A 144,179-nucleotide genomic window follows, 5' to 3' on the forward strand; every position below is an offset into this window, starting at 1 on the left:
GGTACCTGGTCCTGGTTAGGGGCATAAATGCAACTCAAGACTATCGGTATACCATGTAGCCTCCCCTCTAATATCACGAATCTTCCCTCCCGGTCTATGTTGGAAGAGATCATTGTGAAAGGGACCCCCGCTCTGATCCATACCAATACCCCTCTCGCGTAGGCTGAGTATTCCGATGCAAACACTTGCCCCCTCCACCTGCGTCTTAGCTTCTCTCCCTCCCCTGGCGCCAAGTGGGTCTCCTGCAGTAATGCCACCTGTGCACCCCTTCTCTTTAAACAGGAGAGTATTTTGTGCCTTTTAGCTGGTGTGCCCATCCCCCTAACGTTCCAGGTCAAGAGATTGTAATCTGCCATTTCATAATATCAGTCTGGTGACATTGTCCCCGGCTCTCCCAGGCCTCGGAGTTGTTTTTTCGCATGTTCATGTCTTTGCCATAAACTAGTTCCGCCACCCACTTTGCCATATTAACTTGTAACTGTGTATCCCAACTCCCGATCCCCAGGGCGCCTCTTAACCTGTAGGTTGCCCAGCAAACTGTGCAACAGTGCAACTTGTTCAACCACTTGTCAGTAGTACTCGCCATTCTGTTCGATAGGCGAGGTTCTGGTCCGGGGGGTGGCCAAGTCCGGAGGGCCCGCTAGTTCCCATGACATGCCTTATCTCCGGTGCCCTCTGCAGGTCCAGGTTAGCCAAGTTCGTCAGCCGTTTGTGGGGTCACCTTCGGGGCTCGGGCTGAGTGTTCCAGGTCTCCCGCAGATGACACCAGTGTGTTGTCCGATTCTTCCCCAGAACCTTCCTGGGGGGACGCCTCACCACCCCTGCGTGCCGCTGCTTCCAGCGCTTCCTTCCTGCCTTTCTCCTTCTGTGTTTGCGATGGCACCAGTCGTCGACGGTCTCTGGATTTCCGTCCCTTCAGAGCTCTGCGAGCCCTGCCCCCAGTCGGGCCCTCTCCTGCGGACCCCCCCGCCTGAGGGCTATGCGATTCCAGCCACTCCCACCCCTCCTCAGGGGACCGGAGGAACGTTGTCTTCCCTTCCAGCATCACTCTTAATCTGGCTGGGTAGAGTAGCGAGTACTGAATTCCTTCTTCTCTTAGGGCTCTCTTGACTGTCAGAAACGAAGCTCGTTTGTTTTGTACCTCCAGGGTAAAGTCCGGGAATAGTGTCACCTCCCCGTTTGCAACTTTAAATGGGCCCGATTCTCTGGCCCTCTGCAGGAGGGTGTCCCTGTCTCTGTAGTGTAACAGTTTAGCTATCACGGCCCGGGGGGGCCTACCCGGAGCAAGGGCTCTCGCTGGTACACGGTGCGCCCTCTCCAGTGTGTAGAAAGGAGTCAGGCGCCCGGGCGCCACTGTCATACTGAACCACCTCTCTAGGAATTCAACAGTGTTCGTCCCCTCGGCCCCCTCCGGGAGGCCCACCACGCGTACATTATTCCTTCTGTTCCTCCCTTCCGCGTCCTGAGCTCTCTTTTCGAGGTGCGTCACTCTGTCAACAAGGGAAGTCACTTCGGCCGCCAGGTCTTTCTGTTTTGGTGCAATGTCCGCCAGTGCGGTTTCTGTCTCTATGACTCTGTCTACCAGTTTGTGGTAATCCGCTCTCAGTAGGCTCACCTCAACCGCGACTTGGCTGATCTCCCGCTGCAACATTGCTTTTGTGTCCTCAATCGCCCCGAGTATTTTATCTAGAGTATCCTGGACTTTGACCTGCGTGTGGTCCTGTGGGCCCGGTCCCCCACTCTCGGCCGGAGCCTCGGTGTCCATGGTTCTGTTCTTGTGGCGGCTCTTGGGGGACATCGGACCGGCGGAAGGCCGCACCCCAGGGGCCCCGACAGCAGCCCCAACAGTGTCTATAATTCCTCTCCGGGTCTTCACTCCCCATTCTCCCTAGGCCGCATCTTCGTTCCCGGTTTGTCCTCAGCAGGATCCCTGCACCCCATCGGGACCCGCTGTTTTCTGGTTGTGGCGCTGGGGGCTCCGCTCTGACACTTTCTGTTTAGCCACTAATCTCTTCAGCTCCGGGCCCTTTTGTGCGTCGTAGGCTCGCATCTATCCCCCTCTCCTCCTGGCTCCGATATTGCCTCCCTCTTGCACTCCATCCTGCTCATTTAGAGGTCTCTGGCGCTCCCGGGCACCCGGGGGAGTCCGCAATTCCATCTGCTGGGCATTCCACCCACCGCTTCCCCCCAGGGCGCGATCCGCCACTCACCAGCACCACGATTGATCCTTTTGCTTCGCTGGCTTGATCCTGCCAGTTGGATCCTCCTGCCCCTGTCTCCAGGTCAGCTCCCAGGGGTCTCGGCTCGGCGCGGTCCCGGGCCGCTCCACTCCGGCACCCACCTCAATTGGACCACCTGTCCCGCCACAATCTCATCAGTGCCCACAGGGGCTTACCAGGGTTCGTTGTCCGCTACTCTTTCCGCTTCTTCAGTGTTTGCCAGGGCCCAGAGCTCCTCCTCCAGTCAAGCGGCCCCGCAGCATGCCCCCGGGTCGCACCGCCACCCCGGCGTCGTGCTGCTCCGTCTCCCTCACTGCCTCGTGCCGGCCCCGACCCTCTCTGTGGCCACGCCTGTGCTCAGGAGTGGCGCCGCTCCGCCGCCCGACTGGGTGTGTCTTCAATTGGGCCTCCGTGCCCCAACCGGCATCTCCGCCGCAGCGGGGAGACTCGGCTAGAGTCCCCCGCTGTCCTTGGGCCGACCGCCCGAGCCGCTTCCGCCCGCAGCCCAGCGCGAGGCCACAATCTCAATCGAGGGCCGTCCCCTGTATTTTCAGGGGGCCGCCCGCATCCAGAAGCGCTGCTTCGCCGCACCCCGACTGGGCGCGTCCTCACTTGGGCTCTCGGGCCCCCACCGGCATCCCCGCAGCCGCGGGGAGACTTGTCCAGAGTCCCCCGCTGTTTTGGGCCATCCGCCCTCGCGCCGCGTCGGGTCGCGGCCCAACGCAAGGCCGCAGCTTCGTCCGCCCGCCCAGGCCTCCGGCCCTTGATCTCGCCGACGGACCAATTCCGCCCCCCGGCACCCTCTGGGGTCGCCACAGGGGCCCGATCACGCCCAGCCACTTCCGTCGGCTCAGCCCCTCCGCTCAGACCCTGATCGGCCCGGAGAAGGCACTCTCCCGACCGTTTTCTCGCCGGCCCCTCCGGAGCGAGAAATTCAGGCGTGCGCCATCTCCAGGTCCCTCGCCACGCCCCCCAAAATGGTTTTAAGTCTATGTTGTGTGTTTGTTGGTGGGAGTGTGTTTATGTGAGAAACAGTATGTGCATGTGTAAGCATGTATCTGAATGTGCAAGCACGTTTGTTAGTGAAAGTGAGTGAGAGTCAGTGACAGGTAAAACTAGGTGAGAATGAGACCGTCATCTACTATACTTTGACTCAAGGCGATGCAGGACCAAGTTGCTGCCTTGCCTTGTGTCAAAAGGAGTGAAAAAAAATGCACCATTTGTATGAAGATGTGGTTCATTTTTCTCTCCCCGTCTGCTCCTTATGTTTTGGCAGCTATGCACCAATGCACACACCCTTGCACCACAGAGCAAGAATAAGGTTAAGTACATTGTCTGACACATAGGTTTTGTACTAAAATTGGTCCCTGACAGTAAAAAAACAACTATTGCTTTGAGGCTTTTCCCTCTTTGTATGTGTACTGTACAATGCAGCACACATGCACAGTTGGAAAAATATGACAAATAGAAGCAATTATTCTCATTATGCCTGCTTTGGAGGCATAGGATTTTGGCACAACCTCCTGTTCACCAATGTTTGCTAACAGGGATTTGCCTCAAAACCCATGGGTGGTTGGAATGAAACACCCATGCACCACCCATGAAATGCATCTTTGATGCAGAATAATGCAAAGCAGTGCATAGCACTATTTTACTTTACTTTAGGAACTGTTCAACACAAATCAAGATTTGTGTTGGATAGTAAATCCTACCCTAACACTTTGCACTGGGTTTGTGTGACAAAAGTGATGCAAATCCTTTGCAAAGGATCAGTAAACAAGGGAGTGAGTGTCAGTAAGTATGAGTGAGTATGAGTGAGACTAAGAGTGAAGGCATATGAGTAAGAATGAATATGAATGTGTATAATCAGGTGTAAGGGAGTGTGAGTGAGAAAGAATGAGAGTGTGAGAGAATGAGTGTGAGTGTCAGCGACAATGTGATGTGATGCTTGCAAGTTTGCCATTGGACCTGACACACTGAAGGTAACTATTGTCTTTCAAAAAGACCCAGGTCAAAATATTTGTGCTGGTATTCTTGCTACAATTTTTAGCATGATAGACATCAGTTACAGATCACAGGCAGTGGTACATTCAGGATAATTCTTGGCATAAAAGGATCCAATGTTGAAATACTGGACCTGGCATACCACAGGTAATTCATGTCATAAAGGGCACCTGTGGCAAATACTGATGTACTTGATGACATTTTTTCCATGCAGACACCAGTGATAGAATGCTGATAGTAGCACAATGGAGGTTATTCATAGCATAAAGGTGGACAACCTGGCTTATGAGTGGGTAGCGTCCATGACAAAAGGTGGTCCAGGACATACTGATGTTGTTTTTGACATCAGGGTTACCTATGACATATGGACAGTATAAATTGTAAAATTCTGGCACTGGCATATTTTATGTCATTTTGATATAAAGGGGCACCAATAGCATATGGGAGCAGCCATGACATAATGCTAGCCATGGCACAATGGAGGTCATTCTTTGACATATGATGCATCCATACCAGGTTTTGAAAAATAATTTGTCAACTCCTGTGGAATATCAGGTTTTATTGGTTTGGCACACCACGAAAGAGTTTGAATATTCAATGAGTGCCTGTTCCTCTCTTAAACAATATAGACTGTGCACAAATTTGAGTTAAAATTCTGCATTGAAATGCCTGATTTTACTACATTGTTTTCAAGAGAAGAGGTCTAGCTTACTCCCTTTGCTCACCCACAGCATTTCCTGAGTGTTATGTTCCAGAACTTTCAAATATCGAGTCGGTACCATAGCATTAATGTTATATAAAATAAACATTTGTGTATGTTATGCTGTTACACTAATCATGCAGTTGTTATGGAACTTCATGGATGTGTATTGTTGTGATGTTAGGGTAATGTGACATGCCATCCTAGAAAAAATCTGGGTCAAAGATCTTATGATGCCATTCCTTGTGATGCCATTAAGATCAAACGGTATATGATGTCACTTCCGCTACCCTTAGCAAGTCGGTGAATTGATGCCCATGAAAGGCGAGAGAGGAGAGTGCAATGAAGGAAATACCAGAAACATTCAGAGCTAAATAAGATGGGTACATAATGAGAAGCAGAGGGAAACAAAGTGTGACATAGAGATAAAAAGTTGCAGAGGAGAAAAGAGTGAGAGTGAAAACGCATGGCTAATAAAGAAGAACAGAAGTCAAGGACAAGTGAGTAAGTGAGAGACAGAGGGAAAGCAAACATAAAGGTGAAGTGAATGACAGAGAAAAAGCAAACATAGAAAGGAGTACAATTTGTAAGAAATACAACTAGAGAGAGCTATAGGACCCCTCAGTGAGCAGTACTTTACAACAGAAAGGAAGAAATCCTAGCAAAAGAGTGCAGTCAGATCCATAAAGCTAGGGATTTAGCGAGAAATAGATTAAGTGAGAGACAGCAGGAGAGGATTAAAAGAAGATTTGAGAGAGCCGGGGTACGAGACAGGAAGGCTTAAGAAGAAAGAGAGAGAAGAAGAGTTAGACAGAATGAAATCAAAGAACAAGGGAGAGAGGGGCAGTATGAAATAGTAGAAGAAGGGAACAAAAAGAGATAAAAAAGCAGGAGAAGTGGAGGAAGACAAGACAGAAGCAGAAAGTGAGAGAGATAAAGACAGAGAACGATGTAGCAAGGGAGAGAAGTTATATATACTACACAAGTAGTAGCAATTTGAGACATGGAGGGCTCAAGGGCCAGATGTACAAAACTTTTTGCACGTCGGAAACAGCAAATTTCTCTGTATGTCATGTGCAAAAAGCACTTTGCAATGCACAAACCCCGTTTTGCGATTCGGTAACCTGGTTAACGAATCACAAAACGGGTTTACGAGTCGCAATTAGGAAGGGGTGTTCCCTTCCTAATCGCGAGTCGCAGTGCAATGCAGGATTGCTTTGTGACCGCGAACGCGGTCGCAAACCAATCGCAGTTTGCACCTTCGCCGTTGTGAATGGCACTGCAAAAACCTTTTCAGAGCAGGCAGTGGTCCTATGGACCACTGCCTGCTCTGAAATAATTAAACTAAAACGTTTCATTTTTCGTTTTTGTAATACATCCTTTAAGGAAAACGGGCTGCATTGCAAAAAAAAAAAAAAACTGCTTTATTAAAAAGCAGTCACAGACATGATGGTCTGCTGTCCCCAGCAGGCCACCATCCCTGTGAGGGCCGCCATTCGCAAGGGGGTCGCGACCCCCTTGCAAGTCGCAGATGGGACACCATCCAACATTCCGAATTGCGAGTCGCAAATTGCAAGTCGCTCAGACTCGCAATTTGCAGGTCGCAATTCGGAATGTTCCTACATCTGGCCCCAAGTATCCTCGCATCGCACAACATTTTTTGACCAAGTGGTAAAACAGGACTAGAAAGCAGGCATCTACGATAAAAGGCAATAAAATCTTAAAACCGAATCCCAGCCCTGACATGTTGATGCTGAAGCTTGCTAGAAGTCTGAAAAAGAAAACAGAAGTGAGTCAGAACACCCTGTCGACTTTTTCACGAAAAGATACAGATCACAGCCAAGGCACTTACTTAGCAGGAAGTAAGTTAAAATGCTAAAATGGTGACACCGAAGCTTTCGTAAAAAAGATATTTGTGCCAATGGAAAAATTCCCCAATACAATGTGTGAGTGTATGGGAATCTAAATAATGTATTAGGCAACCTGGGTGGTCACCTGGATGAGTTTTTATTACAATTTATGTATGTTAATGTCTGTATATGTAAATATGCAAAAGGGTAGTGTAGTATTGTATTGTAGCTTTTCTATAACAAGGCACCTAAGCACCCGTTGATTGGTCTGGTGAGTAATAACTGCATTCGTGATACATGCGTTGGAGAATGGTGTTAGCAATATATACATCTTTAAGAGTTGAGTTTTGAAGTCATGTGTGAGGCTCAGAGTGTGCTCCGGATATTCTGCAGCATTATGTATGTATAATGTACAAATATGGCTGTAGGCAAAGGCTCACCAGCAGCATATACAAATCAGATATTATTTTGCAGGAGGGTGTTGACTTGATTCCAGTATTTGGAAAAGGCCTGGTCCTTATTTTTCATCTGAATTCTCATAAATGGTGAATGGCCTGTGTTATATTAAGGAGCATGTTCCAGGACTTGCAAGCCTGCATTTAAAAAAATCATTCACCCAGGCATGCTCTTTGATAAGCAGTTAAATGTAATGAGGCATGTTTGCCCTAAGGTTTCTCTTTTGGTTGTATGACCCCAGTTTGAAATGTAAGAAGGTTAGTCCTGTTCCATGAATCCCTGGTGTGCAAAGCAAAGGGCTTATTGGGACATTTTTCTTGTGGCTAACCAGTGAAGCATTTTTAGAGTTGGAGTAATATGTTCCCTTCTGCTTAGGTTAAAGAATTGATTGGCTGCTGTATTCTGGATTCTTTTAAACTTATTACTTACGTTTTTAAGAAGTCCATAGTAGGCTCCATATGCATAGTCTAAGTGGTACATGACTAGGGCTAAATATTCCTGTATCCTGTGTAAAAAGTCTAGGTAGAGGAAGATACGCTGAAGAATCATCATTGTATATTAGGTGACTCTCATCACCAATTGATTTGGGATTAAAGAGACCATCGAGTCCAGGGTTATGACAAGATTTACTGACTTTACTTGATGGGGCCATAGGTGTCCTATTTTAAGGGGTCAAAAATGTTTACCTGGATCCAGAGTAAGTATTTCTCTTTTTGAGGAATTCAATTTATTGAAGCTATTTTGCAGTGCTAGATTGTACAAATGTAGAACTGGAAGGTTTATACTTGGTTGCTGGTGCTACAATACAACAGCTACAACTGGACCTGGAAAGGACCCTCACTGGTTAAGTGAGTGATAGTGCCGAAGTGATGCCCTTGAGGTTCTAAGAGCCTTCAAAGAGACCAATGGGAATTGATACAGAAAGTCTGAAAACTTCAAACTTGCAAATGTTTTGGCCTCCCAAAACCTCTGGAGATTAAGCAGCACAGCAAAGGAGTCTGATTTTGAGACAACTTCATCAGAAACAGCTTTCAGGGTTTCCCTTCTGGAGGATTTTGAGCTCCAAAAAAGAGACTGAGGGTTTCATTTTGAGTTTGGCAGTCGGACCACCAGACCGCCATGGTCGGGGCTGCCAAAAGACCAACATGTTGGTGGACTCACATACTGCGGTATTACGAGTCACACAGCCAGGCTCGCCAAAAAACAGCCAAAATCCCAACACCGCCTGGACTCTGGAGGGTGGGAAAAAGGTAGTCCAATCACCTGAACCAAAGAGCCCGTCAACCTACCACCGAACCTATTACAAGTCGAAAATCGGCATGGCGATCATGCCATTGCAGTCTTCCAATGGTGAAATGAACCACGGCAGTGGTGGTGACCACAGCAATACACTACACCACATTGGTGAGCTTTGAAAACCACACAGCTGACACACATTCACACACTCAACACACCTACAAATTACACTATAACACATGCCCCTTCACACAACACAATCCTTTGCATCTACAAGGACCCACACAGGAGACAGAGCGCCATTTAAAAATACAGTACCATAGAATAGGCACCCCTCTATCCCTCCATCTTTACTGGGCACACATGCCACACCCTCACAACACCCCCACCACACATAATAGCACCTCTATGGCAAATTTGCTCCCAGTCATTACACAGCACCTACATTACATTACTTATATTGTTCCTTGTTCCCCACCACCATGTCACAACAGAAACATCCCCGTTTCACAGATAATGAGTAAAGAGTCATAGTGGATGAAATCATTAGAGTGAAGCCACATTTATTTGGGAACCAGTTCCAGCAGACTACAATTGTGAGGAAAATGGAAATGTGGCAAAGAATAGTCGACAGAGTGAATTCTATAGGAAGCTACCTGCGCACAAGGGTCAACATCAGGAAGAGATGGACCGACCTCCAGGGAAAGGAAACTATGTTTCATGGCCACCAGGCACCAGCTCACAGTCCACAAGACTGGCGGTTGCAAGTCCTGTGATTCGCCGTGGCGGTGTTCTGTTGGCGTGGCGGTGTCGACTGAGCTGCCCCCATGGCTCCCGTCCCCTCCCGGAGGATCGACGGAACAGGTAAGTGGATCATCCGTTAGGGGAGGGGGGTGGGGGGTGTTGTGTGGGTGCATGGGGGTGTGCGTGTGTGTATGTAGAGGGGGTGAGTGAGTGCGTGTATGCTTGCGGGGGTGTTGGGTGTATAGGAATGAGTGTGTGTATGTCTGTATGGATGTGTGCGTGTATGTTTGAATGTGGGTGTGCATGCCTTACTGTGTGTGTGGCTGTGGGCATGTATGTCGGGTGTGTGCGTGTTGGTGGTGCCTGCATGCGTGTTGGGTGTGTGTGAGTAATGTTAGGTTGGGGGTCGGGGTGGGGAGGGGGCCCTGCCACCTTTGGGGGGTGGCAGGGGTGGTGGGGGGTGTAGGGGAGGGAGTCGGGGTGCGGGTGGGGGGTAGGGGAGACCCCTATCAGTGCCCGGGAAGGAATTCCCTGGCACTGATAGTGCTAACCGCCATCGATTTCATGGCGGTTCAAACCGCTGGAAATCCACGGCGGTAAGCCGGGTCCAAATACCGCTGGCGAAATACTGACGGCCGCAGGGCTGGAGACCCAGGTCTCCCGCCCGGCGGTCGTTTCCGCCCTGGCGGGCGGGACGGAGAACTGGCGGATGACCATGGCGGTAAACCAGCCCGGCGGTCGTTTCCGCCCTGGCGGGCAGGACGGAGAACTGGCGGATCATAATTCACCAAGGTAAGACCGCCAGCCTGTTGGTGGTCTTACCGCCGATTCTCCGCCATCCGCCAGGGTTGTAATGACCCCCTTAATCTCTAAACGTTTGGTAGCAGATGTACCTGTCACATAAGAGAAAACTGCAAAGCCCATGTGTACATGACCCTAAACTAATGTGACTGTAAACTGTTGGAGCTACATGTGACAATACAACCTGTAACATTCTGTTTCTAACTTCAACAGGTCTATCTGTCACTGGGACAGTTGAGATCACACCAGAGTCTGCCAGTACCCCCTGGATGAAGCCCTCCCTGATACCTGTCAGCCTCACCCTGACCACATCAACTCATCCCAGCCCTGTAGCATTAACATTGCAGGCAATAGTCACCCCAAACAAGTGTCCCAAGGACAGTTACAACCATCTTCTGCCTCCCAGTCCAGGTACCAAAGTCACAACAAGACACCCCTGACAATGAAGGACCTGGAACTAATGGTGGGAGGCAAGGTGTTCCAAGGGTGCAGGCCCATGGAGGTAGGGTGTGTAGGAGGGTTGCTGTGGGCCAGCGGCATGAGGCTGCTGGGGATGGTTCTGGCCAGGACACAATTACCCAAGTCTTGGGAGCATACCAGCAATCCCAAGGCATGATGGGCCATGTACTTACCATACTCTGGAATATCCAGAAGCTGCAGAGGGACAACCACCAGGAAATTATGCACCGTGGGAGACCCACAATACCCACATGGCCTCTCTAACAAGGGTGCTGAGAGACATTAATACCACCCTGAGCAGGGATCTTCAACAACAACAGACCCCTTCCATTGGCCAACTAACACCATCCCCTTCTACATCTGTGGCAGCTGGTGGAAGGGAGGCCCTGCCAAGGGAAGGGCCTGCCCCAGACACCCCTGCTGCTGTAGTTGAAGAAAAACCCCACAAGCGGGGATGTCAACCCAAACATCCAGGAGTTGCAGATGGCAAGACCACACACACTGCCAGGGAGTGAGCTGCTACTGATGGAACCCCTTTGTGTTCCACATATTCACTCTGTTGACTGTTCTTCAACCACTTTCCATTATCCATGATAGTAGGACACACAGCATTGGACTTCAAATGTGGCAGCTACTCTAATGATTATATCCACCATGACTACCCTCTTCACTATTTAACATTTTGTTTTCACATTTTCACCCTTTTGTCCTGTGTACATGTAAATAAACAGAATAAATACACATTCAATGTTTGCTAGTAATTTTTTTACCAGTGTGAGATGTTCAACGGGAAATTCATGTGGTGCAAATAAGGTACTCATAAGATGGTAATGTAAGAAGGGTTATGTCACAGGTAGTGTCATGCTCAGAATCACTAACAACACAATGAAACAAGTGATACACACACTTTTTTATATACACTGTGCAGCACATAGGCTGTCAAAAGGTCTGGACTGACATAGCCAAAAATGATAAAACGTTGCTTCTGGCTAGATATCTCGAAGTATTGTCCCCCTGACCACATAGGAAAGGGCTATGTCAGCCCCTGTTCATAGAATAGGCTAACAGATTGGTGGTTTTTCTCACCAGCTTGACCTTATCACATACTAAAACCATGTATTCCAACTTAACATAACCTATGACACAGACAGATGACAGTACAACATTTCCTACTCAAAGGTCCATCCTCTTACAATGGTCAGCCATCTGTTGGCATGTTACCCACCTATGTCAGTGTTGTGGCATAGGGCACCTGTGAGGTAACACATTGACAGCCACATACAGGTCATACAGAATCCTTGTTGGCACAATGTGAAGGTAGAGGGAATGGTTTGCACAAATGACGTGACAATGGCACATGATCATACACATGGGACCATTGGACTAAGATACTAGGGCAAACAGGTCTATTGTGTAGATCAGATATCTGCCATCCCACTGTCCAGGCAGCATTGGCATGGGACACATACACCCCAAATCTGCAAACAAGAGTACCTGGATCAATCCATGTCCACTTCACATGTCGGACCAGCAACAGCCACCTGCAAATGACGCAACTCTAAAATGGCCACATGAAGATGGCATGGTGAAGATACCTGCAAGGAAAAAAAGATAAACAAGGACTGTAGGCCAGTAACGGTAAACATGAGACAGCAAACTCTTCTTAAAATACTGTAGATTCTCTGACAATGCAATGAGACTGCTCCAAACAAAGGAGATCCTCAAAAGAGTCACATCTTCAAGTCTGATGTAGCCAGCAAACCTTGGCTGTATGATGCATAGCATCAGATGCCCTATCACATGGTGACAGAGCACCCTTCTCCACAAATCCTGATCCCAACAGTACCTCATGCAGTCACAGAAATCACAAAACATCACATACATGAGCACAGAGCATGGACTCACTGGCAACAGACACATCATAGAAACACACATGACATATGTTACTTACCAACCAGCCAGTCCCTGACTGGGTACAGTTGTGTCATCAGCTGGGAAATAGCACTGTTGCGCAAGATGAATATCACAAAATACATATCCACGTGAAACTCATTTACAATCAATTTAAATATTATAGCTGAAAAATCTTGCTACTGGTTACCTCATGCAAAAAATAATTCTTTAATGAAGACAAAAATCATCTGTCTAGAATCTTTCAAAAAATCTCCACTGAATCCAGTACCAACACATATGTGAAAAACATGTTCTTAATGCTTTGAAAATTGCATCCACATATAATGGTGATAGTTGAAGCAAGTGATCCCCAAGTCAGAAAAGAGACACCACACCATAAAGCAATAAAAGAAGTGCTTATAGTTCTGTGATCTTTGGTGTATCTCACAAAGACAGCCTCTTATGAAGTAATAAACTATGCTTGTCAATACATTGATTGATAATTCAAAACATAATCAAAGAGGTCTTGTCTGATTAACATTTCAACGGTGTTTCGACTCTCATACTTGATTCTACTGTCTTATCAGGACAAAAAATGACCTGGGGAACTGTCAAGGAAAAGACCATCAGTAAGGAGTGTGCTGTGATGTATAGAAACAAAAAGGAGTATATTTAAAATAATATACGTACTGGTGAAATGTTGGAATTATTAAAGAAAGCTTCAACTGGATATCGAATATTAGTATCTGGAAAAAAGTGGACTCAATTCAGTGAAAAAGCTTATATTAAAATGAGTATTTGTGGGAGAAAGTTATATTAAGGCATAACTCACCACTGTTTGACCCAGAATGGTGCTTTTGTCACCTAAAAAATGAAAAGCATTCATGAGCCTGTGGAAACTAAATGAATGACACCTTGAGGGGAGAAAATAATTTTTTTTACCATAATATAGGAGCTGGGTAGACTGGCAGCATCTTCCAACAGTGGGGAACGCTGTAGTTTCTGTATTCTGAAGTCTGGACACAAGGGAAAGTCAGATCTGACTCTCCTTCTATAAATAGCCTCTGGAGACAAGCCTCACTTTGGCACTAGCACAAGGGCAAAAGGCAATTAGAAACAGCTGTGGACAGGTTCAAGAGAAAGATATTATACCTTGGGCATGTTTGGATTAGGTAATATAAACAATAATTGAATGTGAATTGTAACAGACGTATAAGTGATGTGAATGTAATATATTAGAAATACATACTGAGCAGAAATAGAAAAGGGGGAAAGGAAAAAAAAAGGGGAAGGTTGAATGGAGAATCAAACCTAGTAATTCAGCCTTAATAGGTAATAGAAATGCAGCAGAGCCATCCAGAAGGTGAGTGGAGTGGCTTCCCAAAATAAGGGGTAAATAAATACTTATTGGAAATAAAAAAGGGGAAATAAGTTGAATGAAGAATCTAACCTAATACACCAGTATTAATAGGTAATGGAAATGCCACAGAGCCATCCTGAAGGTGATCAAAGCAGCTACCCAAAACAATGGGTAAATGTCTTTTGGATTAATGGTTTGCTAATACCATTAATTTGGGAGAATTAAAGATATTGGGGGTCATTCTAACCCTGGCGGTAAAAACCGCCAGGGCGAATGACCGCGGTAGCACCGCCAACAGGCTGGCGGTGCACCGCTGGACATTCTGACCGCGGCGGTTCAGCCGCGGCCAGAAACGGAAAGTCGGCGGTGTCCCGCCGACTTTCCGCTGCCCTTGAGAATCTTCCGCCATGGGGATTCTGACACCCCCTACCGCCATCCTGTTCCTGGCGGGTCTCCCGCCAGGAACAGGATGGCGGTAGGGGGTGCCGCGGGGCCCCTGGGGGCCCCTGCAGTGCCCATGCCAATGGCATGGGCACTGCAGGGGCCCCCGTAAGAGGGCCCCAAAAGGAATTTCTGCCTAGCAGACGCTGAAATTCGCGACGGGTGCTACTGCACCCGTCGCACTCCAGCAACTCCGCCGGCTCCATTCGGAGCCGGCTTCATCGTTGCTGGGTCTTTCCCGCTGTGCTGGCGGGCGGCCTTTTGGCGGTCGCCTGCCAGCACAGCGGGAAAGCCAGAATGGCCGCCGCATTCTTGTGACCGCGGTGCGGTCATTTGGCGGTAACTTCATGGCGGGCAGCGACCGCCGCCCGCCGCGGTTAGAATCACCGCCATTGTTGGATTCCAGGAACTGCAAGTGAATTATATTGAATTTAAATACTTTGTGAGAGAAAGAATATATAAAAGTGCAAAATAAATAAAAAAGGGAAGTGCTAGGTCAAAACAGGGATTGGACCTGGCTTTTGCTTTTATGTGGGCAAAATTCTCAGGTTGAGTAAAATGGATGGAGCTGTCTAGGTGTTTGCTGAGGTTGCTGAGAGAACATCCTTCAAGGCCAGACTCAACATAGGCTGGGACAACCCAGCAGCTAGGGCCACTGTATTTTTGAAGGACCCTGTGTTCAGGAAGTGCGACACTGACATGACGTGTGCAATGGGTGGTATGCTATTTGGATGATTGATGGCTGGCATCAGATCTGGCTCCAACTGATGACAGATATCCATGATTGTCTGCCGATCCAGGCAGTAGATCTGAATCACATGTCTCTTCTCCATGGCCTGCTAGACTTCTTGCCTGCTATTGTAGTCAGCTGTGACTAAGTTTTGCTCATGTGTTGCCTTTGTAATTCAAGGTGCCATGCATGGTAGTGTATTGGCACATGATGGTGCCACTTTGCTGTCAATGCATGTGGGAAGTCACTTGACATGATGGTATGTTTTGTCTCTCAGAGTTGTGATATCATGTTTCATTATCATGTACATATTATGACCCCACATCACTTTCTTCTCTTAACATCAGCACTGGCAGGAGAAGGAGACAAGGCCCAGCCAAGTGGGGAAGCATCTAGGAACAGGGGCTCAGGTAACAACACCACCAACACAGAGGGACCCAGTGGCCCAGCGGGCAAAGTGAGTGCCACGGGAGAGACCGAATCAGCCTCTACATCTATGGATTTGTCCTCTGGTGGCCACTCTCTAGTGGTGGCACACTTATCAGTGACCACCCCAGTACCATCTTTGTCTGCCACCCCATTTTATCTCCGCCCTCCCTGTTGCTCCTCACCCAGCTAGCTGTGCCTGCTCACCTAAGAGGGTGGGCATCTCCTTTGCCACAGCACCTCTGCCCCAGCCCCTGTTAGCCCTGTTGCCCTCAGAGAGGAGGCTGTTGACTTGCTGAGAACCATCTCTGTGGGCCAGTTTGCCATTGTGAATGCTTTCCAGGGACTGGTGACACAACTCCAGCACACAAATGTGTTCCTGAAGGGCATCTATGGTGCAATAGAGGGCCTACAGGGATCTTTTCAGGCTCTGGCCTCTAAACTAACGACAGCCAGTCACCCTTGGCCTACCATCCCTCTTCACCTTCCTCTTCCCAGTCCATATCCCCCATCCTCGATCTAACATAAGCACACACACAGACTCGCATACATCCACCTCAGCAGTCAAAGGAAGCGCAGACAAACACAAGCACCACAAGACACACCACTGACACGCACACAAACATCCACCCTCAGACACAGCAACAGTCACAAATTGCTCTGACATCCCCCACCCCCAGCATCACACATGACATCTGGCACACCCATGGACACCGCATCAACACTCACTGATATAGCCACCACATTCATCCTACCCGCAGACACCATCACAGAAGACCCTCAGACATCGACTCCAGTCACCACACCCGCAGACACCACAGATACACCTACATGCACCACATCCACATACCTGCAGTCACCACCCCAATAGACACCCTCCATGGCATCTTTCCACACCACCACCCCCTCAGCCAAAACATATAAATGCCCTCACTCACCCACCCAACATACACCCAACACACACAAGCGTACCTCCCACAAACACACACCCAAGACATCCACTCCTACACCTCAGACAACCACTCCCTCAACCTTCAAAACCCAAACCCCTTCTGATGACTGCCCCCTTGTGTCTCAAAAGGTTTTCTCTGTGGCCTTCACCTTATCCTGTTTGCCTTCCGTGTCACCACCAAAAAGGACATTTTCCCTCCCAAAGTCCCTCCCTTCCACTTCCAAGACCTCCCCTGTTCTCCTGCGAGTACCCATGCCTCTCCCTCCACCAAGAAGAAGGACACCCCTTCGCCAGAAGGCTCCCCTCCCCAAGCCCAAACCCCCCTCCAGCACCCCCCCAGATAATCCCTGAAGTGCCTTCCTGTCCCCTGAAGCCTTTAGCTGTGGATGTTACATGGCAGTCTGGAGTTCAGTTGGAGCCCAATATTATAGCTTTTGGGCTACATACTTTGTGCTGGTCAATGGCATTGGACAAAAACATCTTTTAATAGACTTATTTATTACTAAAGCCAACCAGTTGTTGTTTTTTTGGATACACCTTTGTCCCACATTTCCTTTCCTAGATTTCTGTTGTTCCATGCTTTCATTGGTTGTGTGCTTGTAGTTGTGTTTGTGCTGCTTGCTGCTCCATGTAATTTTTTTGCAGTCTGTGAGTTTGTGAGTAGTGTTGTTGTCCCCCAAACTTAGGGTGTGTGTTGTGTGATGTGTATGTTTATGTAGCTGAAATGTTGGTGTCATGGCATTGTTTTTGTATTGGTATGTGTTTCTTTTTGTGATGTGCAATATGGGCATGTATGGTGTATAACTTGTCCCCTGATATGGCTATTGTCTACACCTGATGTGTGTGTTCTTGAGTTTTGTCAGTGTAGACATGGAGTTTTTTGAGTTGTGGTAGTTTGCTTTGCATTTGTGTGCGCATATGTCCATTTAGGTGTGTGTCCCTGTGAGCTGGTTAGTGTAGGTATATGTCCCATGGAGTGTGAGTTGTGTGCGCAATGTTGCCTTGCCCTTCACCTACTAAGTGTCCTTGCATGACAATTGAGGTTAGCATTGCTTGTCCCTGGGATCCAGTTGTGGGTAATTCCTGTGCACATGTTTTGTGGAGCCTTGTTCAACATGAAATGTGTCATAGTGCAGCCTCCTTCCATGTATGGTCCTTTTGCTCCCATCGCAGCTGTGTAGGTCTTGTTGTGGTGGTGTGCTTTGTGTCATTTGTCTATGTGCCTCTGTGTGTATTGTGTATGGCATTGTGCTTCCATTTTGCAATGTGTGAGTGATGTGTGTGTCAACTGCAGGGTTATTTGATGGTTGTGATGCATGTTCCATGGCACTTGGATGTTTATGTGTGTTGTATGTGTGAACAGTCCCTGGCCAGTGTTAGATGTGAGTGTGTGGAATGTATTTGTATGTGTGCAGTAGTTGTATTGTGGCTGCTGTGTGTGTGAATGTTGTGTGGCCTTCAGTGTCCCTGAGCCTGTGCTGTGTAGCCGTGTTTATACGTGTAGCATTGCTATGCTGTGTGTGTGCTGGCTGAAGTGTGCGTGTTGTGAAAATGTGTGTGCCCTTCTTCCAGTATGAGAGTGTGTGTATCTAGAATGATAGGTGGAGTTGCTGCCCACCTTCCCTCCATTGAATTGATTGCCGGCACAGCATGCTGTTTTAAAAGGGTTAATGTTACAGAGAGGTGTGTGTACTTATGGTTGGTGTCATCCACGACGGCGTTGATTCTATTGTCGTTTGGCAAACAGGAGCAGCGGCATGACTTAGAGGAATGACGGCTCCAGGTGAGTGTCTCCATTTATGGTGTTCGTTTCCACCTCCTGATACGTGGTGGTTGGATCGTCACGGTCACATTGGAGGTGTGCACCCTCTCAATAGGACCAGAGGAAAAATGGTCTTCGACAGTCTATTTTTTGGCTCAGACAGACCGCAGCGGTTTGTGCTACCTGGCAGTGGCAGCATACCCCTGATGGCTTTTTGTTACCTACACAACCAAACTCATAATATGGTGGTCCATTCGGCCAGTCTATTGGCGGTCGGACCACCAACACAGCGGTCCTCGGATCACCAAACACGTAATCAGCCCCTAAGTGGCCAATTTTTTCATCAGCAACAGGTCTGTTTTGCTGCCAAGGTGACGGCATAAAGTACTCAGTCTCCCTGAAGGAGATTTCGCCCACCACATTTAGAAATTACTGACAAGCTGGCAGTCATTTTTAAAGCATTGTGGAGAACCACCTGAGTTTTCTGTCAATGCTTTTTGGAATTTGGTGCAGAGCTCCATCAACATAATGGAGCCTTGCACTAAACTGTTTTCTTTTCTTAATTTTCAAACTGAAAATCCTAAAGTGTGATTTTCTTTTTCAAAATAAAAATGATAATGCCCATCCTTACCATGGGTGTCATCTTCTATGGCAAGGGTGGCATTTTGGGTTTATTTTACTGTCCATTACCATCAAGGCTATCCTGGCAGTAGCAAACATTAAAGAAATGGCTACATGTCCAATCATCTTGATTAGGGGGCTGATGCCCCTTACTCTGTCAGAGAAGTTTGGCGACAGAAGTGACAGAATAGCCACTGCAATAGCCAGACCTATGGTTTGCCTGCATTTAAAAAGGCAGGTGAACTACTGTGTTAGCAGGAAGGGAAATTGGTCACCATTGCAACAGAGTTCCCTCTCCACCAACATATGAATTGGCCCCTTAGAGTGAAGGTAGGAATCTTGACTGGGTGAAGGGCAAGGCTCAGAAATTATCTGATCTCCAAGTGGACTGTGACAGATGTCAAATTAAAATTTCCCAGCACAGAGTTTTTTTCTGCCAAAACCACCAACTTCACCCGGACCTCACTCAATAGCTATCCAGCTTTGAGAGGACTTCATGGGATACAATTGTAACCTTGCACTGCTGTAGAATTTTAATTTTCAGAGACTAAATAAAGAAGGTAAAGTCTTTGAACAGAATAACCCTCTTAGGGTATTCGAGTTCTGCTCTGCTCTATCACAGTTGGCCCTTAAATTACACCTAGCTTCTTGCGACCATAGACAGCATTTTCCAATTGATACTTAACTTTTTCTTTGTGAGTTTTGCCCCAAAATGTTAAAATTAATTTCTCCAGTTCTATTGTTGGATGTTAATAGAGTATGTCTACAGGTAGAATTTATGCATTTGGATTATTTTATATGTGAACTTTAATTTTAATACATTTGGCTTGGATCATGACTGTAGCTTTAAATTAGCTTGATTTTTGGCATGTTGTTTTTGATGGCCAATGTATGGTGTTTGATGGGTCAGTTGCATTATACACCACTAACATGGCTTTGGTAATTTTGCAACTTAGGTAATGTAACTATTAGTGGTCTTGTCATTTACACTTGTTTATTTCTTTTGTTTTGGGCCATTATGCATCAATTCGTCATTATCTGGTGGTTGAAGGTTTTATGACATGTGAGATCTAGAGGGTGAAAGTGTCTTCTGACTAAACTAAAATGCTAAGGTTTTATGATGTTCAACCATGTGTTTTTGCTGCTTTCAGTTCTTATTTCCCAACAAAAGGTAACTTCAGGTCAGTGATGTTTCATGTGGCCAGATTCTTAACATAGGTTAGACATATTATTCTACTTCCCACTTCACAAAATAACAATCAATGCATTGATCACTCATTCTTAGACTCTCAAAATATTCATAATGCCCAGTGCTTAATATGAGCCGGTGGTTGCCAGTGGGGTGCATGAGCACTTAGGGCCTCATTTAAGAGGCCCGTGGTGCAGGGCACAGCAAATACTTTGCTGCACCACCCTGTACCACTGGGAAAGGGCAGAAATGTGCCGTGTCTACGAGATACAGAGCCTTTCTGTCCTCTCCTCCTGCGCTGGTGCACAAATTGCAGCCTAGCACCAATGCAGCCACCCTTGCTTCATGGCGCAAGGGTGCCTCCATTGTGGGGAAGATTGATTTTTTTGCAGGAAGGGTCAGCTTCCTTCACAACAAAATCACCAGAGGTGTTTTCCTCTTTCTATGTGTGCTGCAGATTGCAACACACATAGGAAGAAAGAAAACACAGAGAAATAAGGGTATTTCTCCCTGTTGTATCATTCCTACACCACCCCTGAAGTGGATTAGGAATCTGACACATTGCAGACTTGTAAATATGGGACTGCATCATATGTCTTCAGGTACTATGGGTATTGTGTTGGCACACACCAAGAAACACCCTTGGAATGCCCCTTTCATGCAGTATTATGCGTGAAAGGGGTCCATATTTACAAGCCCAAGAAAGCCCTGCAAGATGGCTTTGCATTGCCTTGTAAATACGGGCTGGCACACTGTGTCACTGGAGTGTTAAAAGAAAATATGCTTCAGTGGTGCAGTGTGCTGCTATGGCCTTGTAAATTAGGCCCATAGTTTTGGGGACCTGCACTTATTTTTCACTACAGATAGTACAAGAGGGGGAGAAACTTACAGATCAGAAAGATGGAGCACGAGAAAGACAGCAAAACAGTCACAACTGGAGAAAGCAGGAGGCTGCAAATGTGAGATAAAGGGACAGAAAGTGTCTGGTGGTGTATTAAAGAGGCATGTGATTGACGTATAATTACCAGCCTTGATATTCAGTGCACCAATGTTTAATTAAACTGGCTGTGGGCTTCTGAGTAGTGTTTTGGTACCCAGCATTCTCTCTTTTACAAATCAAGCAGTGATTATGCCTTAATTAATTGAAAAGTAGTTTGCCCCAAAAAGATGCAACCATAACTATTGTTTCAGAGCCATCTCAGATATTGCTTAGATTATTTAGAAGTCAACTTAACTGATAAATACATGCAATATTGTCCCTCACTGATGTGCACTGCATATCATAAATGGGTAAGCATATTTAGTGGGATAGGGAAAATTATATAGAGGAGGATGTTTTCTCCACTGCCAACAACCGCTGCTCACTTGATAGGACCTTTGGAAAAGATAGTACCTGGAAGGTAAATGCTTATGTTCCCTGAATGCATGTTGATAGGACCTTTGGAAAAGATAGTACCTGGAAGGTAATGCTTATATTCCCTGAATGCCTCACTGAGCCAGTTCAACACCACTGTGATCCCGTTGTCTATTAACCACTTTTGCCATCTCCCCATCACTGACATGCACAATGTGTTCATGACAACAGTGTATGACAGGTGTGCTTGCAGGTGGAACATTTAGGACCAGTTAGAAGCATGCATTCCATTACCTATGGCTGTTCCACTCCTCTGTGACTTGAAAAAAGGATGTGTTTCTTCAGAAAAAGGGTATCCTCAAACACTTGGCATTGCACTCACCCTGATGAAGGTCACTGTTGGCCATCCCACTACCCATACTTTTTCTGATACACACAGCCTTTTTACATCACAAATGAAAGCAGTATTCTTAGAAAGAAGGAGAGGACATTTATAATGTATTTCATTCTAAAGCTCCAGTGCAAAAATGTTTGTGGGAATGTGTACTAGCTGGGTCCTTTCTTCAACAGAATGTATTATTCAAGCAATATGTTCTCATGTTTGTCTGTTTCTACTTGCATATATTTTGCCTTTATCGTCAGTGAACCTATCCTGCACACATGAGAAACAGCATAAGTCCTGCAGTACAATCATTTTCACAGATTCAGTGATTCATTTGGTAATGTAATAAAGCATCCTTCTAATAGTCTAGCCTGACCTGAGATATAGAGGTACTAATGATATATCAGCAGTTTTACTAGACTTTATTAGCAACGTCTGTTTGTCACAGAGACCTAGCATGTTCACTGTACTGATTCAGCTCTTGACCCCCTGATTCCACCTAAATTATATTAGGGATAATTTACTGGATTGATAGAGATGAAGATGTCATGACCATTGATATATATAACGATCATCAATATACTGGAGAAGAATTATACATTTAATATATTCTAATTAATTTCAACATTACATCAATAATGTATAAAGATCATTCTTTTTTGTAAATTATTTTTATTGGTTTTATAATTGGACAGTAAACAGGAATTGCAATCAATCCAGCAGTTTACTTTGATATCTGACACCTTCCTAAACACAATCATTATCAGGGTATTCCATAGCGCCATCCCAAGGAGACCCAACCCAGTCATGACTGCCTGCAGTCGTTGGTGTTCCTATCACTCCCCACAGACTCTTATGATTTCCCTGCACTTTGTCCCATGATCTCGCTTACCATCCTAACCAACATCTCTAAATCCTCTTTTAATCTTTTATCTCACCTCACATGTTTCAGCCACTGCCCATTCTAGGGGGTTCCTCATCCACCTCAGCAGCAAGGGGGCGTGTTGTGAGTTCCAGTGAATTGCAGTCCTGTGTTTAGCAAAGACCATTTCTAGAGCCACCTTACGTTTCCTCATTTTTTGTTTTTTTTCATTCTTTAAGGATGTTCCATAAACATAGTTTTACTGACCTATTAAGGGGCAAATCCATAATCTGTGACATTTCTGCAGTGATTGAGCCCCAAAACCCACCACCGCGGGTCAAGACCAGGTCATGTGTCAACAATTAGTTGGATACAACCCACATCTGCCACAAGACACTGGAGCTACGAGGTCTATGCATATTTGTCTACAGAGTATAAGGTCGGTCTGATGCAAAAGTTAAAATTAATAATTTTAAACCTTGGACTGGTAGATAGCATTTTCACCGATGCACCAGCTTTTTACCATTCTAGTCCTGTCAGTGTCTCTGAGCACGCCTCCGTTCACTTGACTTCCACTCTGGCCATTGTGCCACCCGTCTTCTAACAGTGCCTTGTGCAGAAGTTTGACGGGCCTCCTACAACCTGCCGACACCACTAGCGTGTGTACCGTATTATGCTTTGGGGGGTTCGTCTGGGAATGTCGTCAACATCTGGTGTTCCACATGAGCTAATCTTTCATAGTGTACAAAATAACCTGTTCCCACTCCAAACTGTTCTCACACTTGACCAAATATTATAAATCTTTTATTACAATATCGCCCACTGTCACGCAACCTCCCTCCTGCTAGAGAGAGAAGGACACTTAGTCTAGCAGTAAGACAAAGGGCAGCAGCTGCCATAGTGGTAGATTTTCTGCAAAGGGCCTTCTTGGTAGCATTCTGTTAACCACTCTATGCCAGATGGCCCCATGATTCAAATAAGATAGGAAAGGTCTTTTGGAATGCCCCTGCCCATGAAAAAGAGGTCCTGTATGCTGTATCACACGTGCGTTCCTGCCAATAGAGGTTGCTCCAGGTTGGGATCTTCATCAAACCAACCTATCATGTGCTGACTCTGTGTTTGCACATAGTATAGAAATAGGAAGACCCAGACCGCCTTCTGCCAGGGGGAGTTTCAGGGTGTCTAGCTTTACCCGGCTTCTCTTTCCCACACACACACCAGATGGTTAAGTAGTTTATCTAATTGTCAGAATGACTGTTGTGGGATTGGGTACAGAACATTCTGCAGTACATACAGACACCTAGGGAAGATCATAATTTTAGCTATTGCCACTGGACCCATCAACAACAGCAGTAGTCAGGTCAAAACTCTATGAAACATCATTCTATGTATTCTTTTGGCAGTAATTCAGTATCTCTGGAAATAGACACTATTTTGATTGATTGGTATTTTAATATCCACCTTAACACAACCATAACTGCGGTCTCTCCGGCTAATGACTGCTGTCACTTTTGCCCCTTAAATTCAGTCATACATTCTGGGACACATTCTAATTTTACTATTCAGCCATAAAATGTGTCATCTCTGTCAACTATGTTTATAGCCTTCTACAATGGAGTGTGAACATTATCTCTTGGAATAAGTTTTGATTCTGAAGCCACATAATGAGGTAGTTAATTCAGCTTCAACAGGAAAAAAAAATGTTCTTGCATCACCTGTTAATTGCACCTACTTGTAAAAATGTTTTATATAATATGACCACCCCACCATACATATTGGTAAACTTGTTATTCAGCTCCTTCTAGAAAGCACCAGATTTTAGAAAGCAAATGTTTTAATGATAAATGAGAAAAATCAAACCTATCATCAATATACCTCCTATCAGTAACCCCTTGGTCAATCAATGGGTTCACTATTAAGATATGCAATGTTTCCCTCTATTTAATATAATATATGCACTGATTCTTGAATACAAGCCATTAGACTTCTCAACCTTTGGCATTTTTTAGTCACAGTGCCCTCATTCTCTATGTATCATAGTACACAACGAGTTGTCCAAAAACATCAACTCTTTGGTCACTGGGGTGGACAGAATCTGATGACTCCTCTACCACCAGTACTAGCTTCCAAAGACGCATGACAAACATCGCTGATTGGGTGAAGAACAACTGACTGCAGCTGAACACAGACAAAATAAAAGTACTGATCTTTGGCAACAGGAGCAACACATGGAAAGCTCGGAATCATCATTGACATTCACAGATAGGCAACGTCTCTTCCTCCTGCTTCCTCACTTTGTGCATGCTATGTAAGATCTTCAAGTGGCTCCCTCTACACACGAGATGCACCATGACACAGGCTGGACTACGGCAACGTCATCTACGTAGGAATGGCCACACACCTCCTACCGTTACTTCAAACCCTACAGAACACCACAACCAGACTCCTCCTTGGCCTTCCCCAGCGAAACCACATCACAACCAAACCTCAAGGAACTTCACTGCCTACCCGTAAAGAAGTGATGCTAATTCAAGCTCCAGACCCACGCACACAAGGCTCTACCCAACCAAGGACCTGAGTACATTAGCCACCACCTGAATTTCCACAGTCCGTTGAGAAGACTATGCTCTGCCTCCCTTTCACTTGCCCATACTCCCTGCATCTACTGAAGTATCTTCTCTCTTGTTGCAGCAAAAATCAAGAACAGACTCCGCACACACCTCAGGACCATCACCTCTCTTCTGGAATTCTGAAGGGCCCACAAGAGATGGCTGTTTGAATAAGCCTCTGGGACCTGCAAAGGCCTGGATACCCTATATGGTGATTAGCTGTGCTTTATGAAACCTGATTGATTGAAGAGCTATAGTCACCTTTGTCCTCCAGCTCCATTCATGCCATTTTGGATGAACCTTTGCTTCTATTAACTCGCTATGGGCAGTTTAATTATTAACAGTAATTGATAAATCATCATCCAGGACCCAGAGGCTATCTCTTCCCAGGCCCTTGGATTTACACCTAGAATCATAATGGAATACTCCTCATCCTGTTGAAGCTTGCAATTAACTTTATAAAAGCCAGCACCTCTTTCAAATATTTTTTTTAGTAAAGGCCACCTCCACCACATATGAGGGATGTATCTTCATCCTCAAATCCTCTGTAGCACCTATCCAATACCACAGGGAACATTTTGCTTAGTTGGTTGGTAGTTAGTTATCATTTTGTCATGATCTAGAGGAACGATTTTCTATGTTGATCTGAAAAACTGTTGATATGGATCCCTCCACAAAGATTTCCTGGATTCAGTAGTCACCACCTTTATCAAATCATGTTCCCATCTAGAATTATATTTCCACACCTCCTGTGTAAAATGTGTATTACACAATTCATAGAGACATGCGATGCATCACTTCATGCTTGGATAAGTCGTAAGTATTCCTCATTTAGTGTAAACAGTCAAGTGGTACCTCTCTAATTTCAGCCTTATCATCCAATATTTTATCTGTTGACACTAAACATCTTTCAGATTCCAGTAGTCGATAAGCCTGTTTACATTCCTCATATATTCAAATTCAGCCCTTTAAAGCATGTGTTATCCTTCTTTGGAAGTTCTGCTAAATCAAATCTATCTTCAGCTAATAAGAAGAGTGTCAGCTTGAACTACTATGATTACTTATGGTCTTCCCAAATAAAACACAGTTGCTCCTCATCCTTTTGTGGGCTTTCTTTGGTTTTGCTTTATGCTTTTACTCCTTCTGATTCTTGTTCTTCCCACTGTAATTTTTAGTTCTCCCTCTCCAACCACTTCTCTCTAAAAAAAAGGGATGATTTTCTTTGTATTAAGGTTTTAGGCCCATGGGAGGTGACGGACCATATGGGTCGGCCAACGGTACATATGTTGTGGTGGTGTTCATTGAAAATATTGATTCATATATATTCTATCTCTATGGTTATTGTGTTTTCCTTTTGAGCTGCTGGTGGAGTTATCACCATCCATCAGAGACGGAGATGAGGACATGCTGTTCCCTCTAGTTGTGTCCTTTTGGTTTGTTTGATCTTGTGTTTTATTTGTATCACAATCTACAATGCAGGGGTAAGGTTTTCATAAGATAATTTTTTTATGCCCTCTCGTCACTTACTGAGTTTACTGTGGGTGAGGAATTTTTTATATTCATTTATATCATGGTTCACACCCAACTTGGCAAGAACTCTTTTAGAAGGTATATTTATACTTCTTGGTGCAAAACTGAACTAAAATTTAGCACCGGTTTGCGCCATTCCTTAGCACCAGCAGGGCGCAATATTTATGGAATGGTGCAAGCCAGTGCAAAGGGTGAGCTAGCGTCAAAAACGTTAGTCAGGAGGGGCTGGCGGTATGGGAGAAGGGAGTTTTGCACCAAAAAATGAAGTTAGGCTGGTTAGAGTAAAAAATAAAATGCCTCTAACTAGCCTAGCATTAAAAAAGACAGGAGTCATGCCAACCACCCCAATGTCCAGCACAGGGGACCAGTGTCCCTGGGCATGGACATTGCACCCTGTGCCATGAAGGGGGCCACAAGTTGGGCCCCCGATTGCACTTTAAAAAGAAAATAATTACTTACCCATACTTAACCTACTCACCTGGGATGGGGTCCCCCATCCTCCAGTGTCTCTCTGGTTTGGATGGGGGTGTTCCTAGGGCTTGAGGAGGGCACCTGTGAACCCATTCAATGGTGTTAAATATGACAAACCATGGTGCAGTGTAGGGAGCAAAAGAGTAATTGTTTTTTACTCTGTTAATGTTCTCTGCAGGAGTAGCGCCTCTTCAATGGCATGCTCCCTTTCAATGCCTGCTCTGAGCAGGTGTTAAAAGTGCTGAAAAAATGACACAAGGAAATCTGTTAGATTTCCTTTCACCATTTTTTCGGCACCCCTAACGGGGGAACACCCCCTTTGCATATTTAATCCTGGTGTAGGCATAATGTAGAGCAAACCGTTGCAAAGTGCATCAATGCATGCATTGCACCACTTTGTAAACAAGGTGTGGCGTTTTTGGCCTTCTAACACCACAACGTCAAAAAATTAAGCTAATGTGGCGTTAGAATGGCACTAGGAACTCCTAAACATGCCCCTGCATTTTTGCCTGTTGGCGTCCTGTGCTTTGTGATCATTCCGTGGGTGTAAAATCTTATGCGTTAACGGACAACATTGCACTGTGCCCCTGCCTTTTAACTTTTACATGAAATATTTCATATGCAATGAGAATTGGGCAGGAAGACCCTTTGCATGCAATATGTTTGGCATTAGCCAAGACCAAATAGGGAAAGGACACTAGGCAGTAAATAAGAACTATGCATAGCACAGAAAGAATACTGATTACTGGATGCTAAATCCAGTCCTGATGAAAGCCTGGGACTCTTATTGGCTGACATAATAGGGTGTAAGGCCATCATACCCTGCTTACACACTCCTAGAACCATGCAAGACCCATAGCCAGCTCACCCTATTAATCTGCCTGCACATTCTCCTCTCTTTGCAACTCTGGCTTAGTACATGAGGCTGTCAGGCACTTGATAAAATAATTTAGAAAAGACAAACACTACGAATATACTGCCCTGTCCACATACACTGATTTCACAACTCTTTAATCGAGGTTTTTTTGTAGCAAAGATGAAGAAGATGATGTGTAGTGAAAATGCTTTTAAAATCAAAATTATTTTATAAATTTGATATCAAGCCAATTAGGCCATACAAACCCCATAACTCATAAAATAACAGTAAACAATATCCCAGTAATCATAAAACATAATAAACCTTACAGTAGTCTTAAAATTCATTCAAAATATCACTACAACATCTAATAATCATAAACGGATCCAACCCTCACAACACTGGCAACATATGTGTAAGTAACATAATGTACGAAAAACATGGACATGTGCCGGTCAATTTGCAAATTCATCTTGCAACTTTATGAGGTTGTCCCCGCCCACAATACTCCTAACCCTGCTCAGCAGTTGATATTTTCAAATGATAATAACATTATGCAATAAAAATCATGCAATAAGCATTTGAATAAAATTCAAACAAATAAAAATATGATTAAAAACTAAATACCTGACCTTCACCCTTCCTGAACTCCACCACATGTATAGAATCATCACCCGTAAAGCGCCCCTGTTCACAATCAAAATTAATTGGGACAACTATATCACTTGTGAACATTGAACTTCACAGGGCAAGCTTAATAGAGAGTGCAACCATGGGAAATGGTGAGCAGTCTAATACATTCCTTCCCATAAACCACAAAGATTTTTTTTTATAACTTTTATTTTACTGGCTTTTTAATTAAAGTACAGTCAGGTACATCAGATACTTGGTATTCTGTACATCACACTTCATAATATACATATATATGGTGTACACATGTCACATAGATCAAGCGTAGTGCCATTGTACCATGTTAGTACCTTTGAGTCGCTGAAATTATCACCCCTTTATGTGCATACCTACTGTAATAAAGAGTTCAGTGGTTTTCAGTAGCTTTCTTAGGTAATGTGGGACATTGGGTGGTAGCGTTCGTATTTTTGTAATCCCTTGGCTTATGGCTACCATAGTGCTCCCTTCTACGTTCTAAGGGTTTCCCTGCCTGTTCATGTCTTGCGTTGCGCTTCCAGTGGGGGGTAGTCAGGATCAAAGCCAACAAAATAACAGAACCAAAGAATAATCAAAAGAAACAATCTGCCCATGGTTCCTACATATGTATGATCAATAGGTATGGTGCTACTGAACATGCCCAACAGCAATCAAGGACTATCTTCGGGGCTGCACCCCTGCTGATTGAGTAAGGGGGAGGGTTTATTTACTTTTGTATCTTGTCTCTTAGGCTCCAGGGGCACCACCGAATAACCATTCCTGCCTTCCCTTCTATAGGCTCATCACAGAGCGATCAGTATCATTCCCGGAGTCTGATTCAACTCCACCGGCTCAGTTCTCCCAGCTGTCCTTCACCTCAGACCACAATGGGGCCAGTGGTCTACGCCTCATCCCTCCACTCTCCTCTCTCTTCAAGGTGCTAGGCTCCGCTCTCCCCCATCTCGTGACATTCTGTGTCCATTCCTGGAGGTCAGGACCCTCAGCGCTTTTCCATGCTATGGATATTCTATGTTTGGCCAGTGCCAGTGCAAGGTCTACAAATCTATTGCCTACTTTCTTGGGGCGCGGCCGATTAAAAAGTCCCAGGAGGCATATTTCTATTGAGAGTTATAGGTGTCTATGCAGTGTACTGTTAATTTTGTGCTTACCTCCCCTCCATAATTGTTGCAGCTATGGGCATTCCCATGTCATGTACCCAAATCCTGCGTTCAATAGATGATACCTTGGGCAGCCCATTCCAGCCCCTTTGTAAATGAGTGATAGGCGCCTTGGAGTGAGGTAGGTCCTATGTGAGTAATTATATTGTATATATTTCAGTTGGGTGTTTCGAGAGACCAGAGGAGCACATGCAAGGAATCTATTCCACTCCTCATCCGTGAGGTGTCTACCCAGGTCCATCTCCCACCTAGTCCGCAGGCCATCCATCAGATTCTGTACCGTAGTCAACAGTGACTTGTACAACCAGGAGACCAGGTGTGAGCCTCCCCAATGGAGAGCATAGTCTGTAACACCTTTTGTGTGGGGGGCTCGCCCTCTATCCCTGTCCATAGAGTTCAGACGGCTCCCGATAGTTCCTCATAAGTCAAGAACTGTCCTCGGGGCAGACCAGTCTGCTCCGGTAGGTCCTAAAACGGTATCATCGATCCCTGATTGTACAGTGCCCCCAGTGTGGTCAGACCCGCAGCAGTCCAACAGTGTAATCTTCCATGTGTAAAGCTGACGAGAGGGTCCCTACAAGGTGAGAGAGCGTAGTTTTTATTACATATTATAGACGTGAAATGCTTATGATTAACAATGCTACATTAAATAAAATATTCATTGAAATATATTCATTAACATAAAGAATTTTATGTATGTAAACTAATGTCAACTATAAGAAATAATCGTTCATAGATTGCTAAAACTGTGCACATTAAAACGTATAAAACTGCATTCATTAGAACTCGTATATCTTAAGTTAGCATGAGTCAAGCAAAGCTGTGTAGCTCTCATATTAAAGCGTATTCTTCTGTCTCTTCAGTGTGCTGACTTGTAAAAGACCATGACCCAGCGATTGTTCTTTTTCCTCAATAGTTCGCAACAATACCAGATTTTCCCATCCGCATGCTAGCAGCTTTTAGTATAAAATTATGTGCTTCGAAACATTAATGGACACTTCCAAGGACGATGGAGCGAGAAGAAGAGAACTTTTGACCTGATACGTATAAAGACAATGAAGTAATCCCGGATGAGCCACCTACGAAAATACGTCAATTATGATGACCAATTAGAACATAAAGTTTTATCAAAAATGACAAAATGCATTACTTAATGTATAATTTGATAGGTTAACAATGGTGGGGTGTATTGACTGACCAATAGAATTTTGGGGGAATGAATCACGGAAAAGGGATAAAAACCCATGACACAGGAGACAAACAGTCATTAGGTAGGGAATGATATCGATTGCATCTCGAAACTCTGTCACTCTATTTGGTGACTTGAGACTTAGAGAAAACTATCTTTGCCCATAGACTGCCCCTTACACTTTTCTCCTTATGAGGAGAGTGTCTTTGCCTTTAACTTAGATTGACTGTCGGCGATCTAACTGATGTCCTGAAGACGAAGACTGATCCTGAATGCTGACTTAATCAGAGGAGGGTAATTATAACGTTGCTAATGAAAATTCATTTATTTGCCTTTTCTTTCTAGGTACCAACTGCTGTATGTTTTGATTAGAGACCTTAGTTAGATGTTTTCCAAATTGGTGTTCAAATTGTTTTGCATGAAGCCCAACATGCTAATGCTAATTAGAGGTTAGACGAGGTATTCATTTTGACTGACAAACCGACGTGACTGACGTGATGCTATGCTGAACTAGTATCTTAGAACATTCGATGTATTCGATGTATTATGATTCACTTATATCCATCTGATTATCTATGCTACTGATCTATGCATTATTGAAAGCTTATTATGGTTATCATCTTGTAACTGTGCTTATATGCTTCCTGGCTTTGAGACTGATGCTTTTGCTATTAGATTGTAATCAATAGGGAATAAAATTCATAAAACTCCATTAAGGTGTGGTTATTCGTGACTGAAAGGTCATGATTGCGCCGAAGGTTTATTAATGACTAAAGTAAGATATATTTTGGTGTTAACTATTGACAATGTTATTGACATATTGATTGATATATTGATCAGTTATCTCGTCCTACGGAGTCTCACCACTGGGCCCAAAGATTCATCGTCCTAAAACGAGTCCTGATGTGTATAAACTGACATAGACGAACACGTTAACAAAGGCATTCCCACAAGCAAAATAGCCGGGGCATAAGGTACTTTTGCTTGTGTTTTTCTAAGGGCTCTTCGCCAGTTGGCAAGGGCCATCTTCAGTAACACTCCTCTCTTAAAGCCACGTACAGTAGGTAGGAGCAATCCCGTCACTAGTCCAATATAATTGGGCACTTCCCCATCAACCCCGAGCTCCTCCAATCCCACTCCACTGAGCCATCTCGCCAGCCACTGCAACTGGGCTGCCAGGAAGTAGAACTCAAAGTCAGGGACCCTGAGTACCCCGGCATCTCTGGGTAGTTTCAGAATGGTCAGTGCCACTCGGTGTCTCCCACCATCCCACATCAGTTTCCTGTGCAGCGTATCCAGTGGTCGGAACCAGGAGGGGGAGAGGGTGATAGGCAAATTAACAAAATAGTATAGCAGTCTAGGCAGTGCCACCATCTTGATAAGAGACACCCATGCCATGGTCGGGAGTCGCAGGGAGCGCCAGAGGGCATCACTAGACCGTAAGGCTCTAATCGCTGGACCCAGATTGCCCTCTCTGAGGTCTTGCGTCCCATGATATATCTGTATTCCCAGGTAGCGGAAAGTATGCCGCGCCCATGCTACCTCTTTAGGGCAAGAATGTGGTCAGTTCGACTCTCGGACCAGTGGGAAAACTTGGGTCTTACGCCTGTTGATGTGGAGGCCCGAGCAGGCCCAAATTCCTCCAACATCCGAAACACCTGGGGCAGTGTATCCGGGCCTACACAGAGGTAAATAAGCAGATCATCTGCGTACAGAGATACTACATGGAAAGCTCCTTGCCGATATACACCCCATTCTGGGGCCTTGCACCTGAGCCTTGCCCCAAGAGGTTCTATGGCAATGGCGAACAGCGTGGGGGACAAAGGGCAACCCTGACGGGTACCTCTATGTATCTCATAGCTATGGGATGTCGTTTTTCCTGTTTTAATCTGGGCTGTTGGCTTCGTGTACAGTAATCTGACCCAGGAACCTCAGTTCTCCCCTAGTCCGAGTCGTGCCATAGTCGCATCTAGGAATTCCCAGCTTATTGTATTGAAGGTTTTTTCAAAGTCCACCGACATGATCATTTCTGTCGGATGTGGAGGGTGGGTGTCGTCGTGTAGGAGGGAGTATAACCAGCGTAGATTGTTAGAGGTGCTGCGGGCTGGGATGAACCCATTCTGATCTCGGTGTATAAGAGAATTCATATGTGGTAATAGTCTTGCAGCCAATGCTTTGCTGAGGATTTTAAAGTCCGTGTTGAGCATGGACAGGGGTATAAAGTCCGTGACTCGTCGGTCAATCTGTGTGGTCTTGGGCAGTGGGACCGCTATGGCCTCCCTAGTGGAGGCCGGCAAGAGCTTGATTTCACAGGCCTCGGTATACATCTCCGCCAGCCTAGGGGCTAGGACATCACAACCCAGCCTATAAAATTCCATAGGTAAGCCATCCGCACCCGGGGTCTTAACCGTCGCCAGTGTCTTAATGGCCTCCTTAATCTCTCCTATAGTAACTCGGTCCCCCAGCCCTTCCCCAGTTGTGTCAGTCAGACCAATTCCAGGTAGAGCTGATAGAAACCTCTCTCGCAAGGCGTCAGGGTCCACCGGCGTATGACTATACAATGATTGATAATATTCCCTAAATTTGGAGTTAATTTGGGAAGGTGTATAAATGACGTTTCCCTCCTCATCCAACAGGCGGGTGATCTGTCCCCCTCCAGCAGCCGGGTGAATGAGCCACGCCAATAGCCTCCCGGCTTTGCCTTCTTCGTCATGTATTTTGGTCAGGTAGGTCCTATAATCGTGGCACCCAAGACGTTCCAGCGCTGTCGCATATTTCCCCCGAAGTTCGAGTAACCTATCATGTGCGTCTGGCAAACCACCTAAGTCATTGTCGGCCTTATGTAAGTCGTCTTCTAATTGTGAGATGTCCCGCTCCAGGTCCCGACGAATACCCACGGACTACCCCAAGCAATGGCCTCTCACCACCACCTTTAGGGCCTCCCACTCAATACCCCTACTGGACGCCGAGCCAGGATTCAGCGTCAAATAGTCCGATAACTTATTGAGTAATTCCGTACGGAATACCTCATCTTCCAGTGCTGTTGGACTCAGGCATCATGTCGGGATAGACTGCCGATTCTCGGTCGTGGCCAAGTGTATCAGTATTGGACTATGGTCAGAGGTATTCCGGCCCAGGTACTCAGAGTACAGTGCCAAGCCACCAAGGGAAGTCGAGCAGAGCATTCTATCTATTCTGGTATGCACCCGATAGAGGTGGGAATAGTAAGAGTAGCCCCTTTCAAGAGGATGCTGAAGGCGCCAGACATCTAATAGGTTCCAGTGTGTGATCCAGTCCCTCATGCCCTTGGCAACCCTGACTGCAGTTGCCCCTGACAGCAGGGTAGTAGAGCGATCTAAATCCGGATCTTATACTCCGTTGAAGTCTCCCCCAAGCAGTAACTGGGTATTTGCAAAACGTGCAAGCCCGGCAGATAAGTTGTGCAGGAATTGAAGCTGATCCTGGTTTGGGCATAAATACTCCCCAGCACCAGCGGTCTGCCATATAATCGTCCCTCTACTAATACATAGCGACCCTCTTTGTCAATGTCAGTGTTCATGGGCTCAAATGGGATTCCTGCTCTCGCCCACACCGTCGCCCCCTCGCATAGGCTGAGTACGTGGTTGCAAACAGTTGCCCCAGCCAGCGTCTATGGAGGCAGTCCAATTCCATCTGTGCGAGATGGGATTCCTGCAGCATGGCAATCTCCACTCCCCTGCGCTTTATATAATCAAGTATTTTGTGCTGTTTCGCCATCGAGCCCATACCCCTGACATTCCAGGACAGTACTTTAGATAAAGGACGTGTCATAGTCTTATCTTCTTGGGGGAGTGTAAGGAGGCTCGTGCCCCACTTCCCTGGATCCCCTCAATGGCAGTTACAGTGGCATATCACACTTGTCTGAGGCACCATAGGCAAAAACAAACAATTCTAACATTCCCCAACTCCCCATCCCAAGAGCAGGCAAGCAACTGCCTCCCGCCCAAACCTTAGTAACCAATGTACGAACAGTTATTGTCATCATCCGGCCGGAGCTTCCGGTGGGTGATGTGGGGGCAAGCATAAAGCACCGAGCTGGTCCGTCATTGCCCTTGCCGGCCCATCACGAAGGTGCTGAGAAGCGACAGGGCCGGGAGTCTGCTGATCCCTCGACCTCAAATGATGCCATCTGATGTCTGAGGTGTCACATGGGGGTGGCCCTCCGCCCCGCTGATCCTTGATTCTGTATCTGTAGTGTCTTCTACATTCAGGGACTCAGGTTCAGATCTCAGGCCATCTTCGGAGCTTCTCGCCTCCGTCAGGGAGGCCGCTGCCTGTAGTGCGGCTCTCTTTCCCTAGTGCGCCTGTTGGCTCGTGGGCTTCGTCACTTGGCGATCTTTCTGGGAATCTCGAGCATGTTGCCTCTTACCCCGGTGGCGTGGCTGCTTGTGCTATATCTGTTTGATATCTGTGTGTCCTTTATGATAGGCCTCTAACCAGGTCCAACCTCATCAGGCTCTTGGAAGAAGTGTGTGACGTCATCCAGCGTTGCCTCTGTCCACCGGAAAAGGGACCCTTCTTGTGAGCCAACTGTAGCAGTAGGTCCTGGTCACGATAGAGTAGACGTTTCGCTGCAATTGGTCGGATGGTCTTCCCGTCTCCAGTTAAGTACTCGGTGTGCTCTCTTCAGTGCGAAGAAGGGCGTGAAGGGTCGTCCAGTCATGATAGTACGCAGCCATGTCTCTAGATAGACCACTGCGTCCGTGCCCTCCACGCCTTCTGGCATTCCGACGATCCGTATGCTGTTGGGTCAACTACAACCTTCTGCATCCTCCGCCCGTCGTTCCAGGACCTGAACTCGTTCGGATAAGCCTGTAACCTGGGCCAGGAGGGCCCTGTACGTGGGCTGCAGCTCCTCCAGCGAGGTTTCTGTAGTAGTTACCCTATCTAGGAACTTGTGGTGATCCGATCGTAAGTGACTCAGTTCAGAGGAGACTTTCCCGATTTCTTGGCTTAGGGTCAACTTAGTGTCTTCGTTCACTCCTAGGATCTTGTTCAGTGTATCCTGCATCGTACTAGACGCTGCCCCCTCTTCCAATTCACCAATGGTCAATCAAGTCCCCTCTCCGCTTGGGATGATCCCTGTATCTTATGTCTAAGTTTCCCCATTGTTCAATGGGCGCATGTAGCAACCGAGTTCTATCGCACATCAAGGACAGATGAAATGATTGAGCCTTACCTGCCTAGGGCACTGGTAGCCCCTCGTCGCAAAGTCTCTTCCCCTAACTGGGGAGCTCCGTCGGGCAGGTCTTCACAAAAAAGTCAGGTCTTCACCCATAGGACAACCCTCTCAGCCCTCTCCAGCCCACACTGAGTCAGAGCTGTCCGCCAACCTGAGGTCTCCATTGGACCTATCACAGCTCCAGGTGCCTCTGCCAATATCCCCGGCTCGAGTTCACCGACGTCCGCAGGGGGTTGGGGCAAAGGGCACCCCCGACGGTCCCTAGAGGGGGCTCTCTCCACCAATTCCTTTCCACTTCTGGGCCACACTGTCCAGAGGTTTCCCTCTACCTCTGGTCAGCCTCCTCACTTGGCAATAGGGATCACTTGTTCTTCAGTTCTTTCGGGGGCCTCCTGTCTCCAACTCACCATCAGCTCACGATGCAGGGGGCAGACCTGTGCTTGTTCTCAATGTCTCACTAGGCAAGTCCCAGGCACCAGCACACTCCACAATGGGGCCGTGCCCGTCCCCAAAGGCAATCACGGATCCGACGGTCAACCCACCGGCTCACCCGTCCGACCCGCGCCGTCTTCCGAATGTGGCCCACAGCTCCCGGGGCCACACCGCTCAGCTCTGCATCCGCTGGGAGGCCTCCCCCCAGCCGCCGATATTAACAGGATTTAATGCAGGCTGGCACGGAGCACTGATTTTTGACGGCCGCCATCTTAGGCCGTCAAGCCACGGCCCATAATCCAAAATGATATGCAAAAATGGCAATATCGTAAAATCATACCTGCTAACGTTCAGGTACCACAGAAATGTATCCATGACCCAACAAACTGGCATATTGTTACACTATATTATTAACCACTCCAGCTCTCTCACATGGAGTACCTGCATTGTTCTGAAAACCGGTAATAGCATACTGTATTGCAAATTATAAAAAGAAGCAACAGAAAACAAGGATATGAACCAATTAAAGTGATTCCAGCTTACAGAAAGGACCGGGATCACAAGCCAACCCCTCCTGGATAATACTCCTCCAACTAATAAATGCTGGGATCTGGCCCACCCTGACCTTCAGAGCCCACTGCCAGACCGACATGCTCTTAATATCCTTCAGGTAGTGCTGTAAATGGACCATATATTCAACCTCCCATAAATGCTGCAACTTAATTCTCTTACACACAGTGGCATCATCGCTATTACGCAAACAGTCTTTTATTAAACATCTCAGTGCTTTTTTTTGGTGAAACACCAACATCTTCAAGGGAGTATACTCTGCCTGCAAGTTAAAAGCTCACTCAATGGCCCATATATTATTTAGCCATTCACCCCGGTGTATCGCTTGCAAATATATTTTTAAAAACCTAAAGGTCCCTACTTCAGCTTTTCGATGACCGGTCCAATTGTTAAGCACCAGTTGTCTATATGTAAATAATATATCTTTAAGGCTCAGCTCTAGCCTCAAGGCACTACTGACTGAACACCTTGCTAAGCCCAACCAACTTTTCCAAAGTTTGGTTTCTATAGTTTGTATACAGTTCACAGTTTTTCAAGTAGTGCCTCACAGCCGTATAGCAACACGGAGACGGTTTTAGCATTATACGCCTCCATAAGCAGTTCCACAGGTTTTTGGCCTTGAGCTGAATCCAATCACGGCAGTGCCCTGGCTACAGACTTGGCACTAGCTTCTTGCAAAGAAATGTGAATGCCAAAGTCAAAATTATATCTTAACTTTAGGCCGAAGCATCTAGCTATACTCCTTGACCACCTCAACTTGTGAGCTCTCCAACAAACCACTTAAATCTCCGCGTCCGCCTCTCACTTTTTGATAAAACCATAATCTTAGTTTTAGCTGTGTTTATCCTTAGCTCATTTCTCTTACAAAACACTGAGAAAGCCTCTAATTGCCTCGGTGTCAAGTCTAATAGCACTGTGTCAGCTGCATAAAACAGCATTGCTATAGGTTCCAGCCATAATTTAGGGGAAAAACGTCTCACCTGGTTCATGGTCCTCACAGCATCTGCAACATAGATTGAAAACAGCAGTGGAGCCAAGATACACCCTTGCCTCAACTCATTAGGGGTGCTGATCTTTTTTGATAAAGCCCCATTCCTCCCTAACTTAATTCTGGTCTATAAAGCCTCAGTTTCAGAAGACCCCTTGGACAGTTTCATTTCACCATTTTATCCCATAAGTGAGATCTGTTCACAGTGTTGAACGCTATTGTTGAATCTATGTATACCCATTAAAGTGGTTGTTTCCTTTTGAGGGAATAGACTTCAGCCAACACTTTCAGTGTCACACAACCATCCACAGTTGAATACCCTTTCATAAAGTCCATTTGGGTCAAAGGGAGAATACTCACTGGATACACCCAGTCTTCTACAAAACAGAACACATGTTGTGCATAGAATTTACTTGTGATATCCAGCAATGTGATCATACAATAGTTACAGGACAGGGACCTATCCCCCTTTTTGAACAGAGGTCCCCTTATACTACCCTTTCAATTGTTGAGCTCCTCATGCCCTCTATTATTTCCTCAAACACATGTGCCAGAGACTGAGCCCACTGCTAAGCATTAAGTTTATTAATGTCTGATGGTATACCATGTGGCCCTTGCACCCTTGAACTTTTCAAAACCATGAACACAGCTACAGTCTCACTGGCTGAAGGGGAGGGTATGCTCTCCTCCTCCTCTCACTTGCAGGACATATTCATCACTTGAGTTTCCACAACCTTTTCCCTATTGTCTCTAGCTCTATACAAATCTGAAATGTAACTGGCCCATGTGTCCTCCAAAATTAACCTTGCTAAAGTTTGTTTTACTAACCCCAGAGTATCCTTTAAAACTCTCCAAAAGCTCTTAAGGTTACGGCTATGCAAAGAGGAGATTACCCTTGCCCAAAGGATCTCTCTTTCCTTCCACTTAATGTGCCACTACTGTTTCCTGAAATCTTTTCTTTGCAGTTTGATCTGACTCTCCCCCCACTAGCCCCTACACTAAACGCCTCTCCAATACTACTATTAAGCATAATCTTGACCTTTAATATCTCAGGGTTCTGCCTAGCCTTACCAGCACATCTTTCAGTTATCCCCAACTCTGCTGTGTCCTTATAGAGGAGATACATTTTTCAAAGTCCTTGACTTCATGATGGGAGGGAGAGCTGACATGCTCCACTAGCAACTTCTTCAAAATATTTTTAACATAACATTTTAAATTGTCTGGCCACAGTATACTGTGGTTATTCTTACAGTGCAAATGCAAATTATTGGGCCACTGATTCCTTCTCAAAGCCTCCCAGGCCAGCGGGATGATAACAGGCTTATGGTCACTACCTTCCAGAGCCCCTACAACCATATCCATTACCATCCCAAAATGCTGCGAAGAGATAATTGCATAATTAAGCAAGGATGTAACACTCCCATAATCAAACATTGATTCTGCCGTCTGATCTCCTGGACACCTACTGTAGGGAAATGCCTCCCTTGGCATGGTTACCCCCTAACATTTTGACTTTTGTTGATGCCAGTTATGATTGAAAGTGTGCTGGGACTCTGCTAACCAGGCCCCAGCACCAGTGTTCTTTCCCTAAACTGCACCTTTGTTCTCACAATTGGCACAGCCCTGGCACATAGATAAGTCCCTTGTGACTGGTACCCCTGGTACCAAGGGCCCTGTGGCCAGGGAAGGTCTCTAAGGGCCGCTGCATGTATCATGTATCAGCACATGCACACTGCCTCACAGCTTGTGTGTGGTGGGGGGGAGAAAATGACTAAGTCGACATGGCACTCCCCTTAGGGTGCCATGCCCTCAACCCACTGCCTGTGGCATAGGTAAGTTACCCCTCTAGCAGGCCTTACAGCCCTACAGCAGGGTGCACTATACCACAGGTGAAGGCATAGTTGCATGCGCACTATGCCCCTACAGTGTCTAAGCCAAACCTTAGACATTGTAAGTGCAGGTTAGCCATAAATATTATATGGTCTGAGAGTCTGTTAATTACAAACTCCACAGTTCCATAATGGCTACACTGAAATCATGGAAGTTTTGTATTAAACTTCTCAGCACAATAAATGCACACTGATGCCAGTGTGGGATTTATTGAAAAATGCACACAGAGGGCATCTTAGAGATGCCCCCTGTATACCAGTCCAATTCCTAGTGTTAGGGTGCCCAGTTCCTGCCAGCCTGCCACAACCAGACGAGTTTCTGGCCACATGGGGTGAGTGCCTTTGTCATTTTTTGACCAGGAACAAAGCCTTTACTGGCTGAAGGTGCTTCTCACCTCCCCCTGCAGGAACTGTAATACCTGGTGGTGAGCCTCAAAAGCTCAAGCCTGTTGTTAAAGCGTCCCAGGGCATCCCAACTAGTGGAGATGCCTGCCCCTCCAGACACAGCAACCACTTTTGGTGGCAAATCCGGTGGAGATAATGAGAAAAACAAGGAGGAGTCACCCACCAGTAGGGACAGCCCCTAAGGTGTCCTGAGCTGAGGTGACCCCTGCCTTAAGAAATCCTTCATCTTGGTTTTGGAGGATTTCCCCAATAGTAATAGGGATGTGCTCCCCTCCTCTCAGGGAGGAGGCACAAAGAGGGTGTAGCCACCCTCGGGGCAGTAGCCCTAAACACACCCTTAAATTCAGTATTTAGGGGTGACCCTGAACTCAGGAAATCAGATTCCTGCAACCTACAACAAGAAGAAGGACTGCTGACCTGAAAGCCCCGCAGAGATGACAGAGACGACAACTGACTTGGTCCCAGCCCTACCGGCCTGTCCCCAGACGCAAAAAACCTGCATAGGGGTGGAATCAGCGGGACCAGTGACCTCTGAGGACTCAGAGGACTAACCTGCACCTAAAGGACCAAAAACCTCCCAAGGACAGCAGCTCTGTCTAGAAACAGCAACATAATTGCAACAAAGAAGCAACTTTAAAGAGACTCTCACTTCCTGCCAGAAGTGTGAGTCTTCACACTCTGCACCCAACGCCCCTGGCGCGAGTTCAGGACAACAAACACTGCAAAGAGGACTCCCAGTTGACTCCAATGACGTGGACACCCTGAGTCGACCCCCCTGCACTCCCACAGCAACGTCTGCAGAGAGGATCCAGAGGCTCCCCCTGACCGCGACTGCCTGGTAACAAAGGAGCCCGACACCTGGACCAAGCACTGCACCCACAGCCCCCAGGACCAAGAGGAACCATCTATCAGTGCAGGACTGACCAGCAGACGGCCCTCATCCTAGCCCAGTCAGTGGCTGGCCCGAAAAGCCCCCCAGTGCCCTGCCTGCATCGCCAGAGTGAGCCCTGGGTCCCTCTATTGATTTCTACAGCAAACCCGACGCCTACTTTGCACAATGCACCCAGCCACCCCTATGCCACTAAGGGTGTGTTTTCTGTGCTTGTGTGTATCCCCCCAGTGCTCTACAAAACCCCCTGGTCTGCTCCCCGAGGATGTAGGTACTTACCTGCTAGCAGACTGGAACCGGCGCACCCCTGTTCTCCATAGGCGCCTAAGTGTTTTTGGTCCTCCTTTGACCTCTGCACATGACCTGCCCTGTGTTGCTGGTGCTGTGGCTTTGGGGTTGCCTTGAACCCCCAGAGGTGGGCTGCCTATGCCCAGGAGACTGTTTAAGTGCTTTCCTTACCTGAGAAACTAACCAAAACGTCCTCCCCCAGGAACTATTGATTATTGCACAGTGTCTACTTTTAAAATAGCTATTTGCCATTTTAACCAAAACTGTGTACTACTGTTTTAAATCAAAGTTCTATACTTACCTGTGTGAAGTACCTTGCATTTTATGTACTTACTTCACATTTGAATATTGTGGTTCTAAGAATAAATTAGGAAAATATATTTTTCGATATAAAAAACCTATTGTCCTCGAGTTAAGTCTTTGAATGTGTGTCCCTCATTTATTGCCTGTGTGTGTACAACAAATGCCTACTGATAAGCCTACTGCTCGACCACACTACCACAAAATAGAGCATTAGTATTATCCCATTTTGCCACTATCAACCTCTAAGGGGAACCCTGTGCACACTATCTCTCACTTTGAGATAGTATATACAAAGCCAACTTCCTACACCTACCATTAATAATTGCCAGGTTAAAACTCTAAAGCAGGATCCCTAGAAGTGTACCTGCTGCCTTCCCTCTCTGACTCTCACAGACCTGCTTATGATATTCAATACACTTTCTCTAGCACTATGAGTGGCCTCCCTCATCTGCTTTGTGGAGATTTTGACATCTAAATCCCCCATCAAAGGAAAAGGCACCAGTGAGAAGCTCTCTTTGATCATTTTAACTAAGTGGGCCAGCTCCTTGAATTGAGACTCCTTGCTAGAATTTAGGAGAAGATACATATTAATAATAATCAAGTCTGAACCCCCAAGTAGCGCCCCCCCCTCGGTGGCCAAGAAGATGATAAGCCCAACAATGATATATGTTTATAGAATTCCAGGAGATAACAGACACTCCTATATTGCACACTGCAGCTACCAAGACTGCAAGACCCCTCCACTGGTCATCCAAAGTGCCCCTTCACTGCCCTTGAACTGAAAACAACAAATTCTGGCAACACCCATTCCACCATATCCCAGGTTTCCTGCAGGGCCGCTTCCACAACTTTATTGTCCTTGATAACTGATTGAAGCACCTCAAAATTTCTTCTCAGCCCGCAATGTTCCAGGACAAAAAAGTAACCCAGAGAGTATCAGAAATGATGGGATAGGGGCTTTGATGACCCCTTTTGAGTGAATTGCTCAGGCAAACTAATTCCAACTTGTTTTAATTTTTTCCGCCGGCTCCACACAATTGGAAAAAATGTGTCTTCCCTGAGCCATCTTCACCACAAATAGCTGCTCCCTCCCAAAACCAGAATCGCTATTCTCGACCCCCACAGGTGAAGAGACAGGGGCCAGTAGCCTGACCCCACAGCTTGATGCTGACAATAATGATATGATAGAAGATCCTGCTAGTTTAATGGCATAACACATACATTGAAGCTTGACTACCTAAGGCCATCCAATGATTTCATGATCTCTTCAGCCACTACCCTAGAATGAAAATCATCCCAAATATAAAGCCAGCCCGCTGACAACACCCCTGCATGTGGCTGGATAACTAAAGCAGCGTCTTTAGAGGAGATTATCCCCAACAGAGAGATAGAATGAAGGAGTGCTAATAACCAGAATCTGTTTAGGATCCCGTCTGCCTCCGCACCCATGAAGATGTCCACAACTGAAGACCCCAAATCCTGTTATCATAGGGATTGACTTTTAGGTTCATCTCCCACCATATGTCCAGCTTAGGACCTGACTGCAGCCTCCCACCCACCACTGTCAGTGTTCTTTTCTACTGTGGATAAGATAGAACACAAAATGTGCTCAAGACTGTAAGAACCTGGAAAAACATACATAGTCTTGGGAAATATTCTCTGGTGGTTTCAGCATTAAATGAGAAGAGGCAGAAAAATTCCCCTGATCTGAAATGGACAAAAATGGTGTGCTTGAATACAGGACCATAGCTTGTTTCTGTTGTTTTAATAAGTCTGATAGTGATTTCTCCCTCCTGTTCGGAGCCAGAGACTCCAGTTTAAATGGCGAGATCTCAGTCAGCGTATGGTCCAGACTTAAAGTGGGTTGGGAACTAGGGAGATAAACGCCCCCTCCCCATCACTTCCTGATCCTAAGCATATTGATGACCACTCTCCACATCAATGCTGGTTAAGTACACACAGCGAAGACGCTTGAGTCTGCTTAATCAACAGATTTGGAGAGTTGGTATTGGGCACTGAGGCAGGCACTGGACTTCCCCCCAGCCCACTCAATCTTCAACATGAACTGCTTCCACTTCAGACTCCCCCTGAGGGATTGACTGGACAGCTTCTGCCATATATTATAACATAGAAACTTTATCCTCTGACACTTTTTGAAAAAAAAAAAACGCTGGAATTGTGCCCCCTCCTTTTAGGATACCCAAATGGGGAGGCTCTGTCCTTCATCGGATTTGCCTTAGTCTTTTGTGAACAATCGAGTGCTAAAAATACATCCTGACCTCAATTTTTTTGTTGTCATCTTTGAACCCACTCAAGAAGGCTGCTGTCACCTCAAACCCTTTGGAATCCAAGGGATTTTGCTCACAGGCTTCAGTGGAACAGCCCATGTACTCAATCGGTCACTCTCACATTAAAATAACACAATAATATAATGTTCTAGCACTATGATGTATAAAGACTCCTCCGCTCCAAATTCTCCAAGACCATGAGCTTAGAGACTACTTCAATTTCCAGTACCCAAAACCAACATAGGCTACTTCCATCCAAATGATGGCAGAAATTAAGTTGGCCAAGTTGTTAATAAACAGGGTGTCAGTTCAGTTATTTATATGCAGTAAAATCACAGCCAAGCAGGACATGCTGGAGCCACGCAAACCTCACCCAGACCTAGCCCAACCGCTTCTGCAAAGACTGGGGCACACACTCAGCGGAGGCTGATTACAGCCCGAGCCCGCCACGGCATTACTACATTTTCCCCTACTAACCACTACGATATCTGCACCTTTTGTTTCCATTCTGATAGTTTGAACGGCAGCTGCGGGCGAAATGCAGGAGCACTGCGGAGCAATAAGGGCCCCCTCCTTGCCTTACTATGTAAGGGCTCCCAAAACTACAAGAGTGGATCCAAGAGTGCTTAGAGCCTTCAGTCTTTAAAGTGCCAATAAGGCACCCTTAACAAATACTACTGCAGAATGTGACCATAGTCCCCAGAGCGCTGCCTCATCCCTTGGTCTCCCCTGCACTCCTTAACGTAGGGAAGCACGAGCACGCTCTCCTTCATGGTCCTGAAGACCCTAAGAGTCAGAGAAGAAAGGATATAAGGCTTATGGTGCTTGAATGAAATATTGAAAGCCTTTGGGATTTTTAATGTGTTTTTTAAAACTTTAGAATGGGAGGCCAGGTATTCGCTTAACATATGGGGAGAAGGAGGCCGTCCTGCCGCCGGAGCAATCCACACCATCCTAGTGCTGCCCACTTATACTCCCTAGCTGGGTCCTTGGCTCTGGGCCTGCTCCTCACTCCCACCTACTTCCTCACTCACCGCTCACCACATGGCCACCAGGACACTGCTGACAATCCGCACCTCAGGCTGCCTATTACCTAGTGTGGCCTGCGCACAGTGGGGTCTCCTCCACCTAGCCTTCAATCCTTCAATCGTTCCCTACTGCCTGTGTGAACCATGGGGCTTGGGGTTCAGGGTGCAGCAAGTGGAATCGTCTGTGGGGAGGGTTGAGGGAGCACTCTGTGACCTGTGTCCCCCTTCGCTCTACTCAGCTCTGCCTCCACTTCTTGCAATGTGCAGTATCAGGATACATCCAACACTAATTCCTGTGAACTATAAATATATGTTACCAGTTCACCAAAAAATGTAGTAAATTTGCACCCACAGAAGAACCCCCTCAATGGCTGTAAATGTACTTCTTCTGGCATTCACAAACATTAGCAGTAGTAGGCTTAGAAAGATGTGCCAGTCTTATTTTTCCAGGCATACTACTGGCAAACAAAAGTTGATGGGATGAATGCGTGCAAATAGTCTAAACAGTGACAAATGCTTTGGGCAGCATAATGACAATGACCCTGTACTGACTGTTCCTCCTGGAAATATTACATCTGAAACCTTGATCATCACATCAGTTCACCCTGCTGCTCTCTTGAGTTTAATTTGGGAAATGTGATATTCACCCTCCACCCCCTGCGAATCTCACTGACTAAGCTACAGCCTGGTTCGGGATGTTTGTTTAGTCAAGCAAGCTGAGGTTTCTCCTCGCCAAGTCTGATACACAAATGCCTGAGGAATAACATTGGAAAACGTATAATCTCGAAAGACCTGCATAAACCTCGTTCTCCTTACGCTGCAACTGTGTATAGTCTGCTTTGTGGAACTTCCACTTTTGCATAGTTAGGAATGTAACAATAAAGGGTCGGATTGACAAACAACACGGAAGCTACACCAGTCAGTGCTGTTTTGCAGTTTTGAAGGTCAGCAAAATAGGGCAATCTTACTGTATCCAGTATTGTAGTAATAACACCCATATAATATTTTGCTGAGTCAGTGCTATATAGCTGTAGGATCAATGTTAGTATGCTTTCAATACTAATTAAATGCAGCATTGAGTTTTATAGTGGAAAACAACACTGACCACCTCAAAAAGAAACGTTGTAAATACAAAACAGTTAAAATGTGTAATAGAGAGGTAATTATCACCTGAAGCAAATTATTGCTACCCGTACAATTTATGTTCTCCATCCACAGTTAGCTCCAAGAGATTCATTCAGAGTTCTAGTCCAGAGCTGCAGTGCCACTGGACAGGTATCCAGCACACCAGACCCATGCCTTGTGACCTAATTTCACATAGGTATTGTTTTTAAAAATTAATAGTAAACTTTTTAAAGAAAATTAATTACATTATTTGAAAACATTTATAACTATTTGAATTAATTGAAAAATATATTTTAACCAAGTTAACTCAAAAATTAAATTAAAGAAAAATAAAACTGTGTTTGTGTGGATAACTTTTTTAAATAATTATTTAAAATTGACTATGTATAAATTAAAATAATAAATGAAGATTTTTATTAAGTAAAACACATTTCATGATGTGCTGCAACATTTTAGTTCATTAGATCAAGATTAATGATACATATTTTAAATTATTTTATGCTATTTTAGATCATTTTATATATTTAAAAATATAAACATTTTTTTAAAATCATTTTACATATTTAAACATTTTAAAATAATATTTAATATTTCATATTTATTGATATGTATTAATTGTCCCATACTTTGTCTCAGGGACAACCATCTTCTGTGGTGAAGATGTGCATCCAACATGTGAAAAGTTACTAGTTGTAACTTTAGACTTGTAAATTATGTTGTAGAAGGCGTCACTCAATTGTTTGAAGGGGTGGAAACGTAAATCTACACTTAGGTGTAAATTCCCACTTGGCAATGGTGAATAGCAAAATGTTGAGCGTTAGACCTAGGAGTGGGAGTATGTACAGGAACAGGTCTACAATTAGTTAAATATACACACCTATATTTAGCCCATCTTTTCGGATGCAGCTGACTTGCACCATTAAGGTGTTTGACTTTGTACATTCCTGTTTGTTGGACATTGCCAAGGCATTGAAATCTACTTATTCTCAAATCCTAAACTAATTTCACCACTACACCTCTAAATGTCATCACTGAATGAGAAAGAACTGCTCATGTAATCTTAATTAGGATGGTAATTCATGTTACTCCAGTTAGCTATGTTGAAACTACGTAGAAGAAAGAAAAAAAGTGTCTAAGGCCAATTTCTATGAAGATATGTATAAAACGCAAAGAGCAAAATGCGGTTTAATTTCTAGGGAATCAAATCCCTGTAACTTTCCTGTTAGTTGCCATAAAATAAGTCACGCATCATGGGAAACGTGGTGACGTAACTGATGCATTAAACATTTTTATGTAAAATTAATTATCCATATTGTGAGAATGATTGAATCCTAGACTTGAAATCCTATTGAATTTGCTTCTAATCGTCACAGCAAGAAATGACCTTGCATTTAGTTAGCACTGTTAGTGTAATGTACTTTTATATGCAAACTGTATCACCTTTTCACACTTAGGCGGTCATTCCAACCGCGGCGGGCGGCGGTAGCCGCCCGCCTGGCGGGAACCGCTGAATGACCGCGGCCATTCTGGCTTTCCCGCTGGGCCGGCGGGCGACCGCCAAAAGGCCGCCCGCTGGCCCAGCGGGAAAGACCCAGCAACGATGAAGCCGGCTCCGAATGGAGCCGGCAGAGTTGCTGGGGTGCGACGGGTGCAGTGGCACCCGTCGCGATTTTCAGTGTCTGCAAAGCAGACACTGAAAATCATTATGGGGCCCTGTTAGGGGGCCCCTGCACTGCCCATGCCAGTGGCATGGGCAGTGCCGGGGCCCCCAGGGGCCCCATGACACCTGTTCCCGCCATCCTGTTCCTGGCGGTAAAGACCGCCAGGAACAGGGTGGCGAGAAGGGGGTCGGAATCCCCATGGCGGCGCTAAAAGCAGCGCCACCATGGAGGATTCCCTGGGCCTGGGGTAAACCGGCGGGAAACCGCCGGTTCCCCTTTTCTGACCGCGGCGGTACAGAATGGCCCAGGAAGCACCGCCAGCCTGTTGGCGGTGCTTACGCGGTTGTTGGCCCTGGCGGTCGGTGACCGCCAGGGTCAGAATGACCCCCTTAATACTGTAGAAGCTCTTTTTTTATTTCGTATCACTTCTTTAATCAATTTTCACGTATCTTTGATGATGTAATTGCATTTTAAAGTAAAGAAAATACAACACTTTATGTCATCCAATCACATTTAAGGATCATTTCCTGAACCAACCATCGCAAAAGTATAATCCTCTGGCTGGTGCATAGAGCAAACATCTCAATAAATAATGATTCTGTCTTCGTTTTTAACATTCCTAATAGGACAACACTTGCTGATAGTGTGACTATCACTCATTGCTGCACACACTGACTTCCTGACTTTGAATCATTAGCTGATTTAAAAAAGATTTAGGTATGACTGTACTCAGAATGTTAGGTACTCTCAAACACATTACAGCAGTGCTTAATGTATGCTTGTTGTTCCCGGTGCGGAGCACCAGCACTTATTTTTGAGGGCCAGTGCTTACTTTTCTGCCTCAAACATTTATTGCGAACAAAAGACACATATGGGACAGACGGAGGAAGAGAAAAACGAAAAAGCGTCACAATGGGAAAAAAACAGAAAGCTGCAGGAGTGAGCTGAATGGGCAGGGAGGGGCTGTAAATGGATTGAAGAGGCGGGCTTTGGGCACTGGCACATTTTTATTTACAAACTAAGCACTGCGTTACAGTCACGACGAGTCAAGTACAACATAGGTGCCCCTAAGGTTCATAAATTAATTGGCAATTGATAGAAGAGTGGGGTTGGACGTAACTCCCTTGGTTCCATGTGGGGAAATTATGCAATATTACTACAAAATTGCACAACATTATGCATAAATGCTTGAAAAGCATCTCAAATTAAAAAGATCATGCCAACAGTCCATTTGGGTAAAAATTAAATTTGAAAATATAATTTTGAGTTGATTTCCAGGTACTTGCTGTCAAAACACTGCTGCTTGCATTCTGATTTCTAGTTCTGTGTCTCAAAAAGTCCCCCTAGGCCTAGGAAAATGACCAAGGGGTAGTCTGAGACATGCGATCACTAGTTCCACCTTCAGGAGTTGCCTGGTGGTTGTCCCCCCGGGTAGCCTCATTCTGTCTAAACATTCCTATGAACATTCCTACCTTTAATCATTCCCCATGCGCCAACAGAGTGACAGATAGCCACATGAAAACAGATGCAGACAAGCTTATTTGCAGTTGTAAAATATTAAACCTCATAATCTTCCAATAGATAGGAAATCCTCAGAATGATTCTTCAAATGAGTCTCCTCCCTGTGACACTACTTACCTCATTACGAGGCTGGCAGTCGGAGGACCGCCAGCATCGCGGTGACGGTCAGACCGCTACAACTGTGGTGGTCTGACTGCCACATAACAACCCTTGGCAGGCCTAATCCACCAGGGGACATGGTTCCCGATGACGTGAAGGCAGTCGGAGTTGTACTCAGCTGATTACAACTCACCTTTCTGCCAGCTTTTCCATGGCAGGGAACCTGCCATGGAAAAGCTGTCAGAAAGCCAGTGCCCTGGGGCCACAGGGGGACCCCCTGCAGTGCCATTGCCGATGGCATGGGCAGTGCAGGCCCCACCTGACCAGCACCATTGGAATGTGCACTGTCGGCTCCAGCTCAATGTGGAGCCAAGCCCAATGTTTCTGCAAAGTTTCCACCTTGGTTTCCACCGGTCATCATAGTGAGGAACCTTGTAATAGGTCTGGTGGTGAGACCGCCAGCTCCGCAGTGGTCTCCTCACTGTGAGTCTGGTGGTTGGCTTGTCGGCCACCAGACTCGTAATGAGGCTCTAAGAATGTTACCATTTCTTGACCTGCCAGAGGAAGCAAATAGCAGAAAAGCCACAGGGCGTACGTATACCTTCATTTCCACAAATCTGCCACTTGCAGCAAGTGTCAAATGAAATTCAAAGAGCTAAGTAGTGATTGACTTAAGCTGATGGAGATCAGTACAATTTATCATAGGTTCTGAAGTCCAGCTTCAAAATGTGTATGCACCCTTTGATTAGCTAAATACGGAGAATAGTTTGCATTTAGGTTCAGCTGCAGAAAGACATGTCTGATACCATGGACTGAAGTATACAAACAATGATAAGTAGAATTATTAACTTTATTCTCATTCACTGGTATTTTCTTGGGGCCCCATCTCAGTGCATCATTAATTTCCACACCATGCCACCACAGTTTGTTCGCAGCCAAGTGCACATCACTGTTGATCCTGCTCCCATAGGAACAGTCAAGCCGGATCCACAAGACCACGTCCTTCCTGGACAAGGATGTAAGCAACCCAAGAGCGGTGTTACTCTGATAGGGGGTCTTCACTTGGTTGTAGCTTGGTTCCAATGGCACAGTGTGCACGGAGTCCACATCTGGGCATACCTGTTGTGCTGAGGTTGCCAACCTGAAATGTAAACTTAAGATAGCCATATGTAACTCAAACGTAATACAGGAGTAAGACACAACATCTCACGGAAAATGCTTTGTGATTTAGATGTTCTATAAAAGCAGTATTGATGAAGAAGATGAAGTTTGTGGGCATACTTGATGCATATGATGTTTTGATCAGATGTATCCACAGGTTCCAATCATTGCTTTTCAGGAAGCTCTGATCATTTTTCTTTGAGAAAAATGTTTTCATCCTTGTCTGAGACAATTAGGTTATTATATTTTTATTTATAGCAAATTTATGTCCTACATCTGCACCAAATTCTTTCAATCATAGCTCTTACACACACACACACACACACACACACATATATATATATATATATATATATATATATATATATATGTATGAATATATAATCTAAATCTGAGAAAACCGAGAAAAAGGCACACTCAGGTATGCTATGTAGGTACATGTATTGCCAAATTCCTCAAGACTTGTTTCAACCACAAAAGTTATTATTTTAGATTGTGGCTCTGAAATACAAGTGCTCAGTATATACAATGTAAGAGATGAAAATATGCAAAGGACTACACCCAGTTTGTTAATATTGAGGCCATTTTGTAACATAATGCAAATCCTTACGTACATCCTTATAACTGCTTGTTTATACATCTTATAAATTATTTGTACTAAATGTGATCATTTCAAAACAGCATTACTATGTTTTGTTTTGAAAAGTGATTGGTTAGGACAGATCACAATAGAAACAATGTCCTGTAGTAAGCAAAACTGAATAGAGAGAACAAAGTTCCTTGTATAGTCACATGTGTCAACCCTCTTGGGGGTTGGCTAAGGGACAGTCTCCTGAATTAAGCCCCAGTGGGCATCCAGTACACATTACAAAATTCAAAATTGAATTTATACATGTAATGTAATCTCACAGATGAAATTAATCAAAAAACACATTCTATGTTATTACATTACTTGGGCATAACATTGATGGCTAACATGTGTTGGAAATCACACACATAGAAAATGGGTATGACACATTGGCAAGTCGTAGGCCCCCTAATGAAAGAACACTGTGTTTCCCACAGCAAACCAGTTAAACCTGCCAATCAGATATATGAGGTGAAGGTGGTGGGGGATGCACTCTATGGAACCAAATTGTGAGGGTTCTTGAACATAAAATAGCTAATAAGGACAGAAAACAAGTATTTAAGGAAAGTAATACTATTGGCAGTTAGCATTCCTTTACATTCTGTAAGGCTCAATATGGGCGGTGTTGATATGAGGTCTCTAGTTGGCAGAGGTATACACCCTTGTCCAAGTAGGGGCCACAATCCTAGTCAGGGTAAGTCACATACAATTCAAATTATCCTCTACCCACCTTCTGGTAGCTTGGCACTGAGCAGACAGGCTTAACTTAGAAGGCACTGTGTAAAATATTTGTTCAATAAATCATACAATAACACAGTGAAAATACCATAAAATGCACCACACAGTTTTAGAAAAATAATATATATTTATCTGAGTAAATTAAGGCTGAAATGATCAAGATTTGATAAGCACAAGTTAAAATATCACTTTTGCAATGATAAGAAGAGTCTTGAGTATTCACAAATCAACAAATGTCTCTTGTTGCACAAAGTACCTGGTATGCGTCTAAATTACATGCACAAAAACTGCAGGGGAGGAGATGTGTGGAAAAAGCAAGGTGTGTATTGAATTTCCTGACGCACACAGACGATGCATCGATTATTCCGAAGCTGCAAGGGCTTTGTGACGATTGCCGACATGCAGTCTTGAATCCTCACTGGGATGCGGGGTCCTTTGATGCCCAGGGACGATGCGTGGAAATCCTGAGCGTGCAGGATGCAGTCGCAGGTGTGCGTTGATCCGGTATGATGATGCGTCAGAGTTTCTGTCGCACGGCAGACGCTGCATCGATTCCTCATGCAGGAAGTCGGGCTGCATTGTTCAGGCTCCGCGATGCATCGATCCGTTACGGTTGTGCGTCGAAGTTCTCGTTGCAACATAGGCGCTGCATCAATCTCCACTCGGGGAGCCGAGCTGCATCGTTCCGGTTCGTGGATGTGGTGATTCTTTTACCACTGGGCAGGCTATGCATCGATTCTGGCAGGCTGTGCATCGATTTTCGCCGCACAAGGAGTTTCCTTGAAGAGTAGAAGTCTTTTTTTTCCCTGAGGCTTCAGGAACAGGAGGCAAGCTCAATTCACACCCTTGAAGAGCACTTCTCAGCAGAGCCAGAGGCCAGCAATGCAGCAGGGCAACAGCAAGGCAGCAGTCCTTCACAGCAAAGCAGTCCAGGTGACTCCTTTGGGCAGCCAGGCAGCACTTCTCAGCAGGTTGCAGGATCTGGTTCAGAGTGTCTGTCCAGAAAGTGTCTGATCTGGTGGGGTCTGGGACCCAGTTTAAATACCCCAAAGTGCCTTTGAGGTGAGGGAGACTTCAAAGAGTGGTTTTGAAGTGCACAAGATCCCCTTTCAGTACAACCCTGTCTGCCAGGGTCCCATGGGGGGATTGGCAGTCCATTGTGTGAGGGCAGGCCACTAGCCTTTAAAATGTCAGGCCCTCCACCCTCCCAGCCCAGGAAGACCCATTCAGTATGCAGATGAGTGCAGGTATGACTGCATATCCTGTATTTGTGGTTGTCTGGGTGAAATGCGTAAGGAAGCTGTCAACCAGCCTAGCCAGACATGGATTTGAGACAGGCTGTGAGACACAGATTGATTTTAAGTGCAGGGAACTGCTCACTTTCTAAAAGTGGCATTGTTAAAATGGTAATATAAATTTCAGCCTCACCAATAAGCAGGATTTTGTATTACCATTCTGGCCATACTAAATATGACCTGTTTACTCCTTTCTGATCAGAATCTACCACTCAAACAGTATATGAGGGTAGCCCTAATGTTAGCCTATGAAAGGAGAATGCCTCACAGCAGTGGAAAACAAATGTGGGAGTTTTTCACTACCAGGACATATAAAACCCACAGATATATGTCCTGCCTTTTACCTACACAGCACCCTGCCCTCAGGGTTACCCAAGGCCTACCTTAGGGGTGACTTATATGTAGAAAAAGGGGAGTTTAAGGCTTGGCAAGTACTTTTAAATGCCAAGACGAAGTGGCACTGAAACTGCACACACAGGCCTTGCAATTGCAGGCCTGAGGCATGGTTAAGGGGCTATTATGTGGGTGGCACAACCAGTACTTCAGGCCCACTACAAGCTTTCAATCTAAAGGCCCTGGGCACAGGTATTGCACTTTACTAGGGACTTACAAGAATATCAAACATGGCAATTGGGTATGAACCAGTGTTACCATGTTTTTATGGAGAGAGCATTTGCACTTTATCACTGGTAGTCAGTCCTAAAACCAGCAAAAACAGTGTCAGAAAAGTGGAGGGAGTGCAGGCAAAAAGTTGGGGGATGACCACCCTAAGGCTGTCAGTTCCTACAGGCACCAAATCGATACAAGAAAAAGCCAGGCTGCAACCACTCCTGTTTTGGAGGAGACCTCTCACCACATCAGAGCTCTCTCCGTACACTAAGGTGCTAAAGGAAGTAGTTTATCTGGATAAAGCTCACAAAATAGTCTGGCTTGGCAATATTTAAAGAGTCTTGCGTGGCCTGAGCTTGCAGGAGGCTTGAAACTCCTGGTGGCCTGACCTTATTCCATCCAAAGACCAGCTTAAGAAGCCTTATTGGGCCTGGGTAGCCCACAATGATGAGCTAAATAACACAAAAGGTGCACTGGTAAGGAAGCTTACTGACTTTAAATCCACTAGTACCTACGAGTAGGATCTAGACATTATATCAGAACCAATGGATAGAAAATTGTACATCTAATTTAGGATGGGATTTTTACCACTAAAATCATTCACTGCTAAATGGTACACATCACAGCAAATCATGCAACTCTGCTATTCTGTCCATGCTGCAAAATCTTCAAAGAAACTGTGGCACATATTTTATTTGTATGTGCGGCCTATGTCTGCCAGCGCTCAACATATATCAAAACGGCTTGCAGGCTTTTGGGTACACACCACCATGATGTGGCCGTTGGAATATTGAGATCATATCCCATCTCAACACTTGCTTGTGCTGCTGCAACATTTTTGGGTAGGATGTGGATTGTTCAGAGGAAGGCACTATTGACGCAGAGTTAATTGCTATGGATACTAATAGAATTCTATGAGTCGAAGAGATGAAAACCTCATACCCTCGCATTTGAACAAACCACTTATCCCAGATTTTATGCTAATTGTGAGGATACCTAATCCTTTAATGTTGGCTCCATAGGTGTACCCTTCGAATGAAAGGCTGTCCCCGCTCAAGCTGGCATCCTGTGCAAAATATTGCTTACTAATAAATCATCTATTTTGGACATGTTGGTCTTTAGCTTTAAGCTAGATGCAAGACTCTTGGTAATATAACAGGTGGCATATGGAGAGCAGGGTCACCCTCATAATGGGGCCTAGTTGATTAGGATTGTTTAATGCACAATTAGGAGCACATACCGAACCAAAAAGAGGTTTTTGTCCCCCTGCTTGTGTTTTGTCGCCTATTCTTTGATTGTAGTTAACTGGGACCACCACTTAATTCTTGTAATCTAGAGTCATGTATTCCAAACTAAGAAAGCATTTTTCAAACAAGCCTTAGTTGTCTGTGATCGCTATTTAACCTTTATGCTCTGGAATCATGCATGCTAAATCAAGAAAGCATTTTCAAACGTTTATTATTGTCCTCAATTTGACTAAAAAGCTCCTAACTATGACGAGCTTGTTTAACTGCACAATTCTTATTGAGGATGCTCAATGGCTCCTAGAAATGTATTTTAGCCTAGAGTAAACCTATGTGTTTTTACTTTTTCTCCCTTTTATGGGTTATTTCCTTTTTCTGGAATCATATGTACTCGCTCTACTCTTACTTTCTTCTTTTAATGCATTTTCCAATTTTAATCAATGATTTATTCGATGTTGATTACCTGCCACTAAGCTGTGTATTACAACACGTTATATTATTCTTATTATTGCTTTTCTACTTTTTGGGCCAGCGAAATAAAGTTATATTACTAGTTCTACTATATTATTTGTAATACATTTTCAGTATTCATAGTTCAGAGAAGAACATGATCTACAGGAAGATAGCTTTTTTGTGGGTGATTAGGCGTCCTGTCTGCTTGAAATGAAGAAAAGGTTAGGGGTGGAGGCAGCTGGGTATATCTTTCTCGCTATCAGCAATGAGAACCCCTTCCTTCTCCTCGTATGGTAAGTGAAATAAAAAACAATTAAAATCTTACATCCATGATATCTCCATACCAAATGAGAGACAGATATCCCATCTAATCCTCTATTTGAATCCTGAGATCCTTTACAGTGTTCAAACTTATCGGATTCTTAGTCTTTACGTCAACAATATATTTTGACTACTTTATCTCAACATAAGAGCTCTATTATCTTCTCTGGGTTCATTTTTTATTTGCTCTATAGGATAGTTACTATTGATGAAAAAGGTATTAAGAAGAATGCTATGCAACAGGGTAAAGTTTATCATTGATCTCGATTGCCCTCATGTGTTCCAAATTAGATTTCTTCACAGGGTGAATGGTACTACCTAGTGAACGCAGAACAGAATTGGAACTACAGCTCAGAAAGTGGTTAATCACCTTTTCCCATTACCAGAGGGTACCTGGTAATCTTTAGTACTTTCAATATTTTTCGATGCTTTACATTTCCTGCAAGGAAAAGCGCCAGATTCTGATATATGATGTTTCCCTAAATTCACTCTGCATAGGTTGATTTCTCAGCGATCTTCCTTTTCTATATATAATGAATGATGTATCACTTTTAGTATTCCGTGTAATGGAATCGCATTTGAGCATTTGAAAATTCTTAAATATAATCTTCTTGAATGTTTTCTATGCCTCATTATATTTAGTGATGAATCAGATTCCCTCATTATTTTCTGGTTGAATTCTAGCAGTCTCACTGACCAGTAGTGAATTTCTCATTTACTCTCTGACCCACGGCCAATCCGGATAGCCTTTCTTTCTGAGTCTGCAAATCATATTTTCATTAGCATATGCTTCATCCATACTACAGTTTCTCCATGCTATAAGCAGTTCTCCTTAAGGGATGCTATATTTCCGTGGTTTAGCATAATCACTGAGGGCATGAAGAACACTGTTCCTTACTGTAGGTTTCCTGGAGAGATTAGTGGTGATCTTACCATCACATATTTGTATCAGCATATCCAGAAAAGTTATTTTTTTTCTGCTGTAAGTTTCCGTATATATTTATTATTATTCAAGCTTTTAACAAATCTTTCAGCCATATCTTGTATTTTTTTTCAAATAATAACAAGATCATCTATTTAACACAGCCATAGCACTATATGCTCAAACCATTCATATGTTTTCTCGGCAAAGCTCACTTGTTCCTCCCCTCAGAGTGCAGTGCCCAGGTGCAGGTCAGGGATCCAGCAGGGCAGTCCTTCTTATCCTGTAGTTCCTTCTGGTAGGGATCTGAGGTGTGGGTGCAGGTCTGCCAGTTTTATCCTTGTTCCTGGGTGAAAAACAGGGAGTCCTGGTTTCCCAGTCAGGTGCAGGGTCCTTCCCCCTGTGATGACCACTTACTGGGAAGTGTGGCAAAAATCAATCCCAGGAAGCAACATTTCTCAAAATTCCATCATGGCTGGAAATTACTTTTGGAGGTTACATCTGGCTGAGCCCACGAACTGGTGTGGCTAAAAGTCATAAACACACCCCTCTCCTGCCCACTCCTAATGTAATCAAGGGGGCAACTAATTGTATGGGTTTGCAGGATGTGAAGGAGGTGCTTGGTTGCTCCAAATGTCCTTCCCTGCCTATGAAGACCAGTTTGGCAGCCCTCCCCTCCTCCTGCTTCCCCTTCTGCTGACGGAAGATTTCCTCCCCCAGGCACATCTCTTTGTGTTGAGCCAGGCAACTTCACACCTCATCAAGGCAGCCTGGCCAGGTTGCCAGCAGTTGGCCAAGCACAGCAAAGCAGCAAAAACACTGCATGGCTGAAGTTGGAAACTTGTTAGGTAAAGTTTAAAACTCTTTACCTGAACAACTTATTTTAAATCCAACAATTGTAAGTTGTGGGATTTATTATAACAATTAATTTGATACCAAACTTGCGGTATATTATCACTTAAGAGGACTTTATAAATTAAAATAAAGTCTCCCAATTCTAGCCTATGGAGGCCATTCACTACAGTGAGGGAAAAACACATTTGGCTGTTTTGCCTCACCAGGGCTTAGAAAACTATTTTCATAAGGTCCCTGCTTATAGTTACATGGCACCCAACCCTAGGGGCACATAGGGCACACCATAGGGTGACTTAAATGTAAAAATAAGGTTGTCTAAGTACTTTTGATTCCAAAGTCGAATTTGCATGTAACTTTAATTTAAAAGCAGCCAGCAAGGCAGGCCTGCCTTTAAAATGGCACTGGGCACCTCAGCAGTGCACCTATGGGTGCACTACCTATGCTGGGGTCCCTAAACCTACATTCTCTACCATATACTAGGGACTTATAGGTAGATTAATTTTGCCAGTTATAATTAGCATAATTTGCATACCCACTTTACACAGAGCACTGACACTAGGACTGGAAAGCAGTACCCAGGGCACAGCCAAGAGTCAGTAACCACCAGTCTCTGTCCAAAAGTTTGAGGGTGGCCAGGGCAAAAAGGAGGACTTTTCAACAATCTGACAAAATGATCGACACATTTTGAGCTGTTCTCAAGAAAGGCTGCCAGTTGATGAAACAATTGGTCTTCCAGGCAAATTACCAGAATGTTTATGCACTTTAGGTCAGAGGTAAAGGACTGGAATATGTGGGAAGTCACATTAAGGCAATCAAACTTATCTTGTTATAGTTAACCTTCGTTCCAGTTCCAACGTTTTCTCTAAAATGCCTCTATTATTGAGTGGTATATCTCCTTACTGATGACGTCATAACAGTCTTATGTAGTAAACTGTCTCGAAGCTTCCTTCTTGCACATATCAACTGGTAGTAGTACCACATTGCCTCCCTTGTCTGCAGGGCGGCTTATTATACTCCTGTTGTTTGCCAATGTTTTTATGTTTTTGTCTATGACCATGTTTGATTTTTCTTCCTTACTTGAAATGACTTGAGACCGTTTTGCCGTACATAATCCCTAAATTATCTAAGAAATTTTCCTATATTGTTTTCCACTATTTTAACCCCATAAATGCGGGCGTCGGCCACTGGCCGACGCCCGCACTACCTCCCTGGTGCAGGTGACAACCAGTGGCCGACACCAGGGAGGGGGTTACTAAATCCTCAGGTGCGTCGCACCCGAGTATTTTTTTTTTTTTTTTTGTATTCCCTGGGAGACACGAAGCTCTTCCCTGTCTCCCCCCACCCCCCACCCGCGACATAACCATGTGGATTTCCCCATCGGAGCAGGAAGCGGCCTTGCGGCCGCTTCCTTCTCAGATGGGGAAAACGGCCACAAACGGCCTTCCCCACGTTCGGGAAGGCCTCGTAAGAAAGGGGACACTCTCCCCTTTCTTACGAGGCCTTCCTGAAAGTGTTTTCTGGCCCCCGATCGCAGCACAGCTGCGATCGGGGGCCAGGAAACACTTTCAGGGGCCAGGAAACACTTTCAGGAAGGCCTCGTTAGAAAGGGGAGAGTCTCCCCTTTCTTATGAGGCCTTCTGAAAGTGTTTCCTGGCCCCCGATCGCAGCACAGCTGTGATAGGGGGCCAGGAAACACCACTAGACACCAGGGATTTCACCTGGGGGGGTCAGCCCCTCGGAAAACTGGCTACCCCCCCCCCCAGGGGAATATTTTTTAAAAAAAAAAAGGTAGGTGCCACCTGGGGGGCGCGAACGTGCCCCCCCTCCCCCCCCCCCCCCCAGGGGCTAAAATAGATTTTTTTTTTAAATAAAAAAATAGAAAAAGGAAACCATACAACAACTAAAAAAAATATAGATCTATATATATATATATATAGATATATCTATGTAGATATATCTATCTACATGGATATATCTATAGATATATCTATATATATATAGATAGATATATGTAGATATATCTATGTAGATAGATATATATATAGAGATAGATCTATATATATATATATATCACTTTTGTCAATACGTGTGTGGTTTCCCTGGGGGCTGCGATCGGCCCCCAGGAAACCAGACCCACATATAAAAGTGATATATATATATATATATATATATATATATATATTTATATAGATTTGCCACCAGTTGTCTTGCAGTTGCAGCTTGCATCTTCAAAGCAATGCACATACTTCAACTGACGCTTTTCAACTGTAGCTTTTAGGCAGCAATAAAAAAGTCAAGTAAATATTGTGATTATGTTTCTGCTACAAAAGGGTCAGACTTGTCTAGTGGCAGTTTTAGTGCCATAAAGAAGCGCAGAAGGTTTATATGCCTACTGCAAAGAGCAAATCTGTATTTTATGTAAATAGCTGAGTACATTAGTAAAGTCAGCCATTACCTGCGCTATAATACAAATGAAATGTATGTGCGGGGTGGAGGGCGGCTATGGAGAGATGAAGGGCACTTTTGCTGGGTGGTAATGAGGGAATCCGAGGAGGAGTGAGTGGGAACACCAATAATGATTGTTGGACTGGGCGCAGGAGGTACTAAAAACTGTGACGAATGGTATGTGACAAGGTGTTTTTTGAGTGTCGTGAAAGAACGTGCTGATTGAGGGAAGAAGCACAGGTAAGGTGGCCTCTACTGTTGCACGTATCTCACACACACCATCGATTTTGTGACTGTCTACGTAGGCTATTGTTTTAGAGCAACAGTTTAGCCAATAGCAGAGATGGCATCTTGATGGATGACTGCTGCCGTCACTCGGGTTATAGAGGACAGCTCTGACATAGGATCAGAGACTGAGACATCAGATACTGAGACAGCATCTGAGGGCTAGGACAATGGCTCAGACTCTGGGAGTGATTTTTCAGTCGGAGGAGTCCCATTCGATAACTCCTCTTCCAGTAAATTATGATGGAGGTGATGAGGACAGTCCTGCTGTCCCTTCGCAAGCAGTCTGTGCAACTGGGTAATAGTGGGTTAGCCCAACCCAGAGAGCAGGTGAATGCGGCGGCAAGCAGAGAGAGAGACTGCTCTCTTGGGAGCTCCCCAATTTAGTTCAGCCCCAAATTCCACCGCCCAAATCGTATTGTGGAGACATCAAAATAATCTATAGCAAAACAAACTGCTTTTGTAAGGCAGGCACCTGTGTTTTTAGTCCTGGGTTTGGCGACCATATAGAGAAACACACTAAACCCAAACATTTCTGGAAACTAGACATTCAGGGGAGTCCACAGAGGTGTGATCTGTGTGGATTCCCCAAAGTTTTCTTAGCCAGAATAACCTGCAAAGCTGAAATGTTGAATAAAAACTCTATTTTTCTCGCATTTCTGTCACACAAACTGCAAGAATATGCTGGGATCCACAAAATTCCTACCACCCAGTGATTCCTCACCTGTCCTGATAAAAACACTACCCCACTTGAGTACCTACACCTAGTGGCTGCATCAGGAATGGATCACCCCAGGGTCAACTGCTGCCTCATGTAAGGACCAACATTGACCATTGTGTGATCTATTCCTGTCGCGGGCACCAGGCCTACCCACACAAGCGAGGTACCATTTTTATTGGGAGACTTGGGGGAACACTGGGTGGAAGGAAATTTGTGGCTCCTCTTAGATTACAGAACTTTCTGTCACCAAAATGTGAGGAAAATATGTTTTTTAGCCACATTTTGAGGTTTGCAAAGGATTCTGGGTAACAGAACCTGGTCAGAGCCCCACAAGTCACCCCATCTTGGATTCCCCTAGGTCTCTAGTTTTAAAAAATGCAAGGTTTGGTAGGTTTCCCTAGGTGCCGGCTGAGCTAGAGGCCAAAATCTACAGGTAGGCACTTTGCAAAAAACAGCTCTGTTTTCTGTCAAAAAATGGGATGTGTCCACGTTGTGTTTTGGGGCATTTTCTGTCGCGGGTGCTAGGCCTACCCACACAAACGAGGTATCATTTTTATCGGGAGACTTGGGGGAACGCTGGGTGGAAGGAAATTTGTGGCTCCTCTCAGATTCCAGAACTTTCTGTCACCGAAATGTGAGGAAAACGTGTTATTTTATCCACATCTTGAGGTTTGCAAAGGATACTGGGTAACAGAACCTGGTCAGAGCCCCACAAGTCACCCCATCTTGGATTCCCCTAGGTCTCTAGTTTTAACAAATGCACAGGTTTGGTAGGTTTCCCTAGGTGCCGGCTGAGCTAGAGGCCAAAATGTACAGGTAGGCACTTTGCAAAAAACAGCTCTGTTTTCTGTCAAAAAATGGGATGTGTCCACGATGTGTTTTGGGGCATTTCCTGTCGCGGGCGCTAGGCCTACCCACACAAGTGAGGTATCATTTTTATCGGGAGACTTGGGGGAACATAGAATAGCAAAACAAGTCTTATTGCCCCTTATCTTTCTCTACATTTTTTCCTTCCAAATATAACAGAGTGTGTAAAAAAGACGTCTATTTGAGAAATGCCCTGCAATTCACATGCTAGTATGGGCACCCCGGAATTCAGAGATGTGCAAATAACCACTGCTCCTCAAAACCTTATCTTGAGCCCATTTTGGAAATGCAAAGGTTTTCTTGATACCTATTTTTCACTCTTCATATTTCAGCAAATGAATTACTGTATACCCAGTATAGAATGAAAACCAACTGCAGGGTGCAGCTCATTTATTGGCTCTGGGTACCTAGGGTTCTTGATGAACCTACAAGCCCTGTATATCCCCGCAACCAGAAGAGTCCAGCAGATGTAACGGTATATTGCTTTAAAAAATCTGACATTGCAGGAAAAAGTTACAGAGTAAAACATAAAGAAAAATGACTGTTGTTTTCAGCTCAATTTCAATATTTTTTTATTTTAGCTGTTATTTTCTGTAGGAAAACCTTGTAGGATCTACACAAATGACCCCTTGCTGAATTCAGATTTTTTTTTACTTATCACAAATGTTTAGCTTTCCGGGATCCAGCATTGGTTTCAAACCCATTCCTGTCACTAACTGGAAGGAGGCTGAAAGCACCAAAAATAGTAAAAATGGGGTATGTCCCAGTAAAATGCCAAATTTGTGTTGAAAAATGTGGTTTTCTGATTTAAGTCTGCCCGTTCCTGAAAGGTGGGAAGATGGTGATTTTAGCACCAGAAACCCTTTGTTGATGCCATTTTCAGGGAACAAAACACAAGCCTTCTTCGGCAGCCCTTTTTCCCATTTTTAAAAAAAAAATCCCTAGGATGTTGGAAAAAAAGGACGCAAATTTGGCGTGGATAGCTTATGTGGAAAGAAAGTTATGAAGGCCCAAGCGCGAACTACCCCAAATAGCCAAAAAAGGGCTCAGCACTGGGGGGGGGGGGGGGGGGAGAAACGGCCCAGCAGCTAAGAGGTTAATACTCTTTTCTAATTCCTTCAATGTTTTCAACATCACTTATTTTGAGATTGCGCTGATCTGGTAGCATTCTATTTTCAATTTCATGTGTAGTTTTAATTTTAGACACAGTGATTTTTCAATTTCAATTTGCATACTAATTTGAATAAATCTAGTCTTGTCTGTACATAGTCAAATTATGTGATGGGGCAAAATGACAGACCCAACTTCAAGACCTCCTCCTCGTCCGGAGTCAATGTTTTAGTAGGTAAGTTAGTTGTTGTTCTATTTACCATTTCCATCATTATTTGCTTGATTTGCCCCTCGTTTTCATTCCCACAACGTCGTTTCTGATTTCCTTCTTCCTCTTTCCACATTGGTTCCTCTTCCTCTGTTTGCACCTCCTGTGAGTCCACATCCTTTTCCTCTTATTGGGGTTGTTATTTTTATTTGTTCCTTTCTGAGAAGACATTACTCCTTTATAAAAGTTGTTTTTCTAGTTTCTCCTTGATATGGACTACTTTACCAAAGTTCTGAAACATCACTTTCGTCCATGAGTTCCGTTCCAGATCCTTCTCCATTGTTTCCTCTAATTTCTCTAGTCTAGGCTTAATTTAGGAGAATGTACATCGGCCAAACCCAATATATTTGTAATTTTGTTCCCTCTGTTCAGTTTTGTTTATGCGTTTACTGGCTCCTCCAAGTCGGTCTTGCATAAGTCTGCAGTGAGATATATTCAGGGTGATATCTCCCATCGCTAAAACAGGTTGAGACACTGCTTAAATTTGTATAATAATAGTTGCCAGGCCCCAACTTACATATCAATAGGCCACTGCTGCTTGTGCCACTTAATTTCTCTGCCAGCGCTGCCAAATGCCAGTACCATTGAAACCTCCTTTTCATTATAGTCCTACAAGTGTTACAATATGGACTGTACCAGCTGACACAGAACTATAAAGCAGTCCTGGGCAGTCTGTTTTGAAAATTGTTTAATGGTGCATTTATTATTTAAACACTTTACTAATGTCCTTTGTCTTAAAAAAAGATGTGGTAGAGTACCTTAGGTGTTACAATAGAATTACTCGTGCCATTCACCGTAAAACACCAGCACAATTTAAGGCCTGGTTTTAGAGGCTACTGAAGCTATTTTGCCAGTCCTAGGTTGAAAACTGGTGCAGTTTATACCATGAAAATTGGGAGTTCAAGTTGTAGTTGCAGTAGCATTGGTATCATCACCCATCAGTACCACTTTACAACCAAACTCGTTTCAGGTTTACCTAACCAGCCCGACGATCTTCCCTAGAGTGTGCATGAGCTCCCACCTAGAAAACACATTAGAAATGGAGCTTCAGTTAATCTTATAAGCATTTGCTAAGAGGAGCTCAAGAGCCAGTCCTATAATCCCAAAAGCATTTAAGAACATTAGACTTCTCAGCAGAGAATCATTTATGTGCTGCTTAGAAAACTAAAACTTTGCCTATTTTCTGGGTTTGAAGAGCTGCGGATCTCTCAGGCCTTTTGCCCTTGAAAGCAGCCCAGTGTTATCTAGAGCATGAGTACCAAGGATTTCGAATACACATCGACTCACACACGCACACACACACACTCACCCCTGTGGCCACAGAAACTTATATTAGCATTCACCATTTCACAAATGTGTGCCTTTTGTGTTTTCTGGGTAACAGCAGTCTTTAATGGTATTCTCCCACCACTGTGTAGGTACGACAGTCCTTAAGTCCCTCTAATGCACTGTAATATTTTGCAAAGGACTAGTTATACCTACTGAGGTTTGCAACATGATTTTGTATGTTTTATCATATCTTTCATCTTGCTTCCCCTCTTGATATATTGGGTCACCATTTGTGTTTGCCCTAAAATACAGTCACGTTTAAGAATAAAAAGTGCACTCCTGATGTCTTCTAATCCTCTGGCTTTGTGGCTAAAGCTAACATCATGAATTCTTCTTTGGGCAATGTTTAATACATTGACTCACTTACAAAATACAGCTTAAGGCGGATATAACGATTATGTGATAAAGGGGCATTTTAAATGCATAGCATCAATGACAGGAATGTGTTTCATGTCACAAAAATATATTTGATGGTGTTGGTATTATCCAGGTCATGATCCCATTGCACTTTTTTGAACATTAAAACCATTCACATTCCATGAACTCAAGGGTGGATTATGCATGAAATATTGAGAGGCGGTTTTAAGTAGATAATAGATTCAACAATTTCAAACAGAATTAAATCATAAATCTGTAAAAGCACTAGAATACAGAAATTGTTCAGTCTGTGAATGTAAATGACATTTTTAACTTTATCTTAGAGCTCTTTTCCTCCAGAGTTTTCTCCAGGTTCTTTCCTCCTTGTTCCGTAAGAAATGCCTCCACCACCCCATTGCCAGGAGTGCAGTGCGTTGCACCAAATTCGAAAAACACGACGGAGAGTGAATGAAACTATTCTTTCCCCCAGTGAAAAGTGAAATAGGGCAAGGCTTAAAAAGAAAAAAAGTGAGGGCCGGATTTTTCTCTACATTTGCGCGGGTGCTTGTGCAATGCAGTGTGATGGTTAACGTTGCATACGGCCTCAGATGGCAGCATTAATCAAATTTCATGTATAAATCTCATGCCCGGATTTATAGTTTTTTCAAGCGACACGACACCTTGCTGCACTGCATGAAAAGATGAGGACAGGAATGCGCCATATCTATTAAGAAATGTCTCATTCCTGTCCTCTCCTGGAGCAGGAACACTCAGTGCAGCCTAAGGTCAATGCAGGCACCCCTGCACATGGGACAAGGATGCCTACATTAACTCATTTGCTTCTAGGCCTTGATCCCTCTCTACTGAGCCCTGATTTGGCTATTTGAGGTAGTTGACACTTAGGCCACCATTACTTTTTGTGTGCATAAGCTAGTCAAGCCATGTTTGTGTCCTTTTTTCCAACCTCCTGGGGATTCTGAAGCTTCACAGGGTTTGTGAGTTCCCCTGGATGGAAAATAGACAATATATAGCAAAATCTTGACGGTTTTGTTTTTAGAAAAGTAGGGAAAAAGTGATCCAGGTAAAAGTGTATGTTTTTTCCCTAAGAATGGCATCCATGAAAGTTTGCAATATTAAAGTCATCATCTTCTCAGCTTTCAGGAAATGCAGAGCTGAATGAAAAAAAAAAAGTTGTGTACCACAGTTTTAGCATTTTTCTAAACGGTAGCCTACTTCCAGTTTGTGGTGTAAACCAATATGAAACTCATGGGTGATCCAGAAAAGCTACAGATTTCTAAAAAGTAGACACAATTCCAAATTCAGCAAGGGGTCATATGTGTAGATCCCTCAAAGCTCCCAGACACCGCCAGAAACAGGCTGGCGGGAAGGCGCTCGGAATCCCCATGGCGGTGCTGCAAGCAGCGCCGCCATGGCGGATTCCCTGGGCCAGCGGGAAACCGGCGGGAAACCGCCGGCTCCCCTTTTCTGACCGCGGCTTTACCGCCGCGGTCAGAATCGCCCAGGAAGCACCGCCAGCCTGTTGGCGGTGCTTCCGCCGCCCTCCGCCATGGCGGTCATGGACCGCCAAGGTCAGAATGACCCCCTATGTCTGGTAGATCCTTTGGGTTGTGGGGACATATAGGGTTTGGAGGTTCTCCAAGACCCCAAGGTACCCAGAGAAAACAATTAGCTGCACTCTGCAATGGTTTTTCGTTGAGTACCAAGTGTAAGCCAACTCTTAAAGCAGAAGAGGCAGAGTGAAAAATGGGTATCAAGGAAACTTATGCATTTCCCAAATGAGCACAAGATATAGGCCCTCATTATAACCCTGGTGGTCGGTGGAGAAGTGGCGATATTGCCGCCAACAGGCTGGCGGAAAAAGAAAATGTAATCATGACCATGACGGTTACCGCCATGGTCATCCTCCACTTCTCTATGCCGACCGCCAGGGCGGAGACGACCGCTGGGCTGGAGACTCTCCAGCCCAGCGGCCATCACAAGACCGCCGGCGGAATCACGACCCTGCTGACTGCAATGGATTTCAGGTGGTTTGGAACCGCCATGAAATCCATGGTGGTAGGCACTATCAGTGCCAGGGAATCCCTTCCTAGGGGTCTCCCCGACCCCGACCGCCGAGTCCTCCCAACCCTCCCCCTGCCACTCCCCAAAGGTGGCAGGACCCCCCCTCCTCACCCCTACCCTGAACGTTGCAACACACCCCCACCCTACACGGAGACAGACACCACCAATACACATACCCGCACGCATACCAACACATATACCAACATACACAGACACAGTCATACACGCACACATACATACAGACATGCACGCACACATACTCACAGACATACAAACAGACAGACACGTGCACATTTTCAACCACACAGCACCCCCGCATGCATACATGCACTCACACACCCCCTCTACATACTCACATACACACCCCCATACATGCACACAACACACAACATCCCCCTCAACCCTCCCTTAACGGACGATCAACTTACCTTGTCCGTTGATCTTCCGGGAGGAGACGGGATCCATGGGGGCTGCTCCACCGCCAGCACCCCGTCACCAGAACACCGCCACACCGAATCACGTTCCGGTGTTCTGATGACGGGATGGTGGAGGTAGAGCAACCTCCACTTCCCCGCCGACCGCCAGTATGGCTGCTGGCGGCTCTCTGTCCGAAAAAGGACAGAGGGCTGCCAGCAGTCGTAATTCGCCGAGCGGAAAACCGCCTGCACTGGTGGTCTTCAGCACGGCGGTTCCTCGGTGGTCTGTCAAAAAAATCGCTGAGGTTGTAATGACCACCTTAGAGTTTAGGAGCTGTGATTATTTCTACATGTCTGAATTTGTGGGTACCCGTACTAATGTATGATTTGGAGGATCTTTTTTCAAAATGCCATCTTTCCTATACACTGGTTTACATTTGAAAGGCACAAATGCAGTACAATCCAACAGGTAATAACAAACATTCTACTATTCTATGGTTCCACAAGTCTCCCAATAAAAATGGCACCTCACTTTTGTGGGTATTCTTAGTGCCTACAACAAGAAATGGCCCAAAACACAACATGGACACTGCACAATTTTCAAACAAAAACGGACCCACTTTTAAAAACGTGGGTGGCTCTAGATTTTAAACCCTAGCTCAGCTGGCACCTTAGGAAACCTAGCCAACTTGTACATTTGTGAAATCTAGATACCTAGGGGAATCCAGGATGGTGTGACTTCCATGGATCCCCTTAGCTTTTTTTACACACATTGCCCTACAATCCTCCAACTTTGCCTGAAAGCATATATATTCCTTACATTTCTGTCAATGAAAGTTTCAGAATATAGAGGAATCCACAAAATTCCTACCACCCAGCATTGTCCACATGTGTCAATATAAACAGTGCCCACTGGGCCTTGTGCCGTGACAAGAACAGGTCTGAGAAAGGACAATGGGAGCCTTGTGTAGAGACTCCCATTGACCATGGTTGGATCCGTTCCTGTCACTAGCACTAGGCCCAACCACACAAGTGGGGCTGAGTTTTAATTGGTAGCAATGGGGTGCTGCTGGGTGGTAGGAATTATGTGAATTTCTCCAGATTCCAGAAGTTTACATCACAGAAATGTAGGGAAAATGCGCCGCTTCAGGCGAACTTGGAGGTTTGCAGGGCATTGTGGGTAAGAAAATGGTGTTGGGTGCATGTAAAGCACACCTCCCTGGACTCTCCCAGATGTCTAGTTTTCAGACGTTTCTCGGTCTGCTTGGGCTTTCCAGGCAATAGCCTACCCAAGCACAAATAGTGCAGCCATTCATTATTGCAAGTGAGACGATATTGGGAGTTAGTCAAGCGCTCAGGGCCTATATGTAAAATCAACACCCAAAAGAGTCATGTTTTATCTTGCTTGCCATTAGGATGAGATGCTTTAGTCTGCAGGGGGAGTAGAAAGACTGATGCCCCCTTCCGTTGGGGTGGGGGCATAATCATGCTCTTGGTGGTGGACAGCCCTCACCCCTCTTTTTCCTGGTGTCTAGTGGCTTTTACACCCCTGAAGGGACAGATCAGGGTAATTACCATGTTTTTTTTTGGGGGGGGGGCATTGCCATCCCCAAACTGGGAAGCCCCCATCCCTAAACATTACAAAAAAATAATAATCCTGGTGTCTAATGGGCTTTCTGCCCCCTCAGGGGGCAGAAAGTCTTTACTCCCCATTTATTTTGGGTGGGGGCATGGCCTTGCCCTTTTTGGCCAGCCCCCAGCCCCTTTTTTAAACAAAATATACCTGAAGTCTAGTGGGCTTTCTGCCCACCCCTGGAGGCTGATCGGGGTCATAACCCCCATCTACCACCCAGGGGGGCAGAAAGGCTTTTTTGATTTGTGCATTTGGGGGTGGGGGCATATGCAATACCATTTTGGGCCACCCAACTCTCTTTTATGTTAAAAAAAAAGCCTGGTGCCTAGTGGACTTTCGGCCCCCAGGGGGTGCAGAAAGATTCTTTATTTGTGTCTGTGATTTGGTGGGGGTGTTAGCACGCCCATTTAGGGCAGCCATCACCCCTAAGATTTACAAAAAATTACCCATGGTGTCTTGTGGGCTTTCTGCGCCCCCCAGAGGGCAGGTCAGGAGCTATTTCCCCAATCTGCCCCCGGGGGCAGAAAGATTGAATTTAAGTAAATGTTTAAGGGGGGGCATAAGCCCTTTCCCAAGGGGACACTCCCTCCTCCCTAGTGCCTAGTGCAATGGATCTCTGCTCAGGGATCGCCCGCCTATGATCTATCACAACCTAGGGATCTAATAAGGAAGGGTGCCATTGTAATGGGTAGATTCTCCCCTTTTAATGATACCTCCCCCTCCTATCTAGGTGTTCAGGGGCTAGATTGCCCTGCAAAAACCTTGGTAGTTAAATTGAAATGAGCCAAACGGCTCATTTCATTTTTGTTTTCAGTGAAATGACAGCACTTCATGCACGATGATCATCATTTCACTGAAAACCAAGCTTCCCAAGGCTGTTTTTGGCACAAAGGAAATCCCTCTGCCTTTAACAGAAGAGGGATTTCCTGGGCATGTGCAGAGGACAGAACTGTTCCGTCCACAGCACACGACCACCGTGGCTGAGGCTGAACCATTCCATCCTTAGCATGGAAGAGGTTAAAGGCAGAAGTGTTTGTGCAGAAAGGGGTACCATCCTGCATGAAAACAATCCTCAGAGACCTTTTCCACGACCTAAGTGTGCTGTAGAATGCAGCACACTTAAAAGGAGGATACACGGACACATAAAGATTTTTCTCCTCATTGTGCCTCTATCAGAAAGGTGTACAATTTTGACACATTCCCATGTCTCCCGGTGTTGGTAAATCAGAGAATGCTTCAGGCTACATGGGTGGATGCATGAGAACTCCCACACGCTGCCCACGTAATGCCTTCCCAGCATAGGGTAATACAAGGTGCCGACTTGCCCTGTTTGCGCCTAACCAGATTTACCAAGTCATGCATGGCTTGGTAAATATCAGTCTAGGTTCTATGTTGCCCGGCATCACCTTGCGTGACACAAGAGCAATGCAAAACCTTGATAAATCTGGGCCTAGACTGTGAAGGTGATTGTGCTGTTTATGTAATCAGTGATCGATTCATGCTAAATATGTTGCTGCATGTTTTTTTTTATTCAACGGCAATACTGATTTTCATGTTAGTCAATACAGATCTAAGAGTCTTTTTCTTAATTACACAAGGATACTGTTTAGTGTATTGTTCCAATACTAGGTATTGTGCTTCCTTGAAATACAATTTCCTAGTTCAAAACGTTACTCTACTGCAAATACTCACACAAACTACTCCTTGACCTTGCCAGCATCATATTAAGCTTGACATGTTTCTGACAGTCAATATTAGCTTTAAATGGCATCTGTTGTTGTAACACTCCTTCCTTTCAGCCCATTATTAATGCATATTGGCATTCACCGGGTAGTTTCATTGTTGGCAGAAATGTCTGATGTCTCACACTAGATAATGCATGTAGTAGAGTGCTGCCCAACCTTTTTTTATCGTATACGTTCAATGAGTGTGTGTGCATACACATATGAATATACAAGTATATATGTGTATTATGCTGATTATTTAAGGTGTATCAATTATCTACAATATTTTATAGATGTTTATGCTATTTACAATATTTATTACATTTGAGACATTTATACTCACATTGTTTGAAATGTTTGAAATATTCATATATAGAGACCCACATTGGAGAATATATCTTATAAATATTTGATTAATTAGTTTGAAGACTGTTGATTAGAAAAATTTATGACATTTGTCAAAATAATATAACAACAAAAGGTTTTTTTAAATGCCAATTGGGACATAATATTGAGACAATGAGGAGAGATTCACTTGCAATGACATTGTCGCACATTAGGTACATACATCAATGAGACATACGAATGGATTGTTAATTAATAATCTCTTCTTTTTAATTCTTAATTGATTTTTCAATAATAATGTTGTGTCATGTCTTTCTCCTATCTAATTATGGATATGTATCTTATATTTATGAAATATATGTGGAATATACAATGCCTTAATGTCTAGACCATTGAAAACAGTTTTTGTTAAGATTGTTGATTCAAAACTGGGTATAGATATGTTGATTGTTTTTAGGTCATTGCATGTCTTAAGATTGCCGCCGCAGTAGTTCACATTAGAATGCTATGGAAACAAATGATGGATTTTAACTTATGCGTATATGGTGCAGTTTTTTTGGCCAGAACTGTCCAGTAGAAGGCGCTTTGCTGAAACGCGTTGACATTTCACTGCAGGACTCTGTGTCACCATTACAAGGAATAAATTTGATATAATTAAATCCAGCGCTGTTGAACATGACTTCGTTCTAATGGTTGGGATTTAACCAAGGGACTGGTGCAGCCGGCGGATGGTTATTGTTCCATCTGTTGATGATTATATATATATATACATATACATACACACATTATATATAATATGTATAGGTAAGTACGTAAGTAATAATTTATTGTACAGATAATAAAATCCAATACAAATAATCAAGACAAAAGGTAAAAGGAAAAAAGAAAAACAAACAATCAAAAACAAATGCCCACAAGAACTGAGTTCAAACTAAAAGCACACCATAAATTGTGCATGCAACATAATAAAAACATTATGAAACAATACAGTACAATGCCAGCCACATGACCCAAAGCCCCAATAGACACAGGCTAATACACATAGGCACAACTCTAAAGTGCATGGTGCATAAAATAATAATTTCACTGAACATCATCAAATACCGATAAAATTCCTCGTCCTAACCAATAACTGGCAAAATGGCAAGAGCGTGGAAAAATATCAACTAGGCGTTTTCATTGCTCGCAGTGACATTAAATTTAGATTGTGCAAATTTAATACATTTGGTCAGTAACACATTTAACATTGGATTGCCTGGGTCCAGAGACTGAATGATTGCTTGTCGGCAAGAGCGGATTCCTAATTCATTCCATTTTAAAAAACCACAATCACCCATCCTTAGGGCCAAAAAGGCCTTTTTCAACCAGAACCCATATGAGCAGGAGAAGAAACTGGAGGACATACCTGGTTTAAAAGAGCCAATTACTGCCCAGGCATGCTTCCAATGAGCTGGAAGAGAACAGTCTGAGTGATAACAGTACAATTGAATAAGTCTTTTAATCTCTGATTTAAACAAGGAATAGGGGGGATGGCTTTCCCAGAGATCACCAGCATCCAATCGCCGTTTACAGTCAACCATAAATTGGGAGTAAGTGCACTTCGATTTCAGCTCACAAATTTCTTGCCACAGGACTGCCTCCAGATGGCCAACTGAGGCCTGATGCGGTTTATGACACAACTTCAGGAAAGCACCAGCATCAACTGCCACCAGATCCGGAAGCCCAAACTCCACAACCGTACCTGCGCCGATGAAGCCAGGTGCGGAACATGAAAAACTCTTTTATAGATTTTATTAACCAACCTATTTAATAGACAGGAGCCTTTGCCCAACAGAATTTCTTGACCATAGACCAACGTGGGGGCGATCTTTGCTTTCATGACTTTCATTAAAGGAATGAGGGTCGGCCCCTTTAACACTTTTGCTAATTTAGAAAAGGCAACCTGCAAAGCCACAGCTTTAAGTTCAGTTGCCTTCTTCTGATTAACAAAGCTGCCTCTTGAATGAAAATGTACCCCTAAATATTTGTAAGACTGGTCGGAAACAAGTTTGCGGTTCTAATAGCACCAGCTAAAGCCCAAATGTTTTTTCCTCCCAAAGGGAACCACTTTTGCTTTACACAAGTTAACTTCTAATTGGTTAGCGGAAGTACACGTTGCAAGTTGAGTAAGAAACCGTTGAGGGCCGATCTTATAACAACTGAACAAAGCAAGATCGTCGGCATAAAGCAAGTGACTAAGCCTAAGGCCACCGATCTTAGGGGGATGAGAATTTACGGCGTCAAGAGATGTTGACATATCAGCAATAAACAAATTGAAAAGAAGAGGAGCGAGTACACAGCCCTGTTTCACACCACGAGTGGTCAAAATTTTCCTAGAAAGGGAGCACCCATCGCCAAGCTTAATACGGAGCCAGGTGTTAGTGTGGAGTTCTATAATAGCACCCAAAAGTACTGGAGGGATGCCCCAGCTTTGTAATTTGGCCCATAGAGCACTCCGGGGAATCCGATCGAATGCTGCCTTGAAGTCCACAAAACAGCAATTCAGCGTCAAGCCTAATGAAACCGCCCTATCAATCAAAACAGAGGGCTAATAAATTGGTTGAGGTACCTGAGCCAGCTGAGAACCCCGTTTGAACTATGGGGATTAAGGCCTTCGATTCAGCTCAAGCTCGAAGATTCTGCAACAAAAGGCTGGAATAAAACTTAGCCTCGTTGTCCAGCAGGGCTATCATCCTAAAATTAGCAGGATCAGACCTTGAACCGTTTTTATATAAAGGGTGGAGGATGGCACCACGCCAGGACTCAGGTATTGTTGAGGTTAGGAAACAATGTTCGAACAAATGTGTGAAACGATTAGCCCAAAAGAGAGGATCCTGTTTAAATAATGCCTGTGGAAGACCACTGGGTCCGGGGGCTCCAAATTGCTAAGCCCTCGAGATGATGTGGGGAAGGCGTGATTGGAAGGACTTCCTTACTCCCTGCATGGGAATTAGAGACCCTATAGATGAAGAACATGTTTTAAACAAAGCAGGAGTAGATCTGTGGGCCCCCTCATCCAATGGTTCCCCATCCTGCTCACTATCAGAAAAATGGTTGGTCAAATAAGATGCCCATGCTCCTTCTGAAATGTCAACAAAGCCCATGCCCCTTTGATTTCTGGTTAGATTGTTAATAGGGGTCCAACAGTTCGTGGAGTTTGAATCTTTGCTTGCGCTTAGAAGTTTAGCCCAAAACTGACCAAGATAGGTCTAATGGTCGTCATCAACAGCTTTCCTATAATCTTTCCTTAATTTATTATATTCCATGAATAAACGCTCTGAATTGGGACTTTTCCTGATTGCCCTTGCAGGCCTATTCCGTGCTCTCTTTAAATTCTTAGTTTCCCTGGAGACAACAAAGGACTGGGGTAGAGCACAATTGCGCATGGGTTGGTGAAACTTTAACAATAGGAGGCAAGAAAGTTTAAACCATGACTCAATAGGGAACACACAACCCAAACTCTCAGAGTTAAAAACATTGATGCATTCAGTCAATATTGTGCCACCAATAGAAGCATTCCATTTTATGCGCTTTAGTGATTCAAAACAAACTACACCACCCACAACCAGCATGACATCATGAACAGGAAATGTGGATTTATTAAATACAATTTGTGGACAATGGTCACTCTCACTCCGAGGGGAAATCTGAAACTTTTCAATGAGAGGAAACAGTTCAATATTACAGATGGTATAATCTAAATAGGAGCAAGTTCGACCATCGGATCTTGTCCACCGTGGGGGGGCATCATCACATAAGCGACCATTCAAAACTATAAAGCCCATACTATTAAGATGCATGACTAAGTACTCTCCCAAAGGGCAGTGCAGACAACCTTGGGGCCTTAATTGTTCATGTATTAACTGGCAGTTAACTCAGTCTGGACCCTCAAGAGCCTCCATTGTATCCTGAAACAGGTTTGTGTTTAAATCACCGGTTATAAGATAACTAGCACATGGGTAAACCCCAACTAGATTGGCTACAATCTTCATCAATCGCAAAAACCTACCCCTTTTTTCCTTGGTTCCAGGGGCAATGTAAACATTAATTATTATAATGGACTTCTGCGCATTCCCATTCCTTATAAGAATTCCCTGGATCCAATTATCCTCCCAAGCCAGAGGTAGTATACTCCCGTCTAATTTAACGGTCACATAAATGGCCAGGCCACCCTTGGCACGGCCATTCTTCCTCGTTCTGTGAATAGATTTCCATATTTCTATTTACCCTGGCAGTGGACAACTATGCTCAGCCCAGGTTTCCTCAAGGGCAATTACATCATGACTGTTAAAAAATGTTAAAAGGATGGCCAAAGCAAACTTATGTGCAACCCCATTAATGTTCCATGAACATAGGGACAGATGTCCAGAAGTTGGAACACAACCGCCCACCCGTAGAGGTCAATGGGGGCGACCATGTAAGGGAGTGGATGGCAGCTAGTCCCAGTTAGAAGACGCCTTGAAACCAGAGCCAGTAGGGAGAATGCCTTTCAAGTAGAGGAGCCACCTAGGGCATTTTTCAAGATTGAAAATGATTTCAAAACTGTAGGAGCCGACAAACATTGAGATTCTGATAACGCCGGGTATCCAGACTCCTTAAAGGGATTTATTATAATACCCCATGAGCAAAATAAATCTCTCCTATGGAGAATAGACTGAGCTATTGTAGCAGAAATTAGTATAACCAGAGTAGAGTCACTTGAGTGAGGCCCCCTAGAGTCTTAAAATTCAACTGACACAATATCCTTGGAACCAATATGGTTAAGATCCGAAATGGCATTAAGAAGTCTTAAAATATTCCCCCTATTCAATATATCATGGAGAACCCTGGAGAGATATTCTGGAGTAAATACAAGTTTTGAAGTTAAACGATCCACTGGGGTCATGAAGGGGTACATGGAAACTGGAGGCTGTAACTGTTCATCTGTATTCAATAAACCTGTAAGAACCACCAGGACCTGATTTTCAGCAGAAGTGGTCCGAGGGCTTGATGGCAGGATTGCAGAAGAACTGCTTCTATTAACAGACGGCAAAAAAGAGTGAGAGGAACCAAGGTCCAGAGCATCGCCGTTCATATTCCCATGGGCGATTTTGGATACAAACAGTGTGGTAGCAGGGCAAGCAGAACCTCCACTACCCCAATGTGGGGCTGCCGAAACCAACGCACTGCCAGGATTTCCTTTCTCACACAAAATCAGGTAATCCTTAAGGGGAGAGTCAGTCTCCTGTACAGTTGCTCCCACCAAGGGGGTGTTAATAAGCACAGGCTGGAGGGAATTAGGGGGTAAAGCCTCCCTAGGTGCACCTTGAAACTGCAAAGGCAGCTGCACCTCAGGATACGTCGACAATCGGACGTCAATCGAGGGTCTTTGAGATAGTTGGCTCCGCTTGCTGTTCTGTTGTTTGCGGAGTCTTTTTTTTTCCCTCTTGCTCAACGGAGGTTGAGCCACAGGGTCTACTCCTGAGGACATTGTTTGAACTAAAACAGGTTGTACAAGGGTGCAAGATGGATGAGAAGAAGCAGGCACCACAAGCTCAGGTGCGGAGGATGGAGGAGACGTAGAGGCCCCCAGGCCTCGATGACCAGCTCCAGAGCTCCAGTAACAGCTGACCAGGGAGAGTTGATCGAATTTACACTCATGACTGGACAAAGTTTGTCTAATATTTTCGGTTAGGTGGACCCCTGAACCAAATCAATAGGATTCGACAGGAGTGCCGATGGCACAGGCGGTGAATTTAATCTTTTAATTTCACATACAACTGAACTTAAAAAGGGAGGGAGAGATGACAAACTTTCGATGATTGGGGAACAGCAACATGTCGGTTGAACATAATTGGCACTTGTCTGTGCTCTGGAAATAAGCTGATTGAGGTTCTCAATTTTTTGATCAATACCAGCTACATAAGAAGCCAATGTGTTCAGCAGATCAACTTGGACGTCCAGTTTATTACAATGGTAATTCAAAGCCAGCACGGTCGAATGAAGGGTTTGCAGAAGCTGAGGCCAGGCAGAACTGGTTTACGTGAGCATAGGGGAGGCCACACGATTAGATTCCTTAACAACACCACTCAAGGAATCAGATAAAAGGCACGAGAGATCAAGGAGAGATTGATTGTTGAGTTCGCCTTTGATGAACTTCGTTTGGGAACTGTGAGCAGCCCCACTTGAGGACCTTAATGGTAATATTGGATGGATACTGCCTGTTGAATTCCGGATCCATTGGGCTGCCGGGGGGCTGGATAGCAAGAAGATGTCCTGGTCCTGCAGGGAATCGTGGCAATCTGCAGTCTGCCCATCCGGCCCAGCCAGCTGGTGAAAAGTTGCTGGAGATGCCACTAAGAAGGATGCCCCCTCCCCTGGATTTAAGGAATGATCCCTGGAGATAAGAGTTGGAAGGGGTTTGTGTTTTAACGAAGGTGCAGCCCGCTGGTCCACAGGGAGTGGTGGATGACACACTTCACTCTGAGGTGCTAACTGAGTGAAGACAGGTGAAGTGGGCGAAGCAAGACAGTCAACCTGTGCCACAGTTGTAGAATATCCGTGAGCAGTAGGTAAAGGATCGATGACTGCAAGCTCCGTAGAAGTGCTCTGGCCTAGCTCTAACTTGATCTCCCCTCCATTGATCAAGACTTCCAAGTTAGTTTTTTTCTTAAAATACGACAGTAGAGAGGATTTGTGAAAATCCAGAGAGCATGAATGAGGCGTAAGAGCAACAGAAGGATAACTCTTGGGAGTCTCAGAGTTGGATAAATCAGCAGCCGATGAAAGTGGTGCTGCAGAAGTTGCAGAGGCTGATGCTAACGGTGAGGGCGGAGTGACGTTGCCCGCATTGACTGCGCGACAGCATTTCTTGTGCTTTTGAGGGGGCTTTTGAGGGGTTAAGTACTCCTTCCTTATTTTGCCAGACCTCATAGTACAACAAGATCCTAGCCCCTACCTTGAAGCAAGGTAGCCTTGGCAGCAGCAGCGTCCGGCGACTCCAACAACCGCACGGTAACCCAGATACCGCCTCCTAAGTGACAGTCTCCGCTCTCTGCAGGCAGACTTCAGCAGAGTCAACTTTAGCCCAAAAAAAATAAATGGCGTCCTCCGGGCTGCGGGTGTCTGGTGGATCAGACTCCACGAGATCCAACGGTGCCAAGCCAAGAGATCACTCTGGCCCTCAAGATCCCAGTGGCGGTGGAAGGGAGCCGCCCAGAGGCAACTAGAAGGGCGAACAGCTGTGTCAACCGCTGCGTCCTGGTGCAGCCTTTCTTCTGAGGTCCGGGCGGAACAGAGAGGCAGCGAGCGAAGGAGTCTGGAACGAGGGAGGCAGCAGGTCTGAAACAGCGGCGCACTGGAGGGCTCTCTTTGTACAGGAGGCTCCTGGATCTGCCCGTGGTCGACCAGACACCTTGCCGCCCCCAGTAGCTGAGCAGCTCTGTCAGGTTAGGGCGCGGCTCCCCAGCCGCTGTTGGACTCGGATCGCCTCTTCGTATCACAGGAGCTCCTCACCCAGCCCCGTTCACTGGAGGCACTCAGAGAAGAAGCAGCACCGCTCAAGCGTGCTCGTCTGCTGCTCTCAACACCAGCATGCTCATCTGGGAAAAGTCTCTCTCACTCGCACAACTCGCGTCTTCACCGGCACTCGCGTCTTCACTCTTTTACACAAGTAGGAAGTACAGATGTGCAGCTCCGGTTGATAATTCTTACTCCTTATGACCCGCTTAAAGGCACTGTGAGAAACTCGCACCAAAACTCCACAGCTCTCAATCAATTGTACACATACACAAACATATATGTATAGTCTGTGTTTCTGCGTGTATATTTATATGGTCCTTTAATTGTTCAAAATACAGTGGTATAAACACATATATTTCACAGAAACACTGAAATAGGTAAATAGTTAGACAACTGCCTCTGAATTATGGATTACATCATCACAATGACTGCCCCAAATCAATCTGCAGGGTTTTAACATTGTCAAGGCCTAGTTTGATTATGGGTGAGGGGGACAACTTGGAGCTGTGTGATCTAAATTATGCAGCAAAACTTTTATAATATGTAGCACATTCGCTGTTAGAATAATTTTCATTTCAGACACAAACAACTATTCGGAGGAATCTGCAAAGGTTGCAAAGTAATTGAGCAAAGTATGTATCAAATTATGTGGTTCAAAAATGCCTAAAATCGACAGACACTCACCATTGCACACTTGCACATTGCTTTGCCATTAACTTTTTCAAGAATATTAACAAACGTGTGAGAAATTGTTTTACTGGTTGAGAGGGTTAGCCACAAAAGTCAATAAATTAACGTGTGCTTAACACTCTGGTAGCTTGGCATAAAGCAGTCCAGCTTAACTTAGAGACAATATGTTAAGTATTTGTGCAACAGACAAATAGTATTAAAGTGACAACACAACAAAAGAAACAAACCAGGCAGATGTAGAGAAACAGAGTAAAATGTATCAAATAAAATGATACCAGAACAACAACAGTCCAACCAGTTATTCCACAGATATTGATTTTTTGCATCAAGGATGGTCATTGTTGTAGTACGAGGAGCTAGTTGTTACTGGAGCATCACAGTGGTTGATCATGTGGATGGTTGTTGTCTGTGCAAACCTTAGGGCTCACGTTGTTGGTCTTTGCAGACGGTTGCTGTTGGTCCAAAGAACAGGTCTCACTGAAGATTCACATTTGTGGTCACTGCAGGTGGTCACTTCTTGGTGCAAAAAGGTCATTTGGCTGTCACAAGGAGCCCAAACTTCAGGATTTTTACCTTTTTGTTGAGGAGCACTTCTCAACAATGCAATTCATGGATCCAGGACTTGGGAGACACTTCTTGGGGATCAGAACTCACTCCAACTAAGGCCAGTAGAAGCGCTCAGGTAGGTCCTGGCAGGTTCAATTGGTGCTGTTCAGCTGGACAGTTAAAGAGAGGCTTCTGAAAGCTTGCTGTTTCCTTGTAGATCAATCAGCAGGTAAGCCAACTGACCTGTGGATACAATCTGGGAAGCCTGGGATCATGGCAAGCAAGTCCAGAATTATTTCTTCAGAGAGCAAGGTAGTCATTCCATGAGCTGGGCAGTCATGGCAGCAAGGCAGTCCTTCTTTGTGTTCAAGAGTGTTCTGATAAGTAGTTCTGAAGGTTCTACATTTACATGTGGTGCCAGCCTTTTTGTAGGGGAATTCCATTACCTACCCTCAAAACTGATTCTAGTCATTTTTTTCCCCTGTTCCTGCCTACAAACCGCCTAGGATGACAAAAGAGAGGTTAGGCCTGGTGTCAGAATCCTTTGTGTATGCTGCAGGCAGGACCCTTTGAAATGTAATCAGGGCACGGGCAGCTCCTCCTCAACCATCCTGTCAGGCAGACCCACTACCTTCACACCTCTACCCTCACATCTAGGTTTCAATTGTCTCACTGTCTGGAACTAATACACAAAACCCAACAGCAGAGCAATTCACAGTTACATGACAGAGAACACTGGCAGAAAAGCACAGTTGGTTTGGGCAAGAAAATGGCAGCATTATAAATGTGGCGTTTTCATAATTGTAGCTTAAAATCCGACTTCACCATTAAACTGGATTTTGAATTACAACTCACTTATGCACATGGATGACTTTCATAGCTGGGAGTAGATGTTTATGAAAATCGGAGTCAATGGCTACTCTCAGGTTCTGAAAACCTGGAGAGTTGAAGGTGCAAGTAATGGGTGACAATGGCCTAGGGTAGCGTGATGTGAGCACTTGCTGCAGCTCAATTCCTCATAAAATGAATTTGTCTTTATGCTTCTAAATAAGGTTGCTAGCTTCAGGAAAGATCAGATTGTGAGAGTAATATCTCTCCCTCTCAAATGTGGATTTGCCTTGAACTCCATTGTCTCCAGAGGTGCAGAGTTAATAAGACTAGTGCTCTCCATTGTCCCAACCAATTTTAAAATTGAGTTCCTATTTAAAATATTTTGCTTGCCTCTGGAAAAGTAATGTAACATTTTAGTTGGGATAGTGTACTTCCCTGATTTCTTGGTGGCTCTGTAATCCTTCCTGGAAGAGGGTAAATTCTTAATCCTTCCTGCAGGAGGGTAAGCTGTTAATGGATTTGGACATTGTTGATCAATATGCAGATTGAATGGCACAGAGTCAACAAAAGATTGAAGTAGCTGAGGGCCAGATTCTGGTGTTGCTGGTGGTGGTGCCGACAGTGGCTCCATTGGCAATTGAATGCTGATAGCCATTAAGTCTTAATTTGATGTAGTAGGCATGCTTATCTTAAGGGGCGATTATAGGGCTCCTATGGGGACCTAGGGTGCATGTTAACAGAATTTGAAGGTGATAAGTCCATAGCAGATATTTATAGTGGTTCTCTATCAGTGGGCTAACTAAACAGTTGCTCTATTTTACCACCATTGTCCACTGTCAGTAGTTTGTTCAGCCTTTGACGCTGTATTACGTGCGAAGATTGAATACGTTTTTGATTCAGTAGTACGCTGTTTATCGGCTGAAGAAAGGACATTGCCATTGCCCGCAGGGACCTTATTGACGGAGGGAATAGACTGCAAAGGCACTATACTAGGATGCAAGTTGCTGCAGATGCTGCTATTATGTCTTGCTTTCCAGAGCCACTGTTGTTTCCTTTTTGTGGGTAGGTTCACAGTAGCTGTTTGTTGTCCTGGCCGCTCTGCACTATGAGTAGTGAGACTGGATGTCTTAGTGTTAGAATTGCATTCTCAGCAAGAGGCGGTGTTAACTGGAAAATTCCTACAATGCTCAATGGGGATTGTGAGAATGTTTTACCACTAGGTTGCCCTCATTCTTGCTGCCAGTTCTAGCAAATGGAGATTCAGAGACATTGAAATGCTTAAGTACTTTGAGGCCTTAACAACATCCGATCTAGTAAGAGAACAGGGTGATTCCAGAGGCAATGGATGACCAGAGGCACATTTAGGCAGAGAAGAAGCCTGACTATGCTCCAGCTTGAATTGTTGAACTTGAACCTGGCCAGACTGCTGTGTTGGCATTGAAATCCATTCCAGGATAGCATCCAATGTTTGGAGTATCCTAGCAAGAGACTCAATCACACTAGCACAACGACAAGTGTGGTATGCAACTGCTGGGTTGGACTGGACTCTTGTTATCAGGTTAATCAAAACTCACAGCTTTTTATCAATTCCTATTACATGAGCGGCCAGGGCACTTACAATGTCCACCTGCATATCACTTTTTTCATAATGGTACAGCAAAAATGCAGAGACTGCCTCCAAGTTGTTAAGTAGGGTCACACAAGAAGGAACCTAAAAACAGTGTTGAAATCAATGGTGAACAGAGTAAGGAGCTGAAAGCTCACCAGGTGGCACAGGCCACGCCCATGCCTAGATGGACCTCAAGATGAGTCCAAACTATAGCAGTGCCTATAGCCACTGCTCCCACCCTTCACCCCTCGATTCCACATCTTACAAGGGAAGACATTAACAAGGAACGTGGCAGCAAACACAGCAAACACTGTACAGTCAATTTAAAAGGTCTACAAAAATATATCAGGGAGCAAAAAGGAGCAGCGTGCATGGAGGTTACAGCCCCCCTAGAATAACAAGCCACACAGACCTAGTGTCATCTGCCTCTGCACTGCTTAGGGGGATTTGCCATCTATGCCCTACCAGCACACAATCTCCAGCCAAGCAGAAGTCATTCGTGAGCCCACATCAACACCCTGGCAAGACATTGCAACTGACTTGTTGTGAACCCTGGCCTAAAAAGGACAACAATTCCAATGCCCTGCCTTGTCCAGCTGCAGTCACTGCTTCACCACCCCATTTATGTCCTACATCCCAAAAAGTTCAGCGTAGGGGCACAAGTATTCAAAGGTATCCCACGCGGGCTTTGTGGCAGAGGAATGAAACTCTTTTCAGAAGTCAGCAGTGTTTCAAAAGTCTCAAGCTCAAGAATATGAGGGTTGGGTATTAAGTACAAATGTAAGGGCTAAGTGCTGGAGTGGAAGAACTCAAGGGGGCTGATATACAGGTGATACACAGGCAGAAATGGCAGCAGGTGCAGTGCACAAAGTGTGGGCACAGAACATGCACAGGAAAAGAATCAGGTAATTAGAAAGAGGGGAAGCAGAATGAGTAACACACCCCAAATAAACAAGCCGCACCGGCCTAATGCCGGCCGGCTCCACTCACCAGGAGGAGGTCCACTAGCACCTATACACTACTGAGCTTACCACCTCACTGTCTTGCTGGTTTACAGCAATGAATCAACAATGCTAAGTGTGCTAATAAGGACTTCTAATAGTTCTATAAAATACTCACAGAATTCTGTAACCAAAAATGCACGTACCCCTTTTCTCAAATATTTGGGGGTCATTATGACCCCGGCAGAGAGTGTTAATGTGGCGGTATGACCGCCAACAGGCTGGCAGTACATACCGCCAAATTATGAGATTGGAGGGTTGGCTGCAGCCACTTCTCCACTCATACCGCCATGGCGGTATGAGCCGCCGGGCCGGAGATGTGTATCTCCATCCCGGCGGACGGCATAGTACCAGTGGCGGCATTAAGAGCCTGCCTACCCCCACGGTTTTTGTGGCATTAGCAATGTCATGGAAACCATGGTGGTTATCCCTACCGGTGACAGGGAACTTCTTCCCTGTCACCGGTTGACAGGGAATTTCTTCCCTGTCACCGGTAGATGACCTCCCCACCAAAACCCACCTGACACCACCACCCTCCCTCCATCCAAACACCCCCCACCCACTCCGAACCTCACACACACACACCCCACCCCCTCCAATTCCCCAGACACAACCCTATACCCCCATACACGCACACACCTGCAGACACGCACCACACGTACACCCAATCACTCACACTGGCATACACGCATTCATACACACACTGGCATACACGCATTCATACACGCATGCATCCAGACATGCTCACACACATTCTTACAACAACCATCACACTGACATGCAAACATGCATTCACTTCACCATTCTTATACGCATTCACTCACACGCATACAACCACACAAAAAACACAACACACACACGCATTCACACACTCACTCACACATTCATGCACATACTCAGTAACACATACACAAAACCCCCCACCCTCCTACCACCCTCCCTGTCAGAAGCCTGACTTACCTTGACCGAGAGGTCTTCGGGCAGGGAACGGGAAACAGAACACCACCAGGCCATATTACTGGACATAACACGACTGGTGGCGTTTTCCTAGCGTGGCGCTGCTGGTGGTAGCAGCTCCACCTTACCACCATCCACCACCATGAACACTGCTGGATTTCCACCCTTCTTGTGGCGGAAGTCCAAAAGTGCTCAGAATATGGCGGACGAATGATAGCCGTGGTGGCGGTATTTTGGCGGGCGTCACCGCGGTGGTAAGTGGTTTTTACCACTGATGTCATAATGACCACCTTTGTGACACCCTGGAAAATCTTTACCCAACTAAAGCACACATGTTGGATTCTTATTTAAACAGTAAAAAAATAGTCCTAATTCGTTTCCAAAAAAACCCTGCGGGGAAAGGTAAGTACAGCCTCTACGCTACTTCAAAGAACTATTCCCAACTGAATTTTTCGATCTTGTAAAAGCAAGTAAGCCAGCAGGATGCCTATCAGACCCCTGTCCACCTCAAATCTTCTAAAACATTTTACTATTTGCTTCTGCAGCCATCACAGTTATAGCACTCATCAACAACTCCTTAACAACAGGAGATTTCCAGAAGAATTAATAAAGGCATGCATTTACCTGTCATTAAAAACCCTACCCTGGAAAGTCAAGACCCCAGCAACTACAGGCCCAAGTAAATGGACTGTTCCAGGACAAATTTATAGAAACAACAGCTTTTGCCCAGATGTCACAATTCATTGAAGAACAATCTTTACTTTGTGACTTCAAAATTGGATTCTGTCTAGGAAGAGGTGCTGAAATGGCCCTTATCTCTTTCTAGGATTACCTTATAAACAAGGTAGACAACGGCGGGGTTGCTGCCCTTCTTCTCTTTGACTTCTGACACAGTGTATCATAACATAGTAATCCAAAGACTTAAAGCTAAGTAGAGGGTACATCTCCCACTTGAATCACATCCTACCTACACATTAGAATAAATAGTATGTGTTCTCCTCCTTTCTCTTCTAAATCATGCAGCGTTAGAACATGAGTCCCTCAAGCCTCAGTCATCTCATCCATGCTTTTCAACCTGTATAGATCTGATTATTGGTTTTGACATCAACTACGCAGATGACATGCAGAGACTTACAAAATGTGAAAACCCAAAGAATATTTGAACATCAAAACTCTTCAGTTGCCTTCGGGCTTTTGACCAACTGATAACATGGAGCTGTCTCAAACTGAATGCCTTCAAAACAGATATTTTCACCTGTGACAACTGGAAAACCTATAACTCTCTCCATATTTGGTCTAATGATCTACCACTATCACCAAAATATCTAAGGAGGTAAGAAATCTCAAAATTACCATATACACCAAGCTGTCTTTCTCACATTGAGAATACTGTAATGCATCTACCTGCACCCAGGATTCCCTTCATCAGAAAGAAAATCGGCAAACAAATACAACATAGGAACCTGTGCTCAAGAAGGCTTCCCAGCCTCATGCTTCCTACGTACAATAAAAAATATAGGTGCACCGTTTTTCTCTGTTCAAGCAGCTAATCTATGGAAGTCACTACTCACACATATAAGATCCACCGACTGGCTCTTCCCACATGACAGTTATGCACAGAATACAGATCGCACCACTGCAGTATTCTCACACGTAACCAACTATGCACAGCAGAACCAACTATGTATAGCAGAAAGCTGTTACTACGCAGCTATCATTGTTATCACAACATTTTCAGACCTTACCAAAATATAAACCTCCACATCAGACCATATTTAATATTATTGCTTCTGTGCACATATGGGTATTTATAAAGAGGGATCAATACCAAACAATTCATCCCTTCAACCTTTTTCCCAGCCCTCTTCTCTCTAACTAATCTCAGACCTTTCTAACTACTATAAACCCCAAACTCAGTCTCAAAGTTCCTCTCCTTTTTTTACCCATGACACCCAACTAACAGTGACCACTATTTACAAAACAAATTACTACTTCTCCTTTCAAATCCATTCTCATCATTCTATCCCTACTCTAACCTCTACTAAACACACAAGAAATCAAGATCACAAACCTAACGCAACTAATGCACAACTTAATGAAAAGAAAAAACATATATATGACTAACCAACTAACTTTACTTCAACCTATGGACTGACTTGTGACATGACATAATTGATGGCCTCACTGATGGCAATTCAGATAACATCATTGATGACATCACTGATGACATCATCCAATGATCATAACAGGCTTTTTGGTCTTGAGGTTATTCAACAATCTACACCTGTTGCCATTTTTCCTTGAACACCAATCAAGTAACAATGGACATCACTTTTGGCCAGATAGTGAACACATAGCATATCTGTCACTAACCCACATTTAGTGGATGTTACCCTATTTATCAGGTTTTCACCCACCTAACCAACAAAATACCACCTGCATTTTAAACCTTGAACACCCACCAGAAAAGAGGTTGTTCTTTAGTCTTCTTAATCAGATCACTCTTTTAAAGCCTATACATGACCCACAATTTTATGTCAAAAGATTCACTGGCATTTCTTTACATTTTTTAGGTTTATTTTTTCATAAACATCTAAAGGTAAGAAATATTTCCCAACAGTCACCTACTAATTTGCATTTTTCTGTCATTTTTTCAAGAATTACTTTTTTCAAATTCTTCTTTTTCTGGATGTCAGGGACACTAGCAGCAGAATTGGTTCATTGGATAAAGAAAGACTGCCAATATTTTATATTTTGGCTCACTCTAAGAGTTTAAGACTACCTGGATGTATTTTAGTTTTATATAGGTGCTAAGGAATAATATTTAAAGCTTTAATGAGTGGCTTAATGGGATACGTCAATTGTTCTGTTGTATTGTGGACCCTGTGTGTGGTGTGTAATATAAAATTTACATTTATACTGTGGTATGTATGGAGGGTATGAGTTATGCATAAGTTATTTTCTATTGTCATGTTAGGTGTAATATGTTTTGATGTGATGTTTGAAATGTATAGCTCCTTCCTTTACAGTAAAAAATTGACAGTCAAGACAACCATTTTTTGCATCCCTTTCTCTTTTTAGGATTTTTTCTTTAAGGAAAGTATATTAAAAATGATGCTGCAACATTTGTTTAGTTTACATTTTTCAGTTGCAGGTGTAGTTTTAAAGTATTTAAATATTTTTTAGGCAATTGTTGGAATTAATGTGGAAACTTGTTGATGTGTATTATTTTTCCACTTTTATTAGACGCATGCAGTCTAATATGAAAGGGCTTCCATCCTAAAAACTATGCTAATGTGACAAAAAGTCCACAAACTCCCAAAAATGTTAATCCAAAACCTATTTCAAATGTGTAGCAGCTGTTTAATCTTAATCTGTTTTTAAACTTTGATTAGTCTTGTGCTTAGCACTCATTTCTGGGGCGGTTAGAGAAGCATTGTATTTTCAAGTGGGTTTAAATGTCGGGTATTTTTCCATAATTTCCTTAATTTCATGTGACAAGACTTCTGTTTAATTATCAAGATTACACATTTATGCCAAGTCATGTATTGATTTCCCTGGATAAATAGTAATACAAGAAGCACTGAAACAACCTGGTAGACTTGAATGTGAGCAGTATCTTTTCTGAACATGAGTGGCATGTTCTGGCCAAAATCCACATATTTGAGAACATAAGCAGCATCTTTCAACTCATGAGACTGTTCCTATAGCACGACGGTCAGCAAACTTTTCAGGTAGACTTTTTACATAAGCAGACTATTTCCGTTACTTTTTAATCAGAAATTACAAACCTTAATGTGAGCATCATAATTTTGAGTGTGAGCGACCATGACATCAGCTCACAATTATATATTTGAGATGCCGTTTTACCTGCATAGACTGTATGGGAAAACACAGTAAAAAATGGAAGAACGTGCCATAGAGACTTGTGCATACAGAAGCAACTTCCTTTTCTGTTCTGAAGACTTCTTCATGTACTTTGTTCAGCTCTTTTATCATTTTGGATTTGGATTTGAAGGTAACGTATAACTCTCTTTTTGTCTGTCATCTCTCTTGCTGTCACACCCTAGGAATCTTCACGTCAGTGCTGCATTTTCGATAATGTTTATTGTTTGAGCGAGGGCAGGCGCAGGAGTGCAAATTTGCTAATGATTTCTTTTTAATCAATAAAGTACTAATCGTTGATGAATTAACATGTGAAAAAGGGCAACTTTTGTAATTGGTCACCATAATTCATTTTGTTCTCTAAGCAAAACGTCAGTTAAAATCGTAGTTATTATCCGTAGCTCAATGCTTACATAAAAGAGTGTGATTAATAGCTTATAAATGTGTATAAATGTGTAAACAGCTACCCCTAGCGGGTTGCTGCAATATGCCTTACAAGGTCAGATTTATTAAGTCATTACACAAGTTTGAATGTTCTATGTTTGAAATTGTCAATAATATGTGGTTTCTTCCTCGAGGATGGAAGTAGATGTTACAAAAGGAGACGTTTCTTCCTGAGAAGAGAAGTTTAGACAAGATGGAACAATGGAGTCACAGACGAGATGGAAGAGGAAAAGTTAAGTTATAATTGTGTCCTAGTTAATACTATTGTCAATACTTTTGATTACCTAATAAGTGACTCATTGACTGAATTGTAAATGACTCCATACACTGACCAATCATAGACTTTTCTAAATTCAATATAACGATCTGTCATCTGTTCTGAGGGAGGGAGAGAGAGAAGAGAACAAGATTTTAATGGTTCGAGTCATACTTGCGATGTGGGTTTAGCTGTCGATGTAGGTCCGATTCTCTGAAGACTCACCTGATGGTGTCCCCTTGCTGAAGTAGACTGCATGTTGTTGTTCCATGGGTAATGTATGAAATTGCATTGACATATGCGTCTCTTTTGCTTTGCAAGTACCAGCTGCAATTTATAGTTTAATTGCTACATAATAAAAAAAAAATTATAATAACCCGAGCTAGTGTGATTTTTCTACATTTGTGTTTCTAAATTATTTTTACATGAAGTCCAACATGTTAATGCTAATTTGTGGTTAGTGAGGGTATTTCTCCTCACATGCTCATGATTTATATTGCCATACTTTGATCTTTTGCCCTGATGTATACTTTATCTTTATTGCCAATCTTATTGTTATTAATTAGTTTTATGGCTCTTGAGATTATTTGTTTGATTGCTTTGATTAAACTCAGATATATAAGACGTTCTAATCAGCCATTCTATATGCTTATCATTTATATTTGAGAGTTATTTTTGTGACAGTAGCATTGTTAATATAGGGAAATCAATTCACAATCATTCTTAATAAACTGGTGTGGTTATTGTTTGATGTTCAGATCTTTGAATATATTGACTATTGCTGATGTCTATAGCATCTATTATTGACATCTCCTCAAGCATATGTCATGTTGATCCATTGGCCTAAGGCGCAAAATCCACTATTCAGTTTGAAGTAATAGCTAGGATTTCTTGGCGCTGCAGCACAATCATCAGTATTTTTATGCTTTTTTTTCTTGCATCTTTTTTGGCAGATGGCCTGGGGGATTATGTTTGTGATTACCTTTTTTCACAAAATAAAATGTTTGTTTATTCTTTGGATGTGGAAGGAAGGATTATATATAATTTTCCTCTGTTTTCTTGTGTGTGTTTTTATGGATTTGGTGCTGATTTGGTTAATACGTTACTGTGTTGTTGTTTTATTGTTTGGGGTCCAATCTGTCCTCCACTAGTCCTTGGGTGTATTTTGATCTATTGTTCGCATTCTTACTGCTACTGTGCTATTTGTTTTGTTTTTTTAAAACATTTATGTTATTGTGGATGACCTTGGATTAAATGCAATATTTGTGTTATTTTCTGGCTGCATGTGCATGTTGATAGCCTGGATTAGGATAGCTCATGGAGTCCAGGCCTCTGTGAACAGACATAGGGGGTCATTCCGACCCTGGCGGTCCATGACCGCCAGGGCCGGGGACCGCGGAAGCACCGCCAACAGGCTGGCGGTGCTTCCAGGGCCATTCTGACCGCGGCGGTAAAGCCGCGGTCAGAAAAGGGCAACCGGCGGTTTCCCGCCGGTTTACCCCTGGCCCAAGGAATCCGCCATGGCAGTGGCCCCCTAACAGGGCCCCATAAAGATTTTCAGTGTCTGCTGTGCAGACACTTAAAATCGCGACGGGTGCCAGTGCACCCGTCGCACCCCTTCAACTCCGCCGGCTCCATTCGGAGCCGGCTTCATTGTTGAAGGGGCTTTCCCGCTGGGCCGGCGGGCGGCCTTCTGGCGGTCGCCCGGCGGCCCAGCGGGAAAGTCAGAATAACCGCCGCGGTCATTTGACCGCGGTACAGTCTTTTGGCGGCTTCCGCCGCCCGCCTGGGTCAGAATGACCCCCATAATCCTTTGTTCTAGGCTACCTCAGTCCCCATGTGCCTGCCCACCAATTTTGGGAGCTTTTGCATGTCTGACATGCTTAATATATTGTATTTGACTTTTTTTGCTGCAGCATTTACAAGCATTTGGAATGGTAATTGATGTTTCTTTGGGCTGTTTGTTATTGGATTTTTTTTTAAGTAAATTCAATTTTCATTTTTGGCATTGATAATGTAATAGTGGTGGTTAAAGAACAGTTCCATGTGTAGGCCCAGGCTTGTTTTGGGTAAATAATATAGATCTTTGTAATTCTTTCCCTGCAATGCTACTAGAAGATTTTGGAGGGCAAATGGCTCCAGGTAGGACAGTGCAACTATGTTGTTCTTTATTCTCTATGTGCCTGATTTAGAACTCAATAGAAGGGTTGCTTCATCACAACTGTGATGGATATCCCTTGCACCAAAATCATTACCGTTGTGAGGGAGTAACCCATCCGCTGAGTTCCACATCAGGTCCTATGTCTCCCTATTTGCTGATCATGTGAAGGTGGCCATTTTGTGTTGCCTGTGTATAAATGTGCCATGTGCCATGGGCCGCCATGTGTTCTTTATTGTCTGTGCCTCCTTCTTTGCTGGTCATTCAGCGATGGCCATTCTGTGTACGGAGTGTGTATGTGGTGGTCCTTTTGTTTTTGTCATGTATGCCTCCTTCTTTGCTGCCAATGAAGTGGCCATCATTTTGTGGAGCCAGTGAGTGTGTGTGTGTGTGTGTTTGGTGGCCATTTTGTTTTTGTTTTCCATGCCTCCTCCTTCAGTGGTCACATGGTGAATGAGCTTCCACCACAACTGTATGCACCCAGTGTGAGTTTGAATATTTTAACACAACTTTTAAAAGCCATTTTCTAGGAATAGTGACGAAACAAGACCATGGCATTTTGTTCAATGGTTTAGGATTTTTTTTTTTATTGTTTTTAATATATGTATGTGTTTTTGTTGCTGATTGTAGCCTATAGTTGCTGTTTTTGATTACTGTATTTCATTTTTAACTGCACCTCCCATGCCCACTATAGGGATCTCATGAGCCGTGGAAGGCACCAGCAATACTTTAATTAATGTATTCCATTTTTGCCTGCAACCCCTGCCTCCTTTAATTTATCCAAGGACCTTTATTAGCAATTCATTTTTTTTTTTCTCCTAACTAACTTGTCTCCCATTGGGATTCCATGGGCCCTGGAAGGGCACCAGCAATTATTGTATTAATTTATTTGATTTTTCCTGCACCCACCTGCCTTTCGACAGGGTCCAATGGGGCTTTGGAGGGACACCAGCAATTATTATCTTCATTTATTCAATTTTTCCCTGCACCTCCTTGCATCCCATAGTGATCCCATTGGAACAAAAACTAACGTTTCCTGTGTAATGTCATGAGAGAAATGTTTTGGTGGTGCATGGTTTGGGTACACTATTGTGAAGCATTTGTAATGATAATGAAGATGACTCCACTTGTGACACATTAGCTAGATTCAGATTACCCACATACCCCTGATTTCTTGCTTTAGTATTTGGTTTCTTGTAGGTTCACAAGACATCACAAATGGGACTGAGATGGAGAGAAGTCTACAAATTATGTGACAGTGACAGCTGCGTCCTATGCTTTTGCTCATGCCAAATACCATCTGCTAGTGCTAAGAAGATGCCCCAAAGAAGGAGGTTCCTTTCAAGAAAGTGGCCTGTGAGAAGAAGAAGTATGTTACCATCCCTGGCATCACACCCTCATCCTTTTTGCAGGGAAACATGACATAGCTGCTTCACCCACCTCTGAGGAGGAAGAGGCAGGGAGGAGGATCATCTGGCATCAAAAGTGTCACCACCACAATCTAATCCTCTCAGTGCTGCAGTAAAACTGTAAGGAAATGCATCTTTTTGCATGTTGACCCCCACGTACCCTGTACAAAAGTGTGTTTAATTGGCTATCCCCAATTGGTAAGGACTGCCTTACTTATAAGTCCCTAGTATATGGTACCAAGGTAACCGGGCATGTAAAGCAGAGTGTCCACAAATGACTGCAGCACTATTTGTGCATCCTGCTTGCACAAAACATGAAAGATACCTTAGCCTGCCACTGTAGACTGAAAGGGCAGTGTTCCACACTCCTAGCTTGACTTTCTCATTACTCCTAATGGAAAAGGACCCATTTCCCTTACATATATATGTCACACAAATGTTTTATATGTCTTTTCAGCAACACTTACGCATTGTCATTTTGCTGGGCAATGGTTAGGAGCCCCATTGGACGGCTTGCACTTAAATGCATCTTACTTCGGAATGGGACAATCTAACCAGGTCAAGTAAGATATCAAATTAATGAGAAAAGTAAACCCCATCTAGTGATCAGATCGGATTTAATGTCATTAATAATTTTAAGCAAGTTTTAGAAAGTTGCAAACCTACACTCCAGGTAGTGCACTGACCTCACAAACGCCATTCACAGATAGACCAGTTTTTGACGACCAGGGAAGACACGTGAACAAATCACAAACTTGTGAACAACAGGATTAGCTGTGAAACGAGATGTTACCCCCTCCCCTAGAAAACCTGCAAAGGGGGTTGGCCCCAAAGGCAAGCTTCAAAGGAGGAGCTGCCTTAGAAGGGCTGCTGGTAACACTCTTGAGCAGGATGCCACTTGTTCCTGAAGACACCTAGGAAACAGGGCCAAGAGGAGAAAACCAGTGTTAGAACCGTAAGTGTGTAGCCCACTAGTAGCCAACCCCCGAGGGTGGGCTAACTTGCTCCTCCTAAACAAGGAAGGGTTGTGCCATTTTGGAAGGGGCAAAAATGGGACACTCTGGGATAGTTAGATGCCACACGTCATAGGAACTGTGACACTAGAGTGGAAGAGACCCAGTTGCCCATTTGATTGTGACTGCATGGTCTCTGTAGGACATGCTTCTGGGATGAAATGGGCATCACTGGCATCCTTACCCTTAGTTCATGACTGGATAAGAGAGAGATGACTGAAGAAGGCTTGTCCTGTTGGCTTTTAACTGCACAAATAGATGCTGCATTGCTGAGAGGACCTGCTACACTTTTTGTGGCTCTTAATTTTGGAAAAACTAAATTTCTCAGCTTCACCAACTCCTATGACTTCAAGGATCAGGTAGCTGGTCCCCCAGAACCCGCAATAGGGTCACGAGAGCAGAAGGAGCCCGACTTGACAATGTGGTAGCGCCTGTGGAAAATTCCTAGCTACAGTCACCAGGTGCATCAACAAAGGAATCTGAGATGGCCAAGTCTGCACTCGAGTCTGCCATACCGGGAGAGCTGTCAGTGACTGGATTCATTGGACTGCAATGCACAAGTCCCCACCAAACATTTTGCCTCAAACACTGGTGTACTGTCACTGGTAGCACAGCCATAGCTGTGCAAGTACTGCAACAAAGAGGACTTTGAGGGACATTTATCTACTTGACCAGGTTCGCCCCACATCCCCCGTGGACCGAGGAACCACCACAGAGACACCCCTGTCTATTTCACTACTACTGGAGAATCCTTGTGAGCATATTTGCCCATATCCCTCAGCATCAGGACCCCTCCTTTGTTTCCTATGGCTGTCTTGTGTTAAAGTCAGGAACATCCTTTAAAATCACTCTGGTGGACATATAGCTATGCAAGGTATCCTTTTTGGGCCCCTTAGACCTCGTTCTTGTTGGGCTTGGTCACACAAGACGAGATAGAATACTCCAACTAACTCTTTCAAACTTTCCAAAAGTTTTCAAACTTTACATTTACCAATGCTTTTTTGCAGTTGCATTTAAAAGTATTTAAAAGTTGTAAAATCTGTATCTCCTGAACCCTCCAGTCGATTTTGATGCTGAAGAATTCTAAAAAATCATAAAAATACACTATTTTTATAAATGTTTGTGGTGCCTTTTTATTGGTGTTTGATTTTCTAATTCTGCTGTGTGGTGCTGTTAAATGTTTTGCACTAAATTCCTTCACTGAGCCTTATTGCTCACAGCCACAATTACCCAGAGTTGAGCTAGAAGTTAAGTAAACAAGGCTGTTCTTTCCCAAAGGGGTCTCTGCGAGTGCACTCCATGATAAGACTAGCTATTCCTATCATATAGTACACCCATATCCTCACATCAACTCAGGAAAGTCACCAACAGGGCCACAGCCAGCAGCAGATCTTCTAGAAGTAGGAACAGCACAAGAGTTTGAGTTTGCTGCTGAGCAAGATGCTCTTGAGACTGCTGTGCAGATTCACTATCCCTAAAAAAGAAAGATCACTCCCCCATTTCTCAACCCCCCCCTTCTGATGATAGGACATGGATTAACTCTGGCCTAGTCTGAAACAAGGGTAAAGGAAGATTCCCAAATGCCCTGGAAGTGCGAAGGGTGATGATGAGCCAATGATCGTCAATGTGGACACAGAAGAAGTTAAGCTCACCTCTATTCAACCAATTCAGAGGCATGAGGTTTCCCCAAAATGTTCTGCTTGCATATTTGCAAGCCCCTGCCATTACCACCCCTATGAAATTCACAGTACGTCCTTCATAAAGGCAAACAACACCCCACTCCACTCCACCTCAATTTATTCAGGCTTTGGTACAAGAAAGCTCTCCTCCCCAGTTTGGGAGTTTGGGACTTCTTTCACTTAACCCGAATGAGGAGGAGATACCAGAATGCCTTTTGGCACAAGTAAGTTTATAATGATAAGCCAGCAGAGATCAACACAATCAAGTTGGAAGAGCACCCTAAAAAGACAGCTGGTGGTGGTGAGAGAGAAGAAACAGCTGAACTAATAGACATAGTAGATGATGAGGGAGAAAAGGGTGCAGCAGCGTTATGCAAAGCAGCCCTATGACTTTTTCCCATAGCATGCAATCATCACCTGCAACCTGCAGCAAATTCTAAATTGCAAAGGTATAGCAGGATACAGCTACCAATAATCACAGTAATATATCAAAGCCATGGGTGACGGTGGTTATTTCAGAGTCCTAAGTTTAGTATATTGCATAACCCTAATTGCGCAGTGCTTCCACGGAAAAGAAAACATAGTTGACAACAGACTGGCCCCCTGCTCTAGGATTTGTACCCATTTCAGTCATTTGTTCAAGACTTGGAAGCAGTTGAGACATATCCAGCATACTAACTGAGCACTTGCAAAGGCCCTTACACAAGAGGTGCCAGGACATTGTTACATGCCCAAATGCCTGTTTAAGCAGTGCAGGCCTATCCATGACTACATACTTCACAGGAGAGGGATTGCACAGCCAAAGCCATGAAGCTAAAAGTAGGCAAATGGGGGCTTGCAGAAGGCCTAATTCAAATAATTGCAGAGGTAGTGAGCAAGAAACACAGTACCATGAGTCAATCGATCCTATTGTTGCATTTGCTGCATCTGCTGCAGGAGCATTTACAAAAGGTGGAAAAAACATTTACTAGTGTCAATAAAGAAGCCTCTACTTTGGTGCATAGCTTACTCCTTCTCTAGATCACCAACATAAAGTTACAAAAAGGGATTGTGTCCGTCCAGGATTATATCTGTGTCACAATCCTAGATTTATACTTTCATTCCTTGTTCTGGATTGGGTATCTCAAGTTACAAGAAATGAATTGTTAGGAAAGTGTGGGATATTGGAGAAGAATGTCTGTAATTATGAGACCAAGGCAGAACGGAAGTGCAACCTTCAACCTTTAGAAAGGGCTGTGCTTTGGCCCACAAACTCTGCAGCAGCAACAAACACCATGTGTCAGTGAAAGTCAGTGGGCAGAACTTAGTAGGCTGGCAATAAAATATCTGGCAAGTCCAGTAACTAGTGTATCTATGAAGTGTGCCTTTAGTGTTGCACAGTCAGAATGACCCACTGACAATGATAGAAATGAATGGACATTTCATCCTCAGAAATGTTTAGGCTCCAGAAGGAACAACTGATGCAGGCACTTTGAAGGGTATCAGAATTATGGGAAGTGATCATCCTTCGAATGACCCTCCTTGAGTTTGAGGACGAACTCTACTTTCCCAAATGAAATAGCAACATTAAGTCACATAAATGACTGTGGCAGGTTGGCTAGTCTTACACCATTTAATGTAAATAGTAAACTGAAATTTGTTTAGAATAGTATGCACAGCACTCAAAGTCTATTAAGGAGGACACAGGCATTTTTTGGCTGGGACTCAATGAACAATGAAAAGTGACCACTAAGAATAATTGAACAGTTGAACTGTAGAGCAATGACCCCAGTCTCCAGTGGAAGCCCCCCAGTTCTTAAAAAAAAGAACAATGAGACAATGCCTCCATCTGAGTCCTTAAATTCATTCACATGCTGGGCAGAGTATGATGTTTCAAAAGACTGTACTGTAATACTATTGCTTCCGTGGCTGCACAATGCTTGAAAAGGTAACTTGCACCAAAGAATGCCAAATGATGATTATTCAATATTCATGTGATGGTATGGTGGGAATTGACTCTTTACAGGCAAACTAAACTTGATTTGTGATGTTTGGGTGATAGTTCTGGATTCATTGATGCTTCCATGTATCATTGATGTTGTTAATTGTTTCAGTTCACTGTCCTTTCATTAACTTAAGTCCATCATTTCTAGGTTCTTTAGAGACAGTTTACTTAGGCTAGACTAGCAGACAAAAAAACGTGTAGCTACTCACAGTGCATCGCCACTTTTCTTGTGGCCCTTCGCGCCCCCTAACGCGACCATGTCTGTGCTGTATTTAAAATTTGGTGCACCATGGTAGTAGTTAGGGGACTAGCGTAATCATTTTTGACGCTACTCTGGAGCTTTGCAGGATTAGCGCAAAAAAATATGAAGCTAATCCTACATTGTAATCAATGGTGTGCCTCCTTTTAATGTATGCTCTGAGCAGGCGTTAAAAGTCCTGAAAAAAATGATGCAAAGAAATCTCTTAGATTTCTTTGTGCCATTTTTTGGCCACACGCTCATTGCATACATTGGTGGTCATTACAACCCTGGCGGACGGTGTTAAAGCTGGGGAAATACCGCAAACAGGCCGGCGGACAAAAAAAGGGAATTCTGACCCTGGCGGAAACCGCCAACAAAGACAGCCACTTTAACACACCGCCCGCCACGGCGGTGCAAACAAGCAGCGTGACGGTCACCGCCAACAGACAGGCAGAAGATAATGTACCGCCCACAGTATTACAACCCGCCAATCTGCCAACTTTTCCGGGGCGGATTCACTGTGGATAAAAACACGGCGGAAACAGCTTTTGCTATGGGAAAACGCTCACCTGAACACATCCCACGAGGAACGAGGACTACATGGAGCCGGAACTCCAAATACTCCCTGCCCTTGTGTTTCTGCTCCTCTACGACCAACAGCTACGTAGGCGCCGAAGACAACGGGGGAGGGGGAAGGCAAAAGTTAGGGGGACACCCACCAAACACCCCCACCCTCGCATATTACAACATACACACCAATGCATTCACAAAAATCACAGTAACAACCCACAATCCCCCCGGAAGAATGAAAAGACAATGCTAAATTCGGTCAAACACTGTAATGTGGCAATATACATGTCATAAAAAAATATACAGATATATTTTTTAAAATCAGTCATAATTATATACAATACGAGAAGTAGTGCAGATATGTAAATAACAATGTCCGTGCACCAACAGTCCAAAAATGCATGGGCGAGGCCCACAAATGATACCTGACCACAATCGGAGAGAACACTGCCGGGGCATCAGATAGAAGTACTACAGGCACCTCAGGGGGAAGGGAAGGGGGGGCACCTCAGCCGGATGACTGCAAAGCCAGATCCACGACGGGCTCCATGCCCATTGATGTATCCTGGGAGTGCAAAGCCACAGTCTCTCAAGTCTCTACAGTGGGTGGCTTGCCCACTGTTCCATCCTGGGGAGTGCAAAGCCACAGTCTCTCAAGTCTCTACAGTGGGTGGGTTGCCTACTGTGCCATCCTGGGGAGTGCAAAGCAACAGTCTCTCAAGTCTCTACAGTGGGTGGCTTGCCCACTGTGCCATCCTGGGGAGTGCAAAGCCACAGTCTCTCAAGTCTCTACAGTGGGTGGTTTGCCCACTGTGCCATCCTGGGGAGTGCAAAGCCACAGTCTCTCAAGTCTCTATAGTGGGTGGGTTGCCCACTCTACCATCCTGGGGAGTGCAAAGCCACAGTCTCTCAAGTAGATGCAGGTCTCTACTGGTACTGGGGGGGACTGGTGCCCAGACTGGATGAGTCTACCCGTGAAAGTTCCTGTCCTGTCACTGTCCCAGCTGCACATGGGATAAGGATGCCTGATGTGGCGGGCCATTCATTCCTGCCCTGTTCAGCGGTGCCTTGACATGGCGGTCTTTGCCCTGTTCAGCGGTGCTTTGCCAGGGCGGTCTTTGCCCTGTTCAGCGGTGCTTTGACATGGTGGTGCTTTGCCTTGTTCAGCGGTGCTTTGCCATGGCGGTCTTTGCCTTGTTCAGCGGTGCTTTGACATGGCGGTCTTTGCCCTGTTCAGCGGTGCTTTGACATGGCGGTGCTTTGCCTTGTTCAGCGGTGCTTTGACATGGCGGTCTTTGCCCTGTTCAGAGGTACTTTGACATTGGCGTTGCTTTGCCCTGTTCAGCGGTGCTTTGACATGGCTGTGCTTTGCCCTGTTCAGCGGTGCTTTGACATGGCGGTCTTTGCCCTGTTCAGCGGTGCTTTGACATGGCGGTGCTTTGCCCTGTTCAGCGGTGCCTTGACATGGTGGTCTTTGCCCTGTTCAGTGGTGCTTTGCCATGGCGGTCTTTGCCCTGTTCAGCGGTGCTTTGACATGGCGGTCTTTGCCCTGTTCAGCGGTGCTTTGACATGGCGGTGCTTTGACCTGTTCAGCGGTGCTTTGCCATAGCGGTCTTTGCCCTGTTCAGCGGTGCTTTGACATGGCGGTTCAGATACGGACATTGGTGTGTGGCATCATGTTTTCTACACTGGGCATTGGTGTGTGGCATGACGTTCTCTATACTGGGCATTGGTGTGTGGCATGACGTTCCATCATTGCCCAGCGGGGCTGTGGCTGCCGGGGCCCTCCAGGGCACTGACTCCGGCGGTGGTCTCTGGACCAGTGACGATACTTGGGCCCTCCTGGGCTGTGACTCCGGCGGTGGTCTCCTGACCAGTGACAATACTTGGGCCCTCCTGGGCTGTGACTCCGGCGGTGGTCTCCTGACCAGTGACGATACTTGGGCCCTCCTGGGCTGTGACTCCGGCGGTGGTCTCCTGACCAGTGACGATACTTGGGCCCTCCTGGGCTGTGACTCCAGCGGTGGTCTCCTTACCAGTGACAATACTTGGGCCCTCCTGGGCTGTGACTCCGGCAGTGGTCTCTGGACCAGTGACAATACTTGTGCCCTCCTGGGCTGTGACTCTGGCGGTGGTCTCTGGACCAGTGACGATACTTGTGCCCTCCTGGGCTGTGACTCTGGCGGTGGTCTCTGGACCAGTGACGATACTTGTGCCCTCCTGGGCTGTGACTCCGGCGGTGGTCTCCTGACCAGTGACGATACTTGGGCCCTCCTGGGCTGTGACTCCGGCGGTGGTCTCTGGACCAGTGACGATACTTGGGCCCTCCTGGGCTGTGACTCTGGCGGTGGTCTCTGGACCAGTGACGATACTTGTGCCCTCCTGGGCTATGACTCTGGCGGTGGTCTCTGGACCAGTGACGACGGTGCTGGTGGTTGTGTGTCGACCGCCGGAAATGATGGCGCACTTCTCCGCCGTGACACTCACAACAGGCTAGGCAGACTTCCTCTGGCCCTTCCCCACCTTTGGTGGAGTCACAGCTGACTCTCCAATCCCCTTGGAACCCATGTCAGTTGTTTTCCCACTAGGAGTCTTAACACGGTCCCGTCATCCACTCTCCAATTTTAGAGCCTTTACAGGGGGTGGGCTGCCAGTGCCTTGGCTCCGGGTCCTACTGCCTGCCCTGGTGGCCGGTGCACTCCACAAACCTTGAACAGGCACCACTGGTATTGGAGGCTTTTTGGCTGAGGCGCTACGACGGGACTGATGAATTGGAGGGGGTGGGGTGGGGGCAAAAAGGTCAACTTTACAGAGGGACAGTTTCTGACGAACACTGGGATGGGTAGCTGGAGGGGGTCTGGGAGTGGAGGAAGAGGAGGTGGTTGTAGGAGGTGTCACTTTAGGTGTTTTGGGTGCAGGTGCAGGTACTGGAGGCTGTCGTGAGGTGGATGGATGTTGGGTGAGTGATTGCCGGCATTTGTGTACTTTGGGAGGGGGCATCAAAGACACACTGGGAGAGGACACAGGGGACATGTAAATGGCAGTATAGGTGGTGAGTGCAGGTGAGCGACTTGTGGTGCTGGGTGTCCTTGTGCGATTCATGGTGCCTGCAGGTGTGTGTGTAGATGAGACTGGGAGGGAGGAGGGAGAAGAGGAGGAGGGGGACACAGTGGAGGCAGTGGATGTTGCTGTGTCTGTACATGGGTGAGGCTTGCGTGAGTGCCTGTGGTGTGTGTGGTGCCTATGTTTGCTTGAGCTACTTGTGTGTGTTGACTTGTGTGCATGCTGGTCTGTAGGTGTGCTTGGGATGGGCTGGGGTACAGGAGATTGGGTCTGGGTGGAGGAAGTTGGAGGGGGAGGCTAGACACAGGGACAATGGCTGCCATCAGTGCTGAGGCCAGAGATTGCAGGGTTCGCTGAAGGACAGCCTGACCAGAATGAATGCCCTCCAGGAATGCATTACCATGTTGCAACTCTCGTTCTACACCCTGGATGGCATTCACAATGGTAGACTGCCCAACAGTGAGTGACCTGAGGAGGTCAATGGCCTCCTCACTGAGGGCAGCAGGGGTGACTGGGGCAGGGCCTGAGGTGCCTGGGGCGAAGGTGATGCCCACCCTCCTGGGTGAGCGGGCACGGGGCGAATGCTGAGGGGCTGCTGGGAGGGTGGGGCTGGTAGGGGAGGTGGCGGCTGTACCTGTAGAGGTGGGGGGCACAGATGGTGCCACCACCACAAGGGAGCCCTTATCGGCGAACGAGTCCGTGTCGCTGCTTGGTGATCCGGTGGCCGACGTGAAGCTCCCCTCGCCCTCCGTCCCACTGGTGCATTCAGAGTCCGTGGTGTGGCCCTCCATGGCCATGTGGGATGCAGCTCCCTCGTGCTCCGGTGCCACTGCACCTCCGCCTGTTGATGCTGATGTACAAAAGGACAGGGAGAGCAGAAAAAGGGGGGGAGACAGAAGAAAGAGAGTTTTAGTGCATGGATTACCGCTACCGTTGGCAGACAAGACAGACGCAGCAGACCCCTGCATTACACCGTGCTCCTGCCCTCTGCACATGCAATTTCTGGTATATGGCCTACATGGCAATGGTGGACATCTGCGCACATGTATGCCACAGGGACAACTGTACCTCGACTTGGCACTCTGCTGAGGTGGGGTAGAGTGCCACATGGCCTACATTACGGAGGGGCCTTGCCTACCTAACTCGCCCTGGCCTAGGGACACCCACAGCCCACCTCCCCAACCCAGACACCTCCACTGCACGCAAAGTCAGCAGAATGAGGTTGTACTCACCCCCTTGTGTCTGCTGTGATGCCCTCAAGCGCCCATCCAACTCCGGGTAGGCCACCACCAGGATCCGGAACATCAGGGGGGTCATGGTGCACCCCTCCCACGTTGGGAGGCCATCCCCAACTGAGTCTCCGCCATCTTCTTGCTGCAGCAGCGAATGTCCTCCCATCTCTTACGGCAGTGGGTGCCCCGTCTCTGGTAGGCCCCCAGGGTCCGGACCTCCTTGGCGATGGCACGCCAAATGTCCCTCTTCTGGTGGGCGCTGACCTGCATGACATGCACAAGGGAAGAGGAACAGTCATTACCAACTGCACCGTCGTTTTGAGTGGCCCCCTCCCTACTCTGGCCATGTGGCCCATTCATTCCCATGCATTGTTGTGCTATGAACTCTGCCCCAATCCCTCTTCCAACCAGCCCTCTCCACCCAGGCCAAGCCCATACAACGTGCTCCCTGTGTACTAACCTGTTGGTCTGGAGGACCGTAGAATAGCGTGTACTGGGGGAGGACCCCGTCTACCAGTTTCTCCAACTCCTGTGCAGTGAAGGCAGGGGCCCTTTCCCCAGACGCAGCAGCCATCGACGCTTCCAGACCGAGGTCACAGCAGCACCTGCAGTGTAGGTCCTCTCCTGTCGAAGGTCAGGTATCTAGTGATTGAACAGATAGAAAATGGCGGTGACGTCCGCGGCGGTGACGTCCGCGGCGGTGGCGTCCGCGGCGTCCGCGGCGGTGACGTCCGCGGCGGTGCGCATCATCACCGCCGGCGCACCTGTTCATTGGCTCCTGGGACCCATAGGGTCCAATGTTAACCAATGCAGCATTGCGCCGCGGTCTACGACCGCCTACCGCAACGGTGTGCAACGCCAGCCAAGTTACCACAATCCCTTTGTCCCTGTTTAGAGGTCAGGCAGCCGCCATTTCAGGGGCCCACATGGCTTCATTTACTACTGCGTCACACATAGCTAGGCCTACACTCAACACACATACAGGAAGGGTTTTGTGAGTGGTGTAGTCTTGTGTGTAACTGTGGGTACATACCTGGAGGAATAATGAATTCTTCGCTGTTGTCATTCGTAGGCACCGTCAGCTGGGACATATGAGAAGATGGCGGAATCCTCCGGTGTACCGACCGCTGGTGGACCTGTTGACAATGGAAGAGAGACATGTCATTGTCACCTACCGGTTTGACCGTGCCACAATCCAGGAACTATGTACCCAGTTGGAGCCAGGCCTGATGTCACCAATCCGCCATCCGACTGGAATCCCCCCTGACGGGCAGGTGCTGTCAGTGCTCCATTTCCTTGCAAGTGGGTCTTTTCAGACAACTGTGGCCATGGCATCAGGGATGTCCCAGCCTATGTTTTCCAACGTCTTGTCCAGAGTGTTGTCTGCCCTGCTGAAACACGTAAGGAGATACAACATTTTCCCTCAGGAGGAGGATTTGCCTACAGTGAAAGGTGACTTCTATGCCCTTGGACATATCCCCAACGTCAAAGGTGCCATTGATGGGACCCATGTAGCTCTGGTCCCCCCCCACAGGAGTGAAGAGGTGTACAGGAACAGGAAGAGTTATCATTTAATGAATGTCCAGATGGTCTGTTTGGCAAACCAGTAAATCTCGCAGGTAAATGCTATGTTCCCTGTCTCAGTGCATGACGCCTACATCCTGCGGAATAGCAGCATCCCTGATATGATGGCTCAACTCCACAGGCACCGTGTATGGCTATTGGGGGACTCTGGTTACCCCAACCTTTCCTGGCTATTGACCCCAGTGAGGAATCCCAGGACCAGGGCAGAGGAACGGCACAATGAGGGCCATGGGCGGACTAGGAGGGTGATCGAACGCACCTTCGGCCTCCTGAAGGCCAGGTTCAGGTGCCTCCATATGACAGGTGGATCCCTATTCTACTCACCAAAGAAGGTGTGCAACATCATCATCGCCTGCTCCATGCTCCATAATTTGGCTTTGCGACGCCAGGTGCCTTTTCTGCAGGAGGATGATCCAGATGACGGTGTTGTAGCAGCTGTGGAGTCTGTGGAGCCTGTGGACAGTGATGAGGATGAAGCTGAGGAAGAAGACAACGACAACAGGGAGTCAGCAATACAGCAATATTTCCAGTGAGACACAGGTGAGAACATTTTCATTTTTAGCATTACATTAACTTTCACACGTCTACCTCTATCCTGTTTCTCGATTTAAATCACTATTTGGTAACTGAGTTGTACCCTTCCATTACGGTTTCACAGGTGTGGTTACCTACGTGTCAACTGCTTGTATCCTTCAAGGGCTTATGATGTGTGACATAGGTATGTTAGCCTTACAATGATAAACCCATTATGACACTGTCATTGATAATACATATTTACTAAATCACAGACTGACTCCAGATTGTTTTGTGTTTCAAGGGTGTTTATTGAAGTGCTCTGAAATGTGAGGGGTTTGTAAAATGAGGATGGGTGATGGCGGAGGCATGTCCATGGCAGAGTCCAGTCTATTAGTCTCACAGGTGCACTGCCCATCTGGGCATAGGAAGTGGAGCTGGTGCAGCGTAAGTATGGACAGGGTAACAAAGTGGGACACTGGGAGGACAATCAGGGTGGTCTCATTTCCTGGCATGGGTCTTGCCATCTTGCTCTGTCCTGTTCCTGTATCTCAGGGACTGCTTGCGTGGTGGTTGTCCGTCTGCAGGGGGTGGGGTGCTGGTGTGTTGGTCCTGTGGCGGGGCGTCCTGTCCAATAGCGCCGGCGGAGGTGGTGGGCAGTTCAGCGTCCTGGCTAGTGTCAGGGGCCCCTTGGAGTGCCACGGTGTCCCTCAAGGTCTGCTGTATGTCCTTCAGCACCCCTACGATGGTGCCCAGGGTGGAGCTGATGGTCCTGAGCTCCTCCCTGAACCCCAAATACAGTTCGTCCTGCAGGCGCAGGGTCTCCTGCAACTTGTCCAGGACCGTCGCCATCGTCTCCTGGGAGTGGTGGTATGCTCAGCATGATTATTGCATGTGTGTGTATAATGGTGTGCAATGGGTGGGTGTTTGTGTACCCCAGTGCAAGCATTCCTGTGTGTGGGTTTGTGTGATGATGGTTGGGGGGGTGTTCTGGGTATGTGCAGTGGGCATGCTTTAGTGAGGGGTGTCCATGCTTAGTTGTGTCATGCAGGGCTTGGTGCTGGGATGGGTGGTTTGTGTTAGGGGTAGATTAGTGAGGATTTGGAGTGATAGGGGATGGTGTGAGGGTGGGTGTGTGTGATAGCATGCAGGTAAGGTGGGGGATATGGTAGTTAAGATTTGACTTACCAGTGTCCCATCCTCCACCGACTCCTCCGAGGCCCTGAGGATGCAAGATGGTCAAGACTTGCTCCTCCCATGTTGTTAGTTGTGGGGGAGGAGGTGGGAGTCACCGCTAGTCCGCTGTACCGCGATGTTGTGTCTGGAGACTGTTGAACGCACCTTCCCCCTTAGGTCGCTCCACCTCTTCCTGATATCCTCCCTATTTCTTGGGTGCTGTCCCACGGCGTTCACCCTGTCCACTAGTCTGCGCCATAACTCCATCTTCCTGGCTATTGATGTGTGCTGTACCTGTGAGCCAAATAGCTGTGGCTCTACCCGGACGATTTCCTCCACCATGACCCTGAGCTCCTCCTCGGAGAAGCGGGGGTGTCTTTGGCGTGACATGGGGTGGTGTGGGTGATGTGTGGGGTGGTGTATGTGGTGATGAGTGTGGTGAGTGTAGTGGTGTGTGGTGTTTTGTGCGTGGATGTTGTGTGGGTGATGGTGTTGTGTGCCTCTGTGTGATGGGGTTGTCTATTCTGTGCTCTCTCTCTGGCCTTCATTCGTGATTTTTTGGTCGTAGGGGTTTGTGGGTGATGTGGGTGTTTGTTTTATATTGTATTGGGTGTGTGGGAGTGGTGTTTGTATGTGTATCAGGTGTGTGTATTTGGAATTGTCCAATGTGGCGGTGTTTTGGAGATGTGTGTGTATTTTGAGCGCGGCGGTGTGTACCACCAATGGTATACCGCGGTTGAAAGACCGCCGTGTGGATTCGTGGGTCGTAATAGCATGGGCGTGTTTCTGTTGGCGTGGAGGTGGAGGTTTTGTTTCCGCCAGTTTATCACTGACCTTTCGTGTGGCGGTGTTGTGTGGGTGTCTGAATTTCGGCGGATTCCAAGATGTGTGTCATAATAGCTGTGGCGGAATACCCCCGCCGCGGCGGTGTATTGGCAGTCTTCTGCACGGCGGTAAGCGCCTTTTAGCGCCAATGTTGTAATGACCCCCATTATGCCAGGCGCAGCCGTAACGTAGCACAAAGATTCACAAAGTGGTGCAATGCATGCATTGCACCAGTTTGTATAAATGGCACGTGGATTTTGGCCTCATTGAGCCACATTATCCTTAACAAATGGAGCTTATGTGGCACAAGAAAGCTCTAGGGGCTCTTAAATATGTTTCATTTATTATTCTTGTTAAACAGCTGAACCTATTTTAAGGTGAAAATACATTTGTAAGTACCATTAAGCATCCAGAATAAGAAACCATGCCTATCTACTTCTCTGGGAAACAAAAGGCCACAAATAGGCCTTCTCCTGCTGACTGGAAAGATGTGTGTTGATGTAGTCTGGCAGTAAGATAATGCACATTAGCTGTTCAAGTGGTTGTGGTCTGGACTTGAATCGGGACATGTCACACAATGGGCACATACAAAGTTTTCGATTGTTTGGGTTACTAGCCAAGTACATGAAGCTAGTTAGTTGTCTGGTTGGCTGGGCTCTGGGCTCTGGGACTGATACAAGATTGGCTCTTAATTAATGGTACATTTGACTCCTCATGACCCATTTTTACCTTGACTTTCCAACATTGTCATTTTCTTTTTGTATTGCACATGCCTTACGTTCTGCTTCATGAAAGCTCCATGGTGCTCCTGCTATGTGTTTCGGCCCTGCACCCGACACAGGCAAAGCTAGAAGAATTGATTTGCACCACCCGTTAGTAAATACTAGTTACGGAGGTTAGGACAAAGGAGGTAAGAAGTATATAACTAGCAAGGGCAAAGGGGATATTCAATGTGGGAACAATTGCTTTACAATAGGACAGGTGCAGAGTACATCCTCAGTTATCACTATGTTGGTAGATCTTTCTGTTTAATTGACTATGATGTTACACTAACTAGTAATGCAAAGACAGCTATTCCACGAAAAAGACAAACCAATTTATTAGTGCTCAAAAATAAACTCCTAACCTCTCCGCTCAAAAAAGGCCCACTCCCTCACCTTAACAAAACAGAAACATGTCTGAAAGTACCCTATTTCTAATTGTCCTTACCCACCCTCTCCTCCCACCACAGACCTACCCTGTCTCCCTGAATTCCAGAAAAAAACAAAAAACAACACTTTTGTCCCTAACTGTCCTTCTAACCCTCACCTACCAAACAGCAATCTCAATTCCTCCCTAATCTAAATGGCCTCCACAGCATCCAGCCACATCATAGGTTTCTTCTGGCCATGCTTTATTTTCTCCAGGTCCCTTGCAATTTGTTGGAGGGGAGCAGAATCTGTAAATGTTGTTGCCTGGGAGTGGATACAGTGACTGGGACCTCAGCAGCCTGCAGTAGTGGCAATGTATTTGTCGTGGTGCCTCCAGTTGACAACCCAAGGCAACAGCAACTGCCAGTTGCATCTCTTGCTCAAGGACTACCAGGCAGCCATACTTTATCACAATTGCCTCCATTTTCCAACAGAGCAGCCGAGTAACTTCATCCCTCCTGGAGTGGGCCTCTGTGCCAAGCCTGGCATCTGGAGTAGCTAGATGATCCAAAGAAAGAAGAAAATAACATGAATTGTAGTACTCAATGCACACACCTGTTCATATAGTAACACAGAAGCAAAACATTACTGGTCCACCAGAACCATTGGAAATATTTGGATGTGATTCTTTGTCACTGGTCCATTTTTTTACCCAAACATATTTCACTTAATGCAGTAGTAGTTCTTGGCATAAATTAAATCATGACCACTACCATAATCAAAAATAGAATGTATTTCTTAAAAGGATGAAACGTTGAAATGGTTTCTTGTGGTGACAGTAGCAACACACATTTAAGGTGTGTTAATATATGAAGGAGCTGCCAAATATAAATATATATTGCCATTGATGAAAATGGAAAACAAAGGGCCAGATTTAGAATTTGATGGACAGGTTACTCTGTCACAGTGGTGATGGATATCCCATCTGCTGAAATCTAAATTCAATAGAATAGAATGGGATTTCGATTTCGGAAGACAGGATATCTGTCACTCTTGTGACAGAGTAACCTGTCAACTGAGTTCTGAATCAGACACTAAGGGCCAGATGTAGCAAGCCGATTGCATTGCGCAAACTGTGAAAAACTCAGTTTGCGCCATGCAAACGGCCTCACGCGATGCTCATTCCCAAATTGCCAGTCGGTACCGATTCGCAATTTGGGAATGCGACTCGCAAATTGGAAGGGGTGTTCCCTTCCTATTTGTGACTCGCATCGCAATTCAGAGTTGCTTTGTGACCGCGAATGCGGTCGCAAAGCAACTCGCAGTTACCACCAGTGTCACACTGGTGTTAACTCATTCGCAAAAGGGAAGGGGTCCCCTTTGTGAATGTCGAAAAAAATATTTTTTCAGAGCAGGCAGTGGACCTATGGACCACTGCCTACTCTGAAAAAAATATATATATGGTTTTGGTATTTTTTTCATTTTGCAACTCGTTTTCCTTCAAGGAAAACGGGCTGCAAAATGAAAAGAAAAAAAAATGCTTTATTTAAAAAGCAGTCACAGACATGGAGGTCTGCTGACTTCAGCAGGCCACCATCCCTGTGAGTGCATGGACTCGCTATGGGGTCGCAAAATGCGACCCACCTCATGAATATTGATGAGGTGGGTCTTTGCGACCCCATAGTGAGTCACAGAAGGTGTCTGAGACACCATTCTGCATCCGTTTTTGCGACTTGCAAATTGCGAGTCGCTCAGACTCACAATTTGCAAGTCGCAAAAACGGATTTTGCTACATCGGGCCCTAAGTTATTAGTTAAATTGATAGTATTTTCAATTTGCAGAAAAATAATGTGATTTATGGCATTACATGCACATACAACCATCTCTAAATTGGCCAAATGACTCAGAGAATAAAGATTTCAATTAGCCAATGTAGGAGTTGTATCAGATGTAAGGTCCTCACTGCCATATTAGTTTAACACTTCAAAAATCACTGGCATGCAGAAGACTACCTCAAATGGCAGGTTATCTCTCTTAATTCTGTTCCAGAGCGAGGAGGAGACATAGTGCAACTTCTCCAAAAAGAAGAATTGAGATAGACTGTGTGATTGGAAACAATGAAAACTAAGCTTACACCACACAAAGGTTGGACTTCACCATTATAATCAGCATTTAACTTTTGCCCTCTGCAGTACTTATCCAGCTTCTTGTAAGCACATTTGATTTATATTCTCTGTTGTCGGTTTGGATCACTTACTGCTTAACTATCAGGTTCCTGTCATACCTGTGTATTCTCTTTTACGTTCTGCTTAGTCCCACCTCAACATAGCCAGGCAATATTTTCATAATCACCTTTCTTCCCTCCACAACCTCTGGCCTAATTGTGTCTTAAACATTCACCTTTGTCTCCTCACCTTCACTGCCATCTCCTTTTCTACCCAAAACTTCTGCTATCTTTGTGCCTTAAGCAATCACATTATCTTTTCATCTAGGTGCTCAATTTGTACTGTGATTCGAGTTGGGCAGTATACCTACACGTTACACCAGACCCATTCATTCAGAATTCAATCTTCACTTCTTAACTACAGCTCACATTTTGCAAATTGACAAGAATGTTTTTTTTTTCCTGACAGACTGGTGGCTATTTATACTCCTTATGTAGCTGTTCCATGCTCCTGTCGGGAACAATACATCTCTATAGGCCCAGGAGATATCCATTCATGGAGTTCACCTTGTCTCTCAATGACTACTAGGTGAGGATAGATTATGTTCTAGAATGTTTGCCTACTCCAACGGCAGTCCCCCTATTGTTTCCCTTATGTGTTCCTTTCTCTTTCTTTTCTGTACATGTTTTCATTATGTAAGTAAATAGCTGCAGACAAACCTTTCACTGTACAATATATTTTTTATGCCAAACATTTTTAATACGTTTACTGTCCTCTATATTTTACTGCTGTCTCTCTGGGTCCCTCAATTTAAAAATCCTGATGAAGATACCCTCACGTCACATGAATTTGAAATGTTGACTTGAGCCATGCACCCAAAATAGTCTGTTCCCAAATTAAACAGGCTGTGTTTGTCTTAACCATGATACGTGAACCAATCACTTTATTCACATGTGTGTATCATGCTTCTAGAAAGCACCAAGTATATTGTTTAAATACCATTTGTTTGTGTTAATTATTGTGCATTCCTGACAGGGATAACTGTAAATTTATTTATTAACTCCAGGTCCTAGTGATCTTTGGGTTCTCTCTTGTGTATACCTACTAGATTAAAATAATGCTGCACAATTTACTTGACCATATAACATGCAGGGTTAATGGTGCCATCATGGCAGGGCAGAATGTTTTTTTGGATAGCTAATGGCACATCATCCAAAATTCTAATGGCCCTGATTTTATCCTCCTCCCTCCAGAGCCCCACCAGGTGTCAGGAGTGAGTCCCGCATTACACCCTCCTCCCCAAATTATGTTTTACAAGTAACATTTTCCTTGGCTACTGGGCAAGTAAGAGTGTTATGTTAAAACATCATGGCTTGTACTAGGTTTAGGTTTGGTAATGGGCTGCTCCTGTATCATGTTCTAGTAGACTTACTGATATAGTTAATGGACGGTAGAGGATAGAACAGTAATGAAAACCATGAAAAGTAGTCACTTATCAGAAACTGTGGGAGAAATGTGAGAAATTATCATAATTTTTAGACTAGCTGGGATGTGCTGTGACAAGCACATCACATTATCTCATTGCATTTTTAAACAGATAAGTATCCATGCTCACACCCTACTTATCTATGCTCTTTCTTGCTCTCTTTTTCTACCAACTTCTTTCAGTGCAGTCTTACATCCATACCTTCTTTCCTCTCATGCTTCTATCCCAACTAACTACTGTAATCCATATGGCCTGCCCTACTCACCTCCCACACACCTATACTACATTTCCACACCTAGGCCCTCATTATGAGACTGGCGGTCATGAAACCACCAGCCTGCTTGCGGTGGTCTTTTTGCCACAGACCCAGCGGTAAAGACTGCCGCATTACGTGTTGTGGGGTTTGACCGAAGCCAAACCACTACAACGCCACCTGGACCACCGGTGCAGTCGCACCGACGTGGCAGGTGGTGAGCTCCACCAGGCCGGTGGCAGGCCTCAGGCTGCTGATCACATTACAAGCCAGCATACCACTAGGCTTTTCGCGGCAGTCACCGGCACATACACACATACATGACCACACACACCCATGCACCCCCACTCATCAGCATACATGCATACACCCACTTCCAAATTTACACATATGTACACACACCCCTTCATCCACACATATGGACAAACATCCCCGTCCCCTTAATCCACACTCATCCACACCCCCTTCTTCCACACGCATCTACACCCCCTTCATCCACACACATGCACACACACCCTCCATGCACACAGACATGCACTCATGCACACCCATTCAGGCACACATACATGCACACACCACACACATGTACCCAACACCCCGACCTCCCCTTTCTGATGGTCAACTTACCTTTTTGGAGGTCATCCAGGGGGTCATCCAGGGGGGATGGGTCTTGGCATTTTCCAGCATAGCACCACTATGCAGGACACCGCAACACCATATTATGTATTGTAGTACGGTGGGTGGTGTCTTGTTGCCGTGGTGGTGCTGATGGTGGAACTGCCTCTTCAGCTCCATCGGCCAGGCCACCAGAGTTGGATTTCTGCCCATAAAAGGGCAGAATTCCTTTTTGGACTTGTGATATGGCAGTCTGCTGGCTGCAGCGGCTTCGGCAGTCTACAGAAAAGACCACCGAAGTCGTAATGAGGGCCCTCACGTATCACTACCATCTTTGACCTCCCCAGTCTATTCTGTCAGTCAAATCAACCCCATTCTACTCCAATCCTAGTTTGCCTCTTCCATCCAACTTTTGCACCAGTCTTACTCCCAAAACGCCATGCTAATTCCATCATGTACATCCACACTATCCCCACATATATCTGATCTCCTAACATACCTCAATTCACAACTGCTTATCCTAACTCACATAACACATCCCTCCACTTACTACTAACATGTCTTATAACAAATCTGATATACAATATGACCTTAGCTCTTAACACCTCCTAGTCCCCAATCACAGAGTCATCAACTCACATATTCCACATTTACTTCCTTTTACCAATAACCCTCATTATATAGCATAAATAATCTTACCACCAAAACAGACACATACTTCTTCACCCTCACCTCTCACAAAAAACAACCTCACAATCTCCTTCTTCACCTAACACCTTAATCACTCATCATGACTCAACACTACTGCACACCACACAAATCAAATCATCCACAACTTTCATACCGTGGTATTAAGAGCTTCTCAGCAATGATGAGTGTCTTCAGTAACCTTGATTATAGTGATATTATTCAATTATTCATCATAATTGTAAAGCTGGTGGGAAAGGGCTGAATGGGAAGGGTTTTATAATTCCAAGTCTTTGTTTTCTTGTTTCTAGTTCTGTAATTGGACTTTAAGATTGTGCCTTTCTTCCATTATTAATGGTTCTTTTTCTGTCTTCTCTTTAGGACATCATTTGTTGGACCTGATATCAGGTGTCCCGCCCTCAAAAAGAGAACACTGCTCAGCTAATTAATATGTAATTTATAGAAAAAGGTTTATAGAAAAATTCCCTTTCTCTACCCCTCTGTCACTTTCCTTGGCTTAATTTTTTTATGTAGCATCCCTCTGTCAGGTGGACTACGTTTAACTGTATGCTCAACTAGCGTTGTAGCAAAACATATAAATGAGAAATTTAATTACATGAAAATGTAAATGAAAATGAAGGAAATGTTAACTCTTTGGTTACCCTTTTGGTTTTGGTGTCACTTTTACTCCTCTTTTTATTTCTTCCAAACTTGAGGCACATGATAAGAGAAACCACTCAGTCGTTGCATTGCAATTAGGCTTCTGTTGAACATGAAAAAGAAGTTAGATTTCCAATCCTTCCACTTTGTAGTTGGTTGTCCTCTTATAAATTCTCACATCGTTAATTTGGTGCTGGGCCTGCAATTGTTTAATTATAGAACCACCTCCCTTCCTCAACACATATGACTAAGCTTTATGACCAGCTATAGACCTGGACACCCACCTTTCAGAGCAACATTCCTCCTTTCTGGTTCAGTCATATGCAGGAGGTGTTCTGGCAGGTAGAGAGCCTCTCTCTGCCACCTGCTTCAGCATCCTCCAACAGCGGGTGCTCCGGTGTCCCAGTGTTTCTCCTCCTCCTTATGTCCCCAACTCCCAAGCCTAATGCTCTCCTGGCTTCTTCTGCCCACCCCAGTTTGGGGCCAGCTTTCAAGAAATGAGAGGATTGGCTTTCACTGGCTTCTTCTTCTGTATTCTTAGAGAGACAAGTATTTTTTGTTGTTGTTAGCAATCCTTTCTTCTCCTATGTTTCTCAATGTAATTTCTGTCTTTTAATGTCTTTGTGTTTGTTGCTAGGGCTGCAAGTGCCTTTATAAGCAACAAGAAGAAATAACTTTTCAGTAAGTCCTCTGTATCTTCACATATACCCACCCATCAATGACTCTCATCTATAGTTGATTTTAGAGCATTAAACCTAGAACACCTTCATAATACTGATCCCATTTTCAACAAACAAAAAAGAAAGACAAATACCACCAATGCCACAAACATTGCATCACCCATAGTACATCACAATAGAACTCAGCTCTTTCTTAACACATCAGTGAAACAAAATCCTACAACTTCCCCACAAACACAATTTGACTCATACTCTCCCTTAAATAAATACCCATCAAATCTCTAATAAACCTACTTGAGCAGGTAGAGTTAATATAATAAAGGTTATTGATGTTTAGACACTTGACTTTAGAACGTTCATACAAATAAAATCATAATTTACTCACCTCCACATCGCCCGCTCCATACTTCTGATTCAGGGTATAACTCAGAAACCGCACATTTAATACATAAAAGAAACCCCAAGCCCTAAAATATCTAACGCTCATACTCAACCTTCTTACATCACTTTGTCCAGACGTTATTAAAAATGTTGCCAGGGCACATGCAATATCTAAAAATTCCATATTCAACAAAAGTGTGTGTGCCTCATCATGTTGATTCATATAATATTTTATAAACAATGGTTTTAAATTTAAAAACAAACAACAAAAATACTATTAAAATGATGACATTCAATCACCAGATGAACATAAAAAGTTTGGTATCACAAACCTCATGAACAGTTGTTCTCTGTATCTACAATGGCTCCGAATTTTCCAGCCTTCACATATTAAAACTTCAGAGCTAGCCAGAATATGTACGGAAATGCCATCCTATTTTCCCAAGATTCTAACATATGCTTAGCTGAGGGTCTATTCCCTAAATACTCCTTTATCAGCCAATCTGGACTCTCTTCTACAGGCCATTTTTAATTCAGCTTCTGACAGATGGGAGAACCTAAATTCCTCCATTTTTATGGCCCTAGCAATAGCTACTAACCTTTTTGTGACCTGTACCGCCCACCTTACTCACTTGTTCCTTTCTCAGCGGCAAACAAAGCTGATATCTTCTGTCCCTCCGAACACCAAAGTTTGTCCCAAAAATGCAGGGTTGCTTTATAAACTAAGATTTCCGAGCATACAAATTCCCTTCCAGTTGTATTGCCTGACTCATCACACTATTTGGAGGGCTAACGGCTTTTTCAAACACTTATTCTCACATCTCTAACAACTACCCTCCATACTTAAAGACAATTCTTCTTCCCGGTAAAGACATTGAGTGGGGACCATTGCATTGTAAGGTGTAAAAAGTGAAGCCCAGGAGGGGCCCACAAATGCCTTCTTAAAACAAAGTAGGTCCCTAATTGTCACTGCGGCCAGAATCTCCACCAATTTTTTATGAAGGCCCGAATTCAACTGTCTTCTAATCCTCATACCAAGATACATATAGGAAAATACCACCTCAACCCTACTATTTCCTTGCAGCCATTTGTACAGTTTAACTTTTTTCCCATTAGTAATTGATCTAATCAGCTTTCTATGTAAGCCTACTTGGGGCAGATCCAAAATTGCCAAATCATCTGCATATACTAGGCACTGCATATGACAACCCCCTATTTTGCTTAGCAGGACTGAGTCGCCTCCAGTACCCCTGGGAGATCATCTAAGAGCAAGGATATCAGCGTGGGTGCCAAGACACAATCCTGCTTTTATCCTTTCTCTAAAGAAATTCTTCCTGAAAGGGACCCTTCCAAATCAAATTCCACTTGGGTCCAAGTTTCTGAGTGCAATTCCTGCAGGATTGCCAATAAACTTTGGAGGATTTTCTGCTGCCTTCATTTAACCCATATAATGCTCTGATCTACCAAATCAAATGTCAATCTAAAATCAACAAAATAGCAGAAAAACTTCCAGTTGTTTCTTTCACCTTCTGCCTCAAGGCCCACACACTAAAACAATGATCCATAGTAGAGTGCCTGGTCTTAAAGCCCCCCTGGTCCATTGGTACGATTCCATTGCATTCTATCCATTTCTTCAGAGAGCTAATATAACTTAGTGTATAATTTTGCACCTGTGTCCAGCAAACCTAACAAACAGTAGTTGCCTGGTACAATCATTTTTACCTTTTTATGTATTGGTTAAATTATGTCTCCCTTCCAGCTAGACATGAATGTATTGCTTTTGGTTATAGCTATATAGCTATAAAAGCTCTTGAGAAAAACATTGCCCACCACGTTGAATTTGACTTAATCACAATTGTTGGAAGATTATCAGGTCTTGTCGCACTTATTAAATCTAGGGAGGGTATCAACTTGGCTAAGGATTGGGCGGAAAAGAACTTTAATGCTTCATCCCCAGGTTTAGCCACCTTTCCCTTGCTATTGTCTCTCTGGTCTTATAGATGTCACTTAAGAAGGTTGCCAGTTTCTGGGACCATTCATCCTGCTGGTAGGGACGCAATACCACAGCCAACTTGGACCAGCTTCCAGAAATTCCTCATGTCCTTTTCCTGAGGGTCCTAATCATAAAGTCCAATTCAGCCGGAAGAAGGCCTGCTTCTTTATCTTAACCAAGGCCACATTCTCCCCCTTCTTACAATTATAGGCCTCATTACATTTGAGTTCATAAAACAGCTTTCCCCTCCTGCCTTCCTTAGGTCCTTTCTAGAAGCTACACACACCTCACCAAACCACTGCTGCTTAAAAGGCTGATGGAATAACTCATTTTTGCTTACCTATTACATAGCCTTACCACCGGTATCAAACAGTCAACTACCTCTGCAATCGTTTTTGAGTACCATACCAGGAATGATTTACCTACAGCGACATAATGGTCCAGCTCATGGTAACTTGATACTGCCTCAAATGGTCCATGTATGTTTCACATAACCTTGTTCTCCAGCATTTTGAAAAATCTACTGCTGTCAGTATCAGTCACTCCCTGGACAAAGGGACAAAGGTGCAGCAGCCATGATCATTTTTAGCACACCTTAAGTTCTGTACAGAGGCAAAAACCCATGCCCGAATAAATACATAATCAATTGGGCACTGCTGATCCCCATACAAAAAGGTTTGGGCTGCTGGTAAATCTCAGTTGAAATGACTGGTTAAACAAATAAAACCATAATTCAAAAAGAACCTGTGTAATTTTCCCTTCAAACTTAGATTGAACATAATTTGGGAAAATTGTGCTAGGGATTCCATAAATTTCTAAAAGTCTGGGGGCTCCACCATCAAACTGTCTTGGATCAAGGTGGGGATTGAAGTCCCCTAGAAGGAGAATCAGGGAGGCCCCAGGAACTCTGTCAACCACACCAGGTCCCTGAAGAACTCCTACCACACCTCCTTCCTGGTCACCTCATGTTTTATGTACACATTTGCTACTATTATAGTTCCATGCCAAAGGCAACCTTCAAAAAGATCCAGTAAGCAAGCTAGTAGCCAATCACTACAAGTCTTAATGATGCTTGCCCCTTTGCTACATTTAGTTGAAACTAGTGTCATAAGCCCTCCTCGTGCCTGCTTGGGCCCCATCTTGGTTCCTCTCTTTACAAACTGCACAGAACCACTCTGATGGAAAGTATCACCCACCAACCAAGTCTCTTGGAAACAAATTATCTAGTTCTCCTCTCTGTGAGATCTGTCAAACCTATTGAATTCCCCAACCCATGTATGTTCAAAGAGACAACACCCAAACTGTCAGGTGGGGCAGCTACTTAATCTTCTTCTGCACCCCAAGCAGGATCAATCTCCCTATCAACACTTAGGTTTGCAAATTTATTGCTTAGAGGTATCTGATCTATCACTCTCTCTCTTGCCGGAAACAGGCAAGTTACCTTTAAGGATCCACTGTTAAACCCCACCACCAGGGATCGGGATGAACTTACTTCCTCCCCTATCACCAAATGTACCTGTTCCTTATAGTAACCTGCATTGTGTACCAGCAGGGATAATTTAGAGCAGGGAGGTTCTACCTCAATTGCCTGCACTACTCTTAATCCTAATTTAATAATAACATCACTAGCCTCTAATACCGGATCTAAAAAAATCCAGTAGAACTAAAAAAAATTTGTTTTACTTCTTTCCCTGCTTTGGACTGGATAAAGGCTACATATTCAATATCTCTTGATGTAATCTCCTCCAGTACCTGACAAGAGGAAATGCAGACAGGATACTTGACCTATTTAGTGGCTTCCATATATTAGATTTTTTCCCTTTTTGTGTCACCTCCAAATACACATTACCCTAGGTACATTGCTGGTAGGCTCTAGAACTAAATTTTCATCTGGGTGCCAAAGAGGAGGAAATACTTGACCTTCAGATTTCTTGGAGCTCATTACACCCTCACAGGAATGCCTTGGGTGACAGAGTCTCCACTCTTAGCCCTTAAACCCTCCTTAGATTTTGTAGAATCCACCCAGTCATTACTCTTAACTCTTTTTTATCAGCCCCTCTTCTTTGCACTTACCCCTCTTGTCATTTGCTGCCTCTTGATAGAGGTAAGCTGCATTTCCTGAGCCTGAACAGGTCTGAGCTTTATGATGAGAAGCCTTGATCTCAAACTCCTTCCCGTTCTCCCCAACCTCTCCTTTAATTGACCCATCTGCCAGCCCATACCCCACCCAAGATTCCATCTCCTCACCAACATTGGCCTTTTGGATACAAAAATGGTAGGCCAACCCTGTTCCCCCTGGCTCAGTGGCACCTCATTGCACACAGGTTGGGAGGGTACCAGTCTTAACAATTATGGCATACAGGAATTAATTTCTTTTAATTCTAACAAAATCTCTTTTAACACACCAGCCTCTTTTCTCAGTGACTCATTTGCAGCTAAAGAAGCTTCAAATGGCCCACGTAGCGCTTTCTGCACTAACAGAAGCAAATCCATGACCATTGAAGTACCTGATAAAAGAGAGTAATATATGCCGCTGACGTAGGCAAAGTCACTTGGTTACCATTCTGGAGTCCCCAGCCTGATAAAGCTGGAGCTCCACACTGCACTCCCTTCTGCTGACTGTCCACAGATTTTTCCATACTAGAAGCAGGGCCTTCTTCAATCCCAGTATCATTACCTGAGTTAGCGAAGCTCAGCCCTTTGGGGTGGAACATGCATGGAGAGAAGGAAAGCCAATGATGAATTACACCCAGTGTTCCAAAGAGGTCCAAAATATCCTCCTCCCTTACTTTCATCAACTCCTGGGAACCTCCCCCTGAGGTAATCACATGGCCCATGTTTGTGGCATCTAACTAAAACTGGAGGCTCAAAGTGCTTTCCCACAAAATCCATTATTGAAACCACCAGTGATTTTACTGAAGAGTGAGCTTTGCCCACTACTTGGGAACCACCGGTTTCCATGTGATTCTCTTCTATGGGGGCGGAAGTCTCAAGCTACTCTGATAACAGTACATCTTCACTCCTCCCACAGGCATTACTCCCTTTCCCTGCTCCCATAGATTTTACACCTCTCTTCTTTGCAGGACACATCTTGAGCAAACTTGAACAATTTGGAGTGAGCAACTACTATTTAACTATGAACAATGGCCAACGGGTACTAAACTTATGTGGGTTTTGACTGACAAGCACTCTTAACGGAGTCACTTTTCACTGCAAATATTTGGGCTCTTATTTACACAGGCAAATTTGGTTGAAATGTAGATTTAAAGCTGAAACATTTTTTTTTACACCTACCAGGAGTTCATGAAGGAATTCCTGCCAAGCACAAATGCATTTTATGATTTAGATTTACCAGTGGACATTGAGGTGTGATAACCCATCATCAATGCGGCATGGATATCTGGCAATAAAAAAATCTGTTTTCATAGCTCTTGTGATCAATTGGAGAGCCTAAATGGGGTTGTTTGACACCCCAACCATTGGTTTTGAGAGCCACCGTAGATGTGCTGTGTGTGCAGGAACAGTAATAATGATTTCTAGCAATGATGGGAGGTTACATTATCTCTATATATCCATAGGTGGCTGGTTGGAAGGCTGGACTAGGCTGCTGAAGCTGGAATAAGGTTAAGGCCATTTTGGAGGGATTTTGGATTGGTTTATTGTAATCTGAGAAAGGAAGTAATGGAAAATTGTATCAGAATTCTGCAGAAAAGTAGCCAGTATTGAGTGTAAGTGATTCTCTGTCACTGGCTAGAGAACAGAATAAGACTGGGACCTCACCACAACTTCTTCAGAATATTCTACCACATGGGTAGATATGTACTGAAGTAAAACAACGTTAGCTACAAGAAAAGCCAAGGACTCCTGACCTCTACTGCCAAATAAGGACTGAAATAGCAACCCAGTGGTCCATCTGCCTCCTGTTACCTGTGAAAGGGACACAACAAGCAGAACAACATCTGAACCCAATTAAGCCAAACTCACCACTGTGGGGGGATTGATTCATCAATGCTTTGAAAATCACTAAACCTTCATGTATACAGTATTCATGCACATAAGTGTATTATTTACCTTTGGTGTGATAAAAGCTACAATATTTCCTTTGTATCATAGGCCCTTAGTCTTTAGTCCCAAGGAGGCATGTGAGCTGTATCATTGCTGAAACATGTCAGCATTTTGAGAGGCTTGAATCAATGGGGTAAATACATTTATGATGTTAACTGTTATCATCAATACAACACTGAATGAATGACTTCAAATGCAAATTGACGCTAGACTTACACTGTATTGTTTCTCATAATACAAGGTTTCTGATTCCTCATGTACAAACCTATTTTACAGTTGGAAAGGCTCTGATTTAAAATATCAGAGCAGTTGCGAGCACAAATGGAATTTTTGTATTCACAAAGCCTAAATTGCTGTTTGATAACAAGTCCCCAAATGACAGTTTTGGTTTGAGAATACATACTGAATCAGCATTTGGAAGAGGTGTGTTAATGGGATCCTTTACAGGCATTCATTTCTTAGGATATGTATTCACCTTTGTGAATGTTGATAAAAACATTTTTAGGAGTAGTCAGTAGTCCTGCCTGATCCTAATAAAAATCTTTTGTGTAATTTTTCATACCATTTTCCTTTAAGAATAATGGGTTACACTTTAGAAAGTACATTGCTTTCACTAAAAGAAATCACAGACATGGTGGTCTGCTAACTCAAGAGGGCTCGTATGCCTGTGAACGTAGCCAATTGTAGTGGGAACCTACTTCATGTATATTAATGAGGTGTGTCAAAGTGCATCCCACTACCATTTGGTGTATTTGAACCAACCTATTAGAACATAGGTGGGTTCACAAAACACCAATGCTTTCAGGAGAAGTCAGTGCTCAAATTGCAACCACTTCTACCAAATGCATTTTGGCACATTCCAATCGAGGAATCATAAATTGTGATTAGTTAATTGTCTCAATTTACCATGTTTTTTTAAAAATTAAGCCAAAGTTTTTATGCAAAGTAAGTAACAATATAATTATTTATATGTAGTTTAATGAATGCAGAGCTAAAATGTGTAAATCTATAAACATATCTGCATTGAATAGAAATATGTAATAATTGAACACTTCACACACACAAATAAGTAGATAATTTAAGACCAAATAAAATGGCTGAGAAAAATGCCTAAGACAGCTTTTTGCACTAAAAAGCAATTATTTCCTCATTTGTCACCAATAAGATTTCCAAGTACTTTTTATTTCCAGTCCTTCCCCCTGTTCCCATGATATTACAAGCTATCCCTGCATTATATCCAAACCTCTCCATAGCCATGTTCACTAACTCGATTGATATGAGGGATGGGAGTAGAACAACAGGTGGGAGGAGGTGCTCAGCTTCTCTAACCCTTCAATAGAAAAAAAGCAGACTTTGGGTATTGGGAGGGAATGGACAAGATTGCTCTAGCTTCCTCCCCTTGCAATCCCAGCATCCTGATTCAGTTTCATGCAGGTTCATAATGCTTCTCTGTCCAAGAGAAACATTGAAAAATGCTGGAGCTGTATGTCTGTGCACCAGTAAAGGATGAGACATTGTTTTCATATTTCTTAGCTTTACAAAAACATTCAAACAGTGTCTGACTCCTTTCTAGGACACATACAAACAATTCTGTGCCCCAGCAAGGAGTCAGATGTTCCTTAGATTTTGTATCATATATAAAATGCATACCATGTTGACTCCTGGGGTATAGAACCTGTCGGAGAAAAGAGCAAAATGTTGTTGAGATGTTTTCCTTGGAAACTCAAAATATCAGTCAGTCTCTAGCTCCTTGCTGTGGCACAGAAACACACATTTGTGCCCCTGAGTGGAACCGAATGCTTATTGTATTTTTATTTTTGCTTAGGTACATATCTAAACTGTGCCTGGTTGCTTGCTGGAGCACAGAATGGTGTGTCTCCCCCCCAGAAAAGAGCCACATTCTGTTTGGATATTTTCTAAAGCACAGAAAATATCAATTACCATCTGACTCCTTGGACCCATATTTTCGTAGGTATCAAAGGAATCCAAACAACTTCTGGTTCTTGTTTGTTAATTGACACAAATGTCTGTTCCACAATAAGGAGCTGGACTCTGTTTTGAGATATTCTTAGGCTAAGACAAACCCCAAACAACACGTAGCACCTTGCTGGGGCACAGAAACTCAAATATGGGACATCCTTTACCTAGGCTATTCTAACTGCCCCACATATTTTTGCACATTTTTGAATACTAGGCTCCTAGTTTTGTTTTATAAGCTGAACTTGCAACTCACTCCAGAAAGGTATTAGGAGGGAAGATCAAATGAATTATCCAACTCCTGTGTAATGAACTGGTGAAACTGTTGAACTCTTGATTGAACATTTGGGCCTGTGGCCTATTGAACCTTTGATGTGCACACATCCGCTCCTGCTCCTCTCCGCCTGACTCAAGCTCTGAGAGACCTAAGGGTTTGGCAAGTGTAGGACTGCTTGGAATGTGGTTTGAGTCAGATAAGACAAATAGCAGGCTCTGAGGTGTCTTAGGGGTCACAGGAAAATGCCAGAGACCATCTCTCTGTTACTCTCATTCCTAAGATATGCTTGATTAATGCTCTAAACTGTCTTCTTGAACATTCCTGCCCACCATATGTAACCTGCAAAAAGTGTATAAATACATGCTCGATGAAGCACTCTGTGTGACACACTCTCGGACCTCTGCTGAGTGTGTTACACCACATTGTACAGTGCAATAAACATATGACACTTTTTAACAGACACTTTGCCTGCGGTTGATTAGCTAGCACCCAGGTTGAACCAGCGATACTCTGATTACACTCAGGGTAATTTCCACAACAATTCACTAGTGTCAGAATGGTGGATTGCCTGGTGCACTGTCTGTGGGGGCGCCATGATGGGAACAGACAAAGGTCAGCAAGTCCGCAGTTTGTGCAGGGTCTCAACCTGCCCACCAACCCATCAGTGACAGGGGCAATTAGCAGCCAACAAGTGTCCCGGTAAGACTATGGGGACCAAGGATTAACTAAAAGTGCAAGATATAAGTGTCATACTCTGTTGCAAGGGATCCGCTTGAGCCCCCTTCAGGTGAAGGGTACAGGGTCGCTCCCTATTGCCTAACCCCCTCGAGATTTTCCAGACCTGGGAAGGATGGGAAACTAGTGCTGGGTGTGATTATGTATGTGAATGCTTTTTCCTCTTCTGAGTGTATGCGGTGTGTAGCTCTTTGAGTGCATATCTTAGTTCCTGAATGCATGATCTCCGTGTGTCCGACTTCATTTCATGAAAACACCTATCCTCTCTGCTCTGTAACACTGTCTCTATTCTCATTGTTTTCCGTCTCCCTTTTCGGCGGCAAGGATGGTGATGCCCTTTGTGATTCAACACCTACAGTGTCTACTATCTGTGTGACTGCCCTCTGTGCACTGGAGAGTGAAGATTGGGTGTTGTAAAAGAGGGACAGAACAGAGGATGAAATAATGGGGGGACATTTTCTTGGCCCACTGGCAACACCCCTGTGTCATATATGTGTAAGCATTTTTCTGAGTTTTTGGGAACAGGGGAATTGTCACAGAAATAGTTGGTATCATTGTGTCAGGTTTGGAAAGGTTATACAGTTAATAAGCCTGGGTTACAATTTCCTGAAAAGGGAACTTTTCAACTAGATAGGTTGAGGTATTTGCATAGCTTCTCAGAAGTGACCCATCCACAGCAAATTAACTATTTTTATTTGTGGTACAGTGAGCTTCACGCAGACATGATAAATCTGTTATTGCAGGCTTGCAGAACACTAACAAAAAGCTTAAAGCAAAATTGCAAGAATGCAAACAAGAGACTAAAGGGGGTGAAGAGGGTGAATGTCAGCTCACCTTCTAGGGTTGCCTTGCAGGCCCCTGTGTAAGAGAGGGAAATAAGACCACCGCCATAGAATGAGAACATACTGGATTTCTACATGGGATTCGGCCCAATCCTCCACAAATTCTGGCACAAATTCTGGCACATGTGGCTAATGGAGTGCTCTGCATGGGGGGGCCTCAGAGGAAGATGAGGTACATTATGAGGGAAATGAGGAAATGGAAGACAAAGGTATCCTGGACACCGGAGATGAGGGAATGGCTTTGAGGAATAAGACATTGCCGGTAAAGGGGAAAGGACCACTGGAAAGTGGAGTCAAGTCAGTGTAACTCACACTCCTTAGGGCGTATCCACTAGCAGTTGAAGGGGTCACACCATGGTAGTTCACATTTCATGGACCACGTGTGACCTCATCCACTGACAGCAGACTTACCCCAAGTTTTGGGAGGACTCCCATGGTTTCATTAGGCGATTTCAGATAATTTGCAGCACACACAAAACAAATTGGCAGATGTTGAAATTATGTTAGACGCTTTTCTTACTCCAGCTGAGAAGCGAGGAGTGGTTGCCCAAACAGTTATGGCTCACGACACTGATAATACTGCACAGTTGTGGCCCGCACAAGACCCCCTATGGGACATACAAGCAACAGATGGTATCCAGTTAGGCACCTTAAGCAAAGCCAGTAGGGCACTCATACGGGCAGGGAAGACGTGGGAAAGCCACAAGTAATTTGGCCTAGAGTTGAATCATGCATGTAGGGGGTAATTGAACATTGAGTGGATTTTGCTTCTAGAGTACTGGATACCCTTATAACACACAGGGGAGTAAATTCAGACTCTGTGGTCTCTGCCCCCTTGGTGGTCAGAGTCTATGTCAGAAATTTACATCCCTACATTAGAGGGTACATTGAGGAACATGACGTGAGCTGACAGGGTATGGCAATTCTGCAGATCATTGCCCTAGAAGCTCAACTGTGGCAGAGAAAACAGAGATATCAGTTGAAGGAGGAGGATAAGAAGGGTAAGGTCCTTGCACTTCAGCTTAAAAACCTGCAAGCCACAGTACATCGGCCAGGGATGGAGCACAGACAGTGTGGCCCAGTGGGTAGAGAAAGACCGAATGGTACAGGACAGTGGGGACCCCACACAGATGATGAGTGTAGGTATTGTCAGGGGATGGGACACTTGGTGTGGTCCTGCCCCAAGAAAATAAGGAGGGACAATAGATCTGATGTACCCCATCCCCAGCGTGACCATCCCCAGAGTGACCATACCAAGCAGGACCACTCCAGAAATTCCTTTAGCTCCTGACAGTCTTCTCCATCCCCTCAGGTACCTATCTCCATGATGCCCTGTTATCTGTTGGACCCTAAGGATCAAATCAAATCAAATCAAATCAAATACATTTATAAAGCGCGCTACTCACCCGTGAGGGTCTCAAGGCGCTAGGGGAAGGGGGGGGTTACTGCTGCTCGAAGTACCAGGTTTTGAGCTGCCTCCGGAATGCAGGGCGGTCCTGGGTGGTCCTGAGGTTGGCGGGGAGGGAATTCCAAGTCTTGGCCGCCAGGTAGGAGAAGGATTTCCCACCTGCCGTGGTGCGGCGGATGCGAGGGACGGCGGCGAGAGCGAGGTTGGCGGAGCGAAGTTGACGGGTGGGCGTGTCGAAACTGAGGCGACGGTTGAGGTATTCGGGTCCCTTGTTGTCGAGGGCTTTGTGTGCGTGGGTGGAGCAGGAAGGTGATCCTTTTGCTGACGGGAAGCCAGTGCAGGTGTCTCAGGTGGGCGGAGATGTGGCTGTTGCGGGGTATGTCAAGGACGAGGAGGGCGGAGGCTTTTTGTATTTGCTGCAGATATTTCTGGAGTTTAGCAGTGGTTCCTGCGTATAGGGTGTTTCCGTAGTCCAGGTGGCTTGTGACGATGGCATGGGTCACAGTTTTTCTGGTGTCGACGGGGATCCAGCGGAAGATCTTTCGGAGCATGCGGAGAGTGTGGAAGCAGGAAGATGATACGGCGTTGACTTGTTTGGTCATGGTGAGAAGCGGGTCCAGGATGAATCCGAGGTTGCGTGCGTGGTCTGAGGGGGTAGGTGCGGTGCCAAGGGCCGTGGGCCACCAAGACACGTCCCAGGTGGACGGGGTGTTTCCGAGGATGAGGACTTCAGTTTTATCTGAGTTCAGTTTCAGACGGCTAAGTTTCATCCATTCTGCGACGTCTTTCATTCCATCCTGCAGGTTGGTCTTGGCGCCAGTGGGGTCTTTGGTGAGGGAGAGTATCAGCTGAGTGTCGTCGGAGTAGGAGGTGATGTTGATGTTGTGTTTGCATACGATGTCGCCGAGGGGGCTCATGTAGACATTGAAGAGAGTCAGGCTGAGCGAGGAGCCTTGTGGGACGCCGCAGATGATCTCGGTGGGGTCTGAGCGGAACGGAGGGAGGTAGACTCTTTGGGAGCGGCTAGAGAGGAAAGAGGTGATCCAGTCCAGGGCCAGTCCTTGGATACCAGTGGAGCGCAGGCGAGATGTTAGGGTTCGGTGGCAGACGGTGTTGAAGGCAGCCGAGAGGTCGAGGAGGATGAGGGCGACTGTTTCTCCGTTGTCCATCAGAGTTCTGATGTCGTCTGTGACTGAGATGAGGGCGGTTTCTGTTCTGTGATTGGCTCGGAATCCGGACTGAGAGGGGTCGAGTAGGTGGTTGTCTTCAAGGAAATTGGTCAGTTGCTTGTTGACGGTCTTCTCTATTACTTTGGCAGGGAAAGGGAGGAACGAGATGGGGCTGAAGTTCTTCAGGTCGCTGGGGTCCGCTGTAGGTTTCTTCAGGAGGGCGTTGACTTCCGCGTGTTTCCAGCTCTCGGGGAAGGCGGCAGAAGCAAACGAGCTGTTGATGATGGTCTGGAGATGCGGGGCGATGATGTCGTCGGCTTTGTTGAAGATGAAGTGTGGGCAGGAGTCCGAGGGGGCACCGGAGTGGATGGAGTTCATGGTAGCTTTGGTCTCCTCCGCGCTGATGTGAGTCCAGGCGTTGAGGGTGATGGCTGGGGTAGTAGGTTCTGTGGTGGTTGGCTGGGTATGGTGTCCGAAGCTGTTGTGTAGGTCGGTGATCTTATAATGGAAGAAGGTAGCGAGGGAGTTGCAGAGGTCTTGTGAGGGCGTGATGGAGTTGGAGTTGGCGTTAGGATTGGAGAGCTCTTTGACAATGTTGAAGAGTTCTTTGCTGTTGTGAGTGTTCTTGTCCAGTCTGTCTGTGAAGGAAGTTCTTTTGGTGGCGCGGATCAGCTGATGGTGTTCGCGGGTGGCGTTTTTGAGGGCAGACATGTTTTCTGCGGTGTGGTCTTTGCGCCAGGCTTTCTCAAGGGTACGGCAGTTTTTTTTGGATTCCTTGAGGGAGTCTGTGAACCATTCAGGCTTCCTGGTGCTGGTCTGTCTTGGGAGGCGTCTGAGAGGTGCGAGGTTGTCCGCGCAGTTGGTGATCCAATGAGTGAGGCTGAGGGCTAAGTCGTTGGGGTCGGTGGAGAAGGTGGGTTGGTTGTCGCTGAGAGTGGAGCGAAGCTGTTCCGTGGGGATTTTGTTCCAATGTCTGCGTGGGATGGGTTGTGTTCGGAGGTGGAGAGTCTTGCGACTGAAGGTGAAGTGGACACATCTGTGTTCAGTCCAGTGTATTACGGAGGAGTGGCTGAAGGATACGTGGTTGCTGGCAGAGAAGATGGGGTCGAGCATGTGTCCGGCAATGTGGGTGGGTGTGTTCACCAGTTGCTTGAGGCCGAGGTTGGCGAGGTTGTCAAGCAGGGTGGTGGTGTTGGGGTCATTGTTCTGCTCCAGGTGGAAGTTGAGGTCACCGAGGAGGATGTAGTCTGGCGAGGCAAGGGCATGCGGGGAGATGAAGTCTGCGATGGATTCGCTGAAGAGGGCGCGTGGTCTGTAGATGAGACTTCCTCTGAGGGTGGTCCTGGGGTCGGTGTGGATCTGGAAGTGCATGTGTTCAGCGGCGAGGGGGGTGTCTTCGGTGGAGATGGTGATGTTGATGGAGTCCTTGAAAACGATGGCGATTCCTCCACCGACTTGGTTGGTGCGGTCTCTCCTGGTGATCTTGTAGCCGTCGGGGATGGCTATGGTGATGTCGGGGGCCGAGGAGGCGTTCATCCAGGTCTCAGTGATGAAGGCGACGTCCGGTGCGGTGGAGTCCAGGAGGTCCCATAGTTCAATGGCGTGCTTGTGGAAGGAGCGTGTGTTGATCAGGATGCATTTGAGGTGGTTATTGGTGCGTGGACTGGCGGGCGGGGTGCAGTCACGGTGGAAGGTGAGTTTGCAGGTGAGGCATGCGAAGGGTCCATGGGTGCGTTTAGGTTGGCTTGGAAGCAGGTTCTGGAGCGTCCCGGGTTAAGAGCGTGGAGGGAGGTGGGGTCGTAGATGTGCTGCGGGGTTTGGGAGTGCTGGGGGCCAGGGGTCGTGGCGCTGGGCGCAGTCCAGGCGCGGACGGGCGCAGACGGGCTTGCCTTTGGCGCGCCAGCGGCACACACGCTGCGCGCGGCCGCACTGCGGCTGCCATAAGAGGGAGGAGGGGTTAGCTGGGGACGGGAGGGGGGGCGACGAATGGGAGCAGGGGGGGTGGGGCCGATCGGGAGGTGGCGGCGGGAAAGTGGAGGGCGGAGGGACAGGTAGAGGGGGAGGGGAAAAAAGATAGGGAAGGCGGGATTACAGAGTCAGGAAGAACAGAAGAAAGGGGTAGAAGAGTCAGGGGAGAGGAGTCAAGAGAGAAGAGTCAAGAGGAAGAGAGTTAAGAGGAAGAGTCACGAGGAAGAGTCAAACAGAAGAGTCAAGAAGAAGAGTCACGAGGGAGAGTCAAGGAGAAGAGTCAGGAAGAAGAGTCAAGAAGAAGAGTCACGAGGGAGAGTCAAGAAGAAGAGTCACGAGGGAGAGTCAAGAAGAAGAGTCAAGAAGAAGAAGAGCGAGGAGTCAGGAAGAAGAGTCAAGAAGAGGAGGAGAGAGGAGTCAGGAAGAAGAGGAGAGACCAGAGAGGCAGAGGAGGGAAGTGTCCCGGAGATGAGCAGAAGGCCACAGATGAAGAAAGAAGAAGAAAAAGAAAGAAGAAGAAAGAACACGCAGGACGGGGTGCAGAGGAGGAGATGAGCAGAAGGCCACAGATGAAGAAAGAAGAAGAAAAAGAAAGAAGAAGAAAGAACACGCAGGACGGGGTGCAGAGGAGGAGATGAGCAGAAGGCCACAGATGAAGAAAGAAGAAGAAAAAGAAAGAATAAGAAAGAACACGCAGGACGGGGTGCAGAGGAGGAGAAAAGCAGAAGAGCACAGATGAAGAAAAAGAAGAAAGAACACAGAACACAGAGCACAGATCAAGAAAAAGAAGAAAGAACACGCAGGACGGGGTGCAGAGGAGGAGAAGAGCAGAAGAGCACAGATGAAGAAAAAGAAGAAAGGACACAGAACACAGAGCGCAGCTGAATAAAAGGAAGAAAGAACACAGAACACAGAGCACAGATGAAGAAAAGGAAGAAAGAACATGCAGGACGGGGTGCAGAGGAGGAGAAGAGCAGAAGAGCACAGATGAAGAAAAAGAAGAAAGGAAACAGAACACAGAGCGCAGATGAAGAAAAGGAAGAAAGAACACAGAACACAGAGCGCAGATGAAGAAAAAGAAGAAAGAATACGCAGGACGGGATGCAGGGGCGGAGAAGAGCACAGAAGAACACAGATGAAGAAAAGAACACGCAGGACGGGGTGCAGAGGAGAAAAGAAGAATACAGATGAAGAGCAAAGCAGGAAGAGAACGCGGAGAGGAAGAGGAGAAAAGAAGAACACAGATGAAGAAAGAACACGCAGGAAGAGAACGCGGTGAGGAAGAGGAGCGGGGCACAGAGGAAGAGCGGAACACGCAGCAAGTGGGCTGCAGAAGAGGAGCAGAGAGCGGAGGAAGATGGACAGCAGAGGTGCGGAGAAAGGTTGGAGGAGAGAGTGGAAGGCAGAAGACAGAAGTTCAGGGAAAGAGAGGTGAGTAGCGCGGGGCTGGGCGAGGGGCTGGGAGGGGGGAGTACATACGGTTTTATCAGGTCTTGCTGGGAGGTGTCAGGAGCCTGGGCTGGTGGAGCTGCAGCGGCAGGGGGAGCGACCTACCCTAGGGTCAAGGGTCGCTAACTCTGCCGCGCAGCGGCCGCCATAAGAGGGAGGAGGGGGGAGGATGGGTCAGCTGGGGGCGGGAGGTTGGAGGGGGGGTGAAGAATGGGAGCAGGGGGGGGCAGGGCCGAGCGGGAGGTGGCGGCGGGAAAGCGGAGGGCGGGGGGAACAGGTAGAGGGGGAGGGGAAAAAAGATAGGGAAGGGGGGATTACAGAGTCAGGAAGAACAGAAGAGAGGGGTAGAAGAGTCAGGGGAGAGGAGTCAAGAGAGAAGAGTCAAGAGGAAGAGAGTCAAGAGGAAGAGTCACGAGGAAGAGTCAAGCAGAAGAGTAAAGAAGAAGAGTCACGAGGGAGAGTCAAGAAGAAGAGTCAGGAAGAAGAGTCAAGAAGAATAGTCACAAGGGAGAGTCAAGAAGAAGAGTCAAGAAGAAGAGGAGCGAGGAGTCAGGAAGAAGAGTCAAGAAGAGGAGGAGAGAGGAGTCAGGAAGAAGAGGAGAGACCAGAGAGGCAGAGGAGGGAAGTGTCCCGGAGATGAGCGGAAGGCCACAGATGAAGAAAGAAGAAGAAACAGAAAGAAGAAGAAAGAACACACAGGATGGGGTGCAGAGGAGGAGATGAGCAGAAGGCCACAGATGAAGAAAGAAGAAGAAAACGAAAGTAGAAGAAAGAACACGCAGGACGGGGTGCAGAGGAGGAGAAGAGCAGAAAAGCACAGATGAAGAAAAAGAAGAAAGAACACAGAACACAGAGCACAGATGAAGAAAAAGAAGAAAGAACACGCAGGACGGGGTGCAGAGGAGGACAAGAGCAGAAGAGCACAGATGAAAAAGAAGAAAGGACACAGAGCGCAGATGAAGAAAAGGAAGAAAGAACACAAAACACAGAGCACAGATGAAGAAAAAGAAGAAAGAACACGCAGGACGGGGTGCAGAGGAGGAGAAGAGCACAGATGAAGAAAAAGAAGAAAGGACACAGAACACAGAGCGCAGATGAAGAAAAGGAAGAAAGAACACAGAACACAGAGCGCAGATGAAGAAAAAGAAGAAAGAACACGCAGGACGGGGTGCAGGGGCGGAGAAGAACACAGATGAAGAAAAGGAAGAAAAGAACACGCAGGACGGGGTGCAGAGGAGAAAAGAAGAACACAGATGAAGAGCAAAGCAGGAAGAGAACGCGGAGAGGAAGAGGAGAAAAGAAGAACACAGATGAAGAAAGAACACGCAGGAAGAGAACGCGGTGAGGAAGAGGAGCGGGGCACAGAGGAAGAGCGGAACACGCAGCCAGTGGGCTGCAGAAGAGGAGCAGAGAGCGGAGGAAGATGGACAGCAGAGGTGCGGAGAAAGGTTGGAGGAGAGAGCGGAAGGCAGAAAACAGAAGTTCAGGGAAAGAGAGGTGAGTAGCACGGGGCTGGGCGAGGGGATGGGCGGGGGGAGTACATACGGTTTTAGCAGGTCTTGCTGGGAGGTGTCAGGAGCCTGGGCTGGTGGAGCTGCAGCGGCAGGGGGAGCGACCTACCCTAGGGTCAAGGGTCGGTAACTCTGCCGCGCAGCGGGCGCCATAAGAGGGAGGAGGGGGGAGGAGGGGTCAGCTGGGGGCGGGAGGCGGGTGACGAATGGGAGCAGGGGGGGCGGGGCCGAGCGGGAGGTGGCAGCGGAAAAGCGGAGGGCGGTTGGGACAGGTAGAGGGGGAGGGGAAAAAAGATAGGGAAGGGGGGATTACAGAGTCAGGAAGAACAGAAGAGAGGGGTAGAAGAGTCAGGGGAGAGGAGTCAAGAGAGAAGAGTCAAGAGGAAGAGAGTCAAGAGGAAGAGTCACGAGGAAGAGTCAAGCAGAAGAGTCAAGAAGAAGAGTCACGAGGGAGAGTCAAGAAGAAGAGTCAGGAAGAAGAGTCAAGAAGAAGAGTCACGAGGGAGAGTCATGAAGAAGAGTCGTGAAGAAGAAAAGCGAGGAGTCAGGAAGAAGATTCAAGAAGAGGAGGAGAGAGGAGTCAGGAAGAAGAGGAGAGACCCGAGAGGCAGAGGAGGGAAGTGTCCCGGAGATGAGCAGAAGGCCACAGATGAAGAAAGAAGAAGAAAAAGAAAGAAGAATAAAGAACACGCAGGACGGGGTGCAGAGAAGGAGATGAGCAGAAGGCCACAGATGAAGAAAGAAGAAGAAAAAGAAAGAGGAAGAAAGAACATGCAGGAATGGGTGCAGAGGAGGAGATGAGCAGAAGGCCACAGGTGAAGAAAGAAGAAGAAAAAGAAAGAAGAATAAAGAACATGCAGGACGGGGTGCAGAGGAGGAGAAGAGCAGAAGAGCACAGATGAAGAAAAAGAAGAAAGAACACAGAACAAAGAGCGCAGATGAAGAAAAAGAAGAAAGAACACGCAGGATGGGGTGCAGGGGCAGAGAAGAGCACAGAAGAACACAGATGAAGAAAAGGAAGAAAAGAACACGCAGGACGGGGTGCAGAGGAGAAAAGAAGAACACAGATGAAGAGCAAAGCAGGAAGAGAACGCGGAGAGGAAGAGGAGAAAAGAAGAACACAGATGAAGAAAGAACACACAGGAAGAGAACGCGGTGAGGAAGAGGAGCGGGGCACAGAGGAAGAGCGGAACACGCAGCAAGTGGGCTGCAGAAGAGGAGCAGAGAGCGGAGGAAGATGGACAGCAGAGGTGCGGAGAAAGGTTGGAGGAAAGAGCGGAAGGCAGAAGACAGAAGTTCAGGGAAAGAGAGGTGAGTAGCGTGCGGCTGGGTGAGGGGCTGGGCGGGGGGAGTACTTACGGTTTTAGCAGGTCTTGCTGGGAGATGTCAGGACCCTGGGATGGTGGAGCGGCAGGGGGAGCGTCCTACCCTAGGGTCAAGGGTCGCTAACTCTGCCGCGCAGCAGCCACCATAAGAGGGAGGAGGGGTCAGCGGGAGGCGGGAGGGAGGGCGACGAATGGGAGCAGGGGGGGCGGGGCCGAGCGGGAGGTGGCGGCGGGAAAGTGGAGGGCGGGAGGGACAGGTAGAGGGGGAGGGGAAAAAAGATAGGGAAGGGGGGATTACAGAGTCAGGAAGAACAGAAGAGAGGGGTAGAAGAGTCAGGGGAGAGGAGTCAAGAGAGAAGAGTCAAGAGGAAGAGAGTCAAGAGGAAGAGTCACGAGGAAGAGTCAAGCAGAAGAGTCAAGAAGAAGAGTCACGAGGGAGAGTCAAGAAGAAGAGTCAGGAAGAAGAGTCAAGAAGAAGAGTCACGAGGGAGAGTCAAGAAGAAGAGTCAAGAATAAGAGGAGCGAGGAGTCAGGAAGAAGAGTCAAGAAGAGGAGGAGAGAGGAGTCAGGAAGAAGAGGAGAGACCAGAGAGGCAGAGGATGGAAGTGTCCCGGAGATGAGCAGAAGGCCACAGATGAAGAAAGAAGAAGAAAAAGAAAGAAGAAGAAATAACACGCAGGACGGGGTGCAGAGGAGGAGATGAGCATGATTACTCTCACTATTGATAGACATCGTTATGAAATGCTGGTTGACACTGGGGCATTGCTGAGATCTTTGGGGATGGGCAAATACTGCCTTCGGATGTTAACACCATTGTCCAAGATTTTCCTGGTGGTCCCATAAGTCTCCCACTATCTGAACCTCTTTCTGTCTCCTTTGGCCACATCAAAGATACACATAAGTTTCCACTCAGCTCACAAGCCGCAGACAACCTGTAGGGCTGTGATCGCCTCTGTAAAATGAGAGCCACAATTTATTGTGACCCTAAAGGAATATACCTTTCACTCCCAAGTGATAAGGTGCACAGCCTTTGTTCCATACTGACAGCCAACTCATTTGAAGATAATGGATTTAGCATACCTTCCTATTTGGAGACTGTACCTGTTTATTTATAGTCTATCCATCCAAATGAAGTATGATTACTAAAATCTGCCCATCCTGTCCAGATTACCTACCATTCTGATCACCTATTACTTGCAAACCACAGTACCCTCTCTCCATGGAAGCCATTACGGGCACACACCCTATCATTGAGTCTCCCCTCCAACAGGGCATTTTGGTACCTTGTACTTTACCATGTAACACCCAGTACTTACATTGAAGAAGTCGAAATCCTTACCAGACAGTAGCCTGCAGTACCATTTTTTCAAGACCTTAGGGCTGTGAATACATTTCTCATCCCCTGCACTCTAGTGGTTTACAATCCGGCTACTATTCTTACCACTATTTCCGCAAGTGCTATCCATTTTACTGTGGTGGACCTTTGCTGCACATTTTTCTCCATCCCAGAACACCCCGATTCTCAGTTCTTATTTGTGTTCAACTTTGGATAAGGCTCCTCATGGGGTATTGTGAGAGTCTAACCATCTTTTCCCAGATATTGAAAGAAGATTTGCAGGATATTGAACTCCAAGGGGGGTCTGTCCAAACACAGTATGTGGATGACATTTTGTTGTTCAGTGTCCCTGCTAAAGTCTGCCGTTCTGATATCCTTTTCCTGTTTACTGACCTTGCTGAGTAGGGCCACAAGCATCACTCTCCAAGCTTCAATATTGCCTACCTGAGCACACATATCTAGGTCATGTCATCTCCTATGCTTCCATCTCCATGACCCCTGACCACGTAACAGGCAGTGCTTGTCAATCCCAAGCCTGTCAGCAAGCAGCAAGCAGTCCAATTTCTAGGTACTGCTGGATATTGTCAGTTGTAGTTCCAAAATTTCACTCTGATTGCTAAACCATTGTTTGTGCTGATCGCTGACAGTGCCCCAGACCCACTACAGTGGACCCCTTTAGGGCAGGAGGCCTTTACTGCTCTCAAGCAAGCCCTAGTCTCTGCTCCTGCTCTGAGGTGCCCTGATTACAAAAGGCTACTCACATTGTACTGCCATGAGCGCCAGGGAGTGGCCTCTGGTGTCTTTACACAGCCTTTTTTTCAGATAAACAAAGAACAGTGGACTCCTATCCTGCCCTCCTTGACACTGGATCATGCCATCATGCCTTTGTGCAGTTGCTTCAGCAGCCACCCTTGTGAAGCTAGTGGCTGATATTGTTTGGCACATCCATTGACTCTTGCAGTGCCACATGAACTTGCAGCACTGCTTCTCCTTTCTAGTACCTGGCATCTATCAGTCCAGTGCTTTGAACAGGTTCTTCTGGAGACACCAACCACACATTAGTTAGGCTTACTACCCTCAATCCTGCCAATCTTCTCTCTACTACAGAAGATGGAGAGGATCATGATTGCATTAAAGTCGTGGTCATCACTACCACTCCATGTCTAGACCTTACTGACACACCGCTGCCCAATGCAGACTCTATTCTCTACACTGATGATGCTGCTTTGCCGGAATATTTTGGTGTGCTTTGTGTTTGCTACATGGACTGTTCATAACCTGCTACACTAGAGGCAGCTGCCCTGCCACAAGTCCACAGTGCTCAAGTTGCAGAACTGATTGCTCTCACTAGAGCGACTTGTCTGCTATAACTCGGATCACTATTTACGCTGATTCACGGTATGCTTTTAATGTCTGTCATGCTACTCGTCAACTATGAAAGATGAGAGGGTCCTCTTGTTCCACTTTTTTCTCATGCTGTACTTTCTACAGCTCTGCTTGATGCTATTCACCTTCCCACAGAAACTGCAGTTGTCCACTGTCATGCTCACTGTTAGAAATGGGGCAGTCAGGTTACCCCCCCTGTCCAAGCAAGGACACTCACTCTAGTCGGGGTAAAAGAGAATCACCCTCAGCTAACCCCCACTCACCCCCTTGGTAGCTTAGCACGAGCAGCAGGCTCAACTTCAGAGAGCTAGGTGTAAAGTATTTGTACCAACCCACACAGTAACTTGACGAAAACATTACAAAATGACACAAAACAGGTTTAGAAAAATAGAAAATATTTATCCCCCCAAAAAAAAAAAAACACACAAATCCACAATACACAAGTTAAGTTATCAATTAAAAAACAAAAAGAGTCTTCATGTAGTTTTAAACATAACGCTAGCGCTGTTAGCATGAAAATGTACCTGGGTGTGTCAAAAATAACCCGCACGGGCGAGTGTGCATCAAAAAGGGCTTGTGATGCATGATTTCACACACGAGAGAGACCTTGCATTGTTTATCCTTCAGTCGTGTTGGCGTGTGCCATTTCTTCTCTCCGCAGAAGAGCGATGCATCGATTCGAATTGCACTCTTGGGTCCAGGCAGGCATTGCGTTATTTTTGCACTCCAAGTGATGCTTGTGTCGGAAATCCTGCCACACGATAGTCCGAAAACCACGCAGCGTGGGTTGTGATCTCACCAGCCTCCATCACCGATGCTGTGCATCTATACTCCAGCCTTGGGCATCGATCTTCCGGTCGCGTTGCTGGGGAGCGTCGATTTTCAGCTGCGAAGCTGGCGGTGTGTCGATTTTTCAGCTGCAGATCGGAGTTGCGTCTATCTTTTCCCCGCACACAGGTCTGTGCGCGGATTTCTCACTCTTGAGCTGCCAGCTTCTCCTTTCAGGGTCCCAGGAACTGGATGGGAACCACTTGACAGAGTAGGAGTCTCAGCAGAGGCTCCAGGTGCTGGCAGAGAGAAGTCTTTGCTTTCCCTAAGACTTCAAACAACAGGAGGGAAGCTCTAAATCAAGCCCTTGGAGAGTTCTTCACAAGAAGGAAGGCAACACAAAGTCCAGTCTTTGTCTTCTAGCACAGGCAGAAGCAGCAACTGCAGGAGGGCTCCACAAAGCACAGTCACAGGCAGGGCAGCTCTTCTTCCTCAGCTTCCTCTTGGTTTCCAGAAGTGTTCTAAAGTCTGTGCTTTTGGGTGCCCTTCTTATACCCATTTTGCACTTTGACGTAGGCCTACTTCAATGGAAAGTCTCTCTTGTTTGTGATATTCTGCCTTGTTCAGTCCAGGCCGCAGCCACACACCAGGGGGCTGGAGTCTACATTGTGTGAGGGTAGGCACAGCCCTTTCAGGTGTAAGTGACCACTCCTCGCCTCCCTCCCAGCTCAGATGGCCCATCAGGAAATGCAGCATACACCCAAGCTCCCTTTGTGTCACTGTCTAGTGAGAGGTGCAACCAGCCCAACTGTCAAACTGACCCCAACAGGGAATCCACAAACAGGCAGAGTTACAGAAATGGTTTAAACAAGAAAATGCTCACTTTCTAAAAGTGGCATTTTCAAACACACAATCTTAAAATCAACTTTATGAAAAGATGTATTTTTAACTTGTGAACTCAGAGACCACAAACTCCACATGTCTATCCGCTCCCAAAAGGGAATCTACGCTTTAATCATAATTAAAGGTAGCCCCCATGTTAACCTATGAGAGGGACAGGCCTTGCAACAGTGAAAAACGATTTTAGCAGTATTTCACTGTCAGGACATATAAACCACATTTCTATAAGTCCTACCTTAACTATACACTGCACCCTGCCCTTGGGGCTACCTAGAGCCTACCTTAGGGGTGTCTTACATGTAAGAAAAGGGGAGGTTTAGTCCTTGCAAGTGGTTACACTTGCCAGGTTGAATTTACAGTTTAAAACTGCACGCACAGACACTGCAGTGGCAGGTCGACCCATGATTACAGAGCTGCTTAGGTGGGTGGCAGATCCAGTGCTGCAGGCCCACTAGTAGCATTTAGTTTACAGGCCCTGGACATCTCTAGTGCACTTTACTAGGGACTTACTAGTAAATTAAATGTGCCAATCATGGATAAACCAATTACATACACATTTTGTATAGGAGCACTTGCACTTTAGCACTGGTTAGCAGTTGTAAATTTCCCAGAGTAACAAAAACAGCAAAACCAGAGTCCAGCACACATAAACAACCTGAGAAACAGAGGTAAAAAGTTAAGGGAGACCACGCCAAAGATGAAAAGTCTAACACTTTTCCCCTCCAGCTGAAAGTGGGGAGCAACTACCCAACCTCATGGGAGTTCTCATCAATAAGGCAGAACAACCTGGACAGACCATCAGCATTGGCATGTTCTGTACCAGGACGCTGTTCCACCGTAAAGTCCATACCCTATAGAGAAATGAACCACCTCAACAGTTTTGGATTCTCACCCCTCATCTGCATTAACCATCTGAGGGGCCTGTGGTCGGTCTGAACCCGGAAGTGAGTCCCAAACAAGTAGGGTCTTAGCTTCTTCAGCACCCAGACCACAGCAAATGCTTCACGTTCTATGGCACTCAACCTACATTCCCTGGGAAGTAACCTCCTGCTAATGAAGGCTACAGGTTGATCTAGGCCCTCTTCATTAAGCTATGAGAGTAATGCTGCTATACTATGCTCTGAGGCATCTGTTTGCGCAACAAACTCCGTGAAGTAGTCAGGTGCTTTCAGCACAGGTGCTGTGGACATGGCAGCCTTCAGGGCATCAAAAGCGGTCTGGCGAGCCTCTGTCCAGATCACCTTTTTGAGTTGCTTCTTAGAAGTCAACTCAGTCAAGGGGGTAACAATGGTACCATCTCCCTTGACAAACCTCCTGGAGTAGCCAGTGAGACCTAAAAATGCTCTCACCTCAGTCTGGGTTTTGGGAGGCTCACAAACTAGAATGGTGTCAATATTTGGCTGTAGAGGTACCACCTGGCTGCTCTCTACCTGGTGTCCCAACTACACCACAGAAAACTGCCCTATTTGGCACTTGCTTGCCCTAATAGTGAGGCCTGCCTTCTGCAGGGCCACTAATTCTCTCCAGAGGTGTTGCAGATGTTCCTCCCATGTGGGATGTCATCAATGTCATCCAGGTAGGCGGCACTGAACTCATCCCGCCCAGCCAATACCTGCTTGACCAACCTTTGAAAGGTGGCAGGGGCATTCTTCATCCCAAATGGCATCACTTTAAATTGAAAGTATCCATCTGGGGTAGAAAATGCTGGCCTCTCTTTGGCCCCCTCTGTTAAGGCAAGCTGCCAGTACCCAGACGTTAAGCCAAACGTACTGAGGTACTTGGCAGCTCCCAACCGGTCAATGAGCTCATCAGCTCGGGGGATGGGGTGTGCGTCAGTCTTGCTGAACGCATTGAGTCCCCGGTAGTCCACACAAAACCTATGTTCTGGAGTGGCACCAGGTGCAGCAGACTTTGGGACTAATACCACTGGGATGGCCCAAGGACTGCTGGAGTGCTCAATAACCCCTAGGGTTAACATCTTGGATACCTCATCCTTAATGCAAGCCCTGACCCTGTCAGTCACCCTGTAAACCTTCTGTTTAATGATTGTACTATCCCCAGTGTCCACATCATGTGTGCACAAGTGTGTGACCCCTTGGATCAGGGAAAACAGTGAGGAGAACTGTCCCAACACCTGGCGACAGTCCCTCTGCTGCTCTTCAGTCAGGGAGAGAGAGATGATCACTCCCTCCACAGACCCATCTTTTTCTCCCACAGACGGGAAGTCAGGAAGAGGATCACTCTCCTTCTCCACCCCATCATCTGTTGCAAGGAACATGGACAGTTCAGTCCGCTCAAAGTGAGGCTTGAGGCGGTTGACATGCAGGACCCTTAATGGGTTCCTTGGAGACTGCAAGTCCACCAGGTAGGTGACTTCACTCTTGAGCTCCACCACCTCAAATGGCCCAGTCCACTTATCTTGGAGTTCCCTAGGCTCCACCTGTGCCATCACCCACACTTTCTGTCCAGGTTGAAACTTGACCAGAATGGCATTCCGGTCATACCACCATTTCATATCCTCCTGGCTTGCTTCTAGGTTCTCCTGTTCGAGACTCCTGAAGTGGGCAGTTTGGTTTCTTAAAGCCAGCATGTAGCTAAATACATTCTGGCGGGGTTTACTAGGAGCTTTTTCCAAAGCCCCCTTCACCAGACTCAAAGGTCCCCTCACAGGGTGGCCATAGATCAGCTCAAAGGGACTAAACCCAAGTCCCTTTTTGAGGCGGCTCCCTGTAAGCGACAAGATGCATGGTAAGAGGATGTCCCACTTCCGCCTCAAGGGCTCTGACAGGCCCATGATCATGCCTTTCAAGGTGCTGTTGAATCTCTCAACCAGACCATTACTTTGGGGGTGGTAAGTGGTGGTGTACTTGTAGGTTACCCCACACTCCTTCCACAGAGATTTCATAGACGTGGATATGATGTTGGAACCCCTATCAGATACCACTTCCTTGGGGAACCCCATGTTGGTAAAAACCCCCATCAAAGCTCAACCCACTACAGGGTCAGTGATTGACCTCAGAGGAATGGCTTCTGGGTACCGGGTGGCATGGTCCACCAAGACCAGGATGAACCTGTTGCCCATGGCTGTCTTGGGATCCAGAGGCCCCACAATGTTGATACCTATCGTCTCACAGGGAGGACTAACAACAGGTAAAGGTTGTAGGGGAGCCTTACATTTCCCCCCACTCTTGCCACTTGCCTGACAAGTTTGGCAAGACCAGCAATGTGCATCTGAGTGCCTGCGCATTAGGGGCCAGTAAAAGTGGGTGACAAGCCTCTCAATGGTCTTGCACGCCCCAAATGTCACCTCATGAGCCAACCCCAGTAGGAAGGCCCTGAAGCACTGGGGTACCACCAGCACAGGGGCAGACCCAGGCTTAGGAACCTTAGGCTCACTATATAGGAGGTCATCCTTCCAAAAGATCAGGAGCGACACTGGCTCCTTGCCAGCCGCCTGGTCTGCAGCCTGCTGCCTCAAACCCTCCAAAGTAGGGCATGTTCTCTGTGCTGCACAGAATGCTTCCCTGGTAGGCCCCCCTTCCTGCTGCCACTGTAACAGCTCAGGGACCTCACCCAGTTTAGCTACCTGTTCCCCTGTAGGCTCCGGGATGTCACCCTCAGGCTCTGCCTCCTCCCGGACCGTGGGAACTTCTGGGGCTGGTTTCCCACACCCCTCACCCTCCTCTTCTTGGCGGTCCCCTGGGCCATTGTTTCAGACTCCAGGGGCTCTTGACCACCCTGACGGGCTGCCATTGACCAGGTGGATACGCATACCCACCCAGGCAGACCCAACATCTCCAAGTGAGACCTGTGTTCCACCTCCTTCCAAGGGGAATCCTCCAGGTCATTGCATAGCAAACAATCTACAGGCATGGTTGGACTCACAGCTACCTTTAAGGAACCTGAGACCCCCCCAATCAAAGGGAACCTGTTCCACTCTGCACAGGTGCTCAGAGTTGTCCACTGCAACTACTTGGTGAAGTACCCGGGGATCAATCTGCTCTTCAGACACCAGCTGACTCCTCACTGTAGTCACACTGGCTCCTGTGTCTCTCGGAGCCTCATTCTCTGTCCATTGATTGTCACCCGCTGCCTGTACTTTTTAGTGTTCTCAGGCACAAGGGTTCTCTGGACCATCTCACTGTCCCCTAGTGAGACAAGGGTCATCTCAGCTGGCTCTCACCCACCTGGAACCAACTCCTCCCCAAGCGCTACACTAGCCAAACTCTGGGGCTGTGCACCAGTGGGTGCCGGTGTACTTTTGGGGCGTTTAGGGGTCCCCCCTCCCACGACCCACCTGGTCACATGCATAACACTTACGTGGGGGGTCCCCCTGCAACTGGCTTCCCTTTGGAGAACCAAGGCTTCTTTTCACTGGGGCATTGGGAATCTTTACCCTGGAAATCAGTTTGGGGCCCTCTAAAGAACTCCGCCTGTTTACCCTTACTTCCCCCTTTCTTCTGAGAGGGACCCTGCCCACCCTTGGCATGGTCTCCCCCATACCTCTTTTGGACCCTGGTGTTCTCCCAGCGGTCCGCTTCCTGTGCAAGCTTCCTGGGATCAGTCAGTGTGCTGTCAATCAGTTGCTGGTGCATCCCTGGAAAACACAAATTATACAAGTGCTCCCAAGCAATCAGATTGTAAAGCCCCTCATACATAGTTACCTTACTACTCTTCACCCAACCATCCAGTGACCTGCAATAAGAATCAACACGTTCTAAAGATGTTTGGGATTCCTTCTTCTCATAGGACCTAAAGTTATCCTTATACTGCTCAGGGGTGAGACCATATCTTGTGAGTAGGGTATCCTTCATGATAGTGTAGGTGAGGTTCTGAGCATCCCCTAAGGCTGTCAGTGCATCCCTCCCCTCTACCTCAAAGTGCTTCCAAAGACCCGCCCCCCAATGAGCTTCAGGGACCAGATTCATGTGGAGAGCAGACTCATACCCCTTAAACCTCATCCTCCCTTTTGTAATCCTTCACAAGAGTTAGGAATGTGCACCCTCCTGCACTGTGGTGTGGCTACCACCATCCCTACTAGACTGGCTCCTCTGATCCAGCTCCCTTAAACTGAGCTCATGGGCCAACAACAACTTTTTCTCCTCTATGGCCATCCTCATTGTCCCCAACTCCCTCTGGTGCTCCCTCTCTGCCTGTCAGACCCTTAGATGAGACACTGCTACCTGCCCTGGAGACCCTCTACCTTAACATAACAGGACCACCCACAATACCATGTTGTGTGGAATGTTCTTCCTCCTCCTCATCCTCTGCATCCATTGTGTGCCCTTCAGTGCTCTTGGCTGTCACCCAGGCCCTCAGCAACTTGTGCAGCTCCTCCTTCTTGGATGAGCTTTTAATCAGACAGTCAAAACTTTTACAGAACTGCTTCAACTGAGCCTTTGTATAGCTCTCTAATTTCTCTATATCAAAAGCAGCTCCAACTGATGCATCTCCAGATTGGGACATAATGAAGAGTCAACAAAAGTGCAAAGTTCCAAAAGGCAGAAAACAAGTTCCCAGTGAAGTTCAGAAGTCAATCAAAGATTACCACAAAAATGGATGTAGGGAAAAATCCAGGCAAAAGAGAAAAAGCAAAAATAATAAGACAAGTAGTATGTGGTCACGTAGTGGTCTGCACTCAAAACAGTAGTGTACTCTTAATCACTGTATGTCAAGTACAAATACAAGTCCAATCCCAACCGCTGATCACCAATGTTAGAAATGGGGTCTTTGGTTGGCAGTCAGGTTATCCCCTGTCCAAGCAAGGACCCTCACTCTAGTCAGGGTAAAAGAGAATCACCCTCAGCTATCCCACGCTCACCCCTTTGGTAGCTTGGCACGAGCAGCAGGCTTAACTTCAGAGTGCTAGGTGTAAAGTATTTGTACCAACACACAGAGTAACTTAATGAGAACACTACAAAATGACAGAACACAGGTTTACAAAAATAGAAACTATTTATCTAAACAAAACACGACCAAAACAATAAAAATCCACAATACCCAAGTCAAGTTATCAATTAAAAACCAAAAAGAGTCCTCATGTAGTTCTAAACAGAAAGCTAACACTGTTGGCGTGAAAATGTACCTGGGTGCATCAATATTAACCCTGCACGGGCGAGTGTGCATCAAAAAGGGCTTGCGATGCGGCGATATCACTCACGAGCAAGACCTTGCCTCGTTTCTCCTTCAGTCGAGTCGGCGTGTGTCGTTTCTTCTCTCCGCAGGAGAGCAATGCATCGATTCGAACTGCCTTGCGTCGTTTCTGCACACCCAGCGATGTTTGCATCGGAAATCCTGCTGCAAGATGATCCAAAAACCACACAGCGCAGGTTGCGATCTCACCAGCCTCCGTCAGTGCTGCTGCACGTAGTTTC

The sequence above is a fragment of the Pleurodeles waltl genome, chromosome 8 (assembly GCF_031143425.1).
Source record: "Pleurodeles waltl isolate 20211129_DDA chromosome 8, aPleWal1.hap1.20221129, whole genome shotgun sequence".
Classification (NCBI taxonomy): domain Eukaryota; kingdom Metazoa; phylum Chordata; class Amphibia; order Caudata; family Salamandridae; genus Pleurodeles; species Pleurodeles waltl.